Here is a 125,749-nt window from a genome sequence, read left to right as displayed (position 1 = left end):
GAGGCTTCTACGGCCTTGAGTGTTGCTCCTCTCAACCAGCAGTTCGACCGGACCTGGATATATCATGTGCAGCTAAAAGCAGCCCAGTTTTATGCAGAAGCTTGTTATAGGTATGCTTTGGAACACCATGAGAAAGAAGAGATTGCAGAAGAAATTGCACGGTTGAAGAGTGGAATTAGTGCTTTGATTGATGCAAAGAAAGCCACAAAAGGAGTTAATGCCAAGCTTGTAGATGCAGTTAATAAGTTAGAAGAAAATCTAAACTGGAACAAGCTACAGAACAGAAGATGTGAGCTAGATATTGTGGTTATAGTGAACCAAGTCACAAAGCGATATGAAGATTCCAAATTGGAACACCAAATGCAGAAAATTCAGATTCCCTAGTATATTGTGAGTGGGTGGTTTTTATAAATTACTAAACCTCAAAATCACAGTCGTGAACTTGTGATTGGTCTAACGATGTATCATTAGTTGCGAATAACACTATAATTATAGTGTGACAAGTGTAGGATTGATCTCTAATCGATAAATTCGTACAAGCAACAAAGATATCCCCATAATTGGAATTTAAGAACATAAATTTCTGCAGGAAGAGTCTTGGTGAAATGGTGATTGTGCCCAAAATATTCCAAATTCAACCGAACACAACAAAATAAAAAAAGACCAAGTTCGACAAATTACATAGGCAGGGACAAAATAAAAACATACCAAATTTCAACCTGTGTCCATCTGTGCTATCTAGCTAATTTCCAGTAGAGCCTCGATCCTGTGCCCATTTGTGGTCATGTTGCATCAGTTTGGGGCAAGCATTCCTCACGCTGCCGTTCCATCAACAACATAGTCCCTGACATAAAGATTTACAAGCTTATTTATCAGATTGCTGCCTCTTTATTAATAAAACCAACTTAGTCATCGGGACTTTGACATTGGAACAGAACATAGAAATCATATTTTTACAATTGACTAGAGGCTGGATATGAAATAAGAGAGTATAAATGCATAACGAAAACTTGGAGTACTATTGAAAATTCATAAGAAACAACTCACTTTTCTACGGCTGGTGTGATGCAAAAAGGGTTTGGGTAAAACTCCCCAAGGAATAGCATATCTGGCATGTCTTCCAACGAAATATTGCGCCGGAGCTTCTCATAGATCTTATACATTTCCACCATCAGGAACGGGTGACATTGCTTCATCAAACTCACAATATTTAGGGATCTTAGCTTCTTGACATCCTTTACTTCATAATCACTTATTGTTTTGAATTTATGAATTACCAAATTCCGGTAGAACTTCAATAATTGTATTGTAGAGTCGAAGTGTCGTTTTTTTGTTTTGCTACATCCTTCCACTTCTTTGTTAAAGGGTGGTCAATATACTCCGTCCAAGAATCCTCACTCATCTTAAATACTAAATCGTAGCCGTGCTTGGTAAAAGTTTTATTCCATTCCTTGGATGCGTTTAATTATGTGAAGCCCGAATATTTAGCCATAAACTTCGTTGCAGTGGTAACATCTATGTATTTACGCAGATAATCAATCCACCTATTTCCGTCGAAGAATAAGGGATGGTTTAAAACCTCGACAGGGTTCCAACCAATAGCATACCAGAGATCTCCCCTATAATCAAGATTATACTCACTACGAAAAGCATAAAAAGAAGTAGATGAATTAGTTGTTGCTTAACTTATGACTTAAAGCACTCAAAGAATAAAATGCTTACCCAAAATTACGTATCAAGTGGGTTGCCTCATCACAACTGTTATCGCTTTTGAATAAATCTTCAAACAGTTTTTTTACATGATAAAAATCTAAAAGAAATAGGAAACTTTTAAGTAATATGATAGAAATATCATCGACAAAATATAATAATAAGAATGATAGTGCTATACTTGTAGTTTATTTGGACTTCACTAAATTTCTTAATTTAGCTATGTAGAACTCCGTTTTCGCTTCTTCTTCTCCGTACTTTACAATTACTATGTTATCAAGTGTGAGATTACCGTGAATCCTTCCGCTACGTGATAAAAATGTTAATACCTCAAAGATATCTCTTAAAAGTTTTATGAGTAGTCTGCTCGGTTTCCGTTTTTGCCAATCGTCGTATAAAATCGATTTGTTATCATTTCTAAACTCTCCAAGAGTAAATAGATAAGGTTCATAGACGATATGTGTAGAATCATATTTTTCGCTTCTGAAATACCTTTACAGGCAAGAATATTCGGGTGATTAACACTGTTTATCGTAAATGGACCCTCATCGTCTTCGTCTTGAAAGTGGTCCTCGAAACCTTCTATGGCAATAATTGGTTTTTTAGAAGTAATGTTGTATTCTTGGTTTGATATCTTTGGAGTAAATTACCCCTACGTGTAATCCTATGAAGCTCTCCATCATGTATTCTTGCCTGTAAAGGTATTTTCAGAAACGAAAAATATAATTCTACACATATCGTCTATGAACCTTATCTATGTACTCTTGGAGAGTTTAGAAATGATAACAAATCGATTTTATACGACGATTGGCAAAAACGGAGACCGAGCAGACTACTCATAAAACTTTTAAGAGATATCTTTGAGGTATTAACATTTTTATCACGTAGCGGAAGGATTCACGGTAATCTCACACTTGAAAGTGGTCCTCGAAACCTTCTATGGCAATAATTGGTTGTTTTAGAAGTAATGTTGTATTCTTGGTTTGATATCTTTGGAGTAAATTACCCCTACGTGTAATCCTATGAAGCTCTCCATCATGTATCGATCCATCATCTTCTTCAGGAATTACAATATCTAACTGCACATTTTCTGACATACCTGAAAAAGAACAAAAAATTGAGTTCAAGATTTATAACTTATAAGAGAGTAAGAATGACACTATGACAGTACATAACTCATACCCATTAGTCGAGAAATCAAACATTTACCAATTGACAAACATTTACCAAGATTCATAACTTATCTAACATTTACCAATTGACAAATATTTTCCGCTATATAAATCATTAGTAGTTCTAAACAAAGACAAATAGCAAATTGGATGACATATCAAACAACATGAAATGAAAACATCAACAACATTAACAATATCTAGTAATTTATCAACCAAAACAGAGATACCATGATCAATCATAAGACGGGAACAAATAATTATGGAAATTTTGTTGTTTTGGTGATCAATGAGTATGAAGGTAGCAATATGATGTTCCTAAGTAATCTGACCTGAGTAAGTTGGCCGAAATCATCCCTTCATAATCCCTAAAGTATCACATTATTCGGTTCAGACTACTTTCTCTCGGTTAGTAATATGATGTTCCTAATCACTAAAGTATCACATTACTCGGTTCAAACTACTTCATAATCACTAAAGTATCACTTAGTGATTATTTGGTTCATAATCACTAAGGTAGCAATCACTACGGTAGCAATCTGACCTAATCACTAGTGATTATTCGGTTCAGCTCGAAATTACCTCTAAGGGAGAAAAACCCCAAATACCAGAGCTGGGGGGTTTCAGTAATTCTCCCCAAGAACATTAGAACAGTAACAACAAGTTACTAGGTTGCTGCAAAGTGCAGTCAAGAACATTAGAACAGTAACAACAGTACAGAAGATGAAGAAGAAATAGAAACTAGAAGAAGGAGAAGATGAAAGGGATGAAATCGAGTTACCTACAGACAAAATCCTTCAACTTTGGAGAAGATGAAGGTAGTAAACTTTGGATAAGAATAAATGGAGGATGAGTCGTTTAGGGCAAGACTCAAGAGTAGAGACTAGAGAGAGAAACTGATTTGAAAAAACTATTAGGGCGGACTGTTGAGTTGGGCTAAAAGCCTAAAAACTTAAAATTTCTTTGGACACCCACCTATTAGACTTGGGCCGCTTCACTCTTCTCTGGGGCGCCTAAAGGCGTTCGCGTATGCGTCTGAAATCATGATCTGTTTGGGGACTGTTGGTGAATGTCTTTATAAGTTTTAAAAGTAGTTCATCAACTTTGACTTGATTTAATTGCATTGATGAATGTGTGGATTATTTTGTTCAAACTACTACATTTTCACCCAGGAACAAACCTCAGGAGAGGACAAAATCTCTCAACCTAGAGCTTCCTCCAGGAAATGATCAGTTCCTTTTCGATTTCAAGCAACTTCACTGTCAGTTTTCGGTAAGCATTAAAATTTTCGTAAACCCATATGGATATTCTTGCGTATTTTCTATAGTCACCTTGCAAGCAAGTTGATTGTACGAATACTAATGGTGTGTTTGGTTGCAGGATTCCTAAATAGGATTCCTATCAAAAGTGAAATTTGGTAGGAATCATGAATCCTTGGTTTGTTTGGTTACCAAGAATCCTACGACTCTTGAATTCCAAGGATTCCTAATTCCAAAATTTGTATTGGACCAAAATCCCACCCTACCCCCTAGGATTTGCTAGGATTTTGGATTAATGAACCTAAATTTCAAACTTAAAATCAACAAAAAAATTCTTTCCTTCTACAAAATCATTACTTTTTTTTCAAAATCATTATTCTTTTCAAAAATCATATTTTTTCTAAAGATGTTTTGAAAATACTCGAATAATAATAAATCATAGGATTCTTAGTTGCCAAACAAGCAAAAAGATATTACTTGGATTCATGAATCCGTATTTTATGATTTCGTATTTTATGTGTACTTTATGTTTACACTTTGAGTTTGACTTGCATTTTTTGCTCCGACTCTATATATTATTTGCTCCAGATCCCTTTTCGAGTAACAATTTTTTGGGTTTATCGTCCAAAAAATGAACCATAAACACACATTTTGATGTAGATTGTTGCGGAAGCGTAAAAGTAATGGAATCCACCATTGTTATAAACTAAACTAATGAAATAAAGCGGATAAAATAACGATTAAACGATAAATAAACGAAGAACAACTGAAATAATTAAAGAAGAAGATGCAATCAAGGAGATTTTGTATTTGATGATTCAATTCAATACTTAACAAGACATACCTGACTTCTCTTATATAGAGATTAGACTTTCCTAGATAGACTCAAATAAATAAAGAAGATAACTACTAAGGATACTTTCCTTGATTGCTAGGACTCTAAATATGGTAACCCTAAATACTAAACTGGAACTTATCCTATTATGGGATCTTGGCCGTTGGGTCTGTTATTGGGTTGGCCGTGAGGCCAATTGGTGGGATGGCCGCCCTCACATTTAGTCCTTTCTAATCCTCAAAAGGGTTTGTAAACCAAAATATTAATCTAATGATATCTAGTCCATTTGTATACATCTAGAGAGGAAATACAAATCCCTAGAATTCTTATAATTTCATATTACCTAAACTAACCTTATATATAATCAAACACTCCTTCTTCATCAAATTCTCAAATATCTGGTTGCCATTTTTATCTCCCATTTTCTCTCTCCAATCACGATTCTATTAAAAGCAACAATTATCTTCATTCTTCTCCAAAACGGAAACCTGTTACTTTTCTCTTTCTAAAACCGAATCATCTATTCAACCTCCATTTTTCAGTCTCGAAATCTGCTTCATCTTCATTAGACAAGCTGAAAACTCCATCGTTTATTTCGATTTCCATCATCAAAGATTCAGGTTCGAATAATTGTTAAGACCAACAGTTGCTTCTGAGGTTAAAGTAACAAGTTTCATGTTTTTTCATCATCATATTTAAAATTGTTATGATTTTCATTATAATCGACTTTATCTTTGTATCATCTTTTCAAATATTCATCAATATTCATATTTTCTCACTCTAAGATCTTTATAACTTATTTATGATGTTAATATTAAATTTTTGTTTAATAATTCATTATCTTCGATTAGGTTATATTTGTATCCATGTATTACTTTATTTTTCATTAGATTTAGGTTACAAATTGATGGGCCTAGAAAGTTTCCTAAATAGGTCACCACCCGCAAGTGCACGGGCGTCAAGTAATAGTTCCGGTAAGACCGGTTCGTTCCTCAGAGACTAAGTCAATCTATTCTAAATCCTATAACTAATTTGGATTTTCTTCAGATTTTGATTTTCTTGCAATTTAAACAATAATACTAACAAAGACAAATAATAATGGTAAATGATTTTATGGGAGAAGTAGACTAGGGTTTTGAATCCGTTGCGATCAAACACAAATATTCACTCAAATCTTATTTTTTCTTGTCTCACCTCAATTGATTCTCTACGATTCTAACTATTGCCTATCAACTATCAAGTATTCGTCATTAAAGAATCTAACCTAAATATGACGAATCAAGATGTACGAAGTATAGGTAATGAAAGATTCAAACACAATTTCAACATTCGCCTATTAACTAAGAAGCATTAGTCATTAAAGATATACCTAAACATGACTAATCAAATCAGAAATATAAACGAAGAAGAAGTTATGAATAATTTCGAAAATTTATCAATTGAATTTATCCTTCAAACTATTAAGATAATAAGTCAATATTCATGTAAAATGTTAACTTCATCGAACCCTAGACTAAAGGAACTTAGCTACTCATCGCTAAAGTGATCATAATCATGGTGGGATAAATGAGAAATAATAACATTAAAGAAAGAAAAAAAATCGGAGAAGAAAACACCTTTTTCTCGCAAATTTCCCTCTGTGCAGCCAAACAGACCCTTAGGGAAAATAATTTTCTCGTCTTCCCGGAAATGATTTCCTGGTGAGAAAATTATTTTCCTCGATTGGTTCTTCTCTCTACTGTTTCTCCTTCTTTCTTCCTCTAAACTTTCTATTTCTCTCTCTATAAACCAGAAATGTAACTCTCCCTTTCTCTCTCTAATCAAAACAGTAAAGAAATGAGAAGAAAAAGATGATTTAAACTTGATTTTATGAATTGAACTCAATCTTTCTCTCTCTACAGAAAACAGTAATTATCTCTCTCTTTAACTCTCTCAATCTATTCCTCTCTCTCTCACAAAGAGAAGGATGTCAGAAGAAGAAAAAGAAAACAAAACAAATACTCTTTCCCTCACTTTCTCTCTCTAGCTCTTGGTTTCTTCTTTAATGGCCGAGCAGCCTCTCTCTCTCTAAACTCTTTTCCTGTTGTGTCTGTAGCCGTGGAGAGATGATCCTTACAACTCCCTGTTTCTTCTTGTTATAAAGAGGGAAAACTCCCTTCAAAATCCTCTCCCTCAATCTCTGAACATGGTAAGAATATTAAACCCAACTATCTCCTTGTCGGTTTTCATTCTCTCTTTCTCTCTGGAATTAGGAATCTTTCTCTCTCTTTCAGCCGAGAAGATGCAGAAAATATCCTCCATAAAATAATTCCATCTCTAGCTCCCAAAGAAATATCTTCTGTTGAATCACCTCTTAATCTTTCCCGAATCCAATATCTAGCTTCAATCGAATCACCATCCCTCTCGGTTCCATATCTCTCTTTCTAAACATTTAAAAACTTTCCTTCCCTCTCTGTATAATATATCAGTGAAAATACCTATGTAAATGGAACTAAAGAGAGAGAGAGAAGAAGAAAGAATGGGATTGATTTCCCATTGATTTGGGAAATTACCCAATCGGTTAGAGTGGGCTGGCAGTAGAGGATGATATGTTGTTTCTCGACCCATTTTAATAGGTTACAACGAGCTCCCAGATGAAGTCATGTGCTCCGGGAGACTTCCAGCCGTTAGATGCCCTCGGGTATACGATGATATGTTGTGCTCTTGCGCGCTAAATCTAAAACAGCTGAAAATTCCAGATAACACCATTGTGTGACCGACAAGAGCCCTCACTCTATCCAATTCGTCAGATTGCATGCCACGTGTATTTAGTTGACTAATTTTTGGCTCCGACTTTGACTACCTATAAGTTTCTCCTCCGAACTCCGATTGGACCTCTGCTTTCGCCAGTGGGTTCGTCTTGGACCATACATTTCATTCGAGCACCAACATAGACCAAATAGCCAGACTACCATAATTTCAAAATACCCAAAATGCCCTCAGGAGTGTCTTCCCCTCGGTTTTACTCCGGTTTTCACACTTAACTCCGTAAAAGGCACCTGAGAAAGAGAATCAAACAAATCATCAAAGTAACCGCTCGAACTGGACTAACTAACCCGAGTTAAGAGATTCAGATGGGACATTTTCATGTCTCATCACAAATCTTGATGTTTAGAACATGTCTTGATATCAGATTTGGTAACGATACCATTTTTTATCCAGAGAAGATTACGTACATTTTTTTGTAACAGAATGTAAACGATGTGTAATTTATACGAAATTATGTGTACTTTATTGAACATCACAATCTTGTACCAGAGAAGATTATGTACGTTTTTTGTAACAGAATGTAAACGATGTGTAATTTACATGAAAGTATGTGCATTTAACATCACACTTTTATTTTAGAATGAAACATTGAAACATCACACATTTGTACCATATAAGATTCCGTACGATGTTACTGTAACAGAATGTAAACAATGTGTATTGTGCAAAAAATTATATGTACTTTATTGCGCTTTACACATTTGAACCACCGAAGATTTCTTACAATTATACTGTAACAGAATGTAAACATTGTGTAATGTTCTAAAAATTATATGTAATTTATTGCACATTATACATATTTTTTTTCACATAACAGTGACCTTGTGATTCAAACTAAAGTTATGTTTGTCTCCCAACACATTATAAAGTTTAACAAACAGTACGCATAATTTACTCCATTATACATGTCGTTTCTAGTCAATTATATGTTTTGTTGACAAATGTATATGTTTTTCTTTTTCTAGTTTTGCTGTTACTTATGGAATTTCCTACATAATCATCCAATCTAAGTATTTCAATATGTTCTTCAATAATATAGTATAAACACAAGGCATGATTTCAAATTCATCAAAAATGATTTAAAACGTGTAACAGTTGTTTGTCATGTTCAAGACTGCAAATGGAGATTGGAGAGTACATGGATGGGCACCATTTTTGAACCAGAGAAGATTTTGTACATTTTTTTGTACATAATGTATCTAATTTAAAAGAAATTATATGTAATTTATTGAACATGATACACATAAATTCGATAAATTACGTTGTATACATGACAAATGATGGTTTCCTCGTTATAAATAACACATAATTTACGAACTTGTTTCATAACTTGTATTCGATGTGTGTTTATGTATGAGAAAAAATAAAAACAAATGTTGTTGTAACGTTGCCAGAAAAATATACTCTTTCCAAATTTGAAAGTTAAGCGAGAGAAAATGATATATACGTTTTGTATATTAACCCCCAAATCACACTAAATTGATCCTACACAATATACTATTTCCAAAATGAAATTGAAGTGAGAGAAACTTGATTTGAATAACAAAAAAAAAGGGTTATTTTCCAAAAGACCCCCTCCTTTGTGACCAGTTTCTTCCCCAGCCCCCTAGATTAGCAATAATTCTCGTATGGCCCCCTTTTTCCGTTATCTTTAACTGTCCGTTACTCTCTCTCTCCTCCATCTCATTTTCTCTCTCTGCCAAGTCACCTATCACGCCACATCATCATCTTCTCCGGCAGGGTCGTCGGCCGGCCAAATTTCTGACCGGCGACCTCCAGTTTTCTTTTTCTCTCTCTCTCTAAAATTTTTTTTTTTTTATTCTCTCTCTCTCTCTAAACTCCGGCGAAGGGAAACCCCTTCGCCGGAGTTTAGAGAGAGAGAATAAAAAAAAATTTAGAGAGAGAGAAAAAAAAATACTGAAGGTTGCCGGCCGGAAATTTGACCGGCCGGCGACGCCTGCCGGAGAAGATGATGATGTGTCGTGCTAAGATGATGTGGCAAAGAGAGAAAATGAGATGGAGGAGAGAGAGTAACGGACAGTTAAAGATAACGGAAAAAGGGGGCCATACGGAAATTATTGCTAATCTAGGGGGCTGGGCAGGAAACTGGTCACAAAGTAGGGGGCCTTTTGGGAAATAACCCAAAAAAATTACATAATAAGAGAGAGAAAATTGATTTGGTTTCTAAATGTATAAAGAGAGAAAATTGATTTGGTTTCCAAATCTGCAAAGAGAGAAAAAGTTGATTTGAAAATATCTGTCTACTTAATCCCTCCAATCACGCAAATTGATTTCGTTTCCAAAACAAATTCGATGAGAGAGAAAATCAATGATTCCGTTTCCTTTTTCAAACCAAAAATCACGGTATAAAATGTCGTTTGAAATTTATTCTGATCCCGCATTAAAAAAATCACGGGAATTCAATTTGGGACAGGGACGACATATTGTTAATATACTAAGGGTTTTTAGTCCTTTTGCAAAGGGTTTTTGGTCCAAAGTGCAAAAGGACTAAAAACCTATTTTTTGGGAAGATTGGTCCCTTAAACCGTTTTCAACATTATTTTGGGCCTTATACCCATGGACTGTTCGAGTAATTCCCTGCCTCAACACATTGTTTCACCAAACCCTATAACATTCCCACCTCCAGATTATTTTGTCGCACTCTTATTAGGCATCGTGAATAATGTCATTTCTCCTCTTACGTAGCAAATCCAAATAGGGCCCAAATGCCCAATGGGAGATACCATCCGTGAACCGTCCTACACACAACAAGGTGCAAGGGTCCAGAAGTTATATATAACAAATTCAGGACACAGGTACACATACCCAACAATACATCTATCCAGGACGGGGCAGCCCACACACATGAAGAGAAGAAGAGGGGGTCCCTTGTCTCATGGTCGAAGAAGGCCAAAAGTGGAAGCAGCGGATGCTTTGGTTGGGACTCCTTGCTGCCAGTCAATGCTTGTTGTGATGCTGGCAAAAGCAGGGGTTTCGGCCAGTTTTACCTACTATTGGATTTATACTAATGACTCACAGTATGAAAGCGATAGTCTAACCGCTGAGTGACCAGGTAGGACTGATTTGCATAAGGCTAGAATGCTAACTTAGTGATAGCGTGTTATAGTTTCCTTCAGACCTCAGACCCTTGATCATTTGATGCTCTTATAGCAATTGAAAAGTTTGCCATAGACCGATAGACCTATACAAGAGATACTTTTCCTGGAAACAGCTGTCTGTAACCTATGCTTCATGCTTTCCATAGTAAGCATTAATACAAGTAAGAACTCTAACGTGTTTCTTTTCGGGTGATACAGATGCTATGCTTCATGCTTTCTTCTGTCTTTAAGCATCTTAGACCTGTATTACAATGTGAATCGTGTTTGACATAATAGGTCTATTCATCCCTAGGTATGGAAGTTGCTACTTATGATATGGAAGCTAGGACAAACAATGAAACACAGCAAAGAACTTGCTCGTGGAGCCAAAAGTTGTCATGACATTGTTGCATCTGCAAATTTTACCTTTGAAGCATTTCGATAATCCCTCACAATCTTGTTGATTTACCATATACAATTAGAGATCGCCTAAACAAAAGAGGTTAATTCGTGATTCACAACTCTAATGAACGAACTGTCAACACATAAAATACCAAGTCTGCCAAAAAAGAAAGTTCGTCAACACATAACACACCAAGTCTGTCAACACATTCTTCAACAGCAAAAAAAAAGTCGGTCACAGATAAAACACCAAGGCCGTGACATTCAACATTCATTAAGTATTTTCGTTCATTCTTTAAGTCTGGCAATCAAACACGCATATTGGCAGCAGCATCAGTTGGAGAAATAAAACCCAATGTTTTATATACATCAATTCCCCTCATTCGTTTCAAAATAAAACCCACACTACAAAAATCGCGAATATTGCCGACGGTAAAAAAGCGTCGGCATAATATAAATTTCGTCGGCATAGGTCACTGCCGACGACAAAAAAATGGTCGGCAATGTAGGCGTCACGAAAACTATCCGCGACGAACTTCTCGACGAAAGTGAAGCGTCGGCAGAAAGTATGCCGACGGTTTTTGTAAATAAAAAACCGTCGGCAGTGAGAAAGATAATTTCGCGGGAACACCATTTCCCGCGAGTTTCTTAACCTATGCCGACGGTTTGTGTTCCAAAAAATCGTCGGCAGGTGTTGCTTTTACCGACGGTTTTCACTCCGTCGGCAATAGTCTTTTTTTTTTTTTTTTGAAATCTAATTTCTGTACCCGCTGCTGCACCTGGTAATCCAAAAAATGCAGCAGCATAATGAATATTAACCTGCATAATGAATATTAACCTGCATAACTATAAAACGTCTAATGCACATTGAAGAACAAGTCATATGTTTCATAATAGCCATTGTCTAACGAAAACAAAACCATGAAGGATTTGAAGATTCAAAATTACAAAACTAGTTTAGGAACAATGAACTTATAATAATCAGATCTTCAACAAGTATCTTATCACCTCTGAAACACCAACAGACCTGCACAAAGAAACAACCGAGGAAACGATATTCAAACTCAAAGCTTGGAACTCAATTTACAACAAACAAAGATCTCCCAAGCGCTACCAATTGAAGATCTCCCAAGCGCTACCAATTGAGATTCTCCATCCACAAAGTTACTACAACAACCTATGCATGCTTCCACCTTGTCTAAGGCTTCAACCAAATCCTACAGTTACAAACTCATAATAATAAGCATTTGCTTACAAATCATTAAGCACAGTTTGTACAATAAATGATATGTGCATGATTTAGCAAGCAAAGATAGAGATGGATATAAACCTGTTGTAAGGCAATAAATGATATGTGCATGAAGGCAACGATTTATATATAAACAGTGCTTATGACAGATATCGGGCAACTTTTTTGATTAGTTACACTTCTCTTAGGGTAAGTCGCAAGGTGTCATCTAATCTGGCTATTGGTGCCATCTTGATGAGGACGCGAAATTGCCACTGTCCAGACTGATTGTATGTAGACATTCTACTTGTACTTTGGAGTTTGGTAGGACATTTCCTTGACTATTTTTCTATCAGATTCATGGGTCAAGAGTTCGGTTCCCAATTTATTGGAAACTAGGAGCTTCACAGTGAAAAATTGTCCAAAGGATGGTGACACCATTTGACGTATGTAAGGCCTCCCCGGGCAGTTAATTTTTTTTCAGTGAACAAAATATTAGGGGAGACAAAGCTTGATGGCCCCATCGTGTCGACAAGTCACAATCTGCTTGTATGGTCCAATGGAAACCCCAACCAACATTTCATTATTTTTCACCCCATCATCAAATCAAATTCTGGAACAATTTGATGTTAGTATTTTGTAACAACCCATATACTAGTATAATTTGGAAACCCCAGGAAATTAAATTAAGAAAATTGCTAGAAACAATGTAATTACCTCATAAGTCTCGTCAGTAGTGTCTTCCAAATCCTTGTTCTGCCACACGGGTTCTATTTGTTCGGTAATAACATCAAGGAGGTAATTTCTATCAGGTTTACCGGCCAAGACATCCTCATCTATCTTCTCAACCACCTCGTCTATTGATGGGACATGAAAATGTCTCATCTGAATCTCTTAACTCGGGTTAGTTAGTCCATTTCGAGCGGTTACTCTGATGATTTGCTTGTTTTTCTTTCTCAGGTCTCATTTACGGAGTTCGATGCGAAAACATCGTGATAAAGACATACTTGAGGGGCATTTTGGTCATTTTAACGACAAGGGTATTCTGTTCAATATTAGTGCTCAGGTGAAAGTGGAGTTCATGACGAGTCCGTAGGCGAAAACGGAAGTGAAATCGAAACTCGGATGAGGAAACTAGAGCGGGTCAAAGTTTGAATCAAATTAGTTGACTAAAAATCAACATATATTGTGTGACATGTGGACGCACGGATTAGCAAGTATTAGATGGTCTCCAATACTCTTCTTGATGCACCTAGCCACAACAAAGTTTTGCCACTTTAAAGGATTAGCACCCACCAATCCTCTAGCCAGCTCACCACACGTGATTGTTTCATTCCACCAAATTTTGGGTTGTTTCATTCCATACCTATCATGGTATTTATCTGTTTAGTATTAAAAGGTGAAGTAATAATCTAGAAATGGAAAGAACAGAGAGAGAGAGCAGCTGGAATGATTCGAAGAGATTTTCGAATATCAACCAAACAGAGAAAGGAGATGGAGATGGCTGAGATTTTTAAAGATAAGGAAAGATGATCAAGAAGGAAAGAGAGATAATCTCTTTGACATGCTCGGTCAGAAAAGGAAGGTAGGAAAGAGAGTTCTTGGCTGGATGTTCTATTATAGAGATAGAAAGATTTTCTTTCTCTTGTTGTTAATTTAAATGGAAAAAGAAAGAAGAAGGATTATTTTCTTTACAAGAATAGAGAAGATCAAGGATAAGAGAGGGCTGGAGTTGTAGAGAGAGAGAAAGATTTTCTTTGTCTTTAAAACCGAGAAGGAAAGAAAGGAGATTGATAGAGAGAATCAGGAAGATGATTGGTGATCGCTTTTAAATGGAAAGAGTAAGATTGAAGATAATTCTATTGATATTTTTTGGAAAGAAACAGCAAGCTCGGAGAGAGGGTTTTGTCTCCTCTGTTTGTATAAAACAGGGAGAGAACAGAGTTATAGGTTTATCTCGGTTTGGGGTCGAAAACAATCACCATCTCGACTGGAGAGTCTTCCTCTGGTAGCTCAACCAAAACCGACTATATTAGAGAGAGAGAGAGTGATGTAAAGGCCCTCGGTTTTAGACAAAAACGGAGTTAGAGAGAGAAACAGGGAAGGAGCTCATCATCATCATCATCATCTTCTATCTTTCTTCTTCATCTTCTGTATTTTTCTTTTTGTGAGAGACAGAGAGATTCAGTGATTGAGAGAGAAAGAAACAGAGAGTGATTGAGAGAGAAAGAAACAGAGAGCCGAGAGCTTTAATGGAGTTTTCTTCTTGATTTTTTTATTTTCTTTTTGATTATAATTCGTCTACCTTTGTGAGAGAGATAGAAAGAGAGAATTAACAGAGAGATTAAGAAAAGAGAGAGAAAACAGAAAGCATAGAGAGAGAAAGAGAATTGGAGAAGGTGAGAAAATTATTTTCTCACAGGGAAAATATTTCCGGGGAAGACGAGAAAATCGTTTTCCCAGAGGGTCTGTTTGGCAGAATTTTGGGAAAACAGAAGGAAAATCTTTCCCTAAGGCCCTGTTTGGTTACAAAATCAGTAAGAAATCCAACTTTTCTACTTTTCTTTCCTTTTTCTATATAGTTAAGCTTCCATCCTTTATCATGAAGAACTAATTTTCTATCTAGGGTTTAGATGAAGTCGTAATAATTATTTTCTCGATAATTTATTAAAGTTTTTACCATTTTAACGATAAAATCTTCCGGGTTTTTAGACCGTTCATGGACTGAAAACCTGAGTTATATAAAGAACTATCTAATCAGACCAAAATAAATTGTCGTTAGAATTGTTAGAGGGACGGATTCAGAAAACCCTAGGCTCTACCCCATTTGAGTTCCTTGTATCACTTGTAATTATTTTCTTTCTGTAATTTTACTTTAATAATTTATTTATTTTTAAAACCAAAACTAAAATCAATTTCAAAACCGAGTTACGACCAAGTCTTAGAATAGGTTTCACTTAGTCTCTGAGGAACGAACCGGTCTTACCGGAAATTATTACAACTTGACACCCGTGCACTTGCGGGTGTAGACCTATTTGTGAAACTTTTTAGGCCCATCATCTATGCCCAACTGTTTGTACATGTACAAATTTAGGGCAAGCAGCATAGATGGAGAGTTTAAAAGTAGTACAGACGGGGAGGGTTTTACCTTATACAATTTTACCAAATTCAATGTCCTTTGAAGATTATATGTTTCATGGAGAAACTTGATGAACACCCAGCGTTCCTTGTCCAAGTCATCAATCACAGACTAAATATAAACAAAACAAAGTATATGTTAATACAGTAATGGGGGGATGAAAATACAAGAGTGGGGTTTTAATAACAATACCTTAAAGAGTTTTATTTCCTCTAGTATGTCTTGGGTTGTAGTTGCTGCCAGTGAATTACTAGTCATATAATCATCAATGATCTTGCCTAGATCTTTTGAATGATTGAAGTTCCAAGGATCTACCGTTAAGGAAATTTTTTCCAGTACTCGATATATTCTTGGATCTTTTTCCTGAAGAAAAAGAAAAAGAAATCAAATCAAATCCTAACAAAGAAAAAATAAAAAGATAAAACCAAACAGATCCTCCATACCTGATTGCCTTCAGATCATCAAGAGATGACAACGTTCCGGAATCTTCTTTCTCCTCCTTCGTTTCGTTTTCTAGTTTTTGTCTTTTAGGATCCGAGGGATGATTGAACAACCCATCATCATCCTCCATGTTTTCTCTCTTACTTTTTTGAATCTCCCAAAGGAGGGTTCGAGAGATGATTCTGAGATTTCTCTTTCTCTTCTTTCCTGGCCCTAGGGAGGGGTTCGAGAGAGATTGTAATGTGAGAGGCCGTTTTTGTTCCGAAAAAGAAAGAGATTCTTTGGCGAAGAAAAAGTGACGGAAGAATTAGGGTTGGAACCTTATATAGTAGAAGTTGGTTCAATTATAATCGTAAGATATATCTATCCGACGATCTTAAATCCGTCGCGTGGCGACTCTATTTCTGGAGCTACGTGCCGGACTATCCAACAGTCACGCCACTCACGCTCACGCGGCACCATTACATTTTGCCGAAGAGAGAGAATGCAATTGCCTTGCACACGATTTGGTCACTTCACGTTCGGCCCTATAATTAATTCGGCCCTATATTTATTTGGTCACTAGTGGGATTGTGTTCAGATGTGCTTGCAACTTTCGCCATTTCTTCTCTTTCTTTCTCCTCCTGCCGTCTCAAACCTCTTTCAATTCTTCATTCGCTAGGTTTGTGTGATTTTACAGGCACCTTATATAGGAGGCCTATGAAAAGAGAAGTTTTTTTAAGGCGCCCCCAGCCTCAAATCTTGTGATATTATATGAGGGACGCTGATTTTGGAAGATAAGAATATTATTTTGGGGTGCAAATATATATACTTTATAAAAGGGGTAAATTTTAGTTGACAAACTTATTTTCGAATTGTTAAGTGAAACAAATTTTCCTTCAACAAAAAAAAGAAAAAAAAGAAAAAAAGTGAAACAAATTTTAGTTGACCATTACTTTTCTATGTCCATAAGAGTCACGGTAAACTGCCACTGCCAGCAATCTTTGTTTTTTTTCATATCTTTCTCACTCCTCTACTACATCCTAAACCACCATCATCATGTGACTCTCTCTCTCTCTGTAACGCCCCAACCCTTAGCAGTTATCGATATTGTCCACAATTTAACCACCTGACACAGGTATGGGGTTTTATTTTTGGCGCAGGCACCACAAGCCCACCCAAAAGGCCTCGGCACTAACTAAGCTTCAGCGTACACCTATAGCCCAGTCTATGGACACTCTCGTGAGCAATGTGAGACTATTAAATCCTAGCCCCACGTTGCTCGCAAGAATGCCCAGAGACTGGCCTATAGGTGCACTCTCAAGCTTAGTAAGTACCGAGGCCTTTTGGGTGGGCTTGTGGTGTCTCCGACAAAAACAAAACCTCGTAGCTGTGTGAGGTGGTTAAAGTGAGCACAATATCGATAATTGCTAAGGCTTGGATCGTTACAAAGTGGTATCCAGAGACGAGGACGGCTCTTCACTAAGGGTGGGGGATTGTAATAGTCCCACGTTGCTTGCAAAAGTGTCCAGAGACTGGGTTATAGGTGTACGCTCAAGCTTAGTAAGTACCGAAGCCTTTTGGGTGGGCTTGTGGTGCCTTCACCAAGAACAAAACTCCGTACCCGTGTCAGGTGGTTAAATTGGGGACAATATCGATAACTGCTAAGGGTTGGGGCGTTACAGCTGAACAATTCAAAAAATATATATATATACATTTTATGTTCTCCAAAATTTGTTATTGATATGGCCTTTAGAGTCGTATCATGACATCAAAAAATTGTGGATGTAATATGTAATTTCTTAATCACCCTTTTTTTTAATAAAAAACCATAACTATATATTATGGCTAGTGATGTTATAAAGGCCAGGCCGGCCCAGGTTGGGCCCGTGACCGGGCCGTTCCGTACGGGCCCGTCCCCGCCTGGACCGTACGAAAAACGGGCCTGGTCAACCCGGGTTCGGGCTGGCCTATGGTTAGGGCCCGGCCGGTCAAAACCTTTTTTTTTCATGCCTTATTTTTAAAAATTTCATAGAGAATTTGAAAACATTCCTTTTCGAAAAGATCTATCCAACAAAATCGTTCCTAAAAGATTCATTTCCATAAAATATTTTCAAAAAATCTTTCTTAACTTGTTAATCTGTTTAAATCATCCTCAATATTATTCCCAAAACGTAATTTCTAAAATCACTTCCACGAAATCTTTTCAAAAATCTTTCTTAAACTAGTTAACCTGTTTATGTAAATCATCTTCTATTTATATAAATCATCCTCTACTAATTAGTTTCAAAATATAATTTATAAAATCATTTTCCAAAAATCTTTTCATAAAATCTTTCCTAAACTTATTAATTTATTTATGTAAGACACCCTTTATTAATTATTTCCACAAACTAATTTCTAAAATCAATTCAAAAAACTCTTTCTAAAATTCTTTTCTACACTTATTTATGAAAATTATATCCTATTAATTAATAACTATTCCTAAAATCTTTCCAAAAGTCATTTCTAAATCATGTCATTATTATAGAAAATCGTTTCTAAAGTTTTAATTTTTTATATTCAAAATAAACTATAGGTTTATATTTTTTTAATTTAAATTTTGGTTTTTCAAATTTACAAATAGAAAAAAAAATTATATAAAATCCGGGCTGGCCTGACCCGGCCTGAATTCAACCCGGCCAGGCCTGGGTCTATACCCAGTCCCGGGCTGGACCCTTTTATAGCCAACTCGGGTTGAGGCCCGGGCACCCGGCCCAGGACACCTTCAACCCGGGTTGGCTAGGCCCGACCTGGACAGGCCCGGGCCGGGCCGGGCCGACCCGACCTTTTAAGCATCACTAATTATGGCAAAAAGAAAAATATATTTAGTTCCATAGCAATAAAGAGCTTCATTGTTTTACAGTGAGAGGACGACTTGGCCAATGTCCAATGACCACTATCTATACATGTTTCAAGAACGAATAATTAAAAGATTGCCTTAATACAACAACTTATAAGGTTTCCCAAACAATCTATATATAAAGGTTACGTACATAGATTGATCGAAGCTAAAAGTTTAATGGCCATGGTTAGGGGTGTCTTATGATGCAATTTTATTTTCTAAGTATTGTTGGGCGTCGAGTGGAAAAGAAAGTTATCGGTAAAAGAAAATGGGCCTACTCTTTTTTTACTTTGAATCCTACTAGTAACTTTGGGAATACATTTGATATACTTTAAGGAAACAAATAAGGGCTTATAATTAATCTTGCCTTTATATAAAGAAATGTGTTATCTTGCTTATTTTCACACTTTTCACCCTTCATTGGTGCTTTGAGCCAACCAACTTAGGATGGAATTGCTTTCACTCTGATTTTTCAAGTGAGAAAATCTCTAGTTTTTTGGAATCGACATACTTTTGTCCCTACAACACCAAATAAAGGCGAAGGAATCTGCTAGACCGATAATTGAAATCCTCTTTACCAACTTGTTAAATAAAAATAGAAATATTCGTCCAAAAAATATCTATTAGTCAACCTCTAACTCGACTTTAATATTCTTTTTGTGATCTCTTTTTTCTCTTAAACTAAGGAATTCATCCAATCTTTATGTCTTCCGTTCTATAACTTCACAATGAACCTTTGTTCTAACATTTCTTGGGTGAAAGACAACTTCTCCGTTAAATGTTTTTTTTAATTATATATAACTTTTCAGAAAGTAAATGAAGAAACACTATGATAAAAGACCGTGGCATTGCGTGATTGGGTGAGAAAAAGCTAGACATCCTATCAATAAAGTGTTAATTTCTTGTGGTGTAACGGACCACCTTATCAAGTTAGAAAAAAAAGTAGTTTCGAGCTCTCGTTGAAGAGACCACTATGGATGAAGTGTTTAGGGCCGCAAATTTTTTTTTTTTTGCATCCTTAGCCAATATTCCAATGGCTTCATCTTGGGTGCTTTTGTAGATAGAAAAAAGGCCTAAGAGATATGTTATAAGGACCATCACACATGTAAAATGGCAGGCAGGCTCATAAAGTAGAGACCATAGAGGAGATGCATATGGAACTATACATATAAAGTATGGTTCATATGAAGTTCATAAAGAGAATAACCTTTTCTTTCATAATTTTGGATCATGCACTTGTCACATATTCCATTCCTAAGTCTATGTCTTTCTACCTTTAGATCTATCCAAGAAGAAAGGTATAAGAAAATTGTATCAATCATGTCTATTCAGATCAAAATGTCGGTTGATTTCTTCTTTTTACTTTCTTTTTAGTGGGTAAAAGCTAAATTTTTCGAAAAATACAAGAGAAGTATGGGAAAGTGTACCAAAATTTGGTAGTTAGTCATGATGGTTTGAAGTGGGTAGAATAACACAACTAATGGACTATGTAAACTCTAGCACCTTTTCCTTTACTCACTCCTAGCCCTAGCCCAACTTTAGGGGAAGCAAGAAAGTAATCAAAAGAACGAACATTGGAATAAAGATATCATTCTAGTTAAATGAGAGAGTCATCCATTAGACATCACTAATTTTTGGTTTTTCTGCATGAGTGCGGCAAATATCAAAATAATCAAGTTGCTACTTCAACCCGATCTAGCTGACTTTATCATCTTGGAGAGACATTATTCACCAAAATATCATCTCAACAACATTTTCTCCTTAGACAATTTTCTTTTTAATGTGAATGTTGAAACTTGTAATATCTCTCGCCTCAACCCTTCCCATTCAAAGAAAAAGAAACTTAACCTTTCCGTTAAAAACCACAACGCCTACAAATTAGATAACCGATTATTTTCAACAAAGAGGATGGAAAATAAAGCAAACCAATTATTTCAACAAAAAGGATTGATAAGAAAGCAAACAATGTTTGGAGCACGTTTTCGAAGGATGTTAAGTTTTTCACATTTCCCACTTCAATTTGGGATAAGAAGTACTGGTTTATTTTTACTCAAAAGTCCAAAAAATGACCCTATAACTAGGATTTGGCCCACCATAGATTATTATAACTTACAAAATCCATTTTTTCAAAAATAATCCTAATCCAACCCAATTTCGGATCCCTAGGTAACTTTCTCCATCTCTAGGAAGCCCATACTTTAATTAATCCCTATTATACCCTTTATATATATATATAAGAGAAGATGCCTGGGTTTTTTCCTTCCATTTATATTCTTAGTTTCTCTTTCCCTCCTCAAAACTTTCCATCAATTTTCTCTCTCCTATATCTGTTCTCTCCTCCATAAGAGAAAGAAATCTTTCCTTCCATTTTTCTCTCTCCTCTCTATCTCCTTAACAACTACTAAGCTACAACGGATCCGGAAAGATTTACAGGTTAGAGTTTTCTTATCTTCATCCCTTCATCTTCATCATAAACCCTCATCTTCATCTTCTTTGCATTTTGCTTAAAACAACATAAACCCTCATCTTCATCTTCATTTTCTTTGCACTTTGCTTAAAACATCATAAACACTCATCTTCATCTTCTTCTGTAAATTTTCGTTTCATAAACCATCTTCATCTTCTTCTGTAAATTTTCGTTTTCTTAAAACATCATAAAACTTTCTTCTTCTTTATTTTTTCGTTTCATAAAACTTTCTTTCTTCTTGTATTTATTTTCATCTTCATGATCTTTATCATCAACACCATGATTTGTTCCATGAACCTTCTTTAGTTATTAGAGAGTTTGTGTTCATCTTCATCATCATTATCATCAACACCATGTTTTGTTCAACAATGTTTTGTTCATTGAACCTTCTTTGTTCTTCATCTTCATTTTGTTTTCCATTTTTTTTCTTTAAACTTTGTCTATCTGAAATTTCGTTTGGTTTTTACACTCATATTTTCTGACACAACAAGTTATGTCCTAAGAAAAACCCAATATGTTTTCTGTTTTCATAATTTTCATGTTTTCTGTTTTCTGTTTTCATAAATTTCATGAAACATATTTTCACTTCCACAAACACAAATTCCTTTGTTTAGAGTATTTTCTGTTTTCGGAAGTATATACTCATGTTTTCACCTCGTTGTGATTTCTTGTTATCTGTTTTCATATATTATTTCATGAACATATTTCCACTTCCACTAACACAAATCCTTTTGTTCAGATTATTTTATGTTTACGGAAGCATATATTGTTGTGTTTATATGTAGTAAATATTGTCTGCGTTTTTCACATAAAAACTCTTCCTTTTAAGAACATTACATTTGAATCATGATGCATAAAATTTGTTTTTGTCACTTAGTTAGGATTTGTTTTTGCACCACTGCATTTTCAGAAACATATAGTTTTGTGTTCTCAGAATATATATTAATTTGAAGACATTTTTTTTACAGCATTTGCATATGGAGGTTGACCTACACACAGATCAGGCACCATTGATGGACCAACCACTAGTATCTAAATCTTGGGGCCATGTGTTTACTCATATTGGTCAAATATTTGATGGAGGAGTGAAAGGCTGTCGAGATTCTCTTGGAAGATATACAATAGCTACTAAAAACACCTTCAAATATATAAAAAACGAACAATAAGACGTAAATTAAGTGCATTTTCTTTCTGCCTTGTGTTGTGCATATAACAGTTTGTTATCGAAATTCATAAATCCATAGACATTTTGTATATGTTTTCAGTTTCTCTCTAGAAATTACGTTTTTAGCATATTTTGATTTTTAACAAACAAATTGACTGGTGTTAAGCATTTTAAAATATGTTGTGAGTTTCACGTTTAAACACTTTACTTTTCTTTATAATTTGAAGCAACACAGAAAGTTACTTCTTTGTTTTGCATAAATGTCATGAAACATGTATTCACATATCCGAACACAAACATGTTTGTTTAGATGCTTTTTAACTGTTTTTAACATATATCGTTGTGTTAAAAACAATAAAAAAATTTGTGGATTTTTCACTAAAAAATTCTTCTTTTTATAACATTGTTTTTGAAGCATTATGCATAAAATAGAAATTAGTCACTTACTTACTTCGATTCTTTGCATAAAGAACAATTTCTGAAGCATAAACTTTTATGTTCTCATAATATTTATTAATTTAAAGGCATTTTGTTTCCAGCATTTTGCATATGGAGGTTGATCGAGCAACATATCAGGCACCACAGAGGGACCAACCATTAGTATCGAAAGCTTGGTGCCCTTTGCTTACTCGTATTAGTCAAATATTTCAGGATGGAGTGAAAAGATTTCGAGATTCTCTTGGAAGATATACAATGTCGTGAACAAATCTAGTGGAAACAATCTCTTTTTGCTATGAATACAATCTATTTGGTTTCTTTATAATGTTAAGATATTTGAAATTTTATTTCTGAATTCCTGAACAAATCTTAGTTTGTCTCATCTATTTTGTAAACTTCTGAACAAATCTTAGTTTGTCTCAACAAGTTTGTAAATTTCTGAACAATGACTTTCTCTTTAATGTCGATATTTTTTCTTATCAACTTCAACGATGACTTTCTCTTTAACGTCGATCTTTTTTCTCCCTCGCACGAGAACATGTTTGTCCTTGCATCAGACAAATAACCAATTGTCTACATTAAAAAACATTAAACATATAGTAACATACAAGTTATGAACATTTAACTATATGCAAACAACTCATTTTGACTGCTGAAAACATATTTCTTCAACAACAAATATATTTACTAATGTTTCAAATAATAACATGTTTTATCAACCAAGACTTCTCTTACCTCTTTCGTAGCATTCCGGTAGATATATAAACACATCAAAGTATGAACACAACACATGTTGATATGTTTAGAACAAATGAAATTATGTTTTTTAGAAAAATTATATGTTTTCAAAGTTAAAGTTTACTCATCAGATAAACATAATTTAATATGTACACTAAATTTTTACGAGTAAAACATATTTTAGTATGTTTAGAGCACATGAGTATATGATCAGAAAAAATATAACTATGTTTGTTTTAGTTACCTAATTTGCTCCTAAAAGTTTATTCCCATATCAATATAAAAAGTTTACTCATCACATTTTGGAGGTAACTATATGCAAACATTCAATTTTGTATGTCAAGAACACATATCTTCCAACCACAAACATATTTAGATATGTTTCAGACAATAAGAATGTTCTATATGTTTCAACCTCAAACAATAAGAATGTTACTATATGCAAACATCCAATTTTGTATGTCAAAAACACATATCTTTCAACCACAAACATATTTATATATGTTTCAGAACCAAAAATGTCTTTAACATAACTGTAAGTGTTTCCAAAAACCCCCCAAAATGCTAAAAGAAGAAGATTTTTTTTTTTACCAAGTAAAATACTCAAAAATCATCAACATTCCCCTGAATGTCTGAAACAGAACCCAGAATGTCTTTAACATATTTTTAAATGTTTCCCACAACCCCCAAAATGCTAAACGAAGAAGAACCGTTTTTTTACACAGTAAAAGTCCAAAATTCCTCAACAAATCCCTGAATGTCTTGGACAGAACCCAAAATAACAACAACAAAACCGTAAATGTTTGAAACATAACCCTAAAACGTCTTTAACATAACTGTAAATGTTTTCAAAACCACCACAAATGCTAAACGAAAAACAAAAGTTCTTTTACTAAGTAAAACCCTAAAAAATAATCACATTCCCCCGAATGTCTAAAAAACAAACCCAAAATGTCGTTAACAAAATCATAAATGTTTGAAACAGAGCCCAAAATATCTTCGACATAATTTTAACTGTTTCCAAAAACCTCCCAAATGCTAAACGAAGAACAAAATCTTTTTTACCCACTAAAACGCCCAAAATTTACCAACAAACCCCTGAATGTCTGGGACAGAACCCAAAATTCACCAACAAACCCCTGAATGTCTGGGACAATACCCAAAATAACTACAACAAAACCATGAATATTTGAAACAAAACCCAAAATGTCTTTAAAATAACTGAAATGTTTCCAAGATCCCACAAAATGCTAAACGAAGATGAAAAACTTTTTTACCAAGTAAAACACTCATTAATTATCAACATTCCCCCGAATGTTTGAAATCAAACCCAAAATGAACAAAACCAAAAATGTTTGAAACAAAACCCAAAATATCTTCAACATGTAAACTTGTTTACAAATGTATTATGGTTTTGAAAAACAAACCCTCAAGTTTTGAAAACAAAGAATATGAATAAATCTAACATAAAGTAACACAAAAACCAGAAATGTTTACAAACCAGGATCTTTATATGTAGATCTGAAGAACAAACCATCCAAATGAACAAAATTTGTTAAAACATATCAAATGTGTTCTGGGAAGACCAAAATGTTTCTACATATTAAATATTTCTGAAGAACAAAATCTATATTTATAAAAACACATCAAAACATGATGAAGATCTTAAGAAACATGATGAAGATCTTAAGACAAAAAAACACATCAAAATCTTTGATTTTGTTGAACATGATGAAGATCTTAAGAAACACCCACATAAAATTGTTGTGTATGTAACAATAAATCTTTCTTTTTCTCCTAAAAATCGAGTAACAAAACCAAAATCCTAACAAAAGATTTTAGATACCCTAGTTTTTTCAAGATCGAACCGATGAAAAATCGAGTAACAAAACCAAAACCCTAACAAAAGATTTTACATACCCTAGTTTTTTCAAGATCGAACCGATGAAAAATCGAGTAACAAAACAAAAACCCTAAAAATCGAGTAACAAAACCAAGATCGAACCGATGAAAAAAGCCTTATCAAACCGGAACCCTAACAAAAGATTTTAAATACCCTCAGTTTCTCTGGATTTCAGTCGAATTTTTGATAGAGATGATGGAGATTAAAGCTCAAAAACGATTTTGTTGAGAGAGATAAGATGGTTTTTGGTTTTTTAGTGGGAAGCAAAAGATGTAAAGATGGAAGAGAGAGAAATGTTTTGGGCTATAAATCCAAGTCTGACTTTCAAAAGTGTCTGGAAATTGTGGGCGGGAATTATGGAGGGAATGGGCGGGATATGTTTTGATTTTGTTATTTTGAGGAGGGTTAATGTGGGTCAGGACAGTATTGTCTCTTATTTATTTAAACGAGGGTAATGTGGTACTTTCATCAAATGGGTTCTTTTCTCATTATTATTTGAGAGTGGGCCTCATACATATTAACCCCCCATATATTGGGCCTTATAATTACCGGCCCTTTCCCCTCTGCCACCACCACCATTAACATTCTTATCTTCCATGTGAATTCTCTTGAGCATTTCTTGCATTTCCAAACAGAAATTAAATGTGAAGAAATTCAGTTCTGTTTCCACCCCACTCCCTGACACTTCCATTTATTTTTTACACCCGTTGACTTTTAAAATTTAATACTGTAGTATATGATTTTGACATGCATCCCTCACTGCATTGGTCATTGGGTGCAATTTGGTAGGTTTGGATCCATATTCACCTCTGTTTTGGATTTCATTGTTTTCCAGCTTGTGCCACATTTTATTTTTCTTTCTTTTTATTTTCACATGTTGATGTAAGTGACTAAGTTTTCTTCGTGGAGAATAATAATGAGAACAAGACTATGATCACCATCTTGTATTATCTCTTTAATCGCCTACTTGAATATCAATCGTGGGTAACTAAAATAAACCATCATAAAATATAGTCGTCACAGATTGGACCTAACTCATCATAAAAATGAGCTTATAGGTTAATTTCGGGCCTAAGTACCCGTTCTAATACCATGTGAAAATATCTAAGGCCTAACTTGCGAAAACCAGTTTCCATAAACAAGTGTCCAAAAAATTTCTAATAGTCACATAGGGCAGGTCCAATTATTTAAGAGGCCCAAACAGAGATGATACTACAACTTAAATTATCCGATAAATGTATTTAAGTTATCTTTAAAAGGGGGTTTGAAACTCATTACTTCTTACTCAATGTCTACTCTCTTAATCACTAAACTACAACTTAAATTACGTTTAGTATTATTTCGAACGTGACGTACAAAATTTGAAATATGAGACTTTTGATTGCGTCGGACAATCCAAAACGAGTGTTTTAGTTGCGTTGGGGCCGGACTGCCCCTGGTCAGACAATATCAGATAATGCTAATAGCGTTACTATGGTGGTGAGTGATGTTTTAAGAACCCTAGTGCACATTGGTGGGAAAACTATGTCATTATGAAAGGAAAAAAAGTTCAACCATTTACAATTACTTACCAAACATACCCAATTAGGGAGGGGTTGATAAATGAAGAATTAGGGATATGGTATTATGGTGGATATAACTTGTATGTGGAACTTTTTTTTTTTGTTGTTGTTGAAAGTTGTATGTGGAACTTCAAATCCTAAAACTTTGCTATTGTGCGCAAAGAAGAGTCTGAGGGTCAATTTGCAAAAAGTGTGGCCAATTTGAAAAGAGATATACCAGAATCTCTAGTTTTTCCTTCTTTTTTTGTCTGTTGAAATCAGAATCTCTAGTTACTTCCCCATAGGCCACACCTATGTGAGGTTCTACAGACGCCCCATTTACAATTAAAGTTCTCTCATATTTCATTACTTTGGGTGTAAAAGGGCGCTTACAACAACAATTATGTCGGGCAAGTATAGAACTTCCCTTCACCTTTTTATATTATTCCGCGAAACTTATTGCCCCGTTTAAATCAGAAGTAGATCCAAGAATGAAGAATGACTAGTTTAATAGAGAATAAGGTAAGACCAAAGTAGTTCTTTGTTGTTCATTACTCACAACAATTCAAGTGAAAACTAATCAAATTGACATTGTCACTTTTCACTCACGTAGCAGTGTCGTTATTTTGGTCTTTCACAAATTGTCATTAGATATCATTAGGTGAAAATGTAGTACATGACCCAAAACATATGAGATGAGTAATTTGTCTTTAAATATCAGTTTTCAGAGCATATTTATTCTATACAGGGACGGATCCAAGGGGGTGCGGCTGCAACCCTGGATCGCCCAAAAATTTGTAGTAGTAGTTGCCTCAAAATTGAAGGGTTTTCGCTACGGCTCACATTCGCAGCAAATAAACAAAAATTCGTAGCAGATAAGCTATAATTATGACAAACAACCCCTAACCAATAGTGACGTCGCACATGACTTTAGTTACAAACATTCGGCTACGAAGTAGTTCTTAACTGCAAAATAAGCTCTTTAGTTTTGGCTTTGGTTGTAGCAAAAAGCTATGTGTTCAATTTCAATAAATTTATCAAAACAACTATGTTGCATATACAATTTTGACGATTGCACCCTTTTGTCGAAATCTTGGATCCTCGTAATCATATAAAAAAAATTGTGTTAGTGGATCTACCAGGCCCGTGCCTGACCCAGTGCGGGCTGGGCGCCCGCACTGGGCCCCCCAAACTATGGGGCCCATAAAAAAATTAGGGCTAACTTGTTTATGCATGGGCATCTTTTAATAGGGTTTTAAATGGGGTTAAAATTTTCTGTCTCAGCATAACAACAACCTCTCTTCAACTCATATCTCCCTAAATTCTTAACTAAAATTTCTGGCAATCTAAATCCCTAGCAGATCTTTTCATAGTCTTCCATTTGCTTTCTTCAATCTCCACCGAATCTTACTATGCATAAATATTTTAGAGAGAGAAATAGGAGGGTTAGAGAAAAAGTAAGAAGAGGAATAAGATAGAGTGATTGATTAGTGTTTCCTATTTAATTCTTTTATGTATGGATATGGATGATAAGAGTTTAGTTTTAGATAAGAGAAATCAGTTGGTGCTTGCATATTAGCATATATACTAATCAATTTGATTTAGAAAAACAGAGATGCAAATCTAGGTGATTGGTTAGGGTTTTTTTAATTCTTTTCTGTTTAGTGTTGGAAGATAATGATTCTATTTGAATCAATAGAGGTTAAATCATCTTTTTATCACTTTTGATGAAGAATACTAGGAAGGTGTAGATCTAGTCACTACAAAAAAACATTCAATTGGGACAGACGTTTTTACGTATGTCCCTAATGAAGCAGTAATAGGGACAATTTTACACTATTTGTCCCTGATAGAATAACAATTGGGACCAAGTTATCATAGGGACGGATTTTCCGAGAGCAATTTAAAAAAAAAAAAGAATTAGAAATTTTCGACCCAAAAAAAAAGGCGCAAAACTTTACCCTTCTTCCCTCCCTATTTTTTTTTCGTTCTGTTTCCCTCTTTTCTTTCTCTCGCCTCTTCACCACGCTTCCCTCCTCTTCCATCACGACTTCATCACCGCGATTTTTTTCTCCCCATGATTTTCTTCTCTCCTCTTCAACACTATTGATCTTCTTCTAGTTATAGGGTTAGCCTTTCTAGGGTTTCTGTTGCATCTTCTTCTTTTGTGCGGCAGACTTAGGGTTTTTTTGGGCTTCTTCTCGGTTTTGTGAAGCAGGTTGGTCGAGATTTCTAGGGTTTCTGGTGCGAGTCTTCACATACAGGTTCATTGTTCTTCTCCCTGTTCTTCGTTAAATTAATCGCTTACCCAACTCAATTAACAAGTTATAGTCCATCAATGAAACAAGAAAGTTATCCTGTTGAAAATCTTAGTACTGAATCTTCTTACATTTGTTGTTTTGGGTTCATTGGGTAATAAGCAGGGTGGTTGTACTACTAGTACTATTAATCAAACAATGCTCCTCAAGCTCATCCAACAAATGGTGATAATGTTCAGTCTAATGGAACTTTGGATATTGTTTCTAGTTGAGATCATAAGTATTGATTTGTGAATTTTCAGTGGTTGATTATATCGGAATATAGTTTGTCTGTTTGTTCTGTATAGCTAGCTTACTATGATCATGTTTACTCTGAAACCTAGTGATCTTATTAGTAATGTTGAAATATAGATCGAAATCTTCTTATATATATATGTATGTATGTATGTGTGTATACGCGCGTGTGTATAGCTAGCTTACTATGATCATGTTTACTCTGAAACCTAATGATCTTATTAGTAATGTTGAAATATAGTTTGTCTGTTTGTTCTTGTAAAAGTGTTCTTTTTTAAGTTATTATCATAATTTGCTTTATATACAACATAGTGCAACTTAGGTGTAAGAAAAAATACTAAAGCTCAGTTGTGTATGTATACATTTTCTAAATTCATATATGAAAACTGACTTCGTATCTAAATTGACTTAAGTTCGATCTCAACATGTCGTGTTTTATCTGACTTAGTTGAATGGTTGATAACCGTTGATTTGAGGTCTATTTGAGACTATAAATAATATAAGTTTGAATTAAGATCTCATTATTTGAATTAAGTCTTCAGCAAGTTGTAAAAAATCCCGTATTTGTGTTAGACGTTCAGGTGTTTAAAGAATGACAGAAGTTTGTAAGAACTGTTTGGGAATGAGATTCTATTTCTTGTTTCTTGAACTTATGTCATTCTTGAAATTCTATTAAACACCTGATATACCACTGATCATCCATTCATGAAATTCTATTTCTTGTTTCTTGAACTTATATCGTGATTCATTGAACGAGAGTTGTATTCAATACTGGATGTGAGGATGAAGTCTGGGTTGGGTTTCATTTTCTTTCTAGTACCTCAGCAAGACTTGAAAAACTTGGGGAGAGAGAGAAATGAGAAACGAAAGTTCTATCTGTAAGGCACTTAGTTCCACATTGCTTAAAAAGACCTTCGAGACTTGGGTTATATAAGTCTTACATATGGGCTAGGCCTTTTAGGTGGGTTTGGCCCCTTGATTATCTAGCAGGTGGGAAACCTTCTGTGGTCTAGGACAGACCCATGCTAAGGAAAAACCTTGCACAATGCGGAACTTGCTAGTGTCCTTGGGTCATTGGTGTTCTTGAGCACTCTACAACACCCAAAATCAATTTGAGACTTTGATCAACCACTGAGACGAATCACAACGCATGATTTAGATAAGGCAAACACTTCGCAATAAGTTTTCTTAGTTACAACAAACTAGTTACTTTCGCAGTCTAGGGTTGATAATATTGAAGGCTGGCTGGACATTTGATCCTACCTATGATGAAGTTCATCATTCGTTATTTCAATAATGAACTGCGCACAATTCTTAACACTAATTTGTATATATTTCTTGTGATCTTTCTCATTTAGATTTGTTATTCTTGTAATGATAATAGTCAGAAGATTATATTACATAGTTTCAGTTTTAAAGTTGTCATGATTCTCTAGTTTGATATTAAGTTTTCATAGACACGTTTTATAGATTTGTTATTGTATCGAATAATAGTTATATGTTGTTCCTACCATGTTACTACTATCCAGTAATAACATAAGAATGAAATAACAGTCCTATTATTCAATTCTTGGGTATTTGAATTGAACATAGAATCAATTCAAGTATTTTGTGCTAAACAATGTATTTTCATCCAGGTTCTTCGAGAAAGCTTATAGGATTTCTGTTGCGGGTCTTCTAGGTTCTGTTGCGAGTCTAAACTTCTAGGTTTCTTTTGGGTTTCATCCAGGTTCGTCGTTCTTCTTCATCTTCTTCTTATTCGTTAAATTAAGAAAACCAAAGTTTATCAATGGTTTGTTGTTCTTGTCTTCTGTTTTTCTTTTTCTTGTTCTTGCCTTTTGTTTCTCCTTCTTAACTCTTATGAATTGGTGTGTACTTATTATTTGTTTATGAAATATGAATTGTGTATGACACTACGAATTGTTTATGAATTGGTTAGGATGCCTAATTTTAACTAATACTAGTACAAGTACATGACTTGGTCAAAACACGGTATGCCTTTAGATTATCAACTCTTTATTATATTGGCTTTGATTATGGGCAAAAAGTATATGAAGATAAGAAGAAAATTTTGCGTACCTTTTCTAGTCTATCCAATATGGCAAGAATGTCTGATATACCGCCAATATTATTGGCAGGAAAAGTTCTGGTTATGTTTTGGTAATTCAATATATCATATTAGGCACCTAGTGGATAACCCATACATAATTCTTACCTGCATTTGATTTCCTCTCATCAAAAAACACTTTATCATTCCAGATGATGGAATTGATTGGGTGAAAGATAGGTTAGATGGAGCGTGGAGAGATGAAAAATATGAAATGAAGCGGAATAATTTTACTCCATTCTCCACATTCGGAGAACGATTTAGGAACTGTCCGGAGGAAATTCCCTTAGAATCATGGAGGGAAGCGATAAAACGTTGGGCAGATGAAAAAGTTGCAGTAAGTTTAGAGATACAACTGTAACAATTTATTATTTTTGACACTATTGTTAATGTTGATAATGAATTGCTTTCGTCATTGTTGTTGTTTTCATGACAGGCTAAGGCAGAAAAAAATAAAGAGAACAGGAAGAAACTAAAAACATGTCATACTGGTGGATCAAAGAACTTCGCAAAACATGCCATTGAGGTGAGAGTCACTATTTATTCTTCTCAAATATATTTCCATACTAACATGATGAATTTTAGATAGAAGAAGATCCGCAAAGAGAGGCGCCAAGAGGTACTCCAGCATCTCAAGTGGAAGTGTTTATGAAAACTTACACAAAGAAGGAAGGTACACCAATCACAGAAGAAGCAAGGGAAAATATGGTAATGATAAAATTGACTTATGTTATCTCTTTTATATTCGAACAAATCTATAACCTTAGAGTAATTTCAATATGTGAAGGAAAAAATGAGAGACCTAGTGACCAGAGCTACTCAAAAAGGCTTGCCTATATATGAGAACGGATCAAATAACATATTTGCTAAGGTTATGGGACCTGAACGTAGAGGTTTTATCCGGTGCTATGGAAAAGGTACACCAAAAACTGTTTGGGGAAAATCTTCCCAGGTTGAATCTCGTAACAGCAATGAAGAGACTTCAAACATGAAAAAAGAAATGGAAGAAATGAAAAAAGAACTTAATAGTACCAAAGCGGAATTAGACGAGATGAGGGCTTATTTTAAACGGCTTCGCGATAGGGAGGTAGATTTTTAATAGAATTATGATTTAGTATGTAATTATCGTTACAACTGATATTAAAGACCTATGCGTTCGTTTTACAGCTACATGTTTCTACGCCTAGCTGCTCCTTTGAAAGTTCTCGTAACGACCTAAGGTCATCTTCACATTCTGATTAGCATGAGGTAACCTTCTCTCCTTAGTAGTATAACTCAAGCATAACTGACTTTTACTAGATCTGTAAATTGTTGTCCACAAAAGAGATTTAATTGCCCATATACATGTCACCTATTCTTATTATTCTTATTACAAAGGGGGGACTTATTATGTCCAATCTCATCTGGGGGAAGAATTTTCCAAGGACCTGTGGGCTAAGAGGACTATCATCCATAGCTAGTTACAGTCTGACCTGTCTGGGTTAGAGACAAGGCAACCATGTCATAATCATTGATGTTAATGGTCCCATGGTAAACAGAAAAATTATTCCCGTTGCTCTTTTTCCACATTTTAATTTGTAGTTGTTTGTCGTTTTCGCCTTTGCTAGTCCCCTACTGGGGCATGTGAGAGCAATGTGATGAAGAAAAAGTCAAGCCATCTTCAATGTCATATTTTATTGCTTTTCACTTTTTTTTGTTGAGCATTATTGCTTTTCGCTTGGGACATGTACTAGCAGTTTAGTAATTTAACAATAAAAAAGTAGTTTAGTAATTTAATGTGTTAGTTGATTAGTTAGATTACTATGAGTACCTAACCTACTTGTGTGTGAACATGGAAAATATATTTTTTGAGTAGAATAGATGAAAGAAAATGCAAGTATGTAATCGTAGGAGTACTTAAGCATGGAGGTAAGATTAAAATTCATTACTTTTAGTAGCACATTTAAGACCGTATAATCGAATGCTAGAACATGGCTTTTCCTATCAACATTTTACAGAAACAAACGTAAAAAGATTTCTAGATAAGGGTTGGGTGTTGTATGGTAAGGAGCTTGAATCTACCTTGCATCGCAACAGGCGAAGGTGTGGCAGCAGCTGCTGCGTCGCAGCTAGCCAATGGGCTGCATCGCAACAGCCAAGGGGCTGCAGTTGTTGCTGCGTCGCAGTATGTTTTGGTGTTATTTTTTACCGAACTAGAACTTTGTTCTAGAACTAATGGAGTATTATGGTGACCTGGACACTTAATGTAAAACATTATTATGTTAAAGAACTCTATCTAAATGCAACGCAAAGACCCGTGAGGGTATGCTTGTTAGATACTAGAACAGTAAACATAAACTTATTATGAAGCTACCTCTTTTTAGAAGATTTTGTGTGTGTGAAAGTTTGTTCTTTTAACAATTTTATAGAAGTTTCAACATGTTTGTATATTTGTCTTGTCCTAATTTCGAACAAGGTAATAAACTAATAGCTTTCGTTGTCTTCTGTTTTTTGTGTCCATGATACAGGGATAGGATGGAGCTTTGCTGAGATGATGATATGCAAACGGTGTTTCTACGTTTTCCACTACAACATGAGGAACAAGATGGGAGGATGAAGTTAGAGTAGTTTACTATTCATAGAAGTTTTATCTTCCTATGGAAGAATTATTAGTCTATTATGTTATTTTGGTTTGAATTTTTCTTTTTCGTCTAGGCTTGTGAATATTTTCGGGGGATTTCTCAAAACATGTTAATGTAAATATGTGTTTTTAAATTGTTTCAAGGAAAATTTTCTATTCAGTTTACACTAATTATTATGTAAAAAATTCCTAACCAAATTTGCTTCAGGTACAGGCAATAAAAAATTACCGTCGATCTGATAGGGACAACTATTATTTGTCCCAAATGTTAATGAGAGGATATTTTCGAAAAACTTTTAGGGACAGATATTAATTGTCCCAAATGCTAGCGAGGCGAAAAACCGCCAAATTTTTAGGGACAGATATTAACTGTCCCAAATGCAAAAAAGTGGAAATTCCCGCCAAATTATTTAGGGACAGACATTACCTGTCCCAAATGCAAAAAAGTGGAAATTCCCGCCAAATTATTTAGGGACAGATACTTGTTGTCCCTAGTAATCGTTGATAATAGGGACAGTTTGAAACCGTCCCGAAAATAAGTTTGGGACAAATGCTATCTGTCCTTATATCCGTCCCAAATAATATTTGGGACGCCTCTTTCGGGGACAGATTAAAACCGTCCCCAATACTCCATTAGGGACAGTTTTTTCATTTTTGGGACGGTTTTTGCCCGTCCCTAATGGACCCTTTTTTTGTAGTGAGTGACTGGTTAGTGTTTTTTTATCTTCTCTGTGTGCTGTTGGCTGAGAATGGTTTAATCCATACTGTTCATGATCTCTTGAAACCAAATCTCAATTTTGAGAAGAAACCTTAACATTCAAAAGGCACCAAACAAAAGTTCAATAACTGAATCAGTTTATATAGGCACTCCATAATTTTCCTACAAGCTATCAAACATCGACTTAAAGAATCTAAATTGTGAAAAAGACTATTTCTTTCCCATCACAAAATTACGATTTTCACACCATATATTTTCACACGAACAAAAGGATCCTAAATTCTAAATTTTGTATTACCTAAATCCCTTTAGATTAGAAAAAATGGAAGAAAAAAATGTTAGTGAGTATTGTCATTTCAGATTCTTAAAAAAAATAATGTTATTTGATGAACAATTCTTTTTTCACATTTGATATAATAAAAGGTCCCAACTGGAATTTGGCACTGGGCCTCCAAATTCTCAGGCACGGTCCTGGGATCTACCAAAGGACATGTAGGACAAAAACTGAAGTCTTTTATGAGATTAATAATGGGAAGATTTGGATTCAATGTTATAAGGTTTTGTAGCATTTTCGTATTACTTTTTGAATCCAAATCTTATAAAGCAGAATTCGAAGCACAACTGAGAAATCAAAAAACTAAAAACACAAATATATCCGGTCCAGAGGATGTGTGTGAATCTTCTAACTAACCTTGATTATTGAACATGGGGTCAGTAGGTCACCACCATTACCATACAAATGGAATTTATGAAGTGGGTATTTTAGGGAATGGAACTAATCTTTGATTTGAGACACTCATCTTATCATTACACCGGCCACTTTCAGAATGCACCACTATTTGGATAAATATCTTCTTTTCCCCACTTTTCCAAAGCAAGTGCTATGTAAATAATACGATCCCCCTTCTCGGTCCTCTAAAAAGATATATAGTTCTCATGGGCTATATGATAAGTTTTTTTAAAGAATTCAATCTGTTTACAAATGGATCAAAAGTCTTTTGATTCAAATCAGATATGTATGTTGTACAACATTTGACTTGGGGATAGAATTACATGACCCTCAAATTGTAGACATTGGTAATTTTGGATCCACATTGTGGATCGATTGCTTTTCTTAACCATCCGCACAGAAATTAGGAGGATTGAGCAAAAGGTCAAAAAATTAGACTAGACCATCTTCGGTGAAGGAGCTCCTCCCCTGTCGGAGAGAGAGTGCATAGAGAGTGAGGTTAGCAAAAAAAAGAGGAAGAAGAAGAGAGGGGAAGCAGAAGAAGAAATAAAAATATTAGTTTGAAGGTCGTCGGAAAAAGTAACAGGCCGACGACTTTTTTTCAGTGACCATCTAGGTTAGAAGAAGGTGTGGTGAGATAGTGAGACGAAAGAGAAGGATGATGTGGAGAATAAATGTGTATGAGTCGGATAATTTTAAAAATTATATATAGAAATGTCATAAGGATAAAAATGGAAGAGTAACAAACTTTGGGTTTTAAATCGAATTCCATAACACAATTGGGGGACAAACAGATAGCACGAAAATAAGTACTTATGGGGCCAATTGGTAAGTTGATCACAAATGGGGGGTCAAAACAGAATTAACCTATTTTGGAAATGTAAATAATTATAATTGCTTTACAAGACATCCCAACTAGGTTGACACCTCGTCAACACTTGGTTGCCCACGTGGTTGATAGTGTTGACATTGACTCCAAAACTTTGGAGGTCTCAGTTGGCCAAGTTCGATTTCCAAAGGAGGTGAAATCTATGGTTATCGAATTTGGGTTATTAAAGGTATAAATAATGTAATAAATTTGTTGGGCTTTAGGCCTCTTTCATGTTGTTGGAGTTTAGGCTTCTTTCATTATTAGTTTAATTTAGGCGATTATCGTGCTTATCACATCTTCATGATGCATCAATGACTTGTAACGACTAACGTAGACCGTTGTCGATTTCTCAAAAACAAAAAATAGGTTAGTACCTCATGGAGCATCTATGATTAACTATTATTATTGGTATCATTAACAAATGAAAAAGAAATATAAATGGAAATAGGGCTTAAATCCATCCCTTAACATTAACAGATTTCTTAACGAACCTAAGAATCAAATTCATCCAAACCTACACAAAGAAATACTATTTACATCTTTATAAGTGGTTGTAATTATATTTACTTATGATTAAAAAAAATGAAAGATTAAAACGTCTGTGTAGCTGAGCACAAAGCACATCATCAGCTCGTGAACTAATTTTTTTAGAAACAAGCAATTGGAGATACAAAAATTCTATTCATCTCTCCATTTGGTCCCTCCTCGAGCCCTCCGCCTAATGTGGCGACGTCTCAATTGAGCATATTCTCTCTCCATTTGCTCCACTCTTAAATGATATGTCGCCAAATCAGACGTAGGGTTGGGGGGACCAAATGGAGGGATGAATAGAATTTCTCTTAGATATAAGTAGACAAAAAAGAGAATTTGTTTCAGAGTTATTTTCTTTTTGGACCATTAATTCGTGACCAGCTTTTTTTTGTCCCCTGTTTTTAGTAAATTCAAAATTAGTCCTTTTTGGTAACTCTGTCAGTTAACTTTAACAGATTTTTTTTGTTACCACAATTACCCTTCTTAAAAAATGATTTTGTAAATTCAAAGGCCCATTTTAAATATGGGTAAATTTCCGAGTAACTCCAACTTTTTTAGGAATAACTTGGGAGCCAAAATGGATTTCATTTTCAAAAAAAATTGTGACCATTAAAGACACATCATCTCTTAGTCTTTCCTCCATTTCATCACATTTTTCCTCCACTTCATCTCTCTCACCACCTCATCATCTTCTCCTACGAAGGTTGACAACCGGTCAAATTTTCCGGCGACCTCCACACTTAAATTTTTTTAGTTTCTTCTTATTTATCTCTCTTCTTCTACCCTCTATCTTCTCTTTTTTCTCTCTCTCTCCACTCCATCTCTCTACTCTCTCTAAAGCTTCAGCGAAAGGGAAGAGCCACTTTGTCGGAGCTCTGGTTTCTTCTGAAACCCAACTACATCTCGTGTGGTTTTCAGACCGTACCAGATCTGGTCTCGTCCGGACTAGAACCCATCTAGTTGCAAATCAGAAGAGATTTAGTCTCGTCTAGTCTAGTATTGTCTCAGACTTGATTTCGTCTAAAAACCAGAGCTCCGACGGAGGGTCTCATCTTCTTCGCCGCAGCTTTAGAGAGAGCGAAGAAGAAGGAAGAAAAGAGAGAAAGAAGAAGATTAAAGAAATAACTAAGTTTGAAAGTTGTTGGAAAATTTGTTCGGACAACGACCTTTGTCGGAGAAGATGATGAGGTGGCGAGAGAGATGAAGTGAAGGAGGAAAGTGATGAAAGGAGGTGAGAGAGTAGAAGATGAATTGTATTTAAATTTTGTAAATTTTTAAAAAATGAATTCAATTTTGCTCCCGAGTTAGTTCTAAAAAAGTTAGATTTAGTTAGGAATTAACTTATATCTAAAAGGGGATCAATTTTGAATTTGCAAAATCATTTTTATAAGGAAGGGTAATTGTGGCAACAAAAAACATCCATTAAAGTTAACTGTCGGAGTTAATAAAAAGAGACAAATTCTGAATTTACAAAAACAAGTGACCAAAAAAGAGGTCGGTCACAAACTACGAAACCAAAAAAAAGAGATCTCTATATTTATGACGCAGCGGAAAAACTGATAAAAGCCTTAGAACTCCGTCTAAAGACTATTGAACCGAAATTGATAACAAGAATACTAAAATACTGAATTTTATTGATTGAATGAATGACTGAAACAACTTCTAAACCCTCATTATATAGACTTAGGATTTCCTAATCTTGGTCAAACTCCAATAGAAACTCCTAAAAATAAAATACTAGAATAGTAGTAATCCTAAACTGAAAATAATTACCAAAAATAGAAAAAAAAACTAGTAAAAGTCCGTTTTGAGGCCCTAAACGATGTAATTTTCCCCTCAAAGTGGGTCCGTTGTGGCGAAGCGACAACGAATGACCGGAACGCTATTTCGGACCATCCCTCAAAATTTCGTCCAATTCCGACACCCGTAGCTTCGATTTTGGCCGTTTTAGTCTGTCACCCTTGTATTTGGCCGCTTCGATCTCATCCATGTATTTCTCGGCCAATTCCTCTACATCAATTTAAACAATAACATGGAACATAATGGTTTGAGAATCATACCTAAATAGACACAGGAGTAAACATTATTAAATCTTAGAAAAAAAAAAAGTAAACATCATTAAACTTTAGTGGGGGAGGCTATAAACCCTAAAAATCTCCACCTAAAATGAAAAAGGACGAAGAACTTTGATTATGCGACCTAGTGAGCACGGGTTTAACTTACAATGTGTTTAGAAGCTCTCAGCGAAATGAGTATTTTGCAGAGAGCCGAGAAAGAATTCCAAATAACTGGTCATTTTGATCCTTTGGCACAACTCGATGAATTTAGTAGATCTTTTTAGGAGGCCCTAATGACTATAGATCGAACCTATTCAATTCTTATAGTGCGATGATTAGTTGTTCACGGACTAGTTGCACATACCGTTTCTTGTTGTGGTCATTATCAGATGCAGTTCATCCAACTATAAATCTAATCCGAATTGAATTATAGAACTATGACACAATCAAAATCTAATCCGAATTGAATTATAGAACTATGACACAATCAAACTGGAACAACCAAAATGTTAAAAATTGTTTTCATGACCAATAAAAAATGTGTTGTCAAAGTTACAAATAATTTGGTATGCAGATTTCCAATTAGTTTACCACGTGTTGTTGCATGTATAACCTAGCACCTCATACATTTATGCACATTTATAGCTGCCTTAACTTATATAATAATCTCTCTCTTATCTCATTTCAATTCCTTAGAATTTAAGCACTTCTCAGTAGCCATCTCCATAAAATTCATAACCAGCTTAGGGAAGTGAAACTATCCATGAATGAAGAAAGAACAGAATATTCTAATTATATCCCATCTCTCTAAACCCCTTTCTCTCTTTCCTCCTCTGCTCTTTTATGAGTCTGATTACTACCCTCTCTCTCTAGATTGTACATACTTACTACCCTTTACTGATTTGGTTTCTCTCTCTAAGCTCTAGCTAGATGGTATATATGTATGTACTTCTGAGGTCATGAACTATTCTAGATAAACTCATCTGCCTTTCTACCCCAAAGAAAAAGCAGAGAGAAGTGGGCTCACTCCAAAAGGGAAACCCAAACTCTTCTCTCTCTCTCTATCTCTCTCTCTCTCTCTCTCCAACTTTTTCTTCAACTTGCTTCCCTTGTTGGGTTAGCAGTGATAGTACAGAGCTTTGTTTGGTAGGGGTCCCTAAGCCAAAAGAAGCTTGATTGATTGATGGCATTGCTAGGATGTATATATATATATATATTGATTCTCACAATGCATGATCATTACTAGAAACTAACCCAAACTTATCTTCTTCTTGTTCTTCTTCTTCTTCTTCATGATAAACAATAATCATCAAATATCCATGGAAGTTCACAAAGTAGTCCCACCACCAAAGACAACCACACTTCATAAAATCAAAAACAGAGTCAAAGAAACTTTTTTCTCTGATGACCCTCTTCATCAATTCAAAGGCCAATCTATTAAGAAAAAATGGATTCTTGCTGCTCAATTCTTCTTCCCCATACTTCAATGGGGTCCTACTTATAGTTTTAACTCATTGAAATCTGATCTAATTTCAGGTCTCACTATTGCTAGTTTAGCTATCCCACAGGTATATATATTCACAATAATCCTATATATTGATCTTCTTCACATTACTTTTCCAATCAAATCTCAACTCTTTTTTGTTGTTTTTGATGAAATAATTGATACCCATTTCTTGTTTCTGATTTTTAAGGGAATTAGTTATGCTAAACTTGCAAATTTGCCTCCAATTGTTGGACTCTGTAAGTTTGATTTCAAATATTTCATGATATTGTTTTTAAGGAGTCAGATATGAAATCTGCCTAGATTTGGGTTGATTTTGGGTCTATTTGATTCAGACGAGTCAGATTTCAAATATTTCATGATATGGTTGTTTTTTTCCTTATGATGGGATTTGATTTTGTTTTTTTGTAGATTCAAGTTTTGTGCCTCCTTTAGTTTATGCTGTATTGGGAAGTTCAAGAGATTTGGCAGTTGGTCCAGTATCAATAGCTTCATTGATAATGGGTTCCATGCTTAGACAAGAAGTATCTCCAACTAAAGACCCTCTTTTGTTTCTTCAACTTGCTTTCACTTCTACTTTCTTTGCTGGTCTTTTTCAAGCTTCTCTTGGAATATTTAGGTAATAATTATCATAACAACCGTGATACTATGTCCGACACTTTCTCTCTCTAGATCCTGGTCCGATAAGTCAGTCCGCCAGGATTCGGCTGGGACTCAGTGCCGGACATAGTGTCATTTTCCTTATCATATTTATTCTTCATGCATGAACTATTTGTTTGTTTCTCTCTCTAGCTTGACAACTTGTTTCTAGCTCTCTCTAAACAACTTGTTTGTTGTAAGTAATGGATTTGGATGAGGATATTGGTGCAGGCTTGGTTTCATAATTGATTTTCTGTCAAAAGCAACACTGATTGGATTCATGGCTGGTGCTGCAATTATAGTATCTTTACAGCAATTAAAAAGTCTTCTTGGGATTATACATTTTACCAAACAAATGGGTGTTGTTGCTGTTTTGAGTTCTGTCTTTCACAATACCCATGAGGTGATGATCATAATCCATTCATATTTCAAATTTTTAAAATTTAAAACTCTCCGTGCAGCTAATTTTGCATGAGTACCCGTGACATTATTTGTACCCGATCATTTTTTATACTCCTTAGACCGTCACTTATTATTGAAAATATATGGATAGGACGATCTCACGTTGATTTTTTGGGTTGAACGGGTAAGAAACCACTATATAAGAGAATCTTTTATATTTGTTTTTCACTCAAAGTTACGAAGAGACCCTCTACCTATATTATTGAGTGGTAAGACATCTCTTATTAATCCTCTATCATAGAGGAAATGTTACTTCACCCGAAATATATGGGCGATAATAGGCCGAGCCCGAGACTGATGTAGCAGACACTCATTGAGCTTACCATGTGGAGAGAAATGATTTGCCGTATGAGGGTCAGCCACATCAGTTGTCACCTTTTGGTTAATCTCCTTTTTTGAGCGAAATAATATTGTTCCTAGTAAAAATACTTCATCAATCCAAGTCAATTGCCCAATTGATAATATACTACTACAAATGTATAAGATTCCATCTCTTTGAAAATTTAAATACAACTAGTACAACTTTAATTGTAAAAAATATTTGGGAGATTTTATAGGGGCCCCTCATTTTTGTTAAAAGGGCCCCCTCAATGTTAGTTTACCAAGTGAAATGGTTCATGGAGAGTCCTTTTAACAAAATTGAGGAGGCCCTACAAAACTTCCCAAAATATTTTATGAAAAGTGAGCTAGATATACTTTCTGAAGTTAGTAACTTTGTCGACATATATTATGCCTTTGGCTCGTGATCAGATGTACTTAGATATCATCTTGTATTAAATCTTATTTCTTTTTTATTTTTATTATTCATATAAAAATATCATAATAATTTTATTATTGTTTTGAAATTATTAACTAATAGTATGTGTTTTGGAATTGGTGCAGTGGTCATGGCAAACAATTCTCATGGGGGTCTGCTTTCTTGTATTTCTCCTTCTGGCAAGACATGTTGTATGTTATTCCCTCTCTTTTTTTTTGTTGAACTGTATGTTATTCCCTCTCACTCATCTTTGTCTTCGTATACACCAATATATTTTATCACCTAGCTAACCTTATCCAAATGACCTATAAATACCATTCAACTTTTTTCCTTTATAATAAACAAAAATACTAATATTGCCTTCTTTTTTTTGCAACAAAAGAGAAATATATATATATATATATATATATTACCTTCATTAATGCTATATTAATTACCTTTTAACTCTTGTAATAAATATTACTCTATTTTCACACATGGCAGCCGTATTAAATGTCAACTTGTTCAAATATTCTAAACTTTCTTATCTGTAAATTTAATGGTCGGTTACATATTATCACTCAGTCAAAGTTAGACTTATTGTATCAGTTACAAATTCTTACCAGACTTATCTATTTTATACAAACAAAATAAAATAAAATGAATATATAACCGACAACAAATTCTTAATGGTAAATTCTTTCAAATTTGTTTTCCAAGTAATATTTGCCTTAGAAAATTACAAATTAAAAGTATATGGAGCCATGACTTTGATTAAAATTGGTTGTTAAATTACTCTTTAGTATTAAAAAATTATACGAGAACGATAGGCGAAAAAAGAGAAAATTATCTATAGGAATAACTTTCTGTTTTTATTTCTTTTTTGTGTTACCTAAAAGTAGATTCTGTAAAGCACCATCTAAGTTGTATATTTGCATCTAATGTTCAAGATAGACCCACATAGACAATTAGCAACTTGATGAAGACTAGGAGTCAAGAGATTGAGGTGTGAAAATACTAATCTTCCCATTGAAGATACTTACTCTATTAAACAAGAAAAACAAAATCAGATTAGTGAATCCAACCATTTGTCAAACCAATAAAACTTTGCCACTTGTTCAATTACATAAGGACAAAAGTGAATCTGTATGAAGATTCTTAAAAGTGTTTGAAATTTCATAATTATGATGTCTCCCATAAGAATAAAAAATAATAATTGAATTAACATAAAGGAAAAGTGAAAAATTCTATAATTCTTCAAGCTTTAAAACTTAAATATTGATATCCTCAAGCAATAATATTTTCTTTTTCATGATTAATATGCATTTGAGTCAAAATGATGATTAAATTATATAATTATAAAACTTTTAATTGTATAATATATTCTAAAAAAAAGGTTATTTCTAATTAAATATTATACCTAAAGTATATGATGATACATTGCAGAGTATGAGAAACCCTAAGCTCTTCTGGGTATCTGCGGGAGCTCCTCTACTGTCTGTTATACTTTCAACTCTCGCCGTCTTTGTATTCAAAGCTCAAAACCATGGAATTAGCATTGTAAGATTACCAGAGTTGGCATACAAATCAACAGTTTTTATTATCTTTGTCTCTAGTTTATGTGGTACTTAAATGACATATGGTCATATTTGATATTGTTATTTTGATTGTTCAGATTGGAACCCTAGAAAAAGGGTTAAACCCACCTTCATGGAATATGTTACACTTTAATGGTGGACATTTAGGACTTGTTCTCAAGACAGGTCTCATCACTGGCATCATTTCTCTCACTGTAAGTACCTTTTTCCATCTTTTTAGAATTAGACGTACTTATAACTTATGTGACTTGGGTGCCTTTAAAGTGTCTTGTCCTTTTGCTTCCAGCCCACCCCTATCTTAGCACTCTTTGTGGGCCTCAGATTGCGTGAGTTCGTGTTGTTGAAGACCAACACGGATTAGGCTAAGTTCGAGTACCCTCAGACTACTCCAATCCGTGGCGGTGTTAAGAATGAGGGAGGCCCAAGAGTAAAAAAAAATTGTTAGTTTTTATGGACGGATATGCGAGAGTGGAGCATTTTCTAGAAAAATAAAATAAAAAGCGCTAGAAGGAGGGGTCGAACCTCCGACCTTGTGGTTAACAGCCACACGCTCTAACCAACTGAGCTATTCCAGCTTTGTTGGACAACTTAACCAAAGTATTCATTTTATATTGAAAACAGGAAGGAATAGCAGTTGGAAGAACATTTGCTGCACTAAAAGACTACCAAGTGGATGGGAACAAAGAGATGATGGCAATTGGTTTAATGAACATTGTTGGATCTTGCACTTCCTGCTATGTCACCACAGGTACTTTAACTCATTCATACCCTAATTTCATATGCACAATAGGTTAATCTCTTCTCCATTTCAAACCTAAAATTTGATCCGAAATCTTTTGGCTTTTTCACTCAAGTCACATTTCAGACTCGATTAAAATTATTATTTTGTCCCCGAGTAGGTCGAAAACAGATGAGTCATACTCCAATATTAAAGAAAAATATATGTACTACCACATTATTTTTCGATATGCATATTGGTATTGTAGTTATCGCGTTATCTTATAAAAGTTATGTTTGTAGGTGCATTCTCTAGATCTGCAGTGAATCACAATGCAGGAGCAAAAACAGCTATGTCAAATATAGTCATGTCTGCTACCGTTATGGTCACACTACTTTTTCTTATGCCGTTATTCCGGTACACACCCAATGTGGTACTAGGGGCAATCATAGTTACTGCAGTTATCGGTCTAATTGATATTCCGGCAGCTTATCTCATCTGGAAAATCGATAAGTTTGATTTTGTGGTATGTGTATGTGCATTCTTGGGTGTCATTTTTATTGGTGTTCAACAAGGCCTAGCTATCGCCGTAAGTCTTCTTTATGTATTTTTCGATGTCGATTATTTTTAGTATTTTTAAGTAAAATAAACTAGCAAATTTAAAGATGATAATTTTATGTGTGCTTTTTAGGTTGGGATTTCTTTATTTAAAATTTTGATGCAAATAACAAGGCCAAAAACGATGGTGTTAGGGAATATTCCTGGGACTGATATATACAGAAATCTTCAGCATTACAAGGAAGCGAAACCAGTCTTAGGGTTTCTTATTCTTAGCATTGAAGCTCCTATCAATTTTGCTAATTCATCCTACATTAATGAAAGGTTAGTTATTTTTGTAGGTACATGTGGTGCTTGTTTGAATCTAACTCGTCTGACTCATTTGACCCTGAATTGTTTGCCCCCTTGGATCCAAGCACCTTTGAGAGTCAAAGGCTAAGCTGCGGGGCCCTATACTAAACTAAGAAGGGCTACCTTTAAGTAGGGGTCTTGTTCAGCACAAATTTTCCATCTAGACTAGCTGACATCACACGTCATATAAAAACAATCATTTTGAAATTTGACTCTAGTGGAGGTTCAGATTTTGGACCAATTGATTATGAATCATGTTAAGTTTGGTGTAAAGAATAATTTTGACGATTCAGATAAAAACATCCTCTTATTCTTTGAGTTCCATTTTTCTCTTACAGGATCTCAAGATGGATAAGAGATTATGAAACAGAAGAGGAATTTCCAAAACATTCAGATCCTCAATTTTTGGTTTTAGATCTTTCAGGTAATTAATTATCTGATATATCTTAGTTTAAGTTCATTTTAACTATTACAAAGCATAATATGAACTTAAGTAAAGTTTCTTGATTACTACATAATTACACACTCTCCATTGTTAACTTTTTTTTTTCGATTTAAGGTGTGAGTTCAATCGATACAAGTGGTATTTCTATGATTAAGGATCTAAAGAAAACAATGGGCAAGCGCGATATTGAGGTAATTAGTGAAGGAATATTAGATAATTTTTTCTTGTTTAATTTGATTTCTGGTTTGTTTATAATCTCACCAAGTACTATAACTTTTCCTTTTTGGTTTCTCTTAAATAGCTTGTATTGGTAAATCCGATTGGCGAAGTAATGGAGAAACTACAACAAGCAAATAAGGCGCAGAATTTCTTAGGAGTCGATTCTCTCTATTTAACTGTGGGAGAAGCAATTTCTTCGCTTTCTTCGAAAATGAAGATTCAGATATCAAACCATGTATGAAGAAGACAATGGGGTTTTAGCTATATAGCTACTTGTGAAGTATTCCTTCAAAGCCTATAACTCATGATCATTGTAATTTGATTATGATCTTCATTGTAATTTACATACAAAGCTATTCTCAAGGCATGAATGTTATATGGTTGGGGTTTTTACTTGGATGTCGATTACTCCCCGTATTAGATTGCTACTAAGGTAGTTTTTTTCATTGTCTGAAACTGACTTATCCGACTCAAATTGACGAAAACAATCTAAATTAGTTGTTATAACATGTCAGACATCACAAAACAAACATTCTGAGATATGACTCAAGTTAATTCAAATTTCAAATTTGGAATAAATTCTGGTGAGGGGCATCAAACTTCTCAGAAAAAAACCTAACAGTCTGAATGGTCCGAGAGTAGAAAAAGAGGGAGTTGAGTAATTAAGATAGCGCAAAGAGAACTGAAATGTAAGGCAGGACTATCAATATAAAGTTGAGTTATAACAAATGTTGATTCTTGGCAACTCTATGTCCTATGAACAATGAAATGGGAAATTAGAAGTAATCACATTTAAACATCTGGTATTCAACTCGTCTTTGAACCTTTATCACCTTCTGCCCAGCTTTCTCTATACCTTGAAAGGAACATCACACAACTTAAATATCATGAAACAAAGTAAGATCGAGATTCGAGCAAATACAAATGTAGGGCAAACAATAGTTTACTAGTTAACAGTCCACTGAAGGATAGGATAATCCAGTTTAGTAGAATTAGAGCACTCCAAAAGTAATGGTTGATTACTTTTCACAAAGAATCATCGAAAGCAGGACTTCGTACATGGTGGCTGGTTTATACAAGCTAATCTAGATGGTGGATTGACAAAGTCTAATTACAGTAGCATCGAAATGATTTAAACCTATTTTGATCACTAAAAAGAGAAACTTCTAAAGTTAGCCTACATACAGTCTTATAGTTCTGATGGGAGTACTTGGGACTTGTAATTTGTTAAAAGAAAATTTGTATGTAAGAACGGAGCGGCTGGAGTTTCTGCATTATTAACATATGGAGTGCTTGCGATAACAAATCTTACCAGCTTACTCTTTCGCCTTGGGGAAGATTTTTGTTGTACAAAGGAAGCTCAAAGAGGAATACTGCCTTGAACCATGATGGTAGGTTCCCATAGACGATCGTGGGCAATGGAATTAGAGGGCTGTAAAAATATTGCAGACATGGATCAGTTCTTTCTTGATCTTATTATTGGAATTTATATAAAAGATGATATGAAAGATGATTTAAACCTAGTTGTTCTCTTATAATGTTTATATTCTGCCACATTGCCGTACTTCTTGTCTGCCGATTCCTGATAATTGGGCAAACGATATTATCAAAATCTTCGACTGGCAATGAATTTCATGACTTAGTAGAAGAGGTTTGCAACTAACCTCAAGCAATGGGATGCCGCTAACAAAAAGGAGCAACAAGGTTAGGAAGATCGGTCCAAAGATTACAAGATACTCGAGTTTCTTCAGTACGGGGGTGGAAGCTATAAAGACTCCCCACCAAAGAAAAATCTGCTCAATCATTCAATAACGCACAATACCTTGTCAAAAATTAAAAATATGAAGCTATAAAAGTCTATTATGTAATTAAAAAATATAACATGGTCTATGGTGTCAAATGCAATTTTGATGCTCCGCCACGGCTCTAAAAGGCCTTAATTTATATTTTTAGCCTCCTGCTTTTCTGATTTACTGACTTTTTTTACACAATTAACTTTGGTATTCAATCTTTCAAATTAATTTACTAATATTTTATGTTATTGATCATACTGGGCTTAGTAAGATACCTAACTTGTGTAAATCATTACTCGTGAATATATAATCAGACAAAATGAGATCAACATCTTGTGCCAAGAAAAGGAAACGATTAGTGACCTTACCTCGCCAAAATAATTAGGATGACGGGTGACTTTCCATAGCCCAACATTGCACCATCTTCCTCTGCTATCCGGTGAGTTTTTGAATTTCAGTTTTTGCTGATCCGCTGCGGCTTCAACTGCAAGACCCACAAACCACATAATCCATCCAATCACATCCGCTGCTCGAATAGATGGATTTCTATCACTCGCATTTACAATTGTTACAGGCAGACTCACAGTCCACACCCAGACAGCCTGCCAACATCGAAACTTCCAGTGAGATCAACATTACAACAACAAATGTAATACTATACTATAACAGAAATAATATTCATTGTTAAGAAACTCCATAGGACTTCATAATGAGGTAGACCGACATTCAAGGCTCCAATTAATTATATGAACTAGAAAAACCTGAAATATCCAAAAAACTGCCAATTTCCCAATATTAGAGCGCATTTCATCGAATCGGCGGTCTTCCCCCCACTGTAGTATCCTAGTAGCAACAAGAAAAACCAAGAGTCAAGCCAACTTAAAGGATTACAGATATTATCTTTCCTAAGCTTCAGATGACTGGTCAGATAAATAACTTGGAGAATTTGCCAACTATATGTTTAACGTTGGCAGCTATGAAGTTTTAAGCATCCGTGGAAGTTCTATTTAACGCCTATCAGCCTATGTAAGAGTATCATTTAAGTGAATATATATATATATATATATATATATTACTTTTCATATTCGAATTAGTTTCAATCTTACCTCATCAACAAAAAGAGTGCGAGTCGGAGACCCCATACTACCACGAACAAAGTCAAGACAATCTGAAAACAGAGAGCAATCATTTAACCACAGAAAGAAATTTAGGGAGCTAGGGAGAACCGATATTATTATCTTGTATATTTTAACCATACGCCTTCTATTTCTATTGTATAACATGTAAGACCAAAAAAAAAACTTGGTATATAAATCATGTTGTTTTTGTTCATAGTGTCTCAACGCATGGGTTCATACGTCTTTGATACCAGACCAGCCTTCACTAAATATTATGCACTTATACCTGTCTAAAATGCCATGCTCCTTTCAGGACCAAGGTTAATACTGCAATTATTACAAAGTTTGTGCTTCCTGCATAACATAAATCCATAGAACTGTATTATGATATAATCAGTACGTAGGGGACGATCAAATAAAGCTCGCTTGTGTGCTAAATACCCAATTGCGTGTTATGGTATCAACTAGAAGCTAACATGCTGTGATCATGCATGTCAGCACGTGTAGATTAAGTTTCTGCAGAATTCATCAGTATTTGGATCATCAGATGATAGAAGTTGTCTAGGGACTCCGATTTTTTGAGGAAAAACAATTTTGATTAACTGTCGGGGTATTGTTGTAACTTTCTAAAAGGATGTTCCTAGTTTCTATCAGGAACAAACCACTTAATCAGAATTAGTGACAAGTGAACCATGAAACTATTTTTTTAATTGTAACACCAATGCTGCCAAAATCATTTAGGTATCCTCTAAGGGCGCCAGGGCAAACGATTCAAGTATGGATAAAGGTATCAACAAGTGGCGAAAAATTGTAGTTATAGGAACGAATTCACAAAGCAATAAGAAGATTCAGAAAGCGAAAATTATGAACAAGTGGAGCAGGAAGGTTGATAAAGAATGAATAAGGTGTACAGAACAGAAGAGGTGAGTGAGACATTGTAGTTCTAGGAACAAATTCACAAAGCAATAAGAAGATTCAGAATTGGAACACCAAATGCAAAAAAAATCAGATGCCCTAATATATAGGTAAGTGTGTAGTTCTAATGGTTATTAAACTTGCAAAGTAAGAAGAGACCAAATTAAACAAAATACATAGGTGGAATCACTAAATGCTCTCAATTTATAGTGCACTTTATCCTTATAAAAGTAAAGACAGAGAGAAAATAATGACTTGCTTAGAATAATAAGTAAGAAATTAGGGTTTCATGGACATGAATCACAAGAAAACCCAAAGAGAAACTCATACTAAATCATCTAAAATGTTCAACCCAGAGAGGAAAAGAAATTAACTGAAAAAATCAACCCAAATTGCTGATGTTCAAAATGATATAAATGAAATTACCAGCGAAATCAGTGACTTTATCGATCTTAAGAAGAGCTGTGATTATAAAGAACAAGAACTGATACCCAACCTGTATTTAGTAAGTAAATAAAATGGAGTATATTATTATTTAGAGAACTTATAAATCAAAAGATTAGAGAGAGAGAGAGAGAAGTGATCGTTATTTACTGTAATGAGAGCAGTGAGAGCTAAGAAATGAGAGTCCAGAACGGTTCCCATTTTCTTGTGGTTCGTTTCGTATTCTTCTCACTTTAACCCCGTAGTACGTTACGTATCATTTCTCTCTCTATATATATAGAGAGATTAGAGAGAGGGAGAGGGGTTTCATGTGGGTTTTGAATGGACAATATTTGAACACGCTACGCCATATATAAAGCCCCATTCTTGTTCAAAGTCACCTACCATAAGCTTTTTTTGTTGAATAGTCTATTCCCTAAGGTTGTTTCTACCTTTCTTTCTTAATCTTCCCTCAAAACAATATTTAGTTTTATTGGTAGAGAGAGGTCCATTGCAGTTAATGCTTCTTTCGAGATTGAATTTTAGTTCAAAACAAGAAAAAATGAGTGAAAACCCCAAAAATCTAGACCCTAATAGGAAAAAAACCCACTCAAAAATAATAATGTCAAAAAGACCCATTTTCTGAACACTTTTCAAAATGTTCACATAATATGTAATCATACATATGTTGTTAACAAGACAACATATTTTTTTTCATAATTCCATTTTTACCCTTATATGTTGACAACATATATCATTGTGTTGTTATAAAATGTTGACAATATCTATAATAATGTCCCGACTTATTATAAAATGTTGGTGTCATGTATAATTATGTTCTTAACAACATATATAATGTATTAGTCAAACTATTATTTGTTCGTTAACGGATTTGTTAAATACAAAGGATAATATGTATAACATTTTAATTTTTGTAAAGGACAAATAAAAAAATGCTTTAGTCTTTATATTTATGTCGAAAGCAAAACAAAAAATGCGGAAACCATTTATTTTTTCACAAGACAAATCGAAAAATGTTGTAGCCAAAATGTTTGTGTTAGTTTGTCTATGTAAAATGCAAAAGAAAAAAATGCGAAACATTTTGGCAAAGCAATGTCTAAGCAAAAACGAATTTGTTCAAAAATTTACAAATTGTTGAGACAAACTAAGATTTGTTCAGAAATTTACAAAATTTTCGAGAGCAAACCAAGAATTGTTCAGAAATGTTCAAAATTGTTTTTGACGTTGCTTTGGACGGAAAATTTCATTTTGGAGGGTAAAATTGTATTTTTACCTACTGGGTTTTTTCCTCATTATTATTTAGTATTGGGCCTGATTTTCTTTAACTTCCCCATTTTGGGCCTTATAATTACCGGCCCTCAAAACAATTGAATATTGACAGAGCCGTGTTTGAGGGGGGGCGGGCAGGGCGTCCGCCCTGGGCCCCCACCTCAAAAGGGTCCACTTTCTATTAAAGGGCCACACTGGTTGTATAATTTACAATACCACCTTAATCATCCAACAAATAGTAGCTCTGCGGGAAGGGTGATGTTCGTCCATGTTTTTGACGCGGGTTCAAATCCTCGTGGCTACATTTTGATTTTTTTTTGGATGAGAATATAATTGCTAAGTCAATCTCTATTTTTGCTCACTACACTTTGTCTTAACCATTCTAATATTAGGTGTATTTCATTAATTTTTGAAGTGTTTCTTAAGAAATAGAAAGTTAAATGTTTTTTCCACAAAAAATAATAATAATACATAAATACACATGTGAATCACTAAGATTTTCATCATCTTACATTTTGTTCGATTTTGTGAACGTAATTTATTTATGTACGAAAGGCCCACAATTAAATTTCGCCCTGGGCCCTCAAATTCTCAGCCACGGCTCTGAATATTGATCTACGGTCCTTATGAAGATAAGTATACTTACTGTTATTATTATTAATGTTACTTGATTTGTTAAAAAATATTACGGAAATTTATAACTTAAAAAAGAAAACAGCTTAAGCCTCTTGTTATATAGGCTAAGAACACAAGCATCCATTTTAAAGACAAATGTTTCTCAAGATGAGTCGATTCAATGTAAGAGACATTTATATACTCAATCCAATGTTTACAATTGGTAGACTCTTAAAAATCTCCAACTATCCCATTCACTACCCTCCTTAACAAAAGGGTTTTGCATTGGCCCAAAGGAAAGGAAAAGGCAGAGTTATCCAAAATCTTGGATTGCGTGGAACATTGAAAACCACTTCTTTTTTATGTCTTTCTTGGACTACAAGATGCCCCCACCTCAACCCCACTTCTTCTAACACATTATATAGCAATTGAACAAGCTGCATTCATCTTTTTTTGTCCCCTCAATCATAAATATAAAGAAATTCTAAATGGAAAAAAAAAAACCGAGTTTATTATATAAAACAAGTAAGCTACATTATTTTTCTTGGTATCACCGTTCATCATCGTTAGACTCTCTTACAAAACTATGACATTAAGCGGGAGCAATTGAAACTTTATCAACTTCAACGATATATTCGAGTGTTGCCGATGGAGGTATTTGAATTCCTAAACCCAACTCTGCACCATTCTCTCCAAATCCTAAACTAGGAGGGACGATAACTCTCCTTTTACCTCCACTTTTCATTGACTTCAAAACATATTCTATCCCTTCACACATTCCTTTACTATAAGGCCTTGAACCCATTACAAGTGCTAATGGCTTCACATCTTTTTCGAATGTGTCAACGAATACTTCATTTTTGCCTTCAATTTTTCCTTTAAGATCGATCACTACTAAGTCTCCTTTCCTCGGCGTAGCTCCACCGCCTACTCTAATTTCATAGTACCTATTTCATTTTTACGAAAGATGAGAAAAAAGAACAAATTAGTAAGCTAATTTAGACTTGTTTAATATGTAAACTAGTGAAGAAATAGCTTGTTTTCAAGTTTTACCTTATCCCATTAGGCAGTAAGACCTCTTCTTCTTTCTCTACATCCCTGCAAACAGAGATCAAACAGTTAACAGAGATGAATGACAATGTAACAAAGATGATATATATATATATATATATATATATATATATATATATATATATATATATATATAAGTGCTACTACTGGCCTAGTGTTTGCTTCCTCTTGTGAGACTTCGAGGCGAGTTTTGATTTGTTCAGAAACTACACCAAAAGCGAGAAAAGCAGCCCATGCAAGACCAGCACCAAGTCCAAACCGTCTCGTTAATGAAGAAGCTATCCAATCTGTGGACTCAACTTTGGGTTTTCTTTGTTTTTGTGAGTTGATAGATGTTGGAGGTTGCTGGTCCGACGAAGTTACACTGAGGGATGACGAAGTTTGAGATTGAAGTTGTTGTGATGGTGGAGGTTGTGGGGGTTGCGGTGTTGCAGGATTTGGTGGTGGTGGCGGTGGTTGTGCAGACGATGAGAGGTGGTGAATTCGGTTGACAGATTGAGAAAGTGCAGGTGGAGAACCAAAGAAGGTAGCCATTATTGCAGGTAGCTATGAAATTTTGGTAATGTGAATAAAAGAGAGAACAAGTACTACTTCAGTACCTTATCCTTCTCATGTGGTCTTCCTGCTCTCTTTCTATCTAGGGTTATCCATGGTTAATCTCACAGAACCGGAACCAACCCGTTACAGTTCATAACTGGTTTACCAAACTTCATCCTTTCGCCATCGGTTTTTAGCAAACTCTAAGAATTTCTTGTGTAAATGAACTGAGAACCAGAACCAAATAACAAACAGTGGTTCTGGTTCGCTGACGACGAACAGAATAGAACAGGGAAATGTAAAACTAGTTCCTGGGTTCAAAATCAACTGAACCAATTAAGATCTGACAAACCAATTTTCAGATGGCCAAATTTAAATGTACATCATTCATTACAAGCAAATAATATACACAATTGCCCTTTCATCAACAAGCCAAAAATACTAGACAGAAAATCAAAGAATAGAATCGTATCGTTTCAAACAGAAGAATAAGTTGGTCATGATCTTCGATCAATCTCTTTCTTTTGTTCTTACATTTAGCTCAAATGATTCAAGACAGACCCACATTTCTTGTGATTCTGTCAAGGTTAACTGTCGGGTACTCGGGACGATGGAATTTTTCCCAATGGTTACCCTTCATCACGATCAACCTTCTGTGTCCTTCAATGAGCTCACCTTCTCCTGCCCACTGTTTCTCGGTCTAGGAACTTGGGAGCTTGTTATTGGCTTCTGTAATGGCTTCAAAGCTGCCATTATCTCCGTAAATGAAGGTCGTAATTTTGGATCTCTACAATTTTCCACCAAGAACGACGTTTTAAAACCTGTTAAATATGTTTAATTACATGTATAACTCCTGTACTATTCAGGAAAGCTTAATAAAAATAATACTTGTGTTAACATTATCTGAATCCAACCTTGATCAATGGATATCAGATAAAATCATAAATTTTTCAAAGTGTTTAGTTCAAACAAAGAGTTATTTCGACTTAACAGGATTTCATAATTGAGAGTGGAAACTAACCAGAGAATACCCACTCGAGGCTATGGCAATCAATCTTGGGTAAGTCTGCCGAGAGGCGAGTTCTATATATTTTTTTATTACTCTCATTAATTAGGATCAAGAAGAGCCCATGAACGAATAGTCTCGAAAACCAAAATGAGAACTAAGCAGTGATTAACAATCTTTGGGGTCCACCACCCTTCTGTGTAGTGGTAGGACATCCCTCTTAAGCCCATGAGGTCTTGGGATCGAGTCTCGGTGGAAGCAGTTTATCACCAAGATTTATCCCATGTAATTTAAGCACTAAATAAAGTAGATGTTGTCGGGCTTTTGGCTCTTTGTTGTCGGGCTTTTGGCTATTTGTTGTCGGGCTTTAGGCCTCTTTAATTAATGGTTTAACTTAGGCGGTTATCGTGCTCATCACATCTTAATAATGTATCAATGCCTCGTAACAACTAACGTAGATCGTAGTCGATTTCTCAAAAAAAAATAATAACAATCTTTGGGTATTTCACGAAGACGTGGATATCAGTTTATTAAGGTTGAAAGAGTTGGAGATATTATGCTTACGTTTGCCAGCATTTCCTTATAATGTCTGCAACAACAGGATCCATGTCATTTGGAACATCAAGACGACGATGCTGAAATCCGACAGCTCCAACAACTTGCATGGGGTTCATCCCTCCCCATGGTTGTTGCATAGTTGTGAGCTCCCATAATATCACTCCAAAGCTATAAACATCACACCTGCAAAGTTCCGTACCGGTTTCTGTAAATGAGTTGAAATACAAAAAATATTTCAAACTACAACTGAAGCTCAAACTTTCACAGCAAAAAGAAGCAGACGTACTTTTCGTCTGAAGGCTCATTGCGTAAAACTTCAGGAGCCATCCATTCAGCCTGTGAAGAGAACGAAAAAAAAATTCATGCTATCGAGAACCTAATTTAATAAGAAGGGGATATCCATTGTCAGTTAGAAATAGTCCCACATCAACAAAGGGTACTGTCATAATCATGATATATTATCGAGGATCTCCCACTCATTGTCAATTTGTTTTGACCTGGATGTCCACAAATTTAAGATGGAGTCAGATCTAGGCCTACATATAATAGGCCCACCTACACATCAATGTGCTCCATGTCGCCCAACAAAAAAGACATGTGGGGTTCGAAGAAAGCTACACGTGAGGGGGCATGTGAATAGTCCCACATGGATAAAGAACAGTCTCATGATCAACAATATAATATAGGGCCTCTCCGCTCATTGGCCATCGCTAATTGGTCCTGAGTTGGATGTCCAACAACTTAACAAGTACCGCTATAGTTGATGAAACAACCTGGAACAGAATATTGTTCCAGCAGTTTCCCGAACATCAATGAAAATGAAGTGCCTCATTCGTATGCCTCAATGACTACTACAATAACAGACATAAGAGAATTCTATATGGCTTACCGTTCCAGCAGTTGACCTTGAAGATAGAAATGTACTATGCTTCATTCTTGATAATCCGAAATCACAGACCTTGACAACCCAATTTTTATCAACAAGTAAATTTGGCGACTTCAAATCACGATGAACTATTACTGGTGTGCAAGTGTGCAAATAGTTCATACCCCGGGCCTGAATATCCAGTTATAAATGATAAAAGTTACTCAGATAACCAGGAACCACCCACTCATCGAGTTTATTATTAAAAAGTATTTGAGAAGAGAGGTGATTATGATGGATCATACAACATCTAGAGCCATCCTCATACGCCTCCTCTCATCCAATTGAGTGCTCGGGCGGTGAATTAACCTGTACAAACTACCTCTGCAAGAGAAAAAATATTAACAATTCAATTCCAAAAACAGATTTTAAAATATTAACAAAACCATGCCCTAAATAAATAGTGATACATAAGTACATCCATGCAAAGGAAAAAACTAAGTAAAAACGAATTAAACTACAAAAATGATAACCTAGTTCCTCTTCCTTCAAATCAAATATCGTTTTAGTCACTCATATAAAAGGATGAACAGATATAAGGCACCTTCACTTGTTAATTTCATTATACACAATAGATGGAATATTTGCAGCATAACTTTAACATTTTATCAATTTAGACCAGGCAATCACACACAAAGTATGAACAATATTATTAACCTATCACAAGAATATACTTTAAAAAAGCACGAGGAGAACGGAACTCTTGCACGATCAAGAAAAGCAATATTTGCATTTTAAGCCAATAAAGAAACCAATCTTAGATTACGAATCAACAACATAAAGTTATCAGTTGACGCATAGTAAACACATCGGAAACCATTCAAATTCCTATAGTTTCAACCTGTGTAACAGGAAGATTACTCTTCCGGATATTGACATGTCGGAAATTGAATTCTCGTATTTGACACTCGGTCCACTTGCATACTCATTCCCAATACTTTTAAATTTTAATAATATTGGCGGTACGATTTCAGATTTTATGTGCATTTTCTGTGACTTCTGTAAATTGGTGCTAAGACTATACAAATATTAAACACCAGACTAACTTAGCATCTTTTGTATTCTTCAAGCGACAGGATTGACCTAAAAGTATTAAAGTAGAAAATGCTAAACCAAGAAAATACAAGAACACCAATATCCCATAATGATCTTTTTGTCCCCATATCTGCAACATCGCACCAGCATCAGGGACGGATACATGTACCTATGTCCTTTTTGTATAGGTCTCAACGACATCCCGTGCATGAATTAACCAAGAATTGTGTGGAAACACTCATTGAGAATACAAAAATCAGTACAAATATATATGACTTATAAACCAACATACCTGGGAAGAAATTCTGTGACAATTGAAAGATTTGGAGAGCGGGTGACAGCTCCCATGAAGAGCACAACATTTGGATGTCGCAATCTTTTCATTATCCGGACCTTGAGAAACACAAAATTGTATGAATGTTCTAAATCTTATACCAAGCACCAAGTACATAATTCGCGCATCATTTTTTTGTTCGCGTTTGTGTGTGAGAGAAAGAGAGACAGCCAGACAGAGGCAGAGAGAGAGAGAGACGGAGAGACAAACAGGTACCTCACTTCTGAATTCTTCAAGTGCATCGCCAGAAATGCCTTGGTCCAAAAACTTCTTCACAGCTACTTCCTGATAAGATTGAAGACCCATAGTTGTGTAAGATCAATAAGATATCTAAAAAGAAAAATACATTGTAAACTCAGTTACCCTTTTTAGTATTAAGGAACAAGGTGTTTCTCCATAGGTTATGAGGATATAAATAATTTTATCTCAGCGGAGATTGAAAGCTCAGCCTTGTTTATTTTATACTGTAAGTGGTCCAAATAAGTGCTCAGGAATGAGGTATTTTAAGGGCAGATCTGATGAGTACATTATTTAACAATTTCAAATACAAAGTCCCGAAATGGGACTTGTTTGCTAAGACATTCCATGACACAGCTACTTCATGACATGCTCCTTTATCCTTCTCAGAATGATATTACAATTCTATCTAGTGAGCACAAATTTTTAATTCTTATTTAGTAACAGAAGATACCACTAAAAAGAAAAGAAAAATCAGAATCATCGTTTAGGAACTCACTGTTCCATGCCAATCCCCATGGTACACTTCTCCATATGATCCTGTGGATAAAGAAACAAGGTGATGCACATAAACCATTATAAAAGCAAATACAACTTGTTAACCTGATGTCATCATTTCGAACATAAATTTGAAATAAGGAAATGCATAGTTCCATACCAAGGCCAATACGTTCACCCAAACTTATCTCTTCCCACGGTATTTCCCACTCTGCAACATCATCAAGTGTTGTATCAGATCTTGCGCTTTCATTTCCCGCTGATTTATCCGAGCCTCTATCAGCTTCAGGAACCACATCATGATCTTGTTCCCCACTTCCTCGTGGCTCAATCTTTCCACCATCTGCAGTTTCATCAACTCGTACAGTTTCCATATCATCAAAGCCCGAAGGACTAGTAGGCACTTGACCGGGAATTTCGAATTGCTCATATCGTCTACGAACTGCAGTTGTTGCAACAAATGCTGCAGCAGTAGCAGTTGCTGCAGCTGCTACAGGAACTTCAAGGCTTGAATCCATGTTTGATTTAGCTGCAGCAACAACCATTGAAGATGCAACGACTGCTGCTGTTGCTGCAGCAGCAGCGGCAGCAACAGGCACTTGTTTTGCGAACTTCACCGGCGGAGTTTCCTGCCCTAAAGCAACGGACACTTCAGAATCTGATAAACGAGGCAATCCAGTTCCTTCCAAGACGTCTAATGACCTGCTAAAGCCCAACCCCTCCACGGGCTTTAGATGATCCAATTCTGGTTTGAGCGGACCAGCTTTAGATCTCACACCTTGGTGAGGAAGGGGTGGAATATTTCTTTCGCCCTTACGCCGAATACCATCCCTTCGTCTCCTCTCTTCATCTTTTTCTCTCTGGTTCCTTTCTTCGACCACCAATGCATTTGCATGTTCGTTATAAACTTCAGTGAACAAGTCAGGAGGTGCAACGACGCCACTTTCAAGCAATACATCATGAAGCTTTTGAGCTAACTGTGGGTTCTCTTTTGCAGCATTAATCATGTATTGTGAAACATCCTTCACTTTCATTTTACGTGCTGCTGGGGAACTCAAACCTTCAGTCCAGGAAGGAGATCTTGCGTGCATGAAAGGATGAGTGTGTCTGTTTGAAAGCTCCCGAGCCATAGGCTTCTCAAGCTTTCTTTGATTTGCTAAATCATTAGACAACTTAACTTCCAAGTTGGATTTGAAAGATTCTTGTGAAGACCCAACTTCTAAATTTTCGAGACCTCTAACCTCACTTGAACCATCTGTGCCTTGATTCGTGGACCTTGATATCTTATTTGTATCTTCAATCTCCGAAAATCCCTCTATTGAAGTTGTAACTTCGCCACTGGAAGAGGGTATATGAGGATAGTCAACATCTCTAAGAAACGGAGAGACAGGAACGTAAGGTTCTTCACATGCTATTTGGGGTCCTGCTGCATCAGCCGGGATAAGCGTTCCTGGCGCTGCCATTAGATCAACAATGTATTCCCTGACATAAAGATTCACCAGCTTATTTATCAGATTGCTGCCTCTTTCTTCCTGTTATTTGTTCAATAACATGGTATCATTCACATTATTGTCCTCAACTCACACGTTTAAGATTATAAACTTTCGTCCACAAAACATAAAATAAATTAAACTTAAAATGAATAAATATAGATATCATGTTAAATATTATGATGAATTCGTCTTTAAAAGGGTTCAATTATCTCACGGTATAGGAACTAAGATATAACTAGAATACAAAAAATTGAATATATAATATATATACATGAATCGGAAAAGTTTACTGCGGACAAAATATGGGTTCTTAGAATTTAGGACGTTTCAATTTGATGCACAAACCATAATACATCACAAATAAAAAAACCACACCCCCATTAAAAAAACTGACCGCAGGCATGATTTTATTCTAAGAGAAGTTAAAATAACAAAACCAACCAAGTGAGGAGGGAAAAGGGATTACCTTCCATCATCGAGCCGTATGATATTCATCGCCGCATCATGAGAACCAGTTAACTGCTGTCCTTTAACTAACCAGCATGGGATGCCCACACTATCCGCCAAAACCTACAACTCAATTTAAAACCAAAAGGTTAATTTTGCACTTTTAGCGTTAGCAGTATATTGACTATTTATGCCAACATCAAGAATAACTTAAAACAGGAAAAGAAAACAAACACTAAGAAAGTTAGGATCTTTCGAATAGAAAAGACAAGCGCCATGTTCCAAAGAATGTCAATGTCGTGAAAAAATCAGGTAATAATATTAAACAATTCATGTAATTTTACAATAAAGCTGACAAAAAAGTCAGGTAAGAAGACTATATAGTTCAATTGCAAAATCAAACAACTCCGAAGGCAGCTATATCAGGTTAGATATGTAACTGATGCTCTATAGTTTTCTTATTAAAGCTAGGGAAGCCCTTCACTTGAGCAGATTAGCCACCATGTATATGGACTTCCTAATATTCCCTGTATGTGACGTTCAACTTATGCTTCGTCTAGATGAAATTTTTTCGTAGTACATCTAAGTTCTAAATTCTAGCATTGGCTTTTAACTGCTGCTAGTTATAGCTTTGTTTTCCAACAATCAAGTTTTGGAAACAGCTTTCTGAAGAATCCCTTGAGCTGCTTCTCATAATTTGCTTGAAAATCAATTGCATATAATATTAAAAATATACCTTCTTAATTTTTACCGTTCGGCAAATAAAGTAATAAATGTACTTTTATCCATAGCAAGCACAAACACAGCCTAACAATTGACTAAAATTTCTTAAAAGAACTTGGTTTGCTCCTCCATCCTCCATGGATTATTTCATGAAATGTTAGAAACAAGAATCACTTTTCCACATTATACGTCTTCTTATGTTTATGATTTGCTATAACTATGCTTTTGGGAAGGTTTTGCACTTCTTAAATATGTTCCCTACTTACTTTTAATCGTCTATAAAATTTGGGTTGAATATGAGGTATCGCGACAGAAATCTGGGCGATGGTGTATTGGGGGCTTCCGAAGGTTTGCCTTCGCGAGCACAAGTAAATTTTCAAAATGTAATAGTAAGGTCAAAAACTAATGCATGCAGAATGCATTATCCAAATAGAAGAAGCAAAACATAAACCAAGAAGAAACAAATACCATATACCAGTACCACTTGACTCATCTGTTTACCGATGCCAATATCTTGGAACCATATTAAACAAAGACTATTTACAAGTAAAATAACAAAAGTTTTATGGTATCACAAATTAAGTAGGTTAAGAACCGATGCTTAAAAGAGGAGTACCTACCTTAAAGAGAAGTGCACGATGCCGAGCCAAACCGGTTGTCAAAGAACCAAGAGGCAGCACCATGCTCCCTATAGTTGCTTTTAGTCGGTTACTAAGATCTCTCCATGCTTTCAACATGCTATCTGGATCCCCTACTGGTCCACCCATGAAGTCAGCAACCAAAGAAGCCGTTTTTTGAACCAAATCATTGCCAACAAAACCTAAAGAGTCCGACCTTGACTCCATAGCCATCACCAGAGCCCTTTGTTCAAGTTTTAAGAGGTTAGCATCAGCAGCTCTATTGACCAGCACTGCTTCCCAACTGATATTATCTGATATTGGTGTTCCTTGCAGATCAACAAGTGAAGGCATCTTCTCAGATGTGGACTCAGCCAGTATCCCATATAAATCATAGAAACCATCTAAGATCTTGTCATCATAACCAAGAGCATTGTAATTCTGTGGAAAAACATATAAATCTACAATATTAAGCCAACTAAAAAGATATAATGGAAGAGAACTTTAGGAAATAATGAATCATATAAAACATTATTAACTTGCCAACCAAGGAATGAGGACCTGATAGATTCAAAACTTAAAAATATTTTTTGATAGTCTGTCAGATTTATTTTGCTCTCGTACACTTTCTTGAAGGATAAAGGATAACATTGTGCACAAAATCACCAATCATCCAATATTTTGCACCTCATTGGCCCCAACTCACAAGGCGGTGCTGAATTTGCTGTTATTTTGGAACAGCTTGACATGATATCTCAAAAATGGGTGGGAGAAATTATACATTTAGGAGAACATTGTGACACGGTTTTCCCAAATACTAGATAGTAATATAATCAAGATTCTTATAATATACAAACTATTAATTTTGGACTTTGAAGCTGAGAGCAACGACAGTTTGCTGAAACACGGTCTTAAGACTTTGGAAGATTTAAGACTATGCATACAATGCATATTTATCCAGTATAAAAAGAACTATAATGTCATAACTCGTAAACTTATAATCTGAGGAAGAAAAAACAACTTAAGAATGGTCGTTCTACGTCTTAAATATATAGATGAAATGGAGAAAAAGAAAAGGAGTTCTAATTTCGCAAGTTCAATATTGTCAACAAATTGGTTAAGCCAAGACAAGTGATCAATCTCCAGGCATGTTTTTGGCATGGAAACTTAGACCATCAAGGAACTGTTGTTTTCTCCACGTAGAGAATTTAAGGACTACAGTTCCAATATTTATGGGGCCCAACTACGACGAATGGGACCTAGTTGCGTCTATCTGTTGCCATTGCCAAAGATATGAGTTTTTGACAAGAGAAGGCCTATAAGACAATCGTTGGAGCTGGTTCGTTACAGAGCCTTTTGCATTCTTGTTCACTCTTTTGATCTGCTTATACTGAATAATTGTGCTCAACTGCCTGATTTTCTTCTAAAATTTACTGTACTAAAAAACTCATGTTATGGTGGGCGAAATCCTAATAAGAACCTCTAAATTGTGTCTTCCTATGCACTTTCCATTGTCCACTTTTGGATAAATCATAAATGTAAGCAGTCACAACTTCTAGTTCCATGCTAAACTGACAGAGCATCAAGTGAAAGGATTGCCATCCAAGACACAGAGAAGATACGAACTGACGACTGTTGGTCACTCTCTCATAGTATCGGTCCTTTAATTCCTCGACTTCTATAATGTCCAATATGTGATGAAGTGAACTACTTGGCTTTACAATATACTTAGAAGTTTCATTGTACGAAAAATGTGCACTATCACTATAACATCATCATACTCACTATTAAACATATATCCCTTGCTTATTGTATAACTAGAACTCACTCAAACAGATTGAGATATTAGAATTAGAGGCTGTTAATATAGAGTATAAGCATACATGCCAATGTGAAAGAACAGATTTACACCCTGAATTCGTGATTATGTGTTTTCGTAGTTGGCCATCCACATTATGCAAGTAATTACTGGCCTCCTTGTCTAACTCATTTACTTTAATTCAAAGTAAGAAGTAAGATAGGGAAAAGGGATGAGTGAGAAGCTAACCCAGTATCTATATGCAAGAACTTCAGCTGGAGTGTTCTCTGGAAGGCAAGAACCCAAACTAATTTGCTTAACTGCCTCAATCTGAACCGCCTCTGGATCCTCCCTCGCGCTTAACTCTAATGCCAATTGTATCTGATATTCCTCTTCTACCTCAGGGTCCCGCGAATTACTTGACTCCGAATCACGCCCCACCGAATCCAATACAACATCCAAACCACTTATACCAAAAGAATCAGAAGGAACTTCTTTTCTCTCTCCTCTACCCACATTCAAAGAAGATGAAGGACTGATATTATGTCTGTTAGTAACAGAGTTTAACCATCCAGATAAACCAGAAAAGGATTTTTGCTCAGAAGTCTGAGAAGGGGAAACTGAATTTGCTGAACTATCACTTGACCTATTACCCCTAGATGACATGGAACCAATACCATCTTCTGATTGGCTAGGCATAATATGAAGCTTCTTTAGAAGGTTTCTCATGTTGGTTCTATGGGGTATTGAATTTGATGCTAAAGAACAGGGATAAACAGTAACAGCATGGTCATATCCCTCTCCATTAACCTCACCAACCCAAACATGAAATCTTCAAAATCTCAGTCAGTAAAGAAGATTTTAAACATTACCCATCAATTAAAATGCAAAAAGTAAGCATTTGAAGCAATACCCATCAAAGTTTATGTCAAATCAACAATACCCAGAAGTCCAGATTGAATAAAAAAAACCTCTTAGACTCACTCAAAAAACAACCCTCAAGTGTTCTTTAAGCACATAGAGAAGTTGAGAAACAGAACATAAACTACAAAAGAAAAACTGATCAATCCCTATTCTTCATTACCTTATGCAAAATTGAATTCATAGATAACTCAGTAAGAGGAATCGATCGATGGATGCAGTTGTTGCTTCGTTTCTGTTTTCGAGAGAGAGAGAGAAAGTTTTAGAGAGAGAGGCAAGTTGGTAGTGGGACCTGAAGACGACCCACTTGAAAGAAGGGTGGGATGATAAGTAAGTGTATACGGAGGGAGACCCAAAAGAGAGGTGATGTCTTGGTAGTGGTCTGTGGGGGTGGCTGTGAGCAAGAGGGAAGGAAGGAGGGAGCAAAAGAGAGAGAGTCTAACTGAACTCTTCCAAGTCCCAAGGCCGGCATTGGTGGGAACTCTTGTGGTGAAAACACTGAATTCTATTCAACTTTCTCAATTTTTAATGAGAAAATTCCTGAATTTATATCAATTTTTTTTTTACAAAGTACTCCAACTTAAGTTTTATATGTTTTCAAAAATTGTACTCTAAAATATTATTGACCTCACAAATATAAATTGAGCAATGACTAATCAAAATTGTACTGAAAAATAGAGCAATCCGTAACTTATTCTCAGTCTGTCTACATCTAGATTGTTCATTTGAAAAGGTCATTTAACAGTAACGACTCAGGATCTTAGTTGAATTTTTATTGAGTAATGACTAATCAAACAAATGGGATGAGCTCATGGGTTATTTAGCATTTTCTTTGGGATCTTTAAGTAATTTCAAATATAAATTAATCAGAAATGAAGTAGAAAAGATTGTAGGAGTTTTTTTTTTGATGAAAGATTAATTGGGAGCAAGAAGGGTCAACCCTAAGTGGGTCTCACCAGCATAGTTCCTCAAGACCTCAACTACGATCTTAATAAAATATTGAAAAAGGTATGCTAAGAATAATATTATATTTAATTTGTTAGTGAGGATTACTTTTAAACAAATAAGAAAATATCACACAAAAATAACATATATATATATATATAGATAATGTAGTTGAAATCTCATTGTTCACTTACTCTAAACATTATTAGGCAGCCATTCTCTTACAAAAGTTATCTCCCACCTAATAGAAGGAAAGATATTGGGTGTTCACATTTGTCTTATACCCCAAATACAATGCTTCAAACCATTGAATAGGGAAGACAGATTTTATGAGGCCCAATTCTTCACTAATATGTTGTGGTTTGGGAATGATTGTTTTGGTGCAAATTCTACTTATATTTTTTTTTATAGATGCACTATTTAGTGGTCTTTCAAATGAAAACGGTTAGTGAATGACATAAAGGAAAAAACTAAAACATAGTATTCTAATTGAACTATCAGATTTGCAGACGATAATTTATAATCCGAGTACATAAAATGAACTATGACTAAATATTTACGTAAAGATGATTTTCTGTTAAAACTATCGTACAAAACTATAAATAACTTGGGCTACTTTCTTTATGGCACACCCCATTTGAATTGTTCAATTAACTTACCAAATTTTTTGAATTATCTTAACTATATTAGCATGCTTTGCAAGTTTAAGGTCGTTGTCTCTGTGTAGGTCATATAGCGTGTGGCAGGAGAAACTAAAAACTAAAAGAAATAAGATGTCAACCAATGCTATAATAAGGCCTTTTTTTAGTCTATCCAATAGATAATAATCTACATAAAGTTTAGTTGAATTAGGTCACAATGTGATATCTTACATGACTTGGTCATTTTGATGATTTCCTATTTTAGTAAGGGAACTCAATATTGAAACTAAGAAGAACACACAAATTTGACAAATGCCTGCACTGTTTTGCCTTCCTTTCATTTAAGCATGAAATGAAAATTACAATTGCCATATCCACCAAAATGTTCATACTGTTTTAGTGATATTGATAATGGTTACATTTTATTATGTCTGTTTTGATTTTTAAATAAGGATTTCGAGCGATGAAGTTAACACTCAGACGGACGGAGTTAGATAGGAGTATGGTACGTGGTAAGTTAGCTACTTATGGGTGTGCCTTCAATTTTTGTCATTTGCATAAATAAGATTTTCAGAAAAATATATATGTGTGATTATAATGAATATTCAAAAACTATTTCAAATCCATTTTACTCTTATATGATTTTGTGAAATCTGAAATAGCAAATGGTGAGGTTTTGGGTGGAAATATGCAAGCTATTTATTGACAGGCTCGCACTTGAAAATGATAAGCAATTATGAGTTGATGAGAGCGTGGTAGTTGATATAAATAATCAGATAAATGTCAGTGGGGATTGATTCCATCAATACAATTGACCTAACTTTCCATTCATTTTTTCTTGTTGTAAAACTTTCAATTCAATAGCTTAGAAAATAAAGTTAAGAAATGGGTTCGCCCAATCAATCGCCGTTCCAAAACCTAATAATGGATTTCTTTCTTTATTTGGACATCGACCCACAAAATTTCAAAGAATGGGTGTACAGATTTGGTAACTACTTATGTTAAACATTATTTATGTTGATTTAATCAGGAAATTTAATCAGTATTTTATAAATAGTTCAGTTTTTATAAAACTTTGCAGGCAGGGAGTACCAATTGTGTAGGCGGGAAGCACCAACCAATGGTGGCTTTGTCTGTCATACTGACGGAGCTTTGGAAGATTTAAACGGAAAAATGTGTTACAATCAGGGTCGTGGCTGACAATTTTGGGGTCCAGTGCCGAACCTTAATCAATGCCCTTTTACCCAAATTCGAAGTAGAAAAAGTTTTTACCCGCGAAATAATAAACAAAAATTTGAAATAGTTTACATGTAAAACGTTATAATATGAACCCAAATTAATAGTGTGTTTTGTGATTGTCTTAACTAAACAAAACTCTTTTCATTTGCATAGGATTTTACAGAAATTAGCGTTTAGATTTTTCTTTTTCACACAATCTGAAATTAAGGTTTGAAAGATAGACTGATTGAAAATTGTAAAAAAAAAAAAAAAAAGTCATATACGAATTTGAAAGTGGGAGAGGTCGAGAGAGAGAGTGAGTGTAAGAGTTGGGTGCCACAACTTACAAAAAAAAAATATGCTTTTAATAGGAGGAGATGAACCCAAGACCTAGAGTACACAAATGAAGCAATGTTACCAAATGAGCCAGGATCCGTCTGATGATCTAACTTACTATGCTTAATTAACTAATGGGACCCTTATGGTGGTGGGCCTAGTGTGTGCACCCTGCCCGCACTGGCCCATCCACGGGCCTGGCTACAATTAAGGGAAAGTCATAGCGGGCGGCAACCCGTCGTTACCAGAGAAATAAACAATATTCATACACAAGTTGCAAGGAGTAGAATTTGTTATAGTGATGATGTTTAAAAGTAACTTCTCGAGAATGGTCATGAAGATTATCATTGTGCCTTCAAGTTACTGTTACTCCATGGCACACATAAGTGAGGAGATTGGGAGATACTTGCAAAGAAACTCGGAAACTTAAGTTATTTCAGTATTGCAGGTAATGAGTCAACGACCTCAGAATTAAGGGTCTGTTTGATACGTGGGAAAATAAAGTTAGAAAATCGATTTTCTTGAGAAAATCAGTTTTCCACTGTTTGTTATGACACTTTAGGTGAGAAAGTCACTTTGTGATGGAAAAAAAAGTAGGAAAATTGTCCCATTTATTTTACCATCTCCAACGTTGGAAAGTCAATTTCTTACCCACGCTAAAAAAGTCACGCTCTCTCTCCGCCAATGAGGGTATTTCGGTAAATTCACGTTTTATTTCATTCTCCCTCTCTCTCGGGCAGATCTGAGAAGGAAGGCGCTAGAGAAAAAACGAGAAGAGAGAGATGTTGGAGAGAATCAAAGATTTGCACCAATAAATTGGGGAATATAACTTAAATTAGAAACAAACTTTCGAAATTTCTTCTTCATGCCGATTAATTTCGAAGTGCACTATATGTTGATTGAGGAAGATAACTTAAATCTAGGGTTACCAAAGGTAAACAGACATGAAGCTTTCCTCATCGATTGGGGAAGATAACATAAATGAGAAGAACCAAACTTTCCTCATCTTGATGTTGATATTGACAGTGAAGGTGATGATTTAAGCAACAAAGGCAGTGAAGGTGATGATTCAAGCAGACATAAGATATTCAACAAGCCGATGAAGACCCACTTTAGGATTTTTTTTTTCATCATCTTGAGTTATAAGATCTGAATTTGATGAATTTCTGTTAATGGCAATAAAGATTGCTTTATTGATTCATGGTTTGTAGAGTTTTTTCTTTGGTTCTTGATCTTTATACCTGAAACCCCATGTGGTAATAGGAATAGGATGAACTAGAGAGAGAGAGAACCAGGATGATGAATATTGGTTAATGGAGACTGCTAAGGGTGCTCATCCTTATTTCAAAAGGGCACCCATTCTGAGTAATTTTGTGTGTGCCTACAGTAATTTTGTGTGTGCTTTTAGACAGCTCCTTAAAGGCACTCACGATTTTCCCACAACCAACCAAACACTTGGAAGCTTGATTTCACATGTGAATGATTTCACTTTCTTTCCCATCCGAAAAAAATCGATTTTCTTACTCGGACTTTCCAACTTATCAAACGGACCCTAAAGATCAAATCCCTTTTCAGATCATATATATGTTATTCATTTACAGTTGCACGATGGTAGTAAATCAGCGGCTTAAAACATGCCACTCGGCAAAGACATTAATAGAATATTTTTAGCATAGCGGATATGATTGTCTTTTGAGATAAACCAAGCTGTTATTCGACACTATCTTGCTTGTGATAAGTTTTACATAAATATTTTTTGTCAAGATGAATCGTCTATGATCCGATACTAGAGATTCTCATCCATTTTCCCTCAAGAATTGGTATCTTTAGAAATAAAATACCACAACCAAGTACTGTATCAAGAATGGCATTTGCCTCTTATATACAAGAGAGGCAGAAAAAACACCAAAAGATTAGCAAAGGGTAAAGATGTCCTTAAGTAAAGTCACACACTATTAAGATTAAGTTTGAACCCTAATTACTCTTGAACCAAAGTTCTGCTTTCAAGTTGTGAATTTAAGTCACAAGAAGTCAAGGAGAACCGTGGAAACTGATGGGGATGTACAAGGTGATATCCAGCTTAGATGTATCATGTATGTACGTCGGCTATCAAGAGAAGGAACGTTTGTTATGTATGGGTAGTAAAGTAGTGTTTGGGCGGCTTTGTTTGTCTTTTGGCTTTTAATGCCAAAAAGCGACTGAAAAGCAAATCTGACTTTTCGTTTTTAATTCCTTCTAAAGAGAATTTCTGACGTAACGAACGCTGTCCCGAATATTACCCGAGATTCAAAATCCAACGAGTTGAAATATGGTCATGTGCAAAATTATCAACCGCTAGCACTTTGTTAAGGTCTATGCTTGCCCCAACACAACATTAGTGGGGTGATCATGTGGGAAAACAAATTAAAATTAAAATTAAAATTATGGGGTACAAACATTTAGGTAGCAACATAAAAAGGCAGCCACATTAGGGAAATCAAAATAGTTTTCGCGGTGGCAAATTGTAAAGGAAAGATATGAATATATTTTCCGAGAAAACAAATTTTAAGGAGAAATAAAACATTTCTTCTTCTTTATCATCATCTTCAAATCCGACCACCAATTCCGACTACCACTTCCGCCCATAACCACCACCACCATTTTTTTTCTTTTTGTTTGTTTTCCTCTCCTCACTCTCAATCTCTTATTGTTTGTCTCTCACAATTATCGCCCCCCTCTCTCACTCACAATCTCACTATCTCCGCCCCCCCCCCCCCCATCTCTCTCTCTCTCTTTCTCCCTCTCTCTCTTACAGTCTCTCTCTTTTATACACAGTTCCAGCGAAGGAAAGCTTTTCCTTCGCCGGAACAAGACCTCAAGGAGGGTTTCGTCTAACCCTCCTCGAAGGTCGGTCGACCACAAACTTTTCGTGGACAGTCGGGCCACGAAATGGTTTGTGGGGCGACCAACCACGAATTCTGAAACTGCGAGAATGTTTGGTGGTTGAGTGAAAATGTTTGGGGAGCGAATATTAGGGTTTGGTGATTGGAGAAACCGAGATACAATGAGAGAGAGAACGAGATATAGTGAAAGATAGGCACTGAGAGCGAGGGAGAAAGAAAGATGCAAATGATGATGGTGGCGGCCGGATTTTGGTGATGATGGTGGTGGCCGGATTCCGGCGGCCCTTGCCGGAATGGAGAAGAAATGGTTAACAAATTTGTTTTCCCCCTAATAATTATAATATATACTGGTCAACTAAAGTTGACCAGTTTTTGACAAAGTCTTTACACCCCATATACTATTTTGATTTCCCCAAAACATTGACCCAAAAAAAATATGTAATCTTTTGTTTCCTCCGAACACCAACTCACCCTTAATATTTTTCAATTTGTTCCCCTTATCTTCTCCTCCCACCACCACTACCACCGCCACCGTCACACACCACCATCACTCTAAGTTTCGACAAAGGGCCTTCCAAAACCCTTGGCTGGTTTGATAAAACCAAACGTTGTTTCGTCTGAATCTGGGATCTCCATATCTGGGCGAAGAAACTGTCATATGGATTCGGAAGCTCTAGAATTCAGATGACCTCCGTCTGGTTTCTAAACGGAAAAGAGAAAAAGAAATGGAGAAGAGATAAAAGAAAGGGGGAAGAGGAGAGATAACAGGGCAGAAGATAGAGAAAAAGATGGAAATAGATAACCAAGAAAAATTGAATTCTAGCAAGGGTCGCTGGCAGAGAGTTGATCAACGACCCTTTGTCGGCGACATGAGAATATGTTTAATTTTGGTTTTCCCACCCTATAAAAATGTGTACCCTGCAAATTGTTATTGTTTCCCCAAAACTGACTATCAATATGCAACTGCAAATCGAGTTTGCAAGATATGCAACTCAAGATTATATTCTCCAAAGCCTGCAAATCATGTTGCAATCTATATTTTGCAAACACATGTTTACAGAACTTGTTTTTAAACACTTGTTTGCAAAACAGATTGTTGTAAACATATGTTTGCAGAACTTGTTTGTAAACACTTGTTTGCAAAACAGATTGTTGCAAACACATGTTTGCAGAAAAACGTAAGAGAAGAAAACGTCATTTTTTTCTTGAAAAAAAAAATATTGAAAGTGGATCTCGTCAGAAAGCTAATGAAAAATCATTTCTAAATATATAATTTTGATAGGTGTTATAGATTTTCAACTTTTAAACGAAAAAGAGGAAAAGAAAGGAAGAAAAGAGAAAAGAAAAGGGGAAGAGGAGATATAGCCTGGTAGAAGATAGAGAAGAAGATGGAAATAGATAAACAAGAAAATGAATTCTAGCAAGGGTCGGTGGCAGAGAGCCGATCAACGACCCTTTGTCGGCGATATGAGAATATATTTAATTTTGGTTTTCCAACCCTATAAAAATTTGTACCCTGCAAATTGTTATTGTTTCCCCAAAAATTGACTTTAATGTGGGAAATACAAGGATTTGAGTGGAAAAAAGGTGGGGGAAAATTTCCATTTTAAGTCCAAAATTTAAAGGCTTCTATCTTAGCCTCGTCTCAAACATCAATTCCATTTTTCTCAATTTTTTTTTTTAAAATTACTCAATTTCCTCTAAATCTTCTCACTTTCGTCTTCATCACTTCCTCTGTTGCCTCTTATTAGTTGCTCCACTTCTATCAATGGATTTTCTTGAAATACATTTATAAAAAATTATAATATTCAAACTTGTTCTTCACGAGTATATCTTCTTCTTATGAGGAGGGGTTGAATTTTGTTCTCAGACACGGGGGTTTCATAGAAGAGAACGAGTGTCGAAATTGTGAGGGAGGGAGTAAGAGAGAGAGAACTTTCAATTTTTGGTCGGCGTGGTGGTGGTGGTGAAGATGGAGAAGTGAAACTAAAATAAGTCTTCCAACCTTTGGACAAAAAAAAATCCTCATGCTCTTTTTGCAACCAAAATCCTGATATTCCGTCCAACCAAAATCGTATTCTCAGTAAGGGCGGTCATTTATTAATACCCCAATCAATCTTTATCATCGTGATTAATTAACTAACTCAATCTTAGAAACTTTGAGTGTCGCTAAGGATTTTTAGACTTTTATTTCAAAACTCTTTCTTGTGCAAAACTCATAAAGATCTCAAAAGAATACTTTATTTATAGAAGAGTGATTTTGTGGATACAACAGTCATACAACGGCTATATAATAGATTATATTTTTGTAGTTAAAATTTTATTCTAACAAATTTTGAAACTAAAGGCCAATAATAGAAATAAGTTGGATCAACTATGTCCACAGAAAAAAAATGTTGTATATCTAATGTAATTGGGTTGTATGAATAGTTCTTTTACTTTTAAAATGTCTTATTGATACATCTTTAACGAGCTAACTCAATATTTATAACCCGTAAAACAATTAATATAAACACTCTTTTCCATATCTTCATAGTAACAAACTAATACTTTCAACCTCAATATTCATGTTACGCAAGTAAATAAAGGAGCTGATAGGTGCAACTGGAGAGTTTTTTTTAGGAGAGAGAGGGGCCTCCATGACGTCATCATAGGCGATTTTCCCCCTTTCCTTTTCACTCGAGCCCTAGAAATCCATCACCATTAATTTCATTTTCAATCCTTCAGCAAATCCAATCTGCAACTGAATCATTTAGGTTGATCAAATCTAAAGCAATTTACCTTTCTTCATTCACCTATTTAATCTCTTTATAACATACACCATAACCTAGGTTTTCTTAAATCAAATTTAGATCTAACAAATCAAACCTAGGTTTTCTTAAATCAAATTTTGATTTAACAAATCAAACAACCTAATGGCAAGAAGGATAACTTGATAATCTAGTCTCTTACTAACAATTTCGACTATAAAGCATCATCAGCCGAAAGAATAGTAAAATACAGCGAAGCAACTTGGAAGTGTAAAGTTGTTAGTCACTCTAATCAACATCATCTTCAATCAAGGGGTTCTCTAAATTGTAGAGAAATTCACAGCAGTAAGCTCTTCACCTACATGCAAGGGGAGTACTTCAAACCTCTATATTTTTTTCTTATTAATAGCCTTGATTCTTAGTATCTTCCTAGTTTCATCATGTGTTTTGGTGATATGAATTCCTCTTTTCTCTACTAGCCTGAGTCTTCTTTCTTTTTTTTCAAATAAGATATATATATATATATATATATATATATCTCTTCTCTCCATAGACAAGGGCATACAAAAACCAGGAAAGTCCTTATTTTTAGTTTATCTTCTTTCAAATCTTTATTCACTTCTACTTAAGTCTAGGTTATCCATCCTGTATTTCAGAATAGGTGAAATTTTCATCCATTTGAGCTTCACTTTAGATTCAACTGATGAACCTGATAATTTTGCCTTTCATCACCTGTCTTTCTATCCGGTCATGCTGAACCTTTATGCATACTTAATTCACAACACTAACCTTCGTTACAACAAGTTAGCATATAGTCAATCTACTTGCGATCGTCTTGATCGGGTTTCCATGTTAGTTTCATCCATCATTAACCGTAATCATTCTATAATCACTAATCGAACAGTAGCTGGCCACTTTGGCCTCTGGATCAGCCGAATGACAAATAGAATACATCTCAACTTTCCATTTGACCCCGGACGACACCATATTTCGAATATAATTCTCCATATAAGTCATGCAGCTTATATCGCTTATCTTCCAGCTTACTTTTTGTTAATAACTTTTGTCGTTGATTTTCATATAGATTTAACTCTTAAACCAAGTTCTGTAACATGTTCATTTCCACCCTTATTCGCAATTTTATTGCGTGCATTTGTCGAAGTAGCGGGGTATTTATACTCGGGCTATGACGGCGATCCCAATTTCCAGGTATCTGACAGGTTTCTACTTTGTAGAATTCGAATAGATATGGTCTCTTTATATGGAGAATACTGGCGGGATACCCAGGAATCATTGTTTGATTTCATCTTGCAAACATCTCTATTTCTTCAAGAAATTTTAGATGTATGCTTAATCCATCTCAAGTGTTACAGGAAGCTAGGAAAAAGTTTCATCTTTAAATCAATCAGACGGAATCTCAAGAGCAAATATCATATCATACTACAGAAGCGCTGCCAGCTTAGCAAGCTACAGAATGGAGACTGTTCGACAAATCGAAGATATTTTGTGTACTTCTTTAATTATGTTATTTTGTTTTACTACTTTATGTACTGTAATTTTAATTTTCTTTGTAGTTTGTTGTAATACTCTCTTTATATTAATGTATTACCTTTCAACAAATAAATAAATAAATAAAGGAGCTTTAAAGATTTGCGTGGGACACACAAAATTTAAGAGGTATCTATTTTGACACGCGTTAAATAAGATCCTATATTAAAACTTTAAATATAAGACTGTTTATTTTTTTCAAATATACTTTTCACTCTTTTCTTAAGTTTTGCATTGAAGATGCTTTAAAAACCAAGATTTAGTCGAATCTTAAGAATTCCATGTAATTAATAGGAAGATAAAGACAAAGAAAGTGTACTTTTGGAGAGAAGAAAAAATATTTTTGGTCCCCAATAAGTGATCAATCAGTTGTTTTGGTCTCTGATAGTGTCTGGCAATTCGTTGTGACCCCCTTCATATTTTCGTCTCGCTAAACCAATTATTGACGCAACGAAAATCTCTAAAAAACCTTAGATCTTCGTCTAAAGACTATAGAACTAAAATTATCAATGTATCTTGGAGTTGTTGTTCCTTTGTGTCGTCGCCAGAGAGATGAGGGGGAGAGGTTAAGACACTCCAACGCTCAAGTAAGTTCAGTGTTGGAAGTTGAAAATCAAGTTATTGAAGGGTAAAGATCATATCCCTTTTGACGACAAACTTGGATTGTTTTCGTAGGTTTGCATGGTACTGGTGAATCGCCAACTTAAATAAAGAAATAGGGTTAATTCCGTTTTGACCCCCGATTTGTGACCAACTGGCCGTTTTAGCCCCCATAAGTGTCCGGCAGTTCGTTTTGACCCAAAAAATTTCCTAATTGGCCCCAAATTTTTTCCAACCTCCCAATTCTACCCCCATGACATTTTTGTAATTTATTTTTTTTCTTTTTCTTTGTCCACCTCATATAACAATTACTACATCACCTCTATCCAGCTCACCTCTGTCCACCTCACCCTTCTTTACCTCTGTCCAATTCCGGTCGACAACCTTTCGCCGGAGAAGAAGGGTGAGGTGGACAGAGGTGATGTAGTAATTGTTATATGAGGTGGACAAAGAAAAAGAAAAAAATAAATTACAGAAATGCTATGGGGTAGAATTGGGAGGTTGGAAAAAATTTGGGGCCAAAACGAACTGTCGGACACTTATGGGGGCTAAAACGGCCAGTTGGTCACAAATCGGGGGACAGAACGGAATTAACACTTTATGCAAATAATTTTAGGAATGAAATTTTGAGAAAGAAGTTTATGGAATTTGAAAGAAATCTATGGAAAGAAAAGACTTTACCATTAATTTAAAGATTCGTATGATTTACAAAAGTAATTTTAACAAAGATTTTTTGGAAAGGTTTTATGGAAAGAGTTTTAAGAATGAAATTTTTCAGAAAGAAATTTATGGAATTTTAAAGAAATCTATGGAATTTTTTAAAAGACTTTCCTATTAATTTAAAGATTGCTATGGTTGTAAATAAATCTTAGGAGTTTTAAAAAACAAGAAAAAAAGAAACTGGTTGAACTCGGGCTTTTTTCATGCCGGACCGGCCTCACAACATAGGCCCAGCCCGGGATCGGAAAGGAACCCGGATCAACCTGGTCCGTTTTCCGTACGGGCCAGTACGATTCGAGCCGGTCCCGGGCCTAACTTGGCTCGGCCCAGCTTTTTGAACACCACTAGTTGGTATTTGAAATTGACCAAGATTATGAAACCTTAAGAGCATCTCCAATGCAAAACTCAAAAAAAATCTCTATTCATCCTATGTGTCGAGTTTCAATTGAGATTCTCACTCTTAAGTGACGTTAATAGAGATCCTCAATTTTTTTGTTTCTCCAATGCAAAACTCTAAACTTATCTTATTTACTTATGTGGCGTAGTTAGAAAATATAGAAGACTCGATTTCTATTGGTTGAAAATCAAATATTGATGAGTTGGACAATTAGATATATCTCAAGAGGACACTCCAGAAATAGAGTGTCCTCTTGAGATATCTCTTTTCCACCCTCGACACGTCATCTTAGAGATCCAAATAGAGTGTTGCATTGGAGATGATTTTTAAGAAAAAACTTTAAAAATCCTAAGTGGCACTCAGAGTTTCTAAGATTGAGTGTTGCATTGGAGATGCTCTAAACCTATATAAAGAGGGTCTAGTAGTTGTTTCAGTCATTCAAGTTTATCAATAAAGTTCGGTCTTTAGAGCATTTCCAATGCAACACTCAACAAAAACTCAATTAATCCAATGTGTCAAGTGTCAATTGAGTTTCTCTTTCCTAAGTGTCACTATTGAGATACTCAATTCAAAATTCTCCTCCAATGCAACATTAAAAAAAACTCAACATTTCCTTTAGACTTATAATATATAAAAGGATGATGTGGACTAATTGAAATACAAAAATAAATGTTGAGATATTCAAAAGAAAACTCAACAATTGAGTTTTCTTTTGAGTATCTCAATATTTATTGTTGCCGCATCATATTAAGATTCTAGTTTATTGTTGCATTAGAGAGTGTTTTTTGTTAAAAACTCAAGGGGGAATTACTGAAATCCCCACCTTTTCAATATGCACATTACTGAAAACCCCACCTTTCATTTATAATTACAAAAACCCCCACCTTTTTGAAATTTTCCGTCAGATTTAACAGCATGGGGCCGTTAGTGATGTGTATTGACCGAAATGCCCATTTGTTAAACAAGCCCATCCGTTATAAAGTTAAAAATCTGGGCGCCTTCGAGAAACCACGTGGGGGCAGATAACCAACTCTATCTTCTCCCACCAAGCCCCCACCGTGGGGGCCCCACGGGAACTCGCCATTTCCGAGCAGATTGGAGCAGCTCCGTAACCGAAGGCCTTCTCTCTCTCTCTCTATCTCTCTCTTGTAATCCTCCATTGAAGGTTCTCTCTCTCTCTCTCTCTCCCTTAACCGAAGGTTCTCTCTGTCTATCTCTCTCGAAGGCGTCCTCCATTGAAGGTTCTCTCTCTCTCTCTCCCTTAACCGAAGGTACTCTCTCTCTCTCTCTAGATGGTTAGATGAAATTCCAGAATCTTTAATGGTAAATGTGTTAGGGGTTGCTATGTTTAAGGGTTGTACAATCTAGTTGTACAATCTAGTGTTCCATGATTGACTTGATTCAAAACCCTAAAACGCAGAATTGAAAGGGAATTTGAAACTTAGGGGTTGCTATGTTTAAGGGTTTTAATGGGGAGAGAGATTTTCATTCCTTGATAACTATAAGAAGCACATAACTCACAGAGACAATCTGTTACCCTCATGGTCTGAGTCTGATGTCGAAGAATTCATTGCTTCCGATCCGATTCACGGTCTAACTGTATTAATCTCAATCCCTTTTCTCCTCCCTTTTTTCTTTAATGAAATTATTGATCTGGGTATTTGTTATATATGTTCTTTTTGATTGTATCAGTTCATAGATTTTGTTCATTTTACTGATTAGGTTTGTGGGTATGTCTCAGTTTTTGCTAATCTATTTTAGTGAGAGAAAATTGATTAGGGTATTTGTTAGTTCTTGATCATTTGTTGATCTCTGTACTATATTAAAATGTATCCTTTTCTGATTTAGGAGATTTATTTTGACTATTTGGGGATCTATTCTATATCTTCTTTGTGTGAATAGATACGAAAGAGGTTTGCAAACTTTAGCATGTCCCATATCATAATGTGTTCGGAGTATAGTATTGGTAAAATCTTGTGGTTTGCCATTTTGGAAGTTGGGTTTCTATCAGAAGACACCGTGCTCGAAATAAATAATCGATAAAAAATAAATAATCGATTTTATCGAGTATGGAGTTTTGTTGGTAAAGAGGAAAAAAATGGATTCAAGTGAAGAAACGACATGTAACATTGATAACTTCCCTAAAGGTAACAATTATTGTTAAGTGCCACTAAGCTAAGTATACCTACGGATTACATTTCTTTGGGTTCTTTGGTTAGTTCTCACAGAGAATCCTATAGTCGGCGAAAATTGATTGAGTACCACGAGGGGATGATTTTAAGTTTGATTTTTGTTAATTCCATGGTGAGATGAACAACTATTTTGAAGAACAAGACAGAAGGTTTTATTGCTATGATAATATATATTTTTCATTTGGCCTAGTTGTTATTGAATCAATCTTTTTTTCTTATCTTTCTTGTAAATTGATAGCTTTTAAGGAGCAAAAAGCAGTGTTGCATTGGAAATGCTCTTAAGTATTAAATCTTCTTAGTTTCGGTTCGATAATCTGAAGATCTAAAGCTTTTCACAGATTTCCATAAGAAACGTTCTAATTAAAGTTTCCCGAGTCAACTCATTCGAGTTTAAAAAGAAGGGGAAAGAAAGCATCGAGTTTAATACGAAACAAACGGTATCGAGCGCGGGATCGATCAAGAGAGAGAGAAAGCAGAAGTAAGATGGTGAAGGAGATGAATGAAGAAGATTCTCAATGTTGCCAGAAATATGGAGTACCTCTTTATGGAGCTTCATGGGTTCCTTCCATTAATTTCTCTACCCAGAAGAAACCCAACGAAGAAGACGAAAAAGAACACGATGGTCAACCTCAAGATGAGACTGAATCGGCGTCAACTCAGCAAAATTTATCGTTGGTTCTTTGTGGTGGTGGTGGTGAAGGCAGAAGTGGGATCCCTAATTCTATCCTTCTTACTCAATTCGATTCGTCTTCTAATTCTCTCTCCCCAGAGCCGGTAAATTTCTTCTTATATGATTATTTATTGTTCTTTGCAATTTCCACCTGATCTAATAAATTTTGAATTAGGGTTTGGTGTCCCATTTGGATTTGGAGTTATATCATAAATTTGGAAATATTAGGGGTCTTTAGACTAGTATGATCGTTTATTTAACTTTATTGGGGGCACATGAATGGAGTTCTAATTAGATTATAGCATCACAAAAAGGATAAAAATTTGATTTGGGTGATTTTGCTCTCAATTTGTATGTGTGGGAGCTGTTGTTATCCAACAAACAAGAAAACCAGTGTGGGTAATATGATTAATTAGGTCATGTTTATGGTTAAAGTCGAATTTATGGGAAATACTACTTAAAGCACCAAAATAGCACATCAGTGATCTGCTCAGTGCCCCCCTTTGTTTTTTTTGATGCGGCAGCACCTAGAAGTAGCACATTAGAAACTGCCTCATCAGGTGGGAACAATGTGGGTAGATTTCGTCGAGCTAAGTTGGTTCATGTGTGTTTTGTATTGGTGAACACATGAACCAACTAGGTTTAGGCAGTTCTGTTCAGTTGTTAGTTCAATATTTAATCAGGTTGAATTGTTCTAGTAGTTATAATCTGAAAATGTATTTTAAGTTCTAATGGATTGTCTTGTATTATATGTTCTTAGGTAGCTAAGCTTCGGACAGGTACTGATTTACCTTACAGAATGGCAGTTCACCCACAGGGAGATGGCCTTATATGTTCCTTCCCCGGGAGTTGTAGGTACTTTTCTTCTTCTTTTCTTTCTATTAAGTAACTAACTAGGTTTCGGCATTAACAGTATAAGACAGAAGTTTCTGTAGCTAACACGATGACAATCCAACCATGTCTATCTATTATTTGTTAGTCACAACTCACACCCAACTTGATGGAACCCTGTTTCAAATTTCTCGACTTCATTTCACTATTAGTTATTTCGCTTTGTTATCAATAACTTCATTTCTTTACTTACTACTTAGTTGTTGGCCCATGATTCATGCTCTCGCTTAGCTGCTAGAGTAAATAATAGTTACTTGGTAAAGAGAATCATGTGTTACTTCTTATGGTGATATTGTCATATAGATGGTTTGAGTGGGAGGTGTCAACGAGCAACAACACTTCCAATTTGGGACTAAAATCTTCAGAGAAGGTGCTCTCTCAGTTGGAAAATGTTGGGCAACAATTAGCGTTGACTTTTAACAGGGAGGGTTCTGTACTTGCTGTTGGAAGTGAGGTAACCTAAAGAATTTATTTATGTTTGATGTTTGAAGAGGCATCACCTGAGAAAAAAAAGTTCTTTTATAAATTTGTGATAAACTATAAGGTTTTACAAGAGGTGGATTGCACTTCATCCATGTAGAGGCAGATCCACAATCTGTACGTAGAGCAAATTGCTTCTATAGTTAACTGAAAGATCACTTCTTGTGTATGAAGTTAAGTTCACCTGGCGTGGAATTATTATCTTTTTATTCTCAATAACAATCTCTATCTCTTATAGAAGGTTAGTTGAGAAATTATAAGTGCTGAACAAGATGATATATCGTTTAATGTTGAAATTTTGGGTTTGTGCAGGATGGGCACTTAAGAGTCTTCAACTGGCCGAGTATGAAAGTCATTCTTGATAAAGCCAATGCTCACCCATCTGTGAAGGATTTGGATTTCAGGTTAATGAATTTAGTGTTTAACTGAATTGGACTACAATAAGCTTTGTAGGAGCTCGAAGGTTCATAAATTTCATTTTCCTCATGCAGCTCAGACGGGAAGTTCCTTGTTTCTCTGGGTGGTGGTGGCCCTTGTAGGATTTGGGATGTAACATCATCAACGACCGTAGCTTCTTTGGCAAAGCAAAATGTGAGTATGTAGCAATTTTGTTTTCAAAAAAAAGTTCCTAGAAAAGAAAGATTTTGAAGTGTTACAAAATTCGGCGGCTTTTCATATGCATAGATTGGGGACCATAACTCTACTCATACAACAAATTACCTAGGTTGATGGAGATTATGGGTTTGGGGCTGAGGGTCCTTTGGGACATCAAAAGCGGGCCTACACCATAGGGAGAAGGGTTGAAGGAGTAGAGCTCTGGCGACCTACTCCTTCCCGTCTTTCTTTTGCACGCTTGCATATAAGATGTATATATTTCTCCTTCTTCACTTTTCCTGATTGAAATTAGATTATGGCCTTATCCTTCATTGTTAAGAACATAAGGTTACTTTCTTCCCGTGGAATAAATTCTTTGCACTCTCTAGATGCCTAATTTAACTCCATGTCTTGGAATTTGAATGGAATATTTCTCTTTCATTTATAGGATGAGGTTTTCACCTCCTGCAGATTTTCTCAAACCGTCGGCGGTACTCAGATACTTTATATTACTGCAAATAGAGGTAATTTGAAACGACCGATTGAAAATTTCTATGTTTTTTCTGGTTTTGTTCCAACTACTGAACCATATCGTTTTCTATAGATCGAGGAGGAAGTATTGTGTCCTGGGATACCACCTCGTGGAAGAGAGTTGCTTCAAAGCAAATAGTGCGAGACACTATCTCTGCATTCAATGTCTCACCTGACGCACGACTCCTTTCCATGTAAAAGTTTTGCAATCGCTGCTGCATTTTTTTCATTTGTCTGAGAAGCATCTCAGATATTTGACGCCTTGTTCTGTCGAAGTGTGGAACTGATTAATTACGCTTCTTGTTGTTAACCATGCTGGTTTCGTTGCATTTCATTAAAAAAGATCTGGATGTTTTTGGTGTTCTGGAAATGACTTTCTTTCTGATTATTCAAATGTGCAGCGGAACAGTTCAAGGTCACGTATATGTAATTTACTCCAATAACATGAGGGTTGCTTCAGTGGTTAGAAAAGCACACCTCGGTATAGTTACTGCATTGAAGTTCTCTGATGATTCCAGGTCAGCATCCAACTCGTCCTCACTTTATATCCTCCTTAATCATTACTTAAGCTATTCAAGTATGAATTGAAAATTAGCAAAAGATATTAAAAGTGAAGCATTTTGGTTTTCAAATGCAGATCCTTGATTTCTGCATCCTTGGACTCAAGTGTGAGGGTAACACTGATTAATGAGAAGAAACAGAATGGTATGTATGCATTATCTTTCCATTTCTACTCCTTGATATAAAACCGGAATATTGGGTTGAATTTTTTTTTTTGATGAAAAATATTTGGGTTGAATTAGCAGATTACTTTTCTAATGAATAGTATATTTTGTATTTGACACACTTTAGATACTTAACTCGGTTTGACCATTTTGCTCATTTCCGAAAGAGTAAACATAAACTTCTATTTACTAAATCTTTGAAGGTTTGTCTCACTTCTGAAAGAGCCTATTTACTACATTTTGCATTATGGGCATCCGAAATACTATGTTTTGATGCTATCTATTAATGCGAAATATATATATATATATATATATATATATATATATTTTTATATTATTCTATGATATCGTATTTATCTATTTTACATATTATACGACAAGTGAGGAGACTGGTATCCACTGCACAATATTGATAATAGTAATACCGATATAGTTGTTTACTTGTTTGATTGGTTTGCTTTGTACTGATAACGATTTTATTTATACAGGAGGAGGATTGATGATATGGGTGATTATTTTCATTGTTCTACTTCTGGCATATTACCTCGGCAAAGAAGCACTTCCTATTCGAACTTGGTTTCCTCTCCATTGATGAAGGCGAGCTCCATTTGAAGTTTCTTTGAAAAGAGCATTTCATTTTTGCCCCAGGACACGAACATGAATCAGTCGAAGCAAAATAGTGGCATCAGAGTAGGTTGGTTGACAAAATTTTACTTTCGATGAAATATAAGTCAAATCTATGGGATGATTCAGTCTTGATGAAATGATACATTTGTAAGTTCTTGATCAACCCAAAACTATTAGAGGTTTTAAGAAATTATTCTGTTGGATTTGCTCTCCATTTATATAACATAATTCACTTTCTTCTACTTACTGATTTATTGATAAAAGACTTCCTTTCTCCAAAACAATGGACTATGAAAAGCAAAAGTAAAATTTTTGGAGTGAGTTAATATTTCATCCCCAGAGGAGGAAGATTAGGGCAAATGGCAATGTAATTACGAATTAAATATGGAACATATTGTGTTTCAAGGACGAACCTTGCCCTTGTCTTCATAATCATCACCATTGTCCTCTCCTACACCTTCTCTCACTCCCCTTAGGGTACAGAGAGAGAAGAGGTATACGGTGGGTTGGATATGGGGATGGTGAAGAAGTAGTATATATATATATATATATATATGTTTTTTTGGTGGTTGATAATTGATAGTCAAATAAATGGTCAAAATTAATTGACCAATTGTTAAAAAATCATACTGTCAGTCTCCGGCAGAGGCCTTAGATTTTTAGATCTGCTTCTTCAGAAGATAAAACGTATACAAAAAAGACACTACCTTCCAGAAAACCCTAAAGATAAAAATATATTCACGTGCAAAACGCACGTACTCCTCAAGTCTTGTTTAAAATCATCATCACAGGAAAAGATAAATAATACCACGTCATCGATCCGCGTAGAAAGTAATAGAATTCATATTAACTGTCGGATAGAAACTTCTTCTCGTCAAATCTCAGCTGTTCATTTCCCTCCTCCCTCTCCCATTAAACAACGAAAAAAAATAATCCCAAAGAAACAAGAAAAACACCCCACACCTTCTCTCTCTACTCCCTCTCTCTCTCTCTAGGCTAGGCATGGACTTGAATCCTTTCCTTCCAATTCTCCCAGTTCCTCCTCTCCTACCACCACCACCACCTGAACAACAATCTCATCATCAAATACCCTTTCTTCCTCACCCAAATCTAAATGAAGAAATCCACTTAATCAATCAAGAAAATCACTTTATTTCACCTCTTCCTCCTCCTCCTCCCCCGGCTAATCTACAAGAAGTTCACATCGCTCAACTCGCCACTGCTTCACCTCCCAAACATGCCCCTACCCATCTCAACCACCCTCCCTACGCCGAGGTAACTCTCTCTCTCTGTTTTCTATTTTTCTAGCTCAGTGGTTCTTAATTCACTTTAATTTGATTAACTAACCTTCGATTTTTTCAGATGATAATTGCAGCAATCACATCACTAAACGAAAAGAAGGGCTCGAGTAAAAAAGCCATAGCTAAATTCATCGATTCAACATACACAAATCTTCCACAATCTCACTCGGCCTTGTTAACTCACCATCTTGGACGATTGAAGAAGAATGGACTCGTTATTATGATTAAACACTCTTACAAACTCCCTAATAATAAATCTTCTTCTTCTTCTTCCCCTCTTCCTCTTCTTCCTCCTACTACTACTACTTCATCTGAGGGTAGCGGCCTTTTGGGTAAGAGAGGTCGTGGTCGTCCTCCAAAGCCCAAACCCATTAATGGATCTATGATGCAGCAGCCCAAGAAAGGTCGTGGTCGTCCTCCAAAGCCCAAATCTATTAATGGATCTATATTGCAGCCCAAGAAGGGGCGTGGTCGTCCACCTAAATCTGTATCTAAGCCCATTACTGTAACTGGATCAAGACCTAGAGGTCGGCCCAGGAAGGTAGATTCTGGTAATGCGATACTTCTTCTTCCAGGAGTGGTGGTTTTTGAAGACCAGAATACGGTGGTGGGATCTTCTTCAACCGGGAGACCTGTTGGGCGGCCGAGGAAGACAACCGTGAATTCTCCTTCTGTTGATGGTGTAGTTTTGAAGCCGAATCCTGTAACTAGAGCAGGAGGAAGATCAGTTGGTCGGCCAAGGAAGGACGGTGGTGGTGGTGGTCGGAGTAGTAGTCGGCTAGCGAAACAACCAATTAAGGTTTCAGCTGGAAGACCGGTTGGAAGGCCGAGGAAGGATGGTAGTAGAATAATAGTAAAGCCGAAGACGAGAAGTATTTCGACGACTGGAAGGCCAGTTGGTCGACCTAGAAAAGATAACAAAATTAGGGTTTCGGTTTCTAGTGGAAGGCCAGTAGGGCGACCAAGGAAGGAGAATGGAAGTCCGGTTGGGGAGCCTGTTAAGGAAGATGAAACTAGGGTTTTGAGTAGAAGACCAGTTGGACGACCACCAAAGAAGGTAGGGGTTGTTAAACCGGTTTCGACAGGGAAACCAGTTGGACGGCCAAGAAAGGTAAGAATAGTGGAAGTACCTCCTGAAGAAATGGAGGTGGTAGGATTGATTAATGGAGTGAACGAATAAAATAAGATTTAGGTTTTGAATTTGTTGTCTTAGTTTTTTCTTTCCCCCAATTGTTGTTGTTAATGGAAGTGTTAGTGTCTAGTTTAGTAATGAAATTGGTGGGTGTTTGTTTTGTAAGTTTGATTTTGATATTATCAAAATAATGCATACAAAAAGATGAAAATGCTCACCCCAAAATCATTTCTCATACGTGAACTTTTTTCCTTAACTTCCTACTTCATATTCTCTACTTTGTCATGAATATAGTATAAATCAGGCCTCATAATCTGTTAGAACAATCTATCTATGTTCCCAAACTTGAGCCAATTCGGAAAAACAGATAAGATGAAACAAAGACAGAGTTATTCAACTTGAACTTTCGTATCCTTGAATAAACTGAAGATAGCAATGTCGTTTGTGTTTCTTTACTTGTTTATGTAGTACTTTACATCTCACACTACATTATACAGTTTGCTGAAATAGAAACACTTGATCGGTATTCCAAAATGAAACAACGGGAAAAATACTTTGTTGGTTATCAAGATCTGGGTGCCGAAAAAAGATGTTTTTTTGGAGAATTTCTAACTATCAGTAAAAAGTGACAATCATCAAGTTGGGATGTTAGATGAATTATTGATGTGAAGAAAAATGATGTTATTGGCGTTTCCTTTGGTATAGTGAATACCCGACAAGAGCAGACATCAAAAGTGTCCAAAGGACCTGCAACAATACGATCATTCTTACTTAGATTAAAACAAAAGTTTAGAGGCAGTAATCTGAATGGGGAACACCAAATTTACCGTATTAACAGCGTGCCATCGTTCCAGCCTTCTGATACGAGATTGCATCTCTTCGATTATACTTTCCATTGGTAGACTTTCTCTGCTGGGTGAGGAATCTGTAACACTATTCCCCTGTTTGTCCAGACGTCAAATTAAGAGACTTACTCATAAACAGTTTTAAGTTCATAGATCGAGTTCATATAAATTGTTGCGGTTAAAAGTTGTAACTTGGATGGTTATGATCTCTATTACTCATAAATTCAGACAGAAGAAAAAGTAAGAGAGAAAATGAAGGGGCAAGTATAATAAGTTTCATGTGGTTATATCAGAATGCATACTATCTTAAGCTGATTGATTACCTGATGTTGTATGAAATCTATTAGTTCTTGCAGTCTTGTAGCTTGCTGATTTTGAATACCTGGTGAGCTTGCTGGCAAACTTTCCAGAATTATTTGAAGATAACTCTGTATGTAGACAAATTTAGTGAGCAAGTAAACAATAAAGCAGTTCCATATACAAAGAATATGCAAAGGGTGATGATGACCTTCGTGGTATATGAACCATCTAAGCCAAGTGCTGAACCGGCAGCAGCTACTACTTCTCTATTTGTCCCTTTAATCTGCAAATAAGGGCTTGCGGTATCTTGTAGATGATCGACCTCGATAAGAATCTAAATGAGATGAAAAGGGGTGGATGGTAAGAATAATATCCAGCTGGGTCAATCCAAGTATGATATAATAGGAGTCCTTTAGCATCTGAACTTGAAGCATGTGTAATCATGATAACTTCTATAAATTATGAGATTGACGAGATATATGAGAATATAATTATTTTATTCGTTTTCTTGTCCAACAATCAGAAATATTAACGACGACCAGCAGACAGCAGTTACTAGGGATCACCCAGGATTAGGTCACTTAAAGCTAGTCTTTCCTGAACTCACACGTTTGTTAATGATGTGGTTAACTTCCTTTCGGAGTTAATCATAGCTACCCAAGATCCAGATATGGTTTGTGTGAGGCGACTTGTCTTAAACTTACTATAGGGATATCAAGAAATATATAGGTGGCTTGTGAAGAAACGAAAACTGGTACATAATCATGTAAAGAAGAAAACAGAAAAACTCATGTTTCTCAGTTCGCAAGTTAGCTGATATGCTGTACTTCAAAGGCAAACTAGAGAAAATAAGCCAACTATTGAACTAGAAATAGTAACAGATAAGTGAAGTGGTTAAAAACCTTAGCATCTTGGTAGATTAATGCGGATGCTTCAATGTACGCTACAGCTTCATACCTGATACCGTAGAAAAAATTAAAAAGGCAGAGTGCTTGATAGAGAAAATCAATTATAATAATCATGATTTAAAGTGCAAATGAGAAACAACACCGACTGAACAATATCATGACAATCACAAAGACGACATCATTCACCCAACAGTAAATTTTAAGGAAACCAAGTGCGGGTGTTTAACAATGGAATGCCTCTATCGCATCTCAACTTTTTAAGAGTGGTCATAATGCATATTATTGAAGGCTTGATCCTCGTAAGTCGCAATAGTCAACACCAAAAACAGCTCAAATGTCCTATCGAAGTCCAAAGTATGGGAAGATTTAAATGAACTTCCACCACAATGAAACTAGTAATATGAGATGTCACTTACCCAAGATTAAGAAGACCACAAACTGTGGTAATGCTGATATCGAAATCCACTTTTGGCTGTATGATAAAGTTACCTTCCCTAATGGGCTGGTGATGTACAATTGAAGGAAGTTAGGATTTACCACCACTAAATCCACCTGTAAATAATTATGCAAAAGATGGACTGAAATAGAGAAATTTATGCATAAGACTATTGCGAACCTCTCGGATCAATAAGGCGAACCTTCCTTCACATAATCTAACTCGGATACATTCACTCTCTGTGAGATGACGATTAGTAGGTGACCCAGTTCCAGGAAGCCGTAAGTATATATCAGTGAAGTTCTGTACAGAACTGCAGAACTTCGCACGGTCAAGTATTTTCAAAATGTCTTGATATGGCACCTATGAAGTAAAGAGAGATGATATCATGATATAGACAAACCAGCTTAATCAATTTAGAAAATGATCACTCTTAAACTGACGTACCTGCTTGTTACTTTTCAACACAAACAGAGAACTCTCGGGAGAAAGAACAGGATCGAAGTCATTTCTGATTTTCAGCTGCAGTCGGATAGGAAAATATAGCTTTATTGCCTGTTTCTCCTTGATACCAAATACTCTAAACAACAATTCGGTATACTTGTAGTTCCAGGAAGGACAAAAATTACTCTGATCTACTCACATGTGCATGAACAAGGTGGGGTTCAATGAATTGCTGAAACATTGGAAAAACGGTAGTCATAATTTCATTATGTGACATATAACAGCCGACTCTGTTCTTGTCTCTCTGTACTCTAGCAATCAGATGCGAATGCACACCTCCAACCTGTGATTGCAGATGAACTGTTAGGTGACATAAAAATATGATCAAACAAGAATGAAGTTAAGTCCTGAAAGGATGATAATCCACAATAACATGGAAGCCTCAATGTAAATATACTAGTAATCTATTGGTTCTTACAACAGCGATCCACAAGTCTAGTGATTTCCTGATATGGGGATGCAAGGCATAAACTCCTTCGATAATTACCTGGTGAAATAAGGGAAAATTGAATTATAAGGGTACAAAATTTCCTTAATAAGCTTGAAGTAATGCTACAAAGAGAAAATGTTTATAAATAACAATACGAATTAATTATCTCTCTGAGTAACAACCTTAGCGACATTCTTTGCTAAATTCCAGGGCTCAATACTCTCCAAAGATTCTTTTTGTTCCCTTTATTTTACTTTTCTCGCAACATAAATGCATTAGACTAGTCTACTTTGGTAACTTAAAAATGCTTTTCAAAAGCATACTATTAGTAAAACATGAACCACAACCCAATAGTAACATTGATTAGATATAGAAATTTACCACTCCGCAATCTTCAGAAACTTGAACTTCCTTAAACCCATTACGCATGCAATTCTCTAAGTCAAATATTGGTACTTTTGTCTGTCGACGGTTCCTTATGTCATCAATATTCTGCCAGGACATAGAAATGAAATTCTTAAGGAGAAGATAGCCCACATTCAACCATCTAGAATTAAAAGTTTAAAAATGTATAGTAGCAAACAATGAGAAATATCTTTTACGGCCAAAGCTCATTAAAAAACAAATGTAAAAAAGAAATGCAAAACCGTGGCCTCATCTTCGAACAAGCAATATATACTTAATAAAGTGATAATTGCATAATACTATCGACAGACGTGGATCAAAAGTGATAATTTATCTGCAGAAATCATGCGCTCTCAATAAAATCATGCATGTTAAGAAAAAATTGTTGGGATCATACCTTCGAAAGCAAAGACAGATCAATAGAGCTGAAGTCATCAAACTTCAAGTCCTTTACTTGTTCTGATTTGTAGTAGCTTTCAAGCGAAATGACTTCACAACCAACTATATTTGCCATTTTATGTGCCAAACTAGTTTTGCCAGAACCGCTTGGACCTCCTACAATCACATAAAATAAAATTTCACTGCAGAGGAATAAGGACGACAATCTCTTCATTATTTATGTACAGATATGCAAATGACAGGAATGACGACAACGAATAGTGGGAAGCCCAGTTACCAATGCCAACAATAACCGGGAGGCCCTTATTCTCTAACACAGCCTGAAAGGAAGCAAATAGAGTTCATTTCAAAAGTGTGGTCATGGTCCAAGAAACGGGAGTTACCTTAACCATGAAAATGAGAACCTTCAGCATGGGTTTATTTTGTTTATTAATCACCTGAATTGCTTGAACAGCAAGAAGCAAGCCTCTATCTAAGTCATACGAATCAGGCATTGGAGCAAGCTGCATGGTATCCCTGAAAGCAGAAGAATCTGCAGTTGCTAATGAGAGAAGCTTATAATTACAAAATTATCACAACACAGGTTGAAACTAGTGATTTATTGATGTTTTTCAGAAAAAAAATAGGGGTATTTATCAAGTAATAATAGTCGAAGTGTTAACAGAAAAGGAAAATGTCCTCCAAGCGAAATAAATGTAAGTTCTAACCTACGACTTAACTGTCAAAAGTATCTGACGAAATGAAACGCCAAGTAGCTACAACAGGCTCCATTTGGGACTTTGTTGGAGAACGGGTCCATGGCTGAGCTAGATCCTCAAGCCTGTTAACAAGGTTTGAAGGAATACGAATTGGCTTTGGGGCAACAACTGTCTTCTCTTGCACCCTAGTCGGGGATGTACTAGACAAAGGTGGTGGTGTATTAAGACGTGGTACACCTACAATTTGGAGTAAATTGATTGGGTAAAGCAGCTAATAAACAAGGCAGCAAAACAACTATTGGTGAAACAAGTAAAAGCGTAAGTTAATACCAGTTCAGTACCTCTGCTTTCAAGAACCATTTCTAGATACGATTTCGTGATCCATGGCCCCTTGATACCCATCCGGGAGGTTTCTTCTGCCAGTACCTGAAGAAAGCCAATGAAAGTGTGATTTTCATTCCAACTCTCGGCATTACTCTTTCAGATATCTAAGATGATAGTGTGCAACAAAACAAACAGCATTACAACTTATTTACCAAGTGTTTGATCACGAAACAGTGTTAGAAGAATTAATTCAGTTACCTCACTATTCAAATTTCACACGAATAATAGTTATTCCATAGTACTAGAAACCAGCCTAGAGTAACTCTACGACCATCTCCTTTGTTTGCTAAATCCTATACCTATGATCCTCTAGTTTTTCATAATTATGAATGCACACAATTTATTCCGTTAAGGCTCTGTTCTATGTCCCAAGGATATTGTGAGCCCAATCCCATTCATCGGCATCTGCTATAAGGTATAAGTTGATTGTGGTACATAATCCAGGTAAAAACGATTCCACCACTAGAGTTCATCAACCTGGCTGCTGTAAAATATAATACCACAAACAAATAAATATTAATCTCCGGTATCAGGTTACTATGACCCTAGATACCATTTCCACTCACACAGGTTTTGCCAACTGCCAAAGTTCCTCCTAATCATCCTGCTTCAGCAACTTAGACTATCCTGTTCCATAACTGCATAAGCTAATAACTCCCGAAAGTAGAGTTCACCAGCGAACCATGGAAGTCTTAACAAATTCTCTCTCATTCATTGTACAACCACATTAAATGACAATAAGTTTGCCTTGGTCATTTTGGTAACCACTTCGTCAATTTTTTTGCAACAGTCTGCATCGTCTTTCTTAGCTGCAATGTTGACGGGAGTAGCTGATGTATCCACTGCAATAGCAGTCAGTTTAGCAACCTCACTCTTCATAGTTCTTCACGGATTCTCTTTATTCTTAATAAGAGCATGAACTTGAAGTGTTGGAAGGACCCTTACCTTCAGATGTTAACCTCTACGAAACTCAACTTTGAAGTTCAGACAAACTGACCAAGACCGTCAATTTGATACTAAACAATACTCGACTGAAAACAGTAAGTAACATCTTGTTTAAATGGGCTATGCTTTATAGTTCTTAACCTGAGAGAAGAGACTCGAGAGTAAATACGAGTATGCCACTAATCGCGTCTATTTATAATTCAAGAACTGCAGTCTAGCCAAGTTTTTCTCCTCCACTAAGATCGAAAAACAGAAGTGCGAGCGACTAGCGCACCACAACTAGCACTTCTTCTCTGATAGTGCTCGCTTTTCTTTTCAAGCGGAGCTCAAGTAAGGAACAATGAGCAACAGCCAGTGAAGAAAGAAGATCGAATAGAAAGGAGCGAAGGAAGAGTTAACAGGGATGCATACATGAGTGGTGAGACGTGGGGGTCACCATTAGACCCATTCAAGCCCATGACATAATCATATTGGGCCAGGGGTCTATAATAAACCACAGTACAGCGACTAGGGTATCTTTGCCATACAACATTAGAAAGACTCCCGAAAGAGCTTTCTCAATAAAAAGAAAATGGGTATGGGTATAGTATGCATGTTACAAGTATGTAGATTGATTTAACTTGAAAATGGCAAATAGAAGAAGTACAATGACAAGACAAAGTATAGCTGAAGGTCAACTATGAAGTTGCTAAAATTATTTGTAGGAAAGAATTCTTACTTTTCTATCTGTGCCCCTCAACACCATGAATGTTTCACCAAGTGTGTCAATGGTTTCAAGCGATAGTGATACAAATCCATTACTAATTGAGGTAGATGCACGTTTATAACTGACTACAACAGTGTATCCCAGAGCAAGCAGCCCCCCTAACGTCATCCGTCCTACCTGTTGGAAGAAGAAACAAGGGGAATTCAGAAATTCCCGGAGAAAGAGATTAAAAGAGTAGATATTTGAAATTCCACACTACAACAGAGAAAACTGACTCACCTCGAACTCCGCTTTGGGTCTGATTATGTAGTTTTTGTCAACAATCCTCTGGTCTCCTAGAGATAAGTAATATTTTATTCCAGCTTGTCGCACTTTTATCCAATCATTAATTCGTGCTTCTTCACTAGCAGAAGGTGGTCTTAGGTACATCTCAATAAAACTGGAAAAAAGATAGAAGGCTTGCTAAATATCATATTCAAAAATGCCTACAAATACATAAGATGTAAGAGGGAGGTGTGCATGTGTATGTGTAAATCCCATACTTATCTGTTTGTGCATCACTTCCCTGAAACGGGTAAGCTGAATGTCCACCAGGAGACTGTTACAAGAGTATACAAGTTTAGATAAATTAAGCAAATGAACATCCAGAGGATTTTAAATTGAATGATCTTAGAAGGAAAACTTTGACTTTTCTTTAAATAGGTAGCTAGAGAGATACCCTGTTCATTTTATTAAGGGGTGATAGAGAACAGAAACAACGGAATTGCAAAAAACAGTAGTAAACCTTAATGTTTATTTCGAAAGAGCGAGGAAAATAAAAAAACCAGATAAATATATCATCCACCTGTTAGTAAGAATATGGTCTTCCAAAGTTCTGAGTTTCCAGTTTATAAATCGGAACGGGTATTATCCTCGTAAAAAATGAGTGCTAGGACAGACCACGTACCTCACTTCTGCATTTCACTTTGTAGATAGGTTCTCTAAAGGATGAAACGAAGCTGTTGTTGATTCTAATCTGCAGAATAAACCCAGGAAACAGCAAATCAGCATCAGTGGAAAAACATCGCAAAGGTAAGGTGATTAAGACACGAACCTGAGCATGATGGAGGTCTGACTCGATGTGCTTTCTGAACAGTGGGAAGATGCTGTCTATCAGATAATCCAAGGAACAAGAATCACCAATATCATAGCGTACTTTGGAAAGAAGACTAAAATGGACGCCACCGACCTGGTCCACCAAACTTTAATAACATTAAACCACAGCAAATTAGCAGTTCTTTAAAGGTTAATAACTTAGAGGTACGAGAAATTACCACTGCGACCCGGATATCAAGCAAAGACCGCAATTTAGAGTGAAGAGCATAAGTACCATCAACTATCACCTGCCCAAGACATATACATGTAGCAAAAACAAATACTTGATAACGGCTTAGCATTAGGGGGAGACATGACTTACCACCCCTGATGAAGAGCTCTTTATTTTTCTTGAACCAATACGTTTCTTTGCTTGAAAGTCAAACAGCGGCATCACTACATCTTTACCGTTTATCAAATCCTGGTATATTTCAAACTTTGAGCAAAATAAGATTACGATAATCAATTCTATCAGGCCACATTTGATATGCCTTTGATCGTTCAGAAATTTATATTGAACTGGAGGACAAATGTATGTTCCTTTCGGTTACTTAATTAAGCTTTCAAATTAACATGGAGTACACCATTTTGTGGAAGATCCCCGTCGGCTGTTCGCCTCAGGTTGCAAGACCCTCATCATGATGGGTTTTCTCAACTCTTTCAGATGAATGGCCTGGTGAGCTAGTCTAATTTGATTCCAATAAAACCTTAAACCTTAACACAACTCACACCACCTTCTACTTAAGGGAGCACATCGGAATATCATTCCACCCAGAATAAGTGCTAATACCACATGAGACTGCTAAAGTGTGACATAAAACTGTCTCGTCTATAGTGCCAAAAAGACAAAAACTACAGAAATTTACCACATTATTCCGGAAAAAGGAGCAACAAATTCTAGTACATAGTAAATTAATAAAACCAGTGGAGTGAAGCAAACCTCGAGATTCTGAATTAAAGCATCAAAATCTATTGAATCTAGATCATTGGCATCATCAAGTCCAACACGATAGTTCTCCATGGATATAACAACACAACCAATTACAGATGCTACTTTCTCTGCTAAACTTCAGAAACGAATAAATTCATAAGTATAACCAATTAACCTTAATGATGCTTAATGAGGAAGATAATGGTTGGTAATCCAGGAATTATCGATTTAATGTACCTTGTTTTACCAGACCCACTTGGACCACCAATGCCAACTGTCACAAGTCCATCTTTCTTTTCTCGAAGTTCTTGAATAGATTTTACTAACAAATAATACCCATGATCAAAGGACTGCAACAAATATTCCACATATTAGATTTTGCTAAGAAATTCATAATTAACAAAATGTAACAAATCACAACAGATCATCCGAGACCCATTTAAATCAAAAGATCATCTAATCTTGTGTATCAGTCTCAATATCAGACCAAATCTCAGCTATTAATAAACTTCTTATACAAACATTAACTTATATAGTTCGATACTGAGTGAAAATTTTAAGTGATAGTCTTTATTTTGATTTTTGAGGATTTAGTTAGATTCATCACTTTCTAATATCTACTAGAAAATCATAATAGGGCAATAAAGAGGGGAAATAAACCCCTATAACTTCTCCAACATAACAAATGGATCATCTGGTGGAAGTCTATATTAACAAGGCACTAATTTATTAATAAATCGAACAAGAAAAGGAATACAGACAGCCATGATTTAAAGTTATCTAAACTGAAAATGAATAAAAGAAGACTTGATCGAATCATTTCTCACCAGCAATCAGCTAAATTTACTAGTATCAGACATAACAATGATTTTTCTAATCAATTGAAACAAAGTCAAATGAAAACATTGAGGAAGAAGAGAGTATTTGAAAAAAATAGAAAAATTTGGATCAAAAGAAGGTAAATCATACCACATGAAGAGGGAGAGATTGAAGGATAGATGAAGAAGAAGAAGAAGATGTAGAAGGTTGTTGTTGATGATAATCTCGACCTCCTCCTTCGAATACTCGTTGAACTACTTCGTTATCCATGGCTTTTTTTTGCCCTACTAGAAAATCTGATTTGCCGCTGGTTTTGGATTTGCACAGACAAATACTGTTTGTTTGAGAGAGGGTAGAGAGAGAGAGAAAGTGAGAGAGAATAAAGGGGGTTGGTGTTTTCCTAGCTTTGCGCTTAAAATAGTATCGTCCTAGTAGTCTCCTCGGGCAAGTCTTCCCCAAGTACACAAACTACTCCCGCTTGTTTTAGGGTGGTGTTTGTTTGTTATTTCTCAATTGTTTGAATGTCTGACTTATCATGAATGTCGAATCAGACATAAATAAAGATTTTGAAATCTGACTAGATTCAATTTAAATCGAGTCAAAAAATTTCTAGCTTACTTAACAATCAAATTTTGTTGGCATCTTATCTGGGAACATTTGAGATGGTCGGGTGAGCAGGTGGAAAGGTCAATAACTATGGCTAGGGGTGTTCATTTTTTTGTAGTTATGGTACACTACCATAAGTGAACTTATTCGAGTTGATTTCACCTATACTTGCAAAATATAGGGCAAAGGAAATGGATTGGTTTTTAAGCGGAACATATAAGGTTTGAACATGCATATAAATTCTAAGAGAGTTTTAAGATGTGGTGGTGTAATCGTACAATCAAGGTTTATATCCATAATGATCACACCTTTTTGAAGTTTGTAAATTAATTTGATACATGGGAGTACTTTTTTTGAGGATGAGTTGATGAAATGTGCACTCTAAAAGAGATCCATAAATAGCAATAAGCCCTCATCATGCACACATAAGACAGTTACCTTTCCATAGTGAGACATCTACTTAAACGTGTGGGAAAGCAAGAAGGGTGGTTTTAAAGGCTTCTCTATATTGTTATTGGCGCCCCTCTCAAGACCAATTTTAGAGTGATTGCGGAGGAAATGGACACCAATAGCACTTTAGAGCCCCACCTTTAAAATTATCCAAGCAAGAAACGTGGTAGGAATTCAACATTACGAAGGCCTTAGCTAACTTGACTTATAATATTGTTGAAACAATAAAATTAAAATTACGTTCTTTTCAGCATACTCACACATATTCACTCGATTAAAGTGGACTTACGAACTAAATTGACATTTAGTTATGATGTAAATCTATACTAGTATATATTAAAGACAAGTTACATTACAAAGTTTTGAATTAACTCATTTTCAATTATGCGTAAATTTCAAGAGATAGGTATGAGAAGGTTAGGAAAGTCGAAAACTTGTTTCACAAAAAAAGTTTAACAATCCAATAGATTTCAGAGGGTATTGTCTGTCGTATGATTAATGATAATAAGATAAATACCATGTCTTGACTAATTTGTCCACAGTCCAGATGAAGATGTGACAGGGAACTGAAAAATAACGAAGCTTTTAGACCATATGATGAACCCCAAGAAGGATTCATTTTTATAAACGGAAATGATAGGGAACTAAAAAGTATCGGTAGGAGATAATCCTATAACCCAATAACTTGCCTGTCGGTTAAAGCCCAAAGGCGCTCTGAGACACCCCCAATATCTCTCGCCTATCTGGCCCGACGACAAGGCAGCCGCTGGAACTTGAAGTTCGACGCAAATGCAGCCCATGGGACAGATGAAGCTTGAAACGGGTTTACGTTTTAACTATATGAAGTAATATCTCCTTTGACTTGAACAAAAATATATAGTATTTGATTTGAATGCATAAAAGAAAAAAAGTCAATACGGACATTTTCAGGTTAAAAATGAATTCTATGTTGTAGATCACACATCCTAAAAATGTATTAATTATTCATTATGACTTGTTTGTAACAGTTGGATACTAATGTTGGCCCAAATTTTGTGGACGCTTCCACATGGTTGGCCAGCCTATTTAATAGTGATTTGTTTTTTCTAATGGATCAATAAGTGACTTTATTTACTTGTTCATGACTAGAGTTTAGCTTCTTTCATCGACAAAAAGAACTAGAGTTTAGGATTAATTGCCTTTTTTTCTTTTCTTTTCTTTTGTAGTTGTTGGGGAGTGTGGACTTGTGGGCAAATCTTTGAAAAGTTATAACATGTTATGTTTTGTGGCGAACAAATAAAAAAGTGTCCAACCACAACCATGTAAGATATAGTATTAGATATGTTATTCTACAATAGAGACTGAGCTAGGACTTTTTGTGAGGAGAGGAAACCATTCAAATTAGAGCAATTCTATTCAAATGTATCCATTTATGGTAAATTGACAACACAAGTTAAGATCATTCGAATTCAAGTCATTGTTGTGTAAGAATTCAACATACTTGTGTTTTATGTTGGAATATATTGCTAATAATTTGAAATGGAAAACCAGAAAAATATAATGTTGTACACGAAACTTCAAAGCTCGATTATATCGATTCTTTTAGACAGAAATTCGCCCCCTTCTGGTAAAACCACGAGTACACAACGGGTATGGAATTTTGCCTTCAGGATACGATGAAGTCTTAACAACTATCTTGGTTCAAAGTATGCACGTCTTGACCAAAATCTTGAACACTCTAGATATAACTGATAATGCCAAATGACTTGTTAATATAAAACCCAAACAATCTTCTCTGTTAGTAACAAAAGAAAAAGAAAAAGAAAAGCCAGAGAGAGAGAAATTCGTTGGATGTGTTTTCTGTATATGGAGGGTTGATGCCACTTATAAATTTATAGTGAACCAAAAGATTCATATGCATGGGATGTAACCATTTCAATGGGTATTATGCCCATTCATGAAGCCTTACTGTGTGGCGGTGGAAGCCAGGAAATGGTGCATCCCTTCATTTCCCATGCATCCCCTTCCCTCCATCTTTTCAATTTTAAATAAAATCATCCAACATTTTATTCCATGTCCTTATCTTCACCACTACCACTTTCAAACACCTCCGACCGCCACTACTGCCAAATTTGTCCCTCCCCCTCCTCAAACTTCTTCTCTGTTCACGGTTGAAAGAAAACTCGAGCAAAGTTCCCTTTGTTTAGAGAACGAGAGTCAATCCCTTCGCAAAGACATAGAGAGAGATAGAGATGAGGAAAAAAAAGAGAGTGGACAGAGAGATAGAGAGAAGTGCTGGTGGTCGGGTTGGTTGTGCTCGAAATTGATAGTTGTGATGGAAATGAATGGTGGTGGTGGTGGTGGTGGTAGGAGGTAAGGACGGTGAATATGAAGATTGTCGTTTTTTTACTCAAAATTAATTGTCATTTACATCAACTACGATCAAATGTGAATCACCAAAGTCAATCTAATATTGTTTTAACAAAAAAAAAGTCAACTAATATTGTATTCTTCTAAGCACCCGACTTAAGAAACATCATTAACACCTATTAACTAACATCAAATAATTCCAAACAATAAACTGCAGTTTAGGAGACTGAGTCGACAACTTTTAAAATCTAAGAGAAGGACATGAGTAAAGGCCCATAATGAACAAAAACATAGTACGTATTGTTTTTAAGAAGATTTTTTTGAGTCATTACATCCAGGGGCGGAACCAGGATTTTTAGCTAGCCGGGGCAAGCCTAATTACGATGTATTAAAGAAGAAAGATAAAAGAAAATTAGTTTAGGGTCTATTGTAGAATCTGGTAAAATTTGGAGCTCTTTTTTGTAAGTTACTCATATTACGAGGACAAAACGAGAATTAGTGCTAAAAAGGGGTAGTCTTAAAGATGCTCCCAGAAAACTGCAAAGGCACCTGTTTCCCTCACAAACTTTGAGTCAATAGAGGCGCTTTTCGTAGTTATAGGGAGTGTCTTTAACACTTCCCAAAGAAAAGCCAAAAAACGAATCCCTTGCAGGTAAGGGGAGTCGAACTCCTGACGTCCAGATCACATGGCAAAGCTCTTACCAGTGAGCTATTGGCCCACATCTGTTCCGTCTTTGTAAGAAATTTATAAATCCCAGCCTGGGCCACTGCCTAGGCTGGTCTTCACATAGGTCCGCCACTGATTACATCATCATATTACATTGACACATCATGAGAATACAACATGAACTGCATAAGTCTACATACCGTCATTTAGTCCTATAATAGGTCGTCATCATATTACATTGACAATCTAAACTATCTTTACTTTTTTTGTTCCGTAGTACAAACAATACAATACAACTGGGAGAGCCTAAACTATCACAAAAAAAAAACAACCTTTTACTTTTTAGCCTTTAATGGCAAGGTACTCAATCGATTGAAATATGATATTTGACCCGAACATGAAAAATCATAGAGTGAAGATAAGGTAGAGTATAAATTGAACATGTTATGTCAATCATTAAACCATTTTGAAGCTTAATTAATTTTGGGGGCTTGTAGCAATTAGCATGGGTGGTATATGGGTAGGAGGAGAGAGGGGAAAGAAGAAAAAGGGTGGAAATATGGGTGTGCATACATACATAAAAAGTAGAGGACGTCGTCAGTTTATCTCTCTCTATCTATCCTTGGTCGAGGAGGAGACACAGTTCCCGATACAAACCCTCGATCCACCCCCCCACACACCACCCTTTGTTCCTTCTCCTCTTTGGCCTTGCTTGTTGTATACAAATAAAAAAAAGTAGAGAGAGAAAGATAATCAATCCAGACAGACAGACAGATTTATAGAGAGAGAGAGATGAAGAAGCGTGTCTGAGTTGAGAGGAAAAGTAGGGATCCCTTATTGAAACTGGCATTAACCTAAGAAGAAGAAGAAGATGAAGAAGAAGGAGATGAAATAGTCATTCAATAATATTGAGTTTGTTCGTTTGTTATTCCCTCCTCTCTCTCTCTCTCTCTCTCTCTCTCTCTCTCTCTCTTCCGCCTCTTCTTCAGTTTTTTAATACTAAATCACAAATTCAACGACACAATCAGATTTTTCTCCAATTTCTCTACTACATTACTAGAATTAGAAGAGGAAGAAGAAAAAAGGAGCTTCAATTTCGCATTTCTAGATTTTCAAACAAAATCACTGATTTGAAGATTGTGAAGACACTTTGATAAAGGTTAGTAATTGGGTATCATTGTTTGTTAAAATCGAGCTTGTGATTTGTTTGTATTATTTGGATCATCTTCCCCTTTCCCTCATTGTTAAGGAGTATCGTTTCACTCTTTCAAGATCGGATGTCTTTTATCTTGATCTGTGTTTTTTCTACTGTCTTGTTTGAATATCCGATTTTGTTTATTTCTGTTGAATTGGGGGTTTGGGTTTGATCTGGGTAGAGAATAGAGAAAGTCAAACTAAAAATCCTCAAAAAGTTCAAATCTTTTTCATTCTTTTTTCTACTCCCCTTAGAAAAGGTGCAAACTTTCAGAATTCTATTAGATAGAAATGGTTGAGCCATTTTTGTTGTGGCTATGGAATTATAGAAATTATTTACCTTAAATTTGAATGATTAGCTGATACAATCAAGCATTTAACATTCAGTGTGCAAATGTTCAGACATGAAACTGGAGGCATTAAACAATTATTGAAATGAATGCTCTATAATGTTTCTTAATCGTGTTAACTATCAGACTATTTGGCACTTATTAATGAAAATCTTAACTATAACATGATTTTGATTTACCCTTCCTTTCATCTGAAGGACAAGTTTGATTTGTGATTTTGATCAAACATTATTGTTTCCTCCTAATATAAGTGATGTGATTTTGGAGAATTTTTGATCTCTGTGCCTTCTCTTTTCGTTCTTCTTTGTGTATAAAGAAAGGTAGAATATTGATGTTGGTAGAATGATAGGTGGACAAAGAAACTTAAGTGCCTCTCAGTTTCAGACTTCCATTTGGAGCTTCCAAAGAGGTTGCTTCTTCTCGAATTCAAGTACCCATCTGCAAAGGAAATATAATTGTCTAACGCGGTTAAGTTACACCCAGTATGATTATAAAAGTTGGACCACATTAGTTGGGCCACCGTTATATTTTTCATGATGTTCACAGAGGAAAGCTACATATGTATCACAAAGTTTACTGTTATCATCATGTTAGTGTGTATGATAAAATTTACCGGTTGGAACCTTTTATGTCTTGCAACAAAATAGAGATACAATTCTGGGACTATCTTAGTTTTTTTTTTATAGGTATGAGGATGTTACTGTTTAATGTAAAATGTAGCTAAATGGGAATTGCACGTTAAAATGAATTAATTATTTTCTCAGAGCATGAATGTATGACTTGTTGAGCATGAAAACTGGAAGTTGTTAAGTGGTGTATATTTGTGTACCAGTCGAGAAGCTTTCCTGTGTCCGAGTTGCAGCTACTTCTTTCTTCTCTCTTTTTTGTTTCACGTCTGTGATCTTTAAACTTCAAAATAAACTAATTATTCAAATTCAAGGATTTCATTATTTACTATCTTTAGGTAACTGCTTGACTTGACACGTAGATCCATAACCCTTCTTGTAAAACTTCGATCGGAGTTACTAACTTGTGATTGTTATTCTCAGAAAATGGGCGAGACAGAATTTTTCACCGAGTATGGTGAGGCAAGTAGGTACCAAATTCTAGAGGTTGTTGGAAAAGGAAGTTATGGTGTTGTTGCATCTGCAGTTGACTCCCACACTGGCGAGAGAGTAGCAATTAAGAAGATAAATGATGTTTTTGAGCATGTTTCTGATGCTACACGTATTCTAAGAGAGATTAAACTCCTTAGGTTGCTACGCCATCCAGATGTTGTAGAAATAAAGCACATAATGCTTCCTCCATCTAGAAGAGAATTTAAAGATATATATGTTGTTTTTGAATTGATGGAATCTGATCTTCATCAAGTAATTAAAGCTAATGATGATCTTACTCCTGAACATTACCAATTTTTCTTATACCAGCTTCTCCGATCCTTAAAATATATACATTCAGGTAACTGTTTGAAGTCAATTAACTTTTATTTTCTTATTTTGATGCTTTTGTATCCTCACATTTACCCCATGAATTGCAGCCAACGTGTTCCATCGAGATTTAAAGCCAAAAAACATTCTTGCTAATGCGGATTGCAAATTGAAGATTTGTGACTTTGGTCTTGCTCGTGTATCATTTAATGATGCTCCATCAGCTATTTTCTGGACTGTATGTGGTTAATTCATGCCACTCGTGACATATTCTGCATTTTGTTGACAATTTTTGGTCATAATGACTTTTATTGATATCATATTGATGCTTTTATCAACCTTACCGATTCTTATTTTTTCAATTGAATATTCATGCAATTTCCTGCATGATATATGATGATTATCTGTGTTTACTTTCTTTTGCGAAGGATTATGTGGCCACCAGATGGTATCGTGCTCCTGAACTCTGCGGCTCCTTTTTCTCAAAAGTAAGCTGATTGATATCTTAATATCAACATAGTTTAACGTTCTTGTTTTTTAAACTGTAGTTTTAAGCTTTAGGTGCATCAATCCTGATAACATTTGTTGACATTTCTTCGCTTAACCTATAGATTATGATTCACATAGGTAACTGCAGAGCATCTAAAGCTTTTTTTTGTTGCAGTACACTCCTGCAATTGATATTTGGAGCATAGGATGCATTTTTGCAGAACTGCTTACAGGAAAGCCGTTGTTCCCTGGGAAAAATGTGGTGCATCAATTAGATCTGATGACTGATTTGCTTGGCACTCCGTCTGCCGAATCCATTGCAAGGGTTCGTTATATCGTCCAATTATTAATTGGCTACTCCTAGTTTTTGTCATTCTTACTGAAACTTTTCTGTCGTTTACTGCCCCCACATTTATGTGGTCTACGATACAACTCAGAAATGTGGTCCATTTTCAGAATTAGAGGAATCATAGATTCATCAAAGTGAAACTTAACAGTTTAGGCGCATTACTTGCTGTTAGTCCATGAACAGCAAACTACTAAATTGTAAGGAACTGCGTCCTGATGCAGTTATCATCTCGTGCCTTGCAATAGAAAAATAACTTCTATTAACGACGAGAAAAAGAAGAGTTCGAGAGAGAGGGAAGAAGCTGTAGATTAATCAAAAAGTCGACGTTAATTTTTCATATTGTAATTTTTTTTGCTGCGTCTTGAGCTGGTTCTTTGAGGGACCAGAAACATGAGTGACCCAAGGTGGGCGCCTTCTAAGCGTCAGGACATAGCCGCCCCTATAGACTTCAAAGTATCTAAATTTCTTCTGTATTACATTTATTATGACTTTTGTTCTGGTACCATGTGTTAAATTTTTTTGATATCTACAGATTCGGAATGAAAAGGCTAGAAGATATTTAAGTGGGATGTGGAAGAAACCTCCTGTTCCTTTCAGACAGAAGTTTCCTAATGTTGATCCATTGGCTCTCAGTTTGCTTGAGCGACTGCTCGCTTTTGATCCAAAAGACCGCCCAACAGCTGAAGAGGTCGACTTCTTATTTATTTTGATAAGTTTCGGGTCAGATCTTTTAAACGTAGATATTTCAATTTGCACATTGATTTTATTAATATGATGGACAATCTTAAGATTTGATTACGAGCTCCAAAAGCCCGTGCTAATCACGGGCAATGTATATTATTTTATTGATTTCATGTATAGAACTTCTTACTTCAATTTTTCTTTCTTTTTCAGTGCCCTGATATCGATCGTGCTCATATATGCAGGCACTAGCCGATCCATATTTCCGTGGTTTGGCAAATGTTGACCGTGAACCATCTACACAGGCCATCTCAAAGTTTGAGTTCGAGTTTGAAAGGAGGAAACTGGGAAAAGACGATGTGAGAGAGTTAATTTATCGAGAGGTATAGTGATTGAACATCTTGACATCAGTTCTTAACTGCATGTTACATTTCTTTCCATCTAAACAAATGGTTGTCTAATAGAATTTGTTTTCGAAGTAAACAGATATTGGAGTACCATCCACAGATGCTCCAGGAGTACCTTAACGGCGCAGATCAAACCAGCTTCATGTACCCAAGGTCTGTTACTTGATTGAATGATTTTATCATCGATCACGAGTTGTAATCTTCTTTTCTCAAATTCATCTACTCTAAAAAAGTTCAAGATTATTTGATTCAACTAACTAATTTTTTTTTTCTAACTTAGTGGAGTTGATCGATTTAAACGACAATTTGCTCATTTGGAGGAGCATTATGGTAAAAGTGGCGAGAGAAGCACTCCTCCACTCCAGAGACAACACGCTTCTTTGCCAAGGTAATTTCTTATATAAATATATGATGATCATATCCAGACATTTCTATACTTCGTTTTATCTAATTATCAAAATCTCGTGAACGTCGGCTTCAGGGACGGGAATGTCCTAGTATTGTTTTTATTTCTGTAGTGATCTAAATGGTACCGAGTAGAACATCCTCACAGAAAATCAGCCCTTTCCGTACATAGTGTCCACGGCAAAATTTCTCTAATGTGTTGTTTTTCGTGATCTATAGAGAGAGGGTTTGTGCACCTAAGGAGGAAGGCGAAACTCATAAAGACGGTTTTGAGAAGAGAACTGCAGCCTCCATTGTTCGCACGCAAAGCCCTCCAAAAGCAAACTCCAGTTTACGTAGCCTCCTAAAAAGTGAAAGCATCAGTGCTTCTCAATGTTTAGTTGTAAATAGGAAAAACGATCCTAAGGTAAATAATTATCATCAATTATTACTTTTTTACGATATTCCATTATGGAGTGACAGACCTAAAACTGAAATAATTCTTTGTTTCTTTTATGGTTTGAAACAGGCAGAACGAACGGCTGAGAAAAATGATAAGTTGGTTGATGGTCTAACACAGAAGGTGGCACAACTGTAAGCCAGAAAGTTAATTTATTTTAGTATTTCATCAGATCAGATAGCTTTAATGGGGGATTGGCCTGAATATTTTCCATTTAGGGTTATGAAAAATCTTTGACTAACATGTGTATTATTGTCATCAAACCTCCCACAAAAACTGAATGGTAAGAAACTTAATAGGGTTTCAGGTAGAGGGTATCAGCAGAAGGAATGTTGTTTGTATCAGCAGGTAAAAGAAAATGTATTTGTTATTTTTATCATCTCTAATTTTTCACATTATTAATTAGTACTCCCTATAGAAGAGAATTGAACAACTTGTACTTTTGGAGATTCTGAAAGATTTATCTTTCCATGCCTGTGTTATTCTTATTTCTTCACTCTAAACCATTGTGTGTGGATAATTAATTCCTCCCTATCTTGAGAATATTGAGACTCATTTTTGAATAAATATATAGAGAACTGAACAACTACTTGTTTATCGTTGTTTTCTTCGTTATTTTAAGTCTGTCTTTTGATGTGAGTTTTTTTAGCATGGACTCGGAGCCATTTTTGGGAATTTGAGTTTTTTCTCATTATGTGGATGTTTTTTAATGTCGGGTTTTTAGAAGAGTTCGAATTTATCCCTAGCACTTATTAGTAAGTGTTTTCTTCTCAACTATTGAACACAATTCCAAATATTTTTCTTTTATTTATTTATATTTTTTTTTCTAATTTTCGTACTCTTTTCGTTAATTATACCGAAGTCTAAAATCTCTAGAGTTTTGGTGTATAATTATATTTTATGTTTCTAATCAGTTCACTTGATTAAAAGAAAAGATAGTAGGTAAGCAAAACTATGGTGCTCATTAGTGGGCATGTTTTATAATTTCAACTTATTATGTATTGAGAAACAAGAGTGAATCAAATCTTAATTGGTATCAACATTAACAAAAAAAAAAACTCTAAAAATTTCTCTCTTCTTTTACAGCCTTGCAACTTTACAAAATCCTTATTCACTTTTCAGTTTTCATATTTGAGTCTGATTTGTCATATTCAGATGGTCCAAAATTCAACCTCATTTGTAAGAGATTCCATTTGTTGATTGGTCTTCACCCATCTCTCTTCTTTTTTCACAATTTAACCCTCCCCCCAAATACTATTAGCAAACTTCCAAAACTCAATTATTGTTGAGAGTCAATCCTGTGATGGATTCATCTTCCATCTTCATCTTCTTCCTCAGCCTTCTTTACTTCTGTCTTCCTTCAAGTTCCACCTCTCTCTTTCCTAAAGAAGCTCTTCCAACTAAATCTGGTTACCTTCCAATCAACTCAACTTCAAGTTCTAAAATTTTCTTTGCTTTTTATGAAGCCCAAGAACCAATTTCTTCCATTTCCGAAACACCCATCTTAGTCTGGCTTCAAGGTGGCCCGGGTTGCTCTTCGTTGATCGGGAACTTCTTCGAACAAGGCCCATGGCGAGTAACGTCTAGTTCTAATTTTAAGTCCAACCGAAGCTTGATTCTTAAACCAAATCCTGGTTCATGGAACAAAAAATTTGGATTAGTTTTCATTGATAATCCTATTGGAACTGGTTTTAGTATTGCTTCTACACCTGAAGAGATTCCAAGAGATCAAGAAACTGTTGCTAAACACCTCTTTTTTGCTCTAAAATCATTTATCTCATTAGACCAATCATCGAATTCTCGCCCCATTTATATAACCGGTGAGAGCTATGCCGGGAAGTATGTTCCTGCAATTGGGTACTATATCCTGCAACAAAATTCGATTTCTAAATCAAAACAAGTGAACTTAGAGGGAGTTGCAATTGGTAACGGGTTGACACATCCTGTAAGTCAAGTAGCTACTCATGCAATAACTGCGTATTATTCGGGTCTGATTAATGAAAAACAGAGAATTGAACTTGAAGAGCTTCAAGCTGATGCAGTTAAATTAACCCAGGAAGAGAAGTGGGGAGAAGCAACCGATGCCCGTAACAGAGTATTACATTTATTAGAGAAGTTCACAGGATTAGCTACACTTTATGACCTGAGAAGGAAAACACCTTATGAAACTGAGATGGTTTCTGAGTTTCTAAACAAGGGAGAGATAAAGAATGCTTTGGGGGTCGAAAGAATGATGGTTTGGGAGGAATGTAGTAAGACAGTAGGAAAAGCTTTACATGAAGATGTAATGAAGAGTGTGAAATTCATGGTTGAAGAACTTGTCAAGAAAACTAGGGTTTTGTTGTATCAAGGACAGTTTGATTTGAGGGATGGAGTTGTTTCAACTGAGGCTTGGATAAAAGAACTAGAATGGGAAGGACTTGAGATGTTTTTAATGGCAGAGAGAAAGGTCTGGAAAGTGAATGGAGAAGTTGCTGGTTATGTACAGAGATGGGGAAACTTGACTGAAGTTGTTGTTTCAGGAGCTGGCCATCTTGTTCCTGCTGATCAATCATTGACTTCTCAGGCGATGATAGAAGATTGGGTTTTGCAGAGAGGGCTCTCTGGTGAGAAAAAACACATTCCTCTCTGGAAGTTCAAAGGTTCTATTTGAGGTCTGTTTTTCTTTGACACGACGAAACTGAATTGTGGATTTTTGGTTTCTTTTTAATTATACGGACCCTCTATTGCTAAATAATATTGCAGAAAATAAACAGGATTGACTGCATTATGTTATCTAGTTTGTACCTTCCATTTTGGGAGCCACAATCTAATCCAAAGAAAGAAGGTTTCGTCCATTATTTGTTGAGCAGATTCAAAATCCTGTAACTACCTTCTGCCTGCCAAAAAAATAAGCGCTTCGGTAGTTGAATAAACAAGACTTTCATATCAAATCAATATATTTCAGAACAATATAAACTAGTATATGAGTAGGAATGATTTATATTGAAACCGAAAGACAAAAGTAAATGATGATTATAGTAGTAGATGTTGAAGTTATCGTATTAATACTGTGGTACAAAACTCATAATTTGCACATAGGGAAGGCAAAATATTAGTTAGATCTATTAACCATGACGATGAAACTCAGTTTTAGAGTTTGAGATAATTTATCCCATATTTTCACGTACCAATGTAAATTTGAAGCTCCTCTATTGCATCTCAGTGTTCCCTAAAACCTCAATCGGCATCGGTTAATCATTGGCCTTTTCTACATGATTCAGTTACATGGTTGCTACAGGAACCCCAGAATCTCTGCTTTTTATACTCTCAGAACAACTGGTAGTAGAGTCCTCACTCCTCACAGATTCTCTGTCATCGTTGCTGTATGCTTCTAGAAGCATTACAAAATCAACAATTCATCTCAATCGGTCTAGAAAACCAGATAAAAAAGCTTTAGGTTTCAACTTATCTTCCTCACTTATCCTAAGATTACCAAAACTCTCCTGGGTTCCCAGTACCACCTTGCACAAGCAAACGCAATGATTGACAGTTTTATCTAACAAAAGATCGCCACTTCACTCTCACCAGTAATCCCCACAAGAACATGAGCCATTACTGAAATGGTGAAAACGGTTAGAGTCTCTTAAGAGAATCAACCTTCCAGTGATCTTTGATATATGTTTTATAGCAATATGGCAATCCTCACAAACCCTTAAATTCTTTATCACTCTTATTGGTCTTCCTGGAGGCACAGTCAATATTCCAAATGCAACAGCTAACTTTTCACTGTGATATTTAAGCATATGCTCCTTCTCTTCCTCTTCAACGTCATGTAAAACCATCTTTGTCACGGAAATAAATCCTTCCTTCTTTAATCGCAGATCCAACTCCTCTAGGAAAGCATAAATTCTTTCCTTCTCAGGATGAACAGAGTCCCCAACTGAGAAAGTATGGACTTTGTTTTGGACCTCAATCCAACTATATCCAGGAACTTTTTGTACACCTTTCTCTTTCATAAGCACTCTCATTTTTCCAACATCACCCCATCGACCCGAAGATGCATACAAGTTGGATAAAAGAACATACATTCCGGAATTTTCTGGTTCCATCTCAAATAGCTTCTCAGCTGCCTCCTCTCCTAATTTTGTGTTTCCATGAATCCTACTTGCTCCAAGAAGGGCACCCCAGGTTGCTGCATCGGGTTCAAAGGGCATGTTTTTCATTAGAGATTCAGCATCATCTAACCGCCCTGCTCGTCCCAGTAGATCAATCATGCAAGTATAGTGTTCAGCCTTAGCCTTTATGCCGTACATCTTATCCATCGAGTGAAAGTATTCTGTGCCTTTATCGACTAATCCAGCATGACTACAAGCAGATAGAACTCCAACCTGGATAAATAAGAACACAAAAGCATGATGGTCAGATAAGCTTAGGTTGACAAACAACTGGCTTACAGAATCTACTATTAGAGCGATGAAGCTAGATAATGCTTTTAATTCAATTCAAAGTAAATAACTTTTGTACTAGAAAAGAGAAATATTGCAATGTAAAAGATGATCATTTAACACAAGGCCAAAATATAAAACAAAGGGAATCTTTTTTATGGATGTCCATTATGGTCGGCGGAGTACATCCTGCTATACGTATAGCAAGACAATTTTCCTGTCCTTACGATTTTTGGTACTTTTTAGGTCAATTCCTTGTTTATCCACACTTCAAATTATTGCCCATTTAGGGACCCAGAGATGGAAGATAATATGTCTCCGCTAATGCCTCTTAACTAGTATGATAATAGAAAACAGAAGGACAAAATTACCATGGTTACATCATCTGGTCTGATACTCTTCATCTGCATTGATTCAAAAAATTTCAGTGCCTCCTTTCCGAACCCATGTCTAGCATAACCTGCAATCATAGTGTTCCAAGAAACAACATCTTTCTCCATCCCCATAAATACCTCATAAGCTTCTTCTATGCTCCCACACTTACAATACATAGCAAGAAGTGCATTACCCACATAACAACCCATTTCATATCCAGCCTTAACAAGTCTCCCATGTACTTGCTTCCCAAACTCCAAAGCCGCAATATCTGCACAAGTGCTAAGTGCACATGTAAACGTAGACCTATTCATCCTTTCTCCGTCTCTCTTCATCTCTATAAAAAGATTCAGAGCCTCTTCACTTCCACCACTCTGAGCATACCCAGCAATAATAGCAGCCCAAGAAATTGAATCACGACGAGGCATCTCATTAAACAAACCCCGAGCACGATCTATCTCTCCATTTTGAGCGTAGCCAGTAATCATTGTATTCCAAGAACTAATATTTTTACAAGGCATTGCCTCAAATAATTCTCTAGCCACATCCATCTGCTTACTCTGTGAGTACCCCGCTATCATTGCATTCCAAGATACAGAATTCTTTTCGGGCATTTCCTCGAAAAATCTCCTAGCTTCCATTAACATACCATTCTGAATATACCCAGACACCATTGCTGTCCAGGTAAAGACATCCCGAATTGGGGACTCTTCAAATAGTTTCTGAGCTTTCAACATTTCTCCGTTTTGAGCATAACCAGAAATCATAGTATTCCAAGAAACTTGATCTCTTTCTGGCATTCTATCAAAAAGTTCCCTAGCATCAACTAATCTCTTCCTCCTTAAAAAACCAGCCATCATCGAATTCCACGAAACAGTCTCCCAGTCAAATTTCGACTTGAAAAGCTTATAAGCATCATCAATTCGCCCATTTTGAATATACGCAGCGAGTACTCCATTCCACGATATAGAATTCTTGTTCGGCATTCGATCAAATATATCCCTTGCTTCATCCACATACCCATTTTGAGCATAACCAGACAACATAGTATTCCAAGAAACAACATCTCTTTGAGTCATTTCATCAAACAAAGATCTAGCTAAACTTAATCTTCTATTCCTAACATACCCACTAAGCATTACATTCCAAGAAACAAGATCTCTTGTTGGCATTTTATCAAACATTTGACGAGCAAGATCAAATTTATCATTAATCAAATACCCAGAGATCATAGCGTTCCAAGAAACAGATGTTCTACGCGGCATGTCGTTGAAAACACGACGGGCAGAATCAAGTTGACCATTACGCATATGGTCACTAATTTCCATGTTTAACTTAACAACTTCATCATCTCTAACAAAGGGTGGTGAATTTGGGTAGTTTTTGTTTGGTTTGATTTTAAATGGAGATGATTTTGGATTCCTCCTGTCGAGCTTATTTCTGGGTAGAAGAGATGTTTCATTTGGTAGTAAGCGTAAGGAGGTGGTGGTGTGTATGAGCCTGAATCGATTACTGAAGTTGCTTCTCATTGCTTTTTCATGCAAAATTATTCAGTTTTTTGGGCTCAAAGGTCTTACTCTTTCACTCTTTGACCATTATGGAAAATTGAAAGGGTTATTTCCCCAATGCCCCTTAGCTTATGACCGGATTCCCTTGTAGCCCCCTATTTTACTGGAAATACCCAAATGACTCCCTTTTCTACTTTTCCGTCCACAAGCTGTTGATGTTATCATTTTCATTCACATTTTGCCCTTTTGTGTTGTATTCATTGTTACTTGGCATACCCAAATGACTCCCTTTTGTTAATCATCATCATCATCATCATCAAAATCTTTACTTTATCGTCTTAATGACCATATTCATCTCCAAAGCATCATCAACATATCTATCAGAGCTTCTTCCAATCTACATGATATATCAAACCAAGTTAAGAATATAAATTCAAAAGAAATAATAAAAGTTTATTTTGATGGTACCTTTAAAGAACAAGAGACGTCTGTTGGAGTGATCATCAGAGATCTTTCTGGGAACATAGTGTTTCAAGAGGGACGAATCATCCAACCCAAATCGTCACTTGACAGTGAGGCGAGAGCTCTACTTTTTGCTATCCAGACGACGCTACATTTAGGTTTCAATCAAGTACTTATAAGAGGAGACTGTTCTACCCTAATTACAGTTGTATTGGTCGATGAGGATGTGATTTCTTATAGAATCGGATCAACGGTTATTACCATTCAGCAACACCTGGAACTATTCAACACCTATTTGCTACAACATGTGCCACGTAACAGGAACTACCTTGCGCATAACGTGGTTAAATCAGTTTTAAATATTTGATTTCCTATTGGTCTCACCCAGGCTTGTTGGGTGTTTCTCCTTTTCCCCTGTTTACTTCATTGTAATGCTACTTTGCCTATTGGGCCTTAATGAAGTAACTTTTCCAAAAAAAAACTTATTAATGGTATAATTATGACCATCAAAATTATCATCATCAAAATCTTCGTCATCAAAAGCATTATCATCAAAATCGTCTTCGTCGTCAAAATCTTCCCATTTTTTCTCTTTCTCTCAAAAGTTCTCATATCTCTTTATATAGTACCTCAATTCAACAATGGGGTTCCAGCTAATCATTATATATTTGAAATTCTATGATTTTTGAAATCCCACAAAAATTATTTCACTATTGAAGTTGGATTTTTTTTATATAGTTCTTGAAATAAAAGAGAAAATTCAAAAGTACCATAGAATTCCAATTCTTAGACATACATTAATCTTTAACGGAGAAAGCATAATTGACGGTCGAGGTATCGAATTTTATGGTGTTCTTAATGTATCTCATATCCGATTTTTTTTTTTTACTTTTTTAGAGAGGGAAGTAAGTGTTGGGGTCCCTCCTTATAATAAAAGGACTCCTAGTTGAAATAGGATTTTTCTTATTCCTTATTTAGCCTAGAAAGGAATTCCTATTTCTATTGGTAAACCTCACTATTAATCATTGTAAAAAGGAATGAAAGTGAGGAGATTATTCACAACTTTCAGAACAAAGAGAAGTCAGAGAAAGAGAGATTTCCAAAGTGGTTCTTTCAAGAGTGATTGAAAGAGAAGAATATTGGTTTGAAGAAAAGAAGATTATTTAATCTTGTGAAGCAATTTAGTTTGTGGTTATCTTCTTCAGCCTTTGGTAATCTAGGATTTGTTCAAATCCTAAGGAGTAAGAGATTTCTATTTCTTTGTTTCTTTGTTCAGTTTATCCACCATAGTTTTGGTGAAGGGTTGTTATCCAAGAGTGTTTCTACACATCTTAAATAATTGGTTAATCCCCTATTGCTTTAGGGAAGAATTGTGTAACTCATTATTATCATTATAGTGGAAGATTTCTAGACTAAGTCTGATTTTTTACCTTTTATCTTGGAAGGATTTTTTGCCACGTTAAATAATCTTGGTGTCTCTACTTTTACTTTCACAACGTTTATCTTTATATTCCTGAACAAGTTAATTAGGCTATTTTTCTTAACAAGTGGTATCAGAGCTCAGGTTGAATTTATTGTTCAGAAATATGGAAGTGAATACTAATCGCATGATTAGTTTAGATGAAGAGAGAACTATTTGATGTGGAAAGCAAAAAATGGAAGATTTGTTATACTGCAAAGACCTAGCTGCACCCATTGAAAATCACGGTACAAAATCGATGAAGAAGACTTGAAGGCATTAGATCAAAAGGTTGTTGGATTTATTGGACAATGCGTAGAACCCAGTGTTTTCACCATGTATCGACGGAGACTCCTACTTTTAGTCTATGGAGGAAATTAGAAGAATTATATGATCAGAAGACAGCTGTCAAAAAGGCTTACTTGTTCAGAAAGCTAGGAAAATCACAATATAAAGAAGGAACCTCAATTGCTCAACGAGATATTAAATAAACAGAGATATATATAAAAGGGAAATTTGGCCAAAACTCCCTAAAAAATTATGACTTTGGTTAAAAAAGTTTCATCAAACTTTTTTAGGCTTCACCTCCCTGTTGGCAATTAGGTAATTTACTATAATAGTGAAAAGACCAACTTACCCTTAAACAGAAAATTAGATTTTCCCTATTTCCCTCCCGTCTTTCTCTCTCCAACTTCATCGTTCTCTCTCGTTTCTAAAGCTGGCTAGGGTTGGCTGAGGCATTCTCTCTTCTCAATCTTCAAGAACAATGTACGAACTAATTAATCTCAATCTCAATCTTCTTTATTTTCAATGTAGTTTGGAGTTCCAAATCGATTTCATTTTGTTCCTGTGTGCATATCTGAAAACCCTAGAATTAAAATGGATGATTCTAGGGCTTCTTCAAACCCATCTCAATTTCCCACCGACCATTAGCAACAAACCCCATCTCGATTTCATTTTGTTCCTGTTTAAAGCACATAAGTTGTTGGATGATATTCCCCAAAGAAATATCTTCTCTTAAAAGTGTAATGTTATTTATTGATATCTTCCCTGGAAGTTTAATGATTTGGCTTCCAAGTGGATAAAGCATTGAAATGAAACAACCAAGTCATGTTGTAACTAATCACCATGATTTTGATTTCTAAAGTTACAGTTCTTTCATTGTTAGTAGGTTTTGCTATCCAAATATCAAATTACTCTCTGTCCAGAAATCAATCTAAATCTGGTTTCTAATGGGTTTAGGCCTGCTCCCATTTTTGTTTGATATATTGCAAAAGAATGCCATTATGATTAGAAAAGTGAGATTGGTAGATTTCAGTTTCTGGATTTTGATATGATCTTTTTTTTGCTGTGTAGATAGTCCGCTTGGTATCTATGTTTAGAAAAGTGGTTTGTACTAGATAGTCTTTTGTTATCATGAATTTCTTGAAAGAGAATATTAAGGTTCTTCAATTTATATGTTATTTTTTATCATGAAATTCTTAAAATTAGACATGCTTTTAGGGTTAAGGTTTATGAAGTAGTTTTCTATAGTCTATGTTTGACGATCTTATTTGTTTGCAAAGCACCTTGCAGAGCCTTGCAAAGCACCTTGCAGAGCCTTGCAAGTACCTTGCAGAGCCTTGCAAAATCTTTGCAGAGCCTTGCGAACACCTTGTTTAATTTAATTTATGTTCTATAATTAGACAATCCTACAATATCTTTGTAAGGTTACTAATCTCTTGACTAACCATAAAATTCTTTTGATGGACAGTATGGGTAAAGCAGAAACAAACAAAAAACAAAAGGGATCAAATGCTAAAGCCGTCGTAGAAAGAAAATGATCAGTTCGATCAAGCTTAAATGGATTATGCAACTGCATATCCGATTTGAAGGGTTCGATAACCTTAACCACTATGGAGATACTGAAGGAGACGCCATTTGGGAGGTTGTTTGAAGTGATTTTTAAGAATTTAATTACTAGTAGCAATAAAGACAAAATTGCTAGTTCTGTGGAGGAAGTACTCAATTTTTTTGATTTCAATAGTTTGCATTTCAACATAGGACGCCGAAAGATAAAGTTTACGGCAGATGATTTTGCACTATTGTTTGGAGTTCCAAATCGAGGAAGTACAAATCTAGCAAGAGGAAATCCAAAAAAATCTGACTTTGTCCGTAAACATTTCAATCAATTAGGAGAAATAAAAAAATCAAATATCTACGATTGTTTGTTTCACCATGCAAAAGCTTCAGAGGATAGAGATGAAAATTATGATCAAGATTTTGCTACGATGTTGATACTCTACATGCTATCATCACTTTTTTATGCAAATGGTCCAGGAGTAATACCACAGAATGTACTTAATGCTGTCATTGATTTTGATACTATGAAATCAATCAATTGGGCAGCTGATATACATAAAGATTTGATGGACAAATTGTCAAAATGTGACAAAAACTCACATCTAGCTGGGTGTGCAATATCTCTTTTGGTAAGTTTCTAATCATATTTACCTTTATGTTCTTTCCTATTTTATTACAAAATGTTTTCTCATGAGTCATCTTCTTTTTGTAGTATTTTTTTTGCGAAAGAGTTAACATCAAGGAAAAGATAAAAGGGAATGAAACATTGACTCCTCGGGTTGCTAGGTGGGATCTTTTTACATTACAATCCACATTGAAAGAATTTGGTCTCGACAATATAAGGAGCGAAGATGTAAGATTTTTTTTGTTATGTTTTTACTGCCTGTTATTGTTATTCCTTTGGTTATCTTTTGTTATGTTTTTACTGCCTGCAAGGTGTCTGCAAGGCCTTGCAAGGCTCTGCAAGATGTCTGCAAGGCCTTGCAAGGCTCTCCAAGGTGTCTGCAAGGCCTTGCAAGGCTCTCCAAGGTGTCTGCAAGGCCTTGCAAGGCTCTGCAAGGTGTCTGCAAGGCCTTGCAAAGCTCTTTCGTTTTAAATCTCTTTTGTGTTGCACTTTAGCATCAATGTAGATATTAATTACAATAACATCAATGCAGGTTTATGATGAGTGTATAGAAATTTCTGATGAAGAGAGACATTTACTCTCTTCTTCGAACATTTTGGAAGGAACTGAAAAGAACGAAAGCTCACCGGTGCAACGAGTGAATGTTCCTTCTAGAGCAACAATGGAAACTTTGATGGAAAGACTGAATAGCAGGCAAGAGAATGAAATCAATATGCTTAAAAAAGAAGTAAGAGAATCGAAAGAAAGAATGTTGTTACTAGAAAAACGTCCAGAAAATCATCATGGGGGAGAAATGAATGAGGACAGAGAAAAGGATTATGAGGAGGATGAAGAGGGAAGCAACAAAGATGCAGAAGAATCTGAATCCGAAAAGATTGAAGAAGATGAGGGTAAAGAGCAAGAAAGAGAAGAAAATAGTTGCAAGAACATCGACGCAGAGATGCCAAAAGAATCAGGTGCCATCAACGATGTAAGCAAAGAGATTTTAGATGTAGTTAAGGAAATCAAAGATGATATAGCAAAAAAAGATGAAAATGAAGAAAATGAGGTAAACAGCGAAGATGGCGAAGAAACAGAAAGCGATGCTGAAGTTACTGAAGAAATAGTTGAAATGGTTGAAACACTTGCTGAAATGAAGAATAACATTGTTAAGGGGTCCATCGAAAGAGGGGTTAAGGCACGCCCGAAGAGAAAGAAACTAGAAGACCCAATTTTTGTTTATATTGAAAAGATGAAGAAACTGAAAAAGCCAAATGACACTTCAATGGAAATAACAGTGACTGAAAAGGGAAAGATGGTTTCGATTGATGACGACTCGGATGATGAGGACTTTGAGGATCCACCTCTTGAAGCTGGAAAAATGTTAAACTTAAGCAGGTGCAGAAATTTCAAAATGCTAACAGCGGAAGAAAAAAATGTAGTCATGAAAGATTGGTATGCTTATCGAAAAAGGTAATCATCAATTTCTTTATTTTCAGAAGGTTATAATTTTTCTCAAATAACTTAACTTTTTGTGTGTAATTCTGTAGCGATCTTGTGTGGTGTTTCCAAAAGGAATGGATCAACATAACTGTTGAACAACTAAAAGAACTTCTCGCAAATTCTTTTGTAGATGGATCTGTAATAGATTTTTTTGTTTGGAAATTGAAGAAAGAAAGAACGGAGAGGAAGTTCTCGTACATCCACCACTTCGATTGTGTGAGTATCTTTAAAATTTTTATTAATATGTTTAAGTACACTTGATTTATATTCATATTTGTTCTCGCGTATACTAAAAAGTTATGTATGCATAAGCTTGCAAAGTATTTGCACCAATGTTGTCAAATCGCAAATCGTACAGTGAATCGTTTTCTACTTTTAAAAATCGGATCGCTAAATCGAATCGTGAATCATAAGATTTAATAATCAAACTAAATCTTTATTGTTCTAATAATTTCATATTACATTTTATAATACATTTTTATTGGCTTTTAGGAATTACTTTCTGTAATGTTCTCACAATATACTCCATATTTTTCAAAATATTAGTGTATACTATATAGTTAACTAAACATATAGTTAAGTAATAAACATAATTATGTATAGATTTATATATCCCAACTAACCTAATTTATTATCCCTATTAATTTTGAATTTACATTTAATACAGTCTTTTAACAACTAAAACTTTTTTTCAAAGACCAGTTGACCATGTCTTTTCCCTATACACTATTTGGGGCTAGAAGGTGAAGGGTCTAAGAGGGAGAGACCAGAAGGTCATAAGAAAATCTGGTGAGAGAGAATCACATTAAGTCTCTCTTGTTTCTCTCTCTCTACAACCCTTATCTCTGATTTTCTCTCTCTGAACATCAAAATAGAAGACACCAGAACAGAAAAGAAACCAGATTATGAGCAAGAAGAAGAAGTAAAACTGAAAATAAGAAGATGAAATATGGACCATGTACTTTCTTTTCATTCAGCTTCAACAAGGTTAGAAGTTGTAAAACCCTAAATACTTCATCTCCCATTTTCTTCAAGTTCACTTGAATCGTGGGATTCAATTTGAATCCCACGATTCATGATTTAGGGTGCGATTCCAAGTAAAAATCGCACGATTCTTGCTTAAATGCGATTTGACTCAGTTTTGGATCGATTTCAGTCCGATCCGATTCAGATCGTGCGATCTGAATCGCGAATCGGACGATTTTGACACCACTGATTTGCACTGCTTTGCAAACACTTTGCAGAGCCTTGCAAACACTTTGCAGAGCCTTGCAAAGAATACTTACATGCTTCTATTAATATTTTTTAATAGCTTCCCAAGAGAACCGATAGACTTCAATCAAAATTATCAACATTTGATGATTCCTCTGAAATGCTGATATTCCCAATCAATCATCCGAAGTCAAAGAATGACCTCAGTGGTTATCATTGGTCGCTTTTGGGATTGACTATGAATCCTTGGAAATGGTATCACTTGAACTCCATGATGCCACACTATGAAAATGAAGATCTTAAGAGAAAGCCCGACAAATTCTTCACGTATGCAAAGAGAGTGGTAAATTTCAACCCTTGGTGTTTGTCTTCTTTTTATTTTCATGTTTGTGTTAAATAGATTGCACACTCAGAGCCTTGCAAAGTCCATGCAGAGCCTTGCAAAATCCATGCAGAGCCTTGCAAAGTGATTGCAGAGCATTGAAAACTCCATGTAAACTAAGTATTTGTTTTATATTGTAGATACATGTTGTAGATTCCTGTCTTTTGTATGCTTATGGTAGCAATAATTCGCGTCCAAAACCTCCTTCGCGAATAACGAGAACGCAAGTAAACTGTCCACAACAATTAGAAACTTCGTAAGTATAAAATCATCATTTTTTTATTATAGCAAGTAATGCTTTTGGTTATTTATCAACTCAATGACTTGTCTTTTCTTTACAGAGTGGATTGTGCTTTATACGTGTGTCAGTTTATTGCAAATATTACGAAGGGTGGTGATTTTGAAGGAATGCAGATCAAACCATTAGAGATGAGAAAACTTAGAGCAAAGTTAGTTGTTGATATCATTTCTGATGAGAATTACTGTTGGTCACAAAAAGGAAAAAAAGTTTAAATTTGTCTCTTGGATATGTATATTTTGATGAATGAATGAATATTTTGATGAATGAATGAATATTTTTGTTACATTTTGAAGAATATTTGTGTATTTGATTTTCATATTATCTTTACATGTTTTGAATAGATTGCAAACTCCTTGCAGTGTCTTGCAAAGTGATTGCATAGCCTTGCAAACACTTTGCAGAGCCTTGCAAAGTACTGGCAGAGCCTTGCAAAGTACTTGCAGAGCCTTGCAAACAATTTCCAGGGTGTTTTGTGTGTAAATGGGAAACAACTTGCACTACAAACAACTAAGTCAATGTAAACTTCAATGTAAACAAAGAATGTTTGTGTATTTCATATTACCTTTACATGTTTTGAATATATTGCAAACTCCTTGCAGTGTCTTGCAAAGTACTTGCAATGCCTTACAAAGTTACAAAATCTAAAGTTAGATATTTTTTGTATGAATTGTTTTGAAAATTTCTTCAAAAAAAAAGAACTTCGACAACATTTACGATTAAATACTACAAAGAAGTGCAAAATCAATGTAAACTTCAACATGTCGTCTAAAGTTATATATTTTTAGTATGATTTTTTTGAACATTTCTTTAAAAAAACAGGGGCTCGGCCCCCGAATCCCCGTAAAAGAACGTCAACAACAATTACAATATAAAATTCCAAAGCTTTGCTAGAGCTTAGAAGACTTTGGCAGAGCCTTGCAAAGCACCTTGCAGAGCCTTGCAAAGCACCTTGCAGAGCCTTGCAAACACCTTGCAGAGTTTGCAATGAAGACAATAGTAAGTGAAAACATAATAAAAACTAAATTCATGAATTAAGTTGACAAGTATTCTTGGTAGAAAGTAAAACATAATGAAAATTTATTCAAACATCAAATTTACAAGTCTTCTTGCTGTGACCACGTGTATGGCACACGCTACACTTTATCGACCTCTTCCACTTTGATCCACTGTTCGGTATCCTCTTTTGCCTTGGTTTTCCAGGTTTCTTCTTCTCGGACGGTGGTAGAATAGTAGGCTCGTCGGGATGATAACACGGAAGGTCATAATCAACAACAGGTTCAATAACCTTCTCATACGACGCACGATAATGAGAAGCATGATAGAATCACTAATGAAGTCATATGGACTACAACCTGCAGCTGAAATACAACATAGAGCATGATAACAAGGAAAATCGTTTACTCTCCAATATCCACAACTACATGTACGATTCTCAAGGTCAACTAGAAAAGATCTACCATCAACAACCTCAAACGTCGAGGATGAAGCTCGTATAGCCCTAAAAACTCTACCTTTATTCAATCCTTTATCAAGTTCTTTTTCCATCTCCGGTCCAAGAATAGTGGTCCAACTATCCCCAAGATCACGTCTAGTAGAAAACAAAACCATCAACTTTTTGCGAATGTAGTCAACCAATGGTGTGATTGGATAACTGCGACCTTCTAAAATCCATGAGTTAAAACTCTCAGCTATACCGGAACATGTATCACCATATCTATTGCCCGGAAAGTAAGCATTTGCCCATTTCTCAATAGGTGTTGTCCTAAGAAATGCTTCAAAAGATTGGCCACCAATAGACTTCAACTCTTCAAAAAGAGGCGTGAACTCTAAATGGTTTGGTGCATAATCACATCGGGTGAAAAGCTCAAGGATGTGTGACGATGCAAAGTTATTATCTCTTGTTTTAGTAGATATATTATGTTTTGAATGCCACACACAATAACCATGGTGACTTGAAGGGAATACAGTTACCAGTTATCAACCCAGGATGTCTGTCAGTAAGAAATGTGTAAGTTCTTTCGGGAATAATCTTATGAAGAATCTCCAAAAACCACAACCAGTTAGCTTGATTTTCCGTGTCTACGAGGGCAAATGCAAGTGGATAAAAACCTGCAAAAACAATATAAGGAACAACTATATAATCAACTCTATAATCAACATCTTTCCAAGGCAGTGCAAAGTGTTTGCAAGGCAGTGCAAGGTCTTTGCAAGGCTCTGCAAAGTGCTTGCAAGGCTCTGCAAAGTGTTTGCAAGGCTCTGCAAAGTGTTTGCAAGGCAGTGCAAACTTGTTGCAAGGCTCTGCAAAGTGTTTGCAAAGCAGTGCAAAGTGTTTGCAAACTACATGCAAACTATTTGCGAAGTGATTGAAATAGTTCTGAAATGTCTTGCAACTTGTTTGCAATGATTTATACAAAATAATAACAAGTACAAAGCTGAAAAGAACATGGTTTACCTCCTTCGGCATTCTTGCCCGTTGCAGCTAGTAAACACCCACTAAACTTCCCTTTGAAAAACGTTCCATCTAAATAAAGAATCGGACGACAAAATCTAAATCCATGAATACAAGCCCCAAATGCAACAAATAACCGTTGAAATTCTTTCGAAATAGGATCAACCTCAAGTTTCACAAAACTATTCAGATTGCTTCTTTGCAAAGCATCGACATAAGAAACTAAATGATGATAAGAATATGATGCGTCCCCGTGAATGTCCTTCAAAGCTAGTGCCTTGCCAGTATAACAGTAATAATAACTAATATCAAACCCATATGTATTCAATATATAATCAATAAGTTGCTTAGGTTTGATAGATGGATCGTTTTGAACATTCTTCATCACCAATGTTTTTATCAAAGCACTTGTGAAACGACGATTCTTAATGTCTTTCATTCCAGCTCCACAAGTATGACAATTATTCATCGTTTTGATAATAAAGACATCAACCTCTTTCGAGAATTTCGTGGAATGAATTCTCCAATTACAACCAGTATCTTTTCTAGCACATTCCACTGTAATCCTATAAGGATCGTTTTTCACAAAACGAAATCCATAGCCTGATTCAAGAGAGTATTTCATTAACTCCATACGGAATTCTTCTACACCACCTTGAAATTTCTGACCAACATGTTTAAAAATGAATGCCCAAGTACTAGAAAGTAAAAGAACAATGGTTGGACTTGTGTTATGACTTGAAGATGACGCAGTAGTAACGATAGATGAAGAACAACTTGGATGATTTATAACAGTAACTTCTCCTTCAATAATGTGAATACGATTCGCCAAACAATAGTGAAATACTGATTGTAAATGAAAATCCGAAAAGGGATGGAGTCAAATTGTTCCAGTGTTTACATATATACTCCTTCAATTGAAGAACAGTACCATCACCTCCAATCTTGAAACAAGCAAAATCACATTGATATTGAAAGACTCCAATAACAGTAGGCAACATCAAACTGTAAATCAAAACAAAAAACTCAATATCATTGTGTGAGTAACTTGCAAACACTTTGCGTGGCCTTGCAAACACTTTGTGTAGCCTTGCGAACAAATTGCAGATTCTTTTGCATCTAAGTGGGAAAAACTTGTACTACAAACAACTAAGTTGTAAAATTAAACTGTAAATCTATTGTAAAACATAAATTAAAGATAATTCAGAGGCTATCATTCATAACTCATGATTATCATTCATGATTATCATTCATAACTCATGATTATCATTAATAACTCATAATCTATTGTTCAATGAAAATAAAGCAATGAAGAAGTTAGATTATACCTTGAAACACTATCAGATTCTCCTTCCATTGAAAGTATATAAACTTTTGAAACCCTAGCAAACTATGAAGGAAATTGCAACTTTCTCTCTCTAGAATTTAGAACCAAAAACAAAATCAAACCCCTTAAAAGCCTCTTCAAACAACAAGCAAATAGATTAAATCACCAAAACCTAAAAAGATCGACCTATCTTACTGCCAAAATTGATTCAAACCCTAGAAAATCTGCTCGGCTTCGACAATCCAACATTCTCGGTTCGTTGGTGAAGAAAATTGAAGTTTCAGGTATATTAGATAGGTTAATAGGTATTTAGGTATTTCTAATTTAAGAAAGGGTATTTTTGACTTGTAAAAAGTGGGGGCCTTTGAAAATGTCCTTCAAGACTATTTTTAAAAGTCACTTGGAGCCTAGCTAGTTAAAAAGATGGGTTGTCTTTTTAACAAAAAAAACAGCCCAATTTTCTGTATATAAAACTATATATTTTGAATACAAAATTTAAAATATTTCTTTTAATAAAGATTTTTTAAGGCAACGAAATATTTATTTAATAAAGATTCATGTCAAATATTTCTTTTAATAAAGATTTATTAAGGCATAATGTTTATTTAATAAGGATAGATTTAAAATATTTTTTCTAATAAAAATACATTTAAAATTTCTTTTAATAAATATTTATTAAGTCATTGAAATATTTATGTAATGAAGATACATTTAAAATATTTCTTTTAATAAATAGTTATTGAAAAATAAATTGTTCATGGAACAATCAAACCTGATCGTGGTTGTAGAAAGCATCGTATGCACTATAAAAACGTAAAAGATGAAGATAAGAAATTTACATATATGGTTAACTATCCAAACATTCTTGTCTGTAAAGATTTTTTATACAAAGATAAGGGATCTACATATATGGTGTACGAGGATTACTTGTGTACACTGAGTGAGTTTAAAACGAATAAACGATCACTATTATATGAAGATTGGAAAAAACATCGACCAACAAAAGTTTATATAGAGATATATTAAATTAACAAAGATATACTAAAAACATATATATTCGTAACATAAATATTATATTAATAAAGATATTAAAAAAATTTATTTAATAAAATTGTTTTAAAGTTACTTATTGTAAAAAAAAAACATATTAAAAATATTAACTTTAATAATGTTTTATTCAGTATGTTGTTGTCATATTACTTAAGTAATGTTTTATACTTAAGTAAATGCTTCAATATTATCAAATGGATAGAACAAAATGTGGGTTAGTCTAAAGTTATTTATATAGAGATATATTAAATAAACAAATATATATTAAACAAAATATATACATTCTTAACAAAGGTATATTAATAAAGACATTGAGAATATTTATTTTAAGAAAAATATATTAAAAATATTAGCTTTAATAATACTTATTAATGTTAAATATTATTAAAGTAGATACGAAGAACACAAATTTAATAGTGAAGCAATCGATGGTGGCTTTAGAAGGCTTTAAAGATAAGAAGGTCATCAGAATATCTTAAGGGTAATAAGAAACCAGACTCAATCTGAAATTACATTTGAACAAAAGAACTTTCTTTGTAGTACAAGCTTACACCTCCTACACAAAACCGAGACACACATATGACTAGGGTGGGAATCAGGACGGGCGGGCCCCCCGCGTGCATAAAAAGTAACAGGTACGGGAACGTAATGCCGCCCGCGTGCATAAAAAGTAACGGGTACGGGAAACGTAATATGCTGACCGTCAAAGATTTCGGGCTGGTCGGACAGAAAAAATGATGTTCCTTGTACGCCATTGCCCGCCCGTGCCCGCCTTATTGAGCGGGCAAATGTACAATCAGGCGGGTAGCATCCGGGTAGCCTGTTAGTGCCCTTAAGAAGATATATTAAACCCAGTTTGTAGTGCAAGGCGCTAGCATCTGAAGGCATCAAGCCCAAAAATGAAGCACCGAGCCAAACTAAGGACACAAACTAAATACTATCCATGACAAAGTTCTATTTATTAACTTCTCTGGCTCTTCACTATTACAACATAGACGACGCGGGACTAAATTCTAATGTGTGTCAAGAAAAAG

At 35.5% G+C, this 125,749-nt stretch overlaps 12 protein-coding genes, 4 long non-coding RNA genes and 1 pseudogene across 34 annotated transcripts; 9 read left to right on the top strand and 8 right to left on the bottom strand.

Moving 5' to 3' along the window:
- Nucleotides 1-471: 471 nt before the first annotated feature.
- Nucleotides 472-4,969, bottom strand: LOC147563550 (uncharacterized). The gene is made up of 6 exons (XR_015224657.1): nucleotides 3,664-4,969; nucleotides 2,645-2,809; nucleotides 1,892-2,289; nucleotides 1,723-1,810; nucleotides 1,048-1,640; nucleotides 472-844 (listed from the first exon to the last, which is right to left on the bottom strand). It is a non-coding gene; the product is annotated as an uncharacterized LOC147563550 (long non-coding RNA).
- A 6,403-nt stretch (nucleotides 4,970-11,372) lies between these two features.
- On the bottom strand, nucleotides 11,373-16,389 carry LOC147563549 (uncharacterized). Its single transcript, XR_015224646.1, has 6 exons — nucleotides 16,095-16,389; nucleotides 15,844-16,014; nucleotides 15,661-15,762; nucleotides 13,230-13,369; nucleotides 12,399-12,501; nucleotides 11,373-11,689 (listed from the first exon to the last, which is right to left on the bottom strand). It is a non-coding gene; the product is annotated as an uncharacterized LOC147563549 (long non-coding RNA).
- A 4,793-nt stretch (nucleotides 16,390-21,182) lies between these two features.
- Nucleotides 21,183-23,268, top strand: LOC147563548 (uncharacterized). Its single transcript, XR_015236547.1, has 3 exons — nucleotides 21,183-21,388; nucleotides 22,391-22,591; nucleotides 23,127-23,268. It is a non-coding gene; the product is annotated as an uncharacterized LOC147563548 (long non-coding RNA).
- Nucleotides 23,269-29,194: 5,926 nt separating this feature from the next.
- Nucleotides 29,195-34,639, top strand: LOC147563547 (uncharacterized). Of its 2 annotated transcripts, XM_086638689.1 has the most exons (6): nucleotides 32,025-32,203; nucleotides 32,303-32,392; nucleotides 32,452-32,574; nucleotides 32,654-32,953; nucleotides 33,034-33,114; nucleotides 34,374-34,542. In XM_086638689.1, the coding sequence occupies exons 1-5, from the start codon at nucleotides 32,081-32,083 to the stop codon at nucleotides 33,106-33,108; spliced, it is 711 nt and encodes a 236-aa protein (XP_086494815.1). In that variant the 5' UTR covers nucleotides 32,025-32,080; the 3' UTR covers nucleotides 33,109-33,114; nucleotides 34,374-34,542. The 2 variants fall into 2 exon arrangements, 1 of the variants encoding a protein (XP_086494815.1); XR_015224636.1 differs by lacking the exons at nucleotides 32,025-32,203; nucleotides 32,303-32,392 and adding an exon at nucleotides 29,195-29,471 and having other exon boundaries at nucleotides 34,374-34,639.
- A 5,395-nt stretch (nucleotides 34,640-40,034) lies between these two features.
- On the top strand, nucleotides 40,035-47,022 carry AST91 (sulfate transporter 91). The gene is made up of 13 exons (XM_086638686.1): nucleotides 40,035-40,961; nucleotides 41,088-41,136; nucleotides 41,309-41,516; nucleotides 41,768-41,939; nucleotides 42,881-42,946; nucleotides 44,181-44,294; nucleotides 44,410-44,526; nucleotides 44,954-45,080; nucleotides 45,353-45,639; nucleotides 45,742-45,932; nucleotides 46,298-46,383; nucleotides 46,519-46,595; nucleotides 46,706-47,022. Exons 1-13 carry the CDS (start codon nucleotides 40,686-40,688, stop codon nucleotides 46,862-46,864), a joined length of 1,929 nt encoding a protein of 642 aa, XP_086494812.1. The 5' UTR covers nucleotides 40,035-40,685; the 3' UTR covers nucleotides 46,865-47,022.
- A 284-nt stretch (nucleotides 47,023-47,306) lies between these two features.
- LOC147563545 (uncharacterized) lies at nucleotides 47,307-51,335 on the bottom strand. 2 transcript variants are annotated; one of them, XM_086638687.1, is made up of 10 exons: nucleotides 51,044-51,335; nucleotides 50,876-50,945; nucleotides 49,821-49,888; nucleotides 49,523-49,584; nucleotides 49,178-49,259; nucleotides 48,785-49,018; nucleotides 48,288-48,416; nucleotides 48,144-48,205; nucleotides 47,936-48,055; nucleotides 47,307-47,479 (listed from the first exon to the last, which is right to left on the bottom strand). In XM_086638687.1, exons 1-10 carry the CDS (start codon nucleotides 51,092-51,094, stop codon nucleotides 47,431-47,433), a joined length of 927 nt encoding a protein of 308 aa, XP_086494813.1. In that variant the 5' UTR covers nucleotides 51,095-51,335; the 3' UTR covers nucleotides 47,307-47,430. The 2 variants fall into 2 exon arrangements, with proteins under 2 accessions (XP_086494813.1, XP_086494814.1); XM_086638688.1 differs by having other exon boundaries at nucleotides 47,307-47,473.
- Nucleotides 51,336-53,266: 1,931 nt separating this feature from the next.
- Nucleotides 53,267-54,573, bottom strand: LOC147563544 (peptidyl-prolyl cis-trans isomerase FKBP17-2, chloroplastic-like). The gene is made up of 3 exons (XM_086638685.1): nucleotides 54,000-54,573; nucleotides 53,831-53,875; nucleotides 53,267-53,724 (listed from the first exon to the last, which is right to left on the bottom strand). The coding sequence occupies exons 1-3, from the start codon at nucleotides 54,380-54,382 to the stop codon at nucleotides 53,370-53,372; spliced, it is 783 nt and encodes a 260-aa protein (XP_086494811.1). The 5' UTR covers nucleotides 54,383-54,573; the 3' UTR covers nucleotides 53,267-53,369.
- A 156-nt stretch (nucleotides 54,574-54,729) lies between these two features.
- Nucleotides 54,730-65,497, bottom strand: LOC147563543 (putative serine/threonine-protein kinase SIS8). 3 transcript variants are annotated; one of them, XM_086638683.1, is made up of 12 exons: nucleotides 64,306-65,497; nucleotides 62,262-62,699; nucleotides 60,938-61,041; nucleotides 59,139-60,460; nucleotides 58,980-59,020; nucleotides 58,460-58,528; nucleotides 58,202-58,302; nucleotides 57,120-57,198; nucleotides 56,839-57,006; nucleotides 56,236-56,285; nucleotides 55,956-56,132; nucleotides 54,730-55,206 (listed from the first exon to the last, which is right to left on the bottom strand). In XM_086638683.1, exons 1-12 carry the CDS (start codon nucleotides 64,783-64,785, stop codon nucleotides 55,200-55,202), a joined length of 3,036 nt encoding a protein of 1,011 aa, XP_086494809.1. In that variant the 5' UTR covers nucleotides 64,786-65,497; the 3' UTR covers nucleotides 54,730-55,199. The 3 variants fall into 3 exon arrangements, with proteins under 3 accessions (XP_086494809.1, XP_086494808.1, XP_086494810.1); XM_086638682.1 differs by having other exon boundaries at nucleotides 54,730-55,172; XM_086638684.1 differs by lacking the exon at nucleotides 54,730-55,206 and having other exon boundaries at nucleotides 55,847-56,132.
- A 12,521-nt stretch (nucleotides 65,498-78,018) lies between these two features.
- STL2P (SEC12P-like 2 protein) lies at nucleotides 78,019-83,966 on the top strand. 8 transcript variants are annotated; one of them, XM_086638678.1, is made up of 12 exons: nucleotides 78,025-78,114; nucleotides 78,180-78,285; nucleotides 79,545-79,980; nucleotides 80,637-80,731; nucleotides 81,071-81,221; nucleotides 81,560-81,651; nucleotides 81,739-81,838; nucleotides 82,290-82,365; nucleotides 82,446-82,566; nucleotides 82,774-82,890; nucleotides 83,010-83,077; nucleotides 83,586-83,966. In XM_086638678.1, the coding sequence occupies exons 3-12, from the start codon at nucleotides 79,690-79,692 to the stop codon at nucleotides 83,687-83,689; spliced, it is 1,215 nt and encodes a 404-aa protein (XP_086494804.1). In that variant the 5' UTR covers nucleotides 78,025-78,114; nucleotides 78,180-78,285; nucleotides 79,545-79,689; the 3' UTR covers nucleotides 83,690-83,966. The 8 variants fall into 8 exon arrangements, with proteins under 8 accessions (XP_086494800.1, XP_086494804.1, XP_086494803.1 ...); XM_086638679.1 differs by having other exon boundaries at nucleotides 78,104-78,179; nucleotides 78,214-78,285; XM_086638674.1 differs by having other exon boundaries at nucleotides 78,019-78,285.
- A 631-nt stretch (nucleotides 83,967-84,597) lies between these two features.
- LOC147563541 (uncharacterized) lies at nucleotides 84,598-86,382 on the top strand. The gene is made up of 2 exons (XM_086638672.1): nucleotides 84,598-84,999; nucleotides 85,087-86,382. The coding sequence occupies exons 1-2, from the start codon at nucleotides 84,727-84,729 to the stop codon at nucleotides 86,203-86,205; spliced, it is 1,392 nt and encodes a 463-aa protein (XP_086494798.1). The 5' UTR covers nucleotides 84,598-84,726; the 3' UTR covers nucleotides 86,206-86,382.
- Nucleotides 86,383-86,546: 164 nt separating this feature from the next.
- On the bottom strand, nucleotides 86,547-96,832 carry LOC147563540 (P-loop containing nucleoside triphosphate hydrolases superfamily protein). Of its 6 annotated transcripts, none has more exons than XM_086638666.1 (26): nucleotides 96,152-96,832; nucleotides 95,420-95,532; nucleotides 95,192-95,318; nucleotides 94,574-94,672; nucleotides 94,431-94,499; nucleotides 94,211-94,345; nucleotides 94,064-94,132; nucleotides 93,660-93,715; nucleotides 93,397-93,556; nucleotides 93,130-93,294; nucleotides 91,424-91,508; nucleotides 91,104-91,319; nucleotides 90,822-90,916; nucleotides 90,662-90,704; nucleotides 90,383-90,540; nucleotides 89,962-90,072; nucleotides 89,569-89,637; nucleotides 89,290-89,433; nucleotides 89,094-89,168; nucleotides 88,827-89,009; nucleotides 88,627-88,712; nucleotides 88,205-88,259; nucleotides 87,511-87,636; nucleotides 87,326-87,430; nucleotides 86,985-87,098; nucleotides 86,547-86,904 (listed from the first exon to the last, which is right to left on the bottom strand). In XM_086638666.1, exons 1-26 carry the CDS (start codon nucleotides 96,269-96,271, stop codon nucleotides 86,839-86,841), a joined length of 2,844 nt encoding a protein of 947 aa, XP_086494792.1. In that variant the 5' UTR covers nucleotides 96,272-96,832; the 3' UTR covers nucleotides 86,547-86,838. The 6 variants fall into 6 exon arrangements, with proteins under 6 accessions (XP_086494792.1, XP_086494791.1, XP_086494794.1 ...); XM_086638665.1 differs by having other exon boundaries at nucleotides 90,822-90,925; nucleotides 96,152-96,502; XM_086638668.1 differs by having other exon boundaries at nucleotides 95,192-95,310; nucleotides 96,152-96,481.
- Nucleotides 96,833-100,326: 3,494 nt separating this feature from the next.
- On the top strand, nucleotides 100,327-106,289 carry LOC147563539 (mitogen-activated protein kinase 9-like). The gene is made up of 11 exons (XM_086638671.1): nucleotides 100,327-101,232; nucleotides 102,667-103,075; nucleotides 103,155-103,282; nucleotides 103,473-103,532; nucleotides 103,709-103,858; nucleotides 104,415-104,570; nucleotides 104,809-104,946; nucleotides 105,050-105,123; nucleotides 105,251-105,358; nucleotides 105,595-105,781; nucleotides 105,884-106,289. The coding sequence occupies exons 2-11, from the start codon at nucleotides 102,670-102,672 to the stop codon at nucleotides 105,950-105,952; spliced, it is 1,476 nt and encodes a 491-aa protein (XP_086494797.1). The 5' UTR covers nucleotides 100,327-101,232; nucleotides 102,667-102,669; the 3' UTR covers nucleotides 105,953-106,289.
- A 501-nt stretch (nucleotides 106,290-106,790) lies between these two features.
- On the bottom strand, nucleotides 106,791-112,728 carry LOC147563537 (Tetratricopeptide repeat (TPR)-like superfamily protein). 2 transcript variants are annotated; one of them, XM_086638670.1, is made up of 6 exons: nucleotides 112,593-112,728; nucleotides 110,613-112,521; nucleotides 108,985-110,184; nucleotides 108,602-108,693; nucleotides 107,524-107,681; nucleotides 106,791-107,445 (listed from the first exon to the last, which is right to left on the bottom strand). In XM_086638670.1, the coding sequence occupies exons 2-3, from the start codon at nucleotides 112,143-112,145 to the stop codon at nucleotides 109,378-109,380; spliced, it is 2,340 nt and encodes a 779-aa protein (XP_086494796.1). In that variant the 5' UTR covers nucleotides 112,146-112,521; nucleotides 112,593-112,728; the 3' UTR covers nucleotides 106,791-107,445; nucleotides 107,524-107,681; nucleotides 108,602-108,693; nucleotides 108,985-109,377. The 2 variants fall into 2 exon arrangements, with proteins under 2 accessions (XP_086494796.1, XP_086494795.1); XM_086638669.1 differs by having other exon boundaries at nucleotides 106,791-107,681.
- SCPL50 (serine carboxypeptidase-like 50) lies at nucleotides 107,118-108,651 on the top strand. The gene has a single exon (XM_086638673.1). The coding sequence runs from the start codon at nucleotides 107,118-107,120 to the stop codon at nucleotides 108,465-108,467; it is 1,350 nt and encodes a 449-aa protein (XP_086494799.1). The 3' UTR covers nucleotides 108,468-108,651.
- Nucleotides 112,729-114,689: 1,961 nt separating the features above from the next.
- LOC147563536 (uncharacterized) lies at nucleotides 114,690-118,540 on the top strand. The gene is made up of 6 exons (XM_086643558.1): nucleotides 114,690-114,813; nucleotides 115,799-116,516; nucleotides 116,600-116,740; nucleotides 117,045-117,964; nucleotides 118,042-118,210; nucleotides 118,487-118,540. Exons 2-6 carry the CDS (start codon nucleotides 115,941-115,943, stop codon nucleotides 118,538-118,540), a joined length of 1,860 nt encoding a protein of 619 aa, XP_086499684.1. The 5' UTR covers nucleotides 114,690-114,813; nucleotides 115,799-115,940.
- A 766-nt stretch (nucleotides 118,541-119,306) lies between these two features.
- On the top strand, nucleotides 119,307-120,181 carry LOC147563535 (uncharacterized). The gene is made up of 3 exons (XR_015236546.1): nucleotides 119,307-119,549; nucleotides 119,729-119,844; nucleotides 119,930-120,181. It is a non-coding gene; the product is annotated as an uncharacterized LOC147563535 (long non-coding RNA).
- A 717-nt stretch (nucleotides 120,182-120,898) lies between these two features.
- Nucleotides 120,899-123,339, bottom strand: LOC147563534 (uncharacterized; annotated as a pseudogene). The gene is made up of 4 exons (XR_015225885.1): nucleotides 123,270-123,339; nucleotides 122,342-123,184; nucleotides 121,872-121,998; nucleotides 120,899-121,786 (listed from the first exon to the last, which is right to left on the bottom strand). The product of XR_015225885.1 is annotated as an uncharacterized LOC147563534 (transcript).
- Nucleotides 123,340-125,749: the final 2,410 nt, after the last annotated feature.

Source organism: Eschscholzia californica, unplaced genomic scaffold (genome assembly GCF_041429995.1).
Source record: "Eschscholzia californica isolate CP2 unplaced genomic scaffold, dmEscCali1.0.p SCAF_1, whole genome shotgun sequence".
NCBI lineage: Eukaryota > Viridiplantae > Streptophyta > Magnoliopsida > Ranunculales > Papaveraceae > Eschscholzia > Eschscholzia californica.
This window is presented reverse-complemented; position numbering and strand designations above follow the sequence as displayed.

What these genes read in the sequence shown, in the direction of transcription:
- LOC147563544 (XM_086638685.1), bottom strand. Translation starts at nt 54,382, where the DNA reads ATGGCTACCTTCTTTGGTTCTCCACCTGCACTTTCTCAATCTGTCAAC. An exon ending in CAAGAGGAAGCAAACACTAG is followed by an intron (nt 53,876 to 53,999) that starts GCCAGTAGTAGC and finishes CTCTGTTTGCAG; the next exon opens with GGATGTAGAGAAAGAAGAAG. An exon ending in TTACTGCCTAATGGGATAAG is followed by an intron (nt 53,725 to 53,830) that starts GTAAAACTTGAA and finishes AAAATGAAATAG; the next exon opens with GTACTATGAAATTAGAGTAG.
- LOC147563540 (XM_086638663.1), bottom strand. Translation starts at nt 96,271, where the DNA reads ATGGATAACGAAGTAGTTCAACGAGTATTCGAAGGAGGAGGTCGAGAT. An exon ending in AGAGCTCTTCATCAGGGGTG is followed by an intron (nt 94,500 to 94,573) that starts GTAAGTCATGTC and finishes TGTCTTGGGCAG; the next exon opens with GTGATAGTTGATGGTACTTA. An exon ending in AGTGATGCACAAACAGATAA is followed by an intron (nt 93,557 to 93,659) that starts GTATGGGATTTA and finishes TCTTTTTTCCAG; the next exon opens with TTTTATTGAGATGTACCTAA.
- AST91 (XM_086638686.1), top strand. Translation starts at nt 40,686, where the DNA reads ATGATAAACAATAATCATCAAATATCCATGGAAGTTCACAAAGTAGTC. An exon ending in AACAAGGCCTAGCTATCGCC is followed by an intron (nt 45,640 to 45,741) that starts GTAAGTCTTCTT and finishes TGTGCTTTTTAG; the next exon opens with GTTGGGATTTCTTTATTTAA. An exon ending in TTTGGTTTTAGATCTTTCAG is followed by an intron (nt 46,384 to 46,518) that starts GTAATTAATTAT and finishes TTTCGATTTAAG; the next exon opens with GTGTGAGTTCAATCGATACA.
- LOC147563545 (XM_086638687.1), bottom strand. Translation starts at nt 51,094, where the DNA reads ATGGGAACCGTTCTGGACTCTCATTTCTTAGCTCTCACTGCTCTCATT. An exon ending in GCACTCTTTTTGTTGATGAG is followed by an intron (nt 49,260 to 49,522) that starts GTAAGATTGAAA and finishes TGTTGCTACTAG; the next exon opens with GATACTACAGTGGGGGGAAG. An exon ending in CATTATAAGAGAACAACTAG is followed by an intron (nt 48,056 to 48,143) that starts GTTTAAATCATC and finishes ATATTTTTACAG; the next exon opens with CCCTCTAATTCCATTGCCCA.
- LOC147563536 (XM_086643558.1), top strand. Translation starts at nt 115,941, where the DNA reads ATGGAGATACTGAAGGAGACGCCATTTGGGAGGTTGTTTGAAGTGATT. An exon ending in TGGTATGCTTATCGAAAAAG is followed by an intron (nt 117,965 to 118,041) that starts GTAATCATCAAT and finishes GTAATTCTGTAG; the next exon opens with CGATCTTGTGTGGTGTTTCC. An exon ending in ACATCCACCACTTCGATTGT is followed by an intron (nt 118,211 to 118,486) that starts GTGAGTATCTTT and finishes ATTGGCTTTTAG; the next exon opens with GAATTACTTTCTGTAATGTT.
- LOC147563537 (XM_086638669.1), bottom strand. Translation starts at nt 112,145, where the DNA reads ATGAGAAGCAACTTCAGTAATCGATTCAGGCTCATACACACCACCACC. An exon ending in GACCAGATGATGTAACCATG is followed by an intron (nt 110,185 to 110,612) that starts GTAATTTTGTCC and finishes TTATTTATCCAG; the next exon opens with GTTGGAGTTCTATCTGCTTG.
- STL2P (XM_086638674.1), top strand. Translation starts at nt 79,690, where the DNA reads ATGGTGAAGGAGATGAATGAAGAAGATTCTCAATGTTGCCAGAAATAT. An exon ending in TACTTGCTGTTGGAAGTGAG is followed by an intron (nt 81,222 to 81,559) that starts GTAACCTAAAGA and finishes GGGTTTGTGCAG; the next exon opens with GATGGGCACTTAAGAGTCTT. An exon ending in TAATGAGAAGAAACAGAATG is followed by an intron (nt 83,078 to 83,585) that starts GTATGTATGCAT and finishes TTATTTATACAG; the next exon opens with GAGGAGGATTGATGATATGG.
- LOC147563541 (XM_086638672.1), top strand. Translation starts at nt 84,727, where the DNA reads ATGGACTTGAATCCTTTCCTTCCAATTCTCCCAGTTCCTCCTCTCCTA. An exon ending in ACCACCCTCCCTACGCCGAG is followed by an intron (nt 85,000 to 85,086) that starts GTAACTCTCTCT and finishes CGATTTTTTCAG; the next exon opens with ATGATAATTGCAGCAATCAC.
- SCPL50 (XM_086638673.1), top strand. Translation starts at nt 107,118, where the DNA reads ATGGATTCATCTTCCATCTTCATCTTCTTCCTCAGCCTTCTTTACTTC.
- LOC147563547 (XM_086638689.1), top strand. Translation starts at nt 32,081, where the DNA reads ATGAAGCGGAATAATTTTACTCCATTCTCCACATTCGGAGAACGATTT. An exon ending in GGGCAGATGAAAAAGTTGCA is followed by an intron (nt 32,204 to 32,302) that starts GTAAGTTTAGAG and finishes TTTTCATGACAG; the next exon opens with GCTAAGGCAGAAAAAAATAA. An exon ending in AAGAAGCAAGGGAAAATATG is followed by an intron (nt 32,575 to 32,653) that starts GTAATGATAAAA and finishes CAATATGTGAAG; the next exon opens with GAAAAAATGAGAGACCTAGT.
- LOC147563543 (XM_086638682.1), bottom strand. Translation starts at nt 64,785, where the DNA reads ATGAGAAACCTTCTAAAGAAGCTTCATATTATGCCTAGCCAATCAGAA. An exon ending in GTCACAGAATTTCTTCCCAG is followed by an intron (nt 57,199 to 58,201) that starts GTATGTTGGTTT and finishes TTTCTCTTGCAG; the next exon opens with AGGTAGTTTGTACAGGTTAA. An exon ending in ATAAGGAAATGCTGGCAAAC is followed by an intron (nt 55,173 to 55,955) that starts GTAAGCATAATA and finishes GGAAAATTGTAG; the next exon opens with AGATCCAAAATTACGACCTT.
- LOC147563539 (XM_086638671.1), top strand. Translation starts at nt 102,670, where the DNA reads ATGGGCGAGACAGAATTTTTCACCGAGTATGGTGAGGCAAGTAGGTAC. An exon ending in CTGCCGAATCCATTGCAAGG is followed by an intron (nt 103,859 to 104,414) that starts GTTCGTTATATC and finishes TGATATCTACAG; the next exon opens with ATTCGGAATGAAAAGGCTAG. An exon ending in GAGAGTTAATTTATCGAGAG is followed by an intron (nt 104,947 to 105,049) that starts GTATAGTGATTG and finishes CGAAGTAAACAG; the next exon opens with ATATTGGAGTACCATCCACA.